The sequence below is a fragment of the Rosa chinensis genome, chromosome 4 (assembly GCF_002994745.2).
Source record: "Rosa chinensis cultivar Old Blush chromosome 4, RchiOBHm-V2, whole genome shotgun sequence".
In the NCBI taxonomy this organism is placed as follows: domain Eukaryota; kingdom Viridiplantae; phylum Streptophyta; class Magnoliopsida; order Rosales; family Rosaceae; genus Rosa; species Rosa chinensis.
The window spans coordinates 23,149,407-23,293,585 of NC_037091.1; the positions used below are offsets into that span (position 1 = coordinate 23,149,407).

General features: G+C 38.0%; 6 protein-coding genes, 3 long non-coding RNA genes, 1 other non-coding gene and 1 pseudogene across 17 annotated transcripts; 2 read left to right on the forward strand and 9 right to left on the reverse strand.

The window, feature by feature from the left end:
• Window positions 1–7,287: 7,287 nt before the first annotated feature.
• Window positions 7,288–12,793, reverse strand: LOC121052663. The gene is made up of 3 exons (XR_005809730.1): window positions 12,676–12,793; window positions 12,317–12,481; window positions 7,288–7,424 (listed from the first exon to the last, which is right to left on the reverse strand). It is a non-coding gene; the product is annotated as an uncharacterized LOC121052663 (long non-coding RNA).
• Window positions 12,794–18,464: 5,671 nt separating this feature from the next.
• LOC112199009 lies at window positions 18,465–21,538 on the forward strand (annotated as a pseudogene).
• Window positions 21,539–22,423: 885 nt separating this feature from the next.
• On the reverse strand, window positions 22,424–47,523 carry LOC112195896 ((R)-mandelonitrile lyase 1). 2 transcript variants are annotated; one of them, XM_040518249.1, is made up of 5 exons: window positions 47,338–47,523; window positions 25,184–25,307; window positions 23,780–24,448; window positions 22,746–23,589; window positions 22,424–22,621 (listed from the first exon to the last, which is right to left on the reverse strand). In XM_040518249.1, the coding sequence occupies exons 2-5, from the start codon at window positions 25,293–25,295 to the stop codon at window positions 22,582–22,584; spliced, it is 1,665 nt and encodes a 554-aa protein (XP_040374183.1). In that variant the 5' UTR covers window positions 25,296–25,307; window positions 47,338–47,523; the 3' UTR covers window positions 22,424–22,581. The 2 variants fall into 2 exon arrangements, with proteins under 2 accessions (XP_040374183.1, XP_024191894.1); XM_024336126.2 differs by having other exon boundaries at window positions 47,372–47,519.
• Window positions 47,524–53,330: 5,807 nt separating this feature from the next.
• Window positions 53,331–57,992, reverse strand: LOC112200405 ((R)-mandelonitrile lyase 1). The gene is made up of 5 exons (XM_024341438.2): window positions 57,979–57,992; window positions 56,861–56,996; window positions 54,910–55,572; window positions 53,626–54,430; window positions 53,331–53,478 (listed from the first exon to the last, which is right to left on the reverse strand). The coding sequence occupies exons 2-5, from the start codon at window positions 56,961–56,963 to the stop codon at window positions 53,436–53,438; spliced, it is 1,614 nt and encodes a 537-aa protein (XP_024197206.2). The 5' UTR covers window positions 56,964–56,996; window positions 57,979–57,992; the 3' UTR covers window positions 53,331–53,435.
• A 4,165-nt stretch (window positions 57,993–62,157) lies between these two features.
• On the reverse strand, window positions 62,158–64,051 carry LOC112198143. 6 transcript variants are annotated; one of them, XR_002935871.2, is made up of 4 exons: window positions 63,907–64,051; window positions 63,583–63,821; window positions 63,338–63,374; window positions 62,158–62,944 (listed from the first exon to the last, which is right to left on the reverse strand). It is a non-coding gene; the product is annotated as an uncharacterized LOC112198143 (long non-coding RNA). The 6 variants fall into 6 exon arrangements; XR_002935870.2 differs by having other exon boundaries at window positions 62,158–62,950; XR_005809900.1 differs by having other exon boundaries at window positions 63,338–63,429.
• A 23,959-nt stretch (window positions 64,052–88,010) lies between these two features.
• On the reverse strand, window positions 88,011–88,721 carry LOC121052808 (secreted RxLR effector protein 161-like). Its single transcript, XM_040518691.1, has one exon. It carries the CDS (start codon window positions 88,719–88,721, stop codon window positions 88,011–88,013), a length of 711 nt encoding a protein of 236 aa, XP_040374625.1.
• Window positions 88,722–91,022: 2,301 nt separating this feature from the next.
• On the reverse strand, window positions 91,023–107,991 carry LOC112199010 ((R)-mandelonitrile lyase 1). 2 transcript variants are annotated; one of them, XM_040518277.1, is made up of 8 exons: window positions 107,973–107,991; window positions 105,735–105,870; window positions 98,999–99,661; window positions 95,121–95,925; window positions 93,866–93,974; window positions 92,992–93,769; window positions 91,381–92,208; window positions 91,023–91,269 (listed from the first exon to the last, which is right to left on the reverse strand). In XM_040518277.1, the coding sequence occupies exons 2-5, from the start codon at window positions 105,835–105,837 to the stop codon at window positions 93,911–93,913; spliced, it is 1,635 nt and encodes a 544-aa protein (XP_040374211.1). In that variant the 5' UTR covers window positions 105,838–105,870; window positions 107,973–107,991; the 3' UTR covers window positions 91,023–91,269; window positions 91,381–92,208; window positions 92,992–93,769; window positions 93,866–93,910. The 2 variants fall into 2 exon arrangements, with proteins under 2 accessions (XP_040374211.1, XP_024195849.2); XM_024340081.2 differs by lacking the exons at window positions 91,023–91,269; window positions 91,381–92,208; window positions 92,992–93,769; window positions 93,866–93,974 and adding an exon at window positions 94,811–94,989.
• A 3,078-nt stretch (window positions 107,992–111,069) lies between these two features.
• LOC112201218 lies at window positions 111,070–111,169 on the forward strand. The gene has a single exon (XR_002936674.1). It is a non-coding gene; the product is annotated as a small nucleolar RNA Z162 (small nucleolar RNA).
• Window positions 111,170–134,818: 23,649 nt separating this feature from the next.
• On the reverse strand, window positions 134,819–136,700 carry LOC112200977. Its single transcript, XM_024341982.2, has 6 exons — window positions 136,685–136,700; window positions 136,259–136,521; window positions 135,931–136,161; window positions 135,662–135,760; window positions 135,294–135,395; window positions 134,819–135,172 (listed from the first exon to the last, which is right to left on the reverse strand). The coding sequence occupies exons 2-6, from the start codon at window positions 136,505–136,507 to the stop codon at window positions 134,819–134,821; spliced, it is 1,035 nt and encodes a 344-aa protein (XP_024197750.2). The 5' UTR covers window positions 136,508–136,521; window positions 136,685–136,700.
• Window positions 136,701–138,417: 1,717 nt separating this feature from the next.
• Window positions 138,418–139,244, reverse strand: LOC121053009. Its single transcript, XR_005810510.1, has 3 exons — window positions 138,892–139,244; window positions 138,659–138,811; window positions 138,418–138,560 (listed from the first exon to the last, which is right to left on the reverse strand). It is a non-coding gene; the product is annotated as an uncharacterized LOC121053009 (long non-coding RNA).
• A 6-nt stretch (window positions 139,245–139,250) lies between these two features.
• On the reverse strand, window positions 139,251–140,949 carry LOC112199012. Its single transcript, XM_040518692.1, has 2 exons — window positions 139,380–140,949; window positions 139,251–139,267 (listed from the first exon to the last, which is right to left on the reverse strand). The coding sequence occupies exons 1-2, from the start codon at window positions 140,947–140,949 to the stop codon at window positions 139,251–139,253; spliced, it is 1,587 nt and encodes a 528-aa protein (XP_040374626.1).
• Between the last annotated feature and the right edge of the window lie 3,230 nt (window positions 140,950–144,179).

The window sequence follows — 144,179 nt, forward strand, 5'->3', positions numbered from 1 at the left end:
AGCCCCAGGTTGAGCGGCAGCTGAGGGAGGAGATCAAGGGTCTCCAGAGGGAGTTGGGGGAGGCCAAAGACAGGTTGGCGGATGCGTAGCGGCTCCTGACAAAGGCAGAGAGTGATGCTATGGATGCTCGCGACAAGCTGGCCGTCGCCATTGACAGGGACATCGAGCGGAACAACCAGATTTGCAAGATGGAGCAAGTCATAGCCCTGCTGAAGGACCAGCTGGCGGCAAAGGTCAAGAAGATTGAGATCCTTCAGAGGGATTTTGCCGAAGTGAAGAGGCTAGAGGGAGAGATTGCTCGGTTGGGAGCTAAGGAGAGTCGTACGGCGGCCACCGCTGTGGAGGCGTTCAAGCAGTCGACGGAATACAAGAAAGCCATGACTGATGTAGCGAAGGCTGGTGCTGCCGCTAACGTTGAACTGCTTAACCAAAAGGGTGCCATCGACTAGGTCAAGGCCTCCCAACCCGTTGGGCCGTCCGGGCAGAAAGCGCCTTCTGCGAGTGGTGTGGTGCCCGTTCAGGCTGAGGGTGCTCGCTCAGGTAGCGGAGAGAGTGGTGAGCGTCCGGTGGACAACTCTCAGCGGACTCCACCTCCCACTCAATCTGAGGACTCTCATGCCGGCTTTATGGCCGCCCACACTCGAGCGGATGGGACCATCATAACGCCAAGTCCTACCGCTCGTGGGTCCGATTAGACGAGTCGTATGTCCGAGCAACAACCGCCGCCTGAGGGCGAGAATGTCACTACAATCCCGCCGAACCCATGAAGACCTAATTTTGTAGTGCCGCTGAGGCTTTTGCTTTCTTTTGTTTTTGTTTTAATGCCGCTAAGGCTTCCCTTGTATTCGAACAAATATATTTGGGCGGGGAGTCCCCACCCTTAATATAGTTGGTTTTTTCTTATGAGATTTTCATAAGTGTGGATGTGTTTATCGACTGTATTGTTTGCATATTTATGAACTGTTTAGCGTTTTGACTGCTTTTTTGTGACTCAATGAAACATTAAAGGAATTAAAATTGTTCCAAGTGCACGATGTAGCGGACGTAGTCCGCCGAACATTGTTGGCGTTGCCAGTTAATTCTTGTGCTTGGACTTGGCGACAATGGTTTGAATAATTCCTTGTATCATTGATAACTGATATGTCAGCGTTTACAAAAAGCGGGGGGTTGTACCCGTTGGGTAGCTTCCCTTAGCTAAATATTGAGCAAAAATTTAGCTAAGTCAAGATGCGCTTGGGTAGTGGTATGACTATTTGTAGTAATACCGAAGGTGTTCGGTATTCCAAGGGTGGGTCGTTGTGACACCATCCTTGTCCATTAAGTAGAAGGTGCCGGGGCTAACGACTTCCACAATTTTGTATGGACCTTCCCAAGTTGGGCGGAGTGCCGTTGGCGGTGGAATGACTTCCTTCATTACCCAGTCCCCTAGTTGGAGGTTCTGAGCCTTGACCCTGGTGTTGTAGAAACGCGATACTCGTTGTTTGTTTTGTAAATTGTGCAAATGGGCCTTGTGTCGTTTCTCCTCTAGGATGTCTCTGTCGAGGTTGATGCCTTCGTGGTTGGTCTTAGGGCAGTAGCCCTCGACTCTAGCGGTAGGTTGAGTTACCTCAATAGGTAGGACAGCCTCAGTTCTGAACATCATGCAGAATGGTGTTTCACCAGTGGCGGAAGTTGGGGTAGTCCTGATGGCCCACAACACTTCCAGAAGTTTCTTCGCCCATAAACCTTTGGCGTCGTCAAGTTTCTTTTTTAGTAGCTTCTTGATAATCTTGTTTGCTGCTTCGACCTAGCCGTTAGTTTGGGGGTGGGCGACAGATGCAAAACTCATCATGGTGCCCAGGTTAGCGGTGAAGGATATGAGTTCTTTGTTGTTGAACTGCGTGCTGTTGTCTGTGATGATTGTGTGGGGAACGCCATAGCGGCAGTAGATGTTCTTCCACAATAGTGCCCTTGATACCTTTCTGGCATCGTCCCCAAGCGTAGGCCCAAAGTAGCCCTGTCGCATTATGCAATTGGCCAAGGACCTGGCGCCCGAGTGGTTTCCACATTCTCCGCCGTGTATCATTGCTAAAACAGCCCTTCCCTCCACTGGGGTTAAACACCGGAGGTTGGGATGGCTAAATCCTTGGCGGTACAGCTTGCAGTTCTGGATGTTGTAGCGGGTTGCTCTCCGCTTGAGTTGTCGTGCTTCGACCTTATCTGCTCGCAGTGTCCCATTGCGCTTGTATTCAATGATTTCGTCCATCCAACTTGGATTGACCTCAATGTTGAAAATCTCCGCTAGGGTTTTTGTGATGCTTGGCTTGTCAAGACTTTCCACCCTTGTGTCCACTGGAGTTTGGTGTGGTTGCGCGGTTGTTAGTCTTGCCAGTGAATCAACCTTGGCGTTCTTTTCCCTGGGGATTTGTGTAATGGTGTGAAATTTGAATTTTTTGAGAAGCGTCTTGACGTACCCCAAGTATGACGCTAACTGTTGGTCCTTGGCCTGGAAGGTGTCATTGACCTGGTTGACGACTAATTGGGAGTCGCTGAATATGTTGACACTGTCAGCCCCCGAATCGATGGCAAGGAGTAGGCCGGCAATGAGCACTTCATACTCCTCCATGTTGTTTGAAGCTTTAAAATTGAACTTTAACGCGTATTCCACATTCAGTCCCCCCGGTCATGTTAAGATGACTCCGGCGCCGCTGGCCTTGGGACAAGCGGAGCAGTCCACGTGTAGGTTCCAGTCTGACTGCTGGGGGGCTGGTTCCTCAGCGGTTATCATTTCCGCGCCAGGTGCTGCCTCCATTGATGAATGAAGACCAACGTAGAGAAATTTGGCCAAAATGGAAAGATGAGATCCAGGTTAAGTTGGATTCTCTAACGAAGATGAAGGTTTTTGAGCCAGTGATTCCAACACCTCCTGACATAAAACCTATTGACTAATGGGTCTTTGTTAGAAAACGTGTTGAGAAAAAGATATGGTAATCTCGCCTTATGGCGCAAGGCTTCTCACAAAACGCACTAGAATCGACTACGATTAGTCATATTCTCCCGTAATGGATGTCATTGCACTCCACTACCCTATCAGTTTGGTAGTTTCCGAATAACTGAACATGCAGCTTACAAATGTGGTCACTGTGTATCTCAATGGGGATCAAGATACGGAATATACATGAAGGTTCATGGTGAACTTCATTTACCCAAGTCAAGTGGCTCTAGACCATGGAGCACGTTTACAATAAGGTTGAAACGCTCACTAAAGTGACTACTTGATTGGGAAGAGATATGCCCACGTGTTTCCATAACAAGTTTCAGATTCCATTGCGGTTCATGTTGGACATGATCTTCATTGAAAGCCCTTAAAGAGTTAAGGGAAACTGCTGAACACTTGAAATCCAAGTTTGAGATGAAGGATTTTGGGAAAACACGATTATGTCTCAGTTTGGAACTTGAGCATCGTGTTGATAGATGCTTAGGCATTTGGACAAGGTCAAGCCTTCAAGCACCCCCATGATTGTCCGTAGTCTTGATCCTAAAAAGGTTCCTCTTCGTCCAAAGGATGATGACGAAGACGTGCTAAAGGCAAAATTGCCCGCCTTACTTAAGTACAATAGGCGCATTATTGTACTTAACTCAATGCACAAGACCGGACATCTCATTTGCCGTGAACTTGTTAGCTAGTTTTAACTCTGCGCCAACGCGGCTCCATTGGATTTGTGTAAAAGATATCTTTCGATACTAGAGATGTACGACTGATATGGGCATGCTTTATCCCTACAGAGAGACGATAGATTCAGACCCATCACACACCAGGAACGTCGCCAACACTGGCCTGCGTCCTCTATCCCCATCCCAAAACGACATGTGTTTTGGAAGGTTTTGCTGATATTGGGTATCTCTCTTATCTGCACAAAGGTCATTCCCAAACTGCTTCAGTGTTCACCATGGGTAAAGACCGTGATATCTTGGAGGTTTACAGAACAGACCCTAGTTGCTATATCTTCGAACAATGCAGAGATTATTGCTCTTCACGAAGTTTTTAGTGAATGTATATGGATTGGATCAATAATTATGCATGTTCGAACAATTATGGTTTAAAGTCTACCACCGATGCCTCGATGAGCCTATGAGCATTTAGGATAATGTTGCTTGCTTTGAACAAATGAAGAAAGACTACATCAAAAGCAACAACACCAAGCATAATCAGCAACAACAGACTCTCCTCAAGATCAAAGTGAACTAGGTTCAATCTGAGGACACTGTGGCAAGCTTGCTTACTAAGTCATTGTCTAAATTCCAGTTTCGAGAAACATGTTGGTAGCATCGTTTTCGGAAGTTATCCGAACTCCCATGACCGTAATCATTAGGAGGAGATGCAGACATCAGGGGGAGATGTCTACATGTATGGTCTCGAAACGTGAAGGGTGTGTTGTGCTCTTTTTCCCCTTCGACCGAGGTTATTTTTGTCCCACAGGGTTTTTGTTGCTCGGCAAGGTTTTTAATGAGGCAACGAGAGGAGCACCACTTTTGAGCGACACAAGGGGAAGTGTTCAAGTAAATCCAGAATATGTGTCTGGTCTAAACTTTAGGATACTTGACCTAGTTGTAATAGGGTTATGAATTAGAGATATTCTCGGAGATATTCATAGATATCCAATTAATTGTACGATTATCTTTCCTTGTACAACTAGGATTCTATGTCTTATAATCCTCTATATAAAGAGACCCCTATTATCAATGAAAGCACGACCCCAATTTCAATTTTCCTAAACTTTAGGTTACTTGACCTAGTTGTAATAGGGTTGTGAATTTTAGATATTCTCGCAGATATTTATAGATATCCGATTAATTGTACAATTATCTTTCCTTGTACAACTCTGATTTTATGTCTTGTAACCCTCTATATAAAGAGCCACATATTATCAATGAAAGTACGACTCAATTCTCTCCAAATTTCAATTTTTCTTAAACAAAGTTAAAATTAAAAGATTATAAATACCTTTTTTAAAAAAAAAATTAAAGATTATTGAATTAAGAATGATTGCATTCTTTTTAAATGACATGCGGAACAAGTTTAGGAGCAAACGGAAACCATGAATGATTTAAAACTAGAACAAAGGTACACATTATGTCGTGATAAATTCTTAGGTAGGGCATCCCACCACGTTACTTATACGACCAACCACTCGAGAATTGACACGTATGTTTTATTTTCCAAGGCAGCATTGCTGGAAAAGTATCCAAATTTTCAATTGAATTTCAACTAGCTGCGAAGTCTGCGATGCTGCGGGTTTGTTTTTTTTTTTCTAAGTTCTATGCGTAATAAAGTAGTAAATATACTTCAAGAAATGTCGGCATGCTTTCATGCTGGATATATAACTGAAGCTGTTATTACTTTATAGCTTTTCAAAATAGACGAAGATTACAAATTTTGTACAAAACTTGGCTAACTAATGTGAGTCCAACTGAAGCACAATAATTTAGAACAACATACAAATTGAATAGGTAGCTCAATTTTCACAGTTCTTCTGGTGTCACAGTTCTTCTGGAAGTACACCAACAACATCCAAGGCATAAACTTTCCTGCAAATACAAATCATGATCATTGCATGGGTGTGAAATTGAAGTAAAAATATTGACAGTAAGAACTAAATTACGGCAAGTGACATTATCAGAACAGTCACATTTGATGAAGGAATTGTAATCACCATTGTCGTATGTGATGGAGTCAATGGCAGCTCCACTACATGGGTCTCCAGTTGTGTGCCATTGCTTCACGTTGGCCTCAATACCCCACTGCCTAAAGATTACTGCACCATCAATTGTTAGGAAATGTGTCACTGACATAAACAAATGGGTTTCTTTTTCCTGAATTGGGAAAACATATATGTGCCTTAATGATTCAATAACTGAATAGGTTGAATACCTGAAATCAACTTTCTTTGTTTAACAGGTATCAAAATTCAACCCTGCAGATGACCCATTTGCAAGTGCCACAGAACCAATGGAAAAGTCCCTTAGTCAACTCAAAATCCAAAATCTTCTGTGACAACCAAATTTGATGTTCTCATAGAGGTTCAATTCAAAAAGGGTCAAAAAAGCAAAGAAATTTAGAAATTGATCTCTGCATCTAATTATCAAAATGCATGCTTAAATCTTAGAGGATTATTAAATACCTAGCTTCTTGAATTTTGACTGCTTGCATTATAATATACACTCATTGCAGCCCTTACACTTTTCATTAACCTACTATGAGCCTAAGGATACATTAAAAGCCTGCTTCCATTATAAGATATACTCATGTAATGACTCTAATACATTAAAAGAAAACACACTTCAATTTATAATGCCATATTTCTATATTCTATAAGCCTAGATCATGATCCAATTGACTTAATGTGATAAATCAACATTTATATGCTAAAGAGTTTTTGATTACAACACGTCCAAAGTTTCTAGGAATACAAACCCAATATTGGTAATGAAACTGGCTATGAAGGAGCCACCAGAGAATCGTAAAAGCAAGTAACTCTCTCCAAGACCTTAATTTAGGTAATACTGTCAGTCATTCAGAAACCAAAAGCTTCATAGATGAGAATAAGCATATCTCCCAGGAAAAAAAAAATGGAAGTACTTAATTTCTGATACTTCACAATTACGCCCAAACCAACTTCATATCATTCTTTTCCATCTCAGATAATTTTCAAAATGAACCCTCTCATAGCATTAAACCCCCTTTGATGCCAAAACCATGACCTCTGACGCTCATACTTAATCCACCTAAATATATGCCTTTTGCTGAAACACAAATACTAAATGCTCATAGTATAGTATACCCTGGCCAACTCTCTTGTTTGTTTCAATAGGCATATCTCAGGATACAGAGTGAGTCAATCATTACTAATTGTGAGGTTCATAATGGGGCAAAACCCAAGTCGAAAAGACTATGCACAATTGTAATTTATGCTACAATTTGGACTCATATACTTAACAACCATACCCAAAATCTTCACAAATTCAGATCATAAATAGAAAATACTTAATGTTAATATTTTTGCTTCGCTCCAATTTTTTGCAATTTTTTTCTTTCTATTTTTTATTTTTTTGTACAACCAAACAATTGCTGTAGTTAATATAGGAATTAGAGTTTAGTCAATATAGATATGTGAAGTACTACATATATACCAACCTTTCTTATCATATGGAACTAGTTACTATTTATGAATGTTGAGGAATGTCACTCGCTCATGAGTGATACAATTCGAAATTGATTATGAATGTGTGCAAATTAATATAACAAATCAATGAGGAGCATGACAGAAACATTTGTACAGGGATGAAGTAGCCGACAGCTTTAATATGATAGACTCGGGAAACTGAGTATCTCAGATAGGCTTCGTCTCTGTGGTCCATTAGTTGTTGGCCGGCCAAAGAGAACTCTGCATTGACCAAAGTGGTAAGACACAAAAAGAACCAGAAAAAGATGTGTAGACAATAAGGAAAATGGAATAACCAAGTTAAGATTTCAGTGCAAACTGTATTCTAAGAGCAACTCCAATAGCTTCCCTATAATTTTTGTATTATAGAGAAGCAAAAGTCAAACCTTTAGCCTATTTTTCTTCTCCAACTCCAACAGATTCCCTAGTTTATAGTAATCTATAAAATCTCCATATTCTTCTTTAAAATTTTGGAGTTTGCTGTAAATATAGGGAATTTGGTTGTCTCTCTCCTCACTTTCCCTAAAATAGAGTTAGTTATAGGGAATCTGTTGGAGCAAAAGAGGCTTATTTTTTCCTAAAGTAGAGAAAAATCAAAATATAGGGAATCTGTTGGAGTTGCTTAAGTGAATCAATTCAATGCAATGGCTGGGAGTATGAACTTGTTGAGATTGTGTTCCATTAGTATGAACTTGTTGAGATTGTGTTCCATTATTCTCAGAACTCGTTCACGAATTCACTAACAAATGCAATTAGATAGAAAAAAAGGATTAAAACTTTACGCAATGAAAAAATAGAAAATTACACAGTAGCACCAGACCAAAGATATAAAAACAGAAAACCCACCTTCAAATAGATTTATACAAATAAGGACACGAGCCCAAACCCAAAAACCAAATGAAGCAGGCCTGGCTCCCAATTTTAATGTAAAATGACCAAAATGCTCAATTTGATGAAAAATTTACGCGCATGCCATTGAGTGAATAAAACACCCAATACACGGGTAGTTATCAAATCAGAAACCCCAAAACAATATCGTTCCCAAATCTGAAACCCTACTATTACAAAACGGTATCAAATCGATCAGTAGCAGAAGTCAAATTCGACGAAGACTAACCCAAGAAATCAAGTCAGCATACTCCCCATCTTAATTTCCAGCAAAAAAATCGGTAAGTTTGGTCAGATTTTGAATCTCGTTCATAGGTTTTGCTTCCATTTCATGAAAATTCAGTGGCGAACATTTAAAACGATCTTGAAAATGCAGGTTTTCATCTTCGAATCAATAGCAGCTTGCATAGAAAACTCTTCTCAAGGTTTTCATCTCCGTATGTCTTGAATCGTCTTCCGCGCTCTCGCCTCCAACGGCATGCTCAACTGCGTCAAGCAAGGGTCTTGGTAGCCCGTCCCCAAAACGGTGCGTGTCGTCTGCTGGTTTTGCAATTTTTTGTTTATTTGATTCTCAGGAAATGAAAACGTTCATCTATGTTGAAATGATAAGGATAGTGTTGTAGAGAGTTGTGCAAGTTTGATTCACTAGTGATCAAATTTTACCCTATGGTGGAGTAATTAGAGTGGTACTCTTTGTTCTGCGGTGGTCTTAAATGTCTATTGAATTTGAATTTTGATTGTTGACATCTGGTGGTATTCTGCCATGACAGTTACTGCATTGATCAAAAATATTTGTGCTGATCCATCATCATGATATGATAGTCATTGTTATATTTGTTATTGTTTTGTGGGTTTTGATCTATATAGAAGTTAATGGAAAATGCTTTAGAACCCACATTTCGGCCAATATCCGATTACGACGATTTGATAGGTTAGTATGAGCTTTTATCTGTTGTTATAGGTTATGCATAGTTGTTTTTTGTAGTGGGTAAAAGTGGATTGAGAAGTTAACAAAACATTTTGGTGTGGTGAGTGCTACTGACCTAGAAGCGTACTAATGAGCAATGTTAGAATAAATGTTTTGTTAGATGGTTAGTTAGCATTCAGCTATGAATACATGTAATTTGGTAGCTGCTTTTGTTGAAAAGAGAATGAAATTTCCAGTCCTTGTTTTTGTTATAGTTAAGAGAGAAATTTTACAAGAAAGTAAGAACTATTGGTTACAGTATCAACATGCATTTATCTATGAATGAACCATTGTATGAGCTAATTACTTTCCTTATTATGGTAGGCTTTTTGGTTCCTAAAGAAGTCTATATAGCAGGAAACTGTGTTTTGCTAAGTTCATGTGGTTTTGGTCACTTTGTAGTGGCTATGGATATATTAGTGTTCTGAGTTTCAATTATACTTTTTAGACACCAGCAATTCATTTTTATAAGTGATAGTTCTACCTAGAGTGTAATGCTTCAGTACTTAAGGAGATAAAATTGTTAATATTGCAGTAGCAACCTAATACATGATTGATCCTTTGATTTACTCATTCTTGATTTGGAGCCAGTAGCAGTAGCAGTAGCGGCAGCGGCAGCGGTTGGAATAGGGGAAACTATTGATGTAAGAGGAAGCAAAATATGGCGGGAAGCGCTATCGAGAGTTGCGAGAGGAAGCAAGCTTAACTAGAGAGGCTGTGGGATGAAAAGGAAAAAGTGACAAAGAAATACAAACAATTGAAGATAAAACTGAAGAAGAAGCAAGAAGAGATCAAAAACTAGAGAAACAAATGCAGCGTAAGATAGAAGAAGGTGCTACTGGGAATGAAGATATTTTAGCTGTACAACTAGAGACCAACATCAACATACCATAATCTTCATTAAAATATAGTACTTATATGTAATAACTAATATTGAATGTAATATCATATGCTACTGCTACTGTTGAATATGCTACTGCTAGATATGCTACTGCTCAGATAGCCATATTGCATGACCTAAAGTTGTGGTGGCCAAGTTGATCACTGAAATTAAATTTATTCCTGTAAATTTTGAAAATCTTTAATTTATCACAACAATACAATGTCATCTGCTACTGTTGAATATGCTACTGCATAAAAACAGTCATACATGACAATTTATCCCTACAATACTCATTTCCTTAAGAGCTCAAAAAATTAATTTGAGGCACATCTACAATATAAAATTGGAGTGTGAACATACATATAAAAAATAAAAAAAAGTTTCAAAGATCTATTAAAGATTGAATGTAATGCCATGTGCTACTCTGCTACTGTGGAATATGCTACTGAAGATCTATTATGGATTGACAAATCCAATTGCTCATGCTCATGCTACTGCTACTGATCCTGCTCCTGCTTTTGCTATTGCAAATGAAGCTGCTATTGAACCAAGAACACGTTCAGCAATAAAGAAGCAAAAGAATCCTGATCCTGCTACTGCTACTGTTCATGCTACTGCAGCGAGTGCAGTAGCAGGATTGGACAAGTACTGTAGCAGGATTAGGTGATGATGAGTGCAGTAGCAGAACACGAGTACGAGGGCAGTAGTAGAACTGGACGAGTATGAGTGCAGTAGCAGGATTAGGCGATGACAAGTGCTGTAGCAGGATTAATTTGACGAGTGCAGTAGCAAGATTAGGCGATGAAGAGTGCAGTAGCAGAACACAAGTACAAGTGCAGTAGCAGAACTGGACGAGTATGAGTCCAGTAGCAGGATTAGGCGATGACAAGTGCAATAGCAGGATTTGACGAGTGCAGTAGCAGGATTAAGCGATGACGAGTGCAGTAGTAGAACACGAGTACAAGTGCAGTAGCAGAACTGGACGAGTATGAGTGCAGTAGCAGGATTAGGCGATGACAAGTGCAGTAGCAGGATTTGACGAGTGCAGCAGTAGGATTAGGCGATGACGAGTGCAGTAGCAGAACACGAGTACAAGTGCAATAGCAGAACTGGACGAGTATGAGTGTAGTAGCAGGATTAGGCGATGACAAGTGCAGTAGCAGGATTTGACGAGTGCAGTAGCAGGATTAGGCGATGACGAGTACAGTAGCAGAACACGAGTACAAGTGCAGTAGCAGAACTGGACGAGTATGAGTGCAGTAGCAGGATTAGGCGATGACAAGTGCAGTAGCAGGATTTGACGAGTGCAGTAGCAGGATTAGGCGATGACGAGTACAGTAGCAGAACACGAGTACAAATGCAGTAGCAGAACTGGACGAGTATGAGTGCAGCGAGTGCAATAGCAGGATTACGTGATGACGAGTGCATTACCGGAAGAGGGGATTTGTGTTGGGAAAAATACTAGTGAGACGAAGTTTAGAAAATTTTGGTACTTCAAAATTGTGGAAATTTCAATGGATATTTTGCTTAAATTAAAATTTAGAAAATTTGATGGAAGTTTTGATATATGGGGTAAATATTCGTATCTAAAACTAGTTTTGAAGATATTTTGGAGAGTTTAAAATATCGATAAAGCTAAGTTACGAAAAAAAAGTAATATAAAAAATATTATTCTAAAAAAAAAAAAAAAGTAACATAAAGGGATTATTCTAAAAAAAAAAAAAACTAACATAAAGGAATTAGAAGTTAAAAGAAGTAGTTAAGGGTAAAAAGTAAATTAACTCATGATATGTGGCAAGTGGAGAGCAGATTGTCCTTATTTGTAATATTTAATCCTTATAAAGGGATTAGAAGTCAAAAGAAGTAGTTAAGGGTAAAAAGGTAAATTAACTCATGACATGTGGCAAGTGGAGAACACATTGTCCTTATTTGTAAGATTTAGTCCTTATATGTTTAATTCAATCTTTAAAGGATGTATTTGTTATGTCATTTTTTGTCAATAACTTATATGTAATTTGTTAATGAAAAAATGCAATCAGCTCAGTGCAGGTCATCACTTATTAACCCAAAACACTGAAAAACCAAAAAACTCTATCTTCTACACAATTCTTTCACCAATCAAACAAAGAAAAGTTTCCAAACCCAACTTCAAAAGGGAACATCACACCAAGAACAGAATACCCTTTGTCCCGTTTTTGGATAATCAAACGGAGAGATATAAACAACGCACCAAGAAAGTTTGTTCAGTTATAACTCATACAGTGTGAAACTAAAAATTGAAACTGAATATAAATTCAGAGAAGACAATCAAAACGGAGAAGAGCATAAACTAAAATCAAAGAAAAAAAGAAGAAGTTGGGAGCAAATTCAAATTACCACAATATCGGCTATAAAATTCGTATTAGTCGAAAGAAGCGGAGCCCGACGGAAATCACTTGCAAAATCCATGACTGTGTATTTGTTTTACTTGCGAAGCCCTGGATTCCCTCAACAGCTCCACCAGGCGCCACGATTCCCAAATTTCCTCAAGATTGAAAATTTCTATAACCCATCATAAAAAAAAAATAATAATAATAATAATAAAAAAGGGAAATTGATTGATTTGAAACCAACAACCAAAATCGATAACCCTACTACCCACCCGGCGACTAAGGAACTGAAAATCAACCCACTCCCTCAATCTCGCTTATACGGCTGTAAACGACATCGAAGAATCGGCTGCATGCAACACTCACCTGAGCAAAGAAGGAGACCCTCGCTCTCCCTATCGTTCTTCACCTCTCTCACCCTCTCTGTATTTTTGCGGAGCAATGACGCAAAGCCTCTGAATATCACCTCTCTCTCTCTCTCTCTCTCTCTCACTTTCTCGATCAGTTTTGAACTCTCTCTCTCTCTGCTCTCTGTTCGTGGAGCTAAGTAACAGAGCCTCGCGGAGTCCCACACGAGACTAACACCAGTCTAGGGTACTCAGGTAAAAAGGCAGAGAATGAAAGGGGAAAAAGTCACGACACTATTCATTCAACAGTATTTTTAGGCATGTCAATCACATTGCACAGCTCTCAGGTGCTCTTGTTCTAGTATGGCTTCTTGGTAGAATTCCTTCTGAACCTTCAGAACAAGAAGGATCGGATTTGAAAAAGAAATAGGCAGAGATCAATAATTAGGGAATACTGGAATTGATGTGCTAGTATTGCACCACTATCTTTGTATCCTAATTTTTGGTGATCATTTGTAAATGCTTCTGATACTAATTGATTTAATACAAAGGAGAGAAATGGCCCAATTGGGATTTCTGGTAATGCCATGAATTTTGTTGGAGCATATATGATATTGGTATGCTACTCCCACGAGCAGAACTTCAAATAGGATACCCTTATCCATAGACCATATATACTTCTTCTTAGGTTAGCTAAGAAGCATATATATGTTAGTAGCACTGTCTTTCTGTCCCTCATAAACAAAAATTATATTGATGACTCGTGTAGGAAGATATATTGTGAAACATATTGCGTTTCAGTACATAATCAGCATGCTCACAATTAAGAAGCAGTGTTCATGAAAAGGCATAGTTGTTTTCAGTATTTACAACATTAATACTCTCAAACTTCTTCTGTGAAGACTATATAAACTGTGTTACATCCAAAGCAAAATCACCCTTTCAGTTCAACTGTTCAAGAACACAACTTTACATGACTGCAAATTGACCATACACCCTAAGTTGCCCACGAGACTGCTTCTGGCATATGATCGACAATCTTTCCCCAAATTTACGAGTATGAGACAGATTCATAAATTTTGCAGCAAGTGACGAGACCTCTAATGAAAATTCACCATCTCTTATCATCATCGTGCCTTTCCTAGCTTCTGAAGCTGGCCCTTTTTGATCATTTGTAACAACTGGTGGTATCTGTAGAATATTGGGCTGATACTTGATAGGCACTAGCAGATTTCTTTTAATAAAATTTCGCTAAGCTCTAAAAGGTCATCTCTTCTGTTTTCACCTGGTTGGTCTTTTTTTTTAGTTTTTAGAACACCCAGCATCCTATTTGCCTATGGAGTAGGAAAACAAATATACATACAAAATGCTCCTCTTAGTACTGCATCAATGAAACCCGCACAATATTTTCCTCCATTCCTTGACAAGCCAATTGAACTCTGTGAAACAACAAATTTACAACTTAAGAAACAATTACAGCCTCATCTGGTCTAAAGCCAATTGAACTCTGTGAAACAACAAATTTACAACGTAAGAAACAATTACAGCCTCATCCGGTCTAACTACATATGAAGTTGAAAGCAATTTTTTTTTTTTTTATTCAACTCTCTGAACTCGAAAGGCAAGCACTTTTTATTGACAAAGGTAAGCGAAGATCGCTAGGCCTAAGCAAGGAAGCCTCAAAGAGACATACAATTCCAATTCAACTATCAAACCAACAACATCCCATTGAAATCAACAAACTAACCAAACTAGTAAGTAACAACAGCACAATTGAGATGTGAGAGCACCAACACCCGAACTCTTTTGAGCAAGTTTAGTCCACTCTGTATGAAATGAGCTAGGACGATCGAATGAGTCATAATTAAGTGATCATTTGTGATATTATCCCTAAATGATATAAATGTTCCTATTATTAATGAACATATTATTAGCAATGTCATGGAGTTCTATTGATAATGGAGTACTTCATGCAATGCGATGTGGCACTATAAATTCCGACGAGTTCATCTTATCAATAGTCATATTTGTATAGTCTACCGGTGACTTCTAATTCAAATAAGAGAAAGCCAATCAATTGAGGTGTATGTTTTTAATTAGAAGTAATTTTCTGTTTCTTTTTTCCATGGCCCGTCCTGAGATTCTAACAGCCTGAGGCGAAGAAATAAAATGTGGCCCTTCATCTATTTATATATATATATATATATATACAGATTTTATCCAGAGCGGAGCTCCACTTTGAAATTAATGTGTGAAGTTCGAGTTTTTGGTTACTTTTTGGTCGCATATCTACATCCTCAACCGTTCAATTTTTAGGTACTACTGTGTAGATCATCTCTGCAAATTTTGAGCCAAATTGATGATCGTTAAGGTATCTAACTCGCTTAAACCAATGAACGGACTGAATCTGTCAACCTGAACCGTACTAGCTTTAAAGCAGTTATCAATGCCTTAACGATCATCAATTTGGCTGAAAATTGATATAGATGATCTATACACTAGTACCTAAAAACAGAACGGTCGAGATGTGGATATGAAATCGAAAAGTGACCCAAAACGCGAACTTCACACATTAATTTCAAAGCGGAGCTCCGCTCTGAATAGGATATATATATATATATATATATATATATATATATATATATATATATATATATATATATATATATATATATATATATATATATATATATATATATATATAGAGGGCTTCCACTAAGGGATCCCTTTTTTGGTCTTTTATAGGGATAGGCATTAGACCAACTTTTCGATCATATTTTCACATCTTAACCGTTCAGTTTTTAGGTCCTAATGTATAGATCACTTCTGCAAATTTGCAGCCAAATTGGTGATCGTTAAGGCATCCAAAACTGCAATTTACACGAACGGACCGAATCTGTCGAACCGGAACCATTCGTGTTTATAATGGTAAATTGCAGTTTTAGATGCCTTAACGATCATTAAATTGGCTGAAAATTTGCAAAAGTGATCTATACATTAGGACCTAAAAACTGAAAGGTTAAGATGTGAAAATATGATCGAAAAGTTAGTCTAATGCCTATCCCTATAAAATACCAAAAAAAGGGATCCCTCACTAGAAGGGCCCTATATATATATAGCCCTTCTTGGCTGCGGATATCCGCACCTAAGCAAAATGTGCGGATTTCCAGGTTTTCCCCACTTTCCGACTATATTTTCACATCTTAACCGTTCAATTTTTAGGTCCTAATGTATAGATCACTTATGCAAATTTTCAGCCAATTTGGTGATCGTTAAGGCATCCAAAACTGCAATTTACCATTATAAACATGAACAGTTCCGGTTCGATAGATTCGGTTCGTTCATGTAAATTGCAGTTTTGGATACCTTAACGATCAACAAATTGGCTGAAATTTTGTAGAGATGATCTATACATTAGAATCTAAAAACTGAACGGTTGAGATGTGAAAATATGATCGGAAAGTTGGTAAAAATGGGAAATCCGTACTTTTTGCTTAGGTGTGGATATCCGCACCTGAGCAAGGTTGTGTGTGTGTGTGTGTGTGTGTGTATTGCGTCAAAAGGCAGTACAAAATCTTGTGTAGAAAGAATAACAAAACAAAAATATATGAATGTTGATTCGTATATAAATTTCTGAAATACATTACAGTTAAAAATAATTAATATATAGGCTACGATTTTTGGTCAAAATTTTTATATGAAGAAGGAAATGAATTAGTTATTGATATGAAAAAGGAAAAGAAAATGAATTAATTGTCTGTTTTCATATGAAAAAGGAAAAGAAAAAAAAAACATCAGTTTTTATAAGGAAAAGATTTTTATATGGAGAAAGAAATGAATTAGTTATTGATATGAAAAGGAAAAGACAATAATTAAGTGTATATTTTTATATGGAAAAGGAAAAGAAAAAAAAGTGAAAAGAGAATACGCCTATGAGGTTTGAACCTTGGTTGGTTTAAAAAGAAATAAACAGCAAGCCGCTGGAGCAACACACAAACATGTATGATGGTAAAGAAAATATATATATATATATATATATATATATAACATATATACATAATTAAATTCTCTGAGGCCCCCGGAAACCGGTGACCTGAGACTGCTGCCTCAGGCTGCAGCCCTCAGGGCCGGCTCTGCTTTTTTTAGTTCTATGGGATAGCTGTTGCTTTTCACAATAATTCAGTTGATGACAAGAGCACTTTCATGAAGGGAGGTCACCAAGAAAGCTAGAATAATGGCAAGCTATCGAAATCAAAATTGTTGAATTTCTCACGAGAGAGGCCCTCAACTCCAATTCTGGACACCATAAACTATCCTATTCACATGAGAAATCTTTCTATTGAGGTAATTAAAGAACTAATTACTTATGGAACATTAGTGGTTGCTGATGAGGAAAAAACACTCTTGGAATTAAAATTTGTGCATTGATTGGCTTTTGATATGAATTTCAAGAACTTGGAATTTTAGCAGATGAACTTAGGGAAGAGATTGTTTACACAATGTCAAAGATTGGGGGTCACTTGAGCTCAAGCCTAGGAGTTTCTGAGTTAATAGTTGCACTTCACCATGTTTTCAACACTCTTGAAGATAAGATCATTTCTGCAAATTTTCAGCTAAATTGATGATCGTTAAGTTATCTAACTCGCTTAAACCAATGGACGAATTAAATCTGTCCAACCTGAACCGTACTAGCTTTAAGGTAGTAATCAATGCCTTAATGGTCATCAATTTGGCTGAAAATTTGCAGAGATGATCTATACATTAGTACCTAAAAACTGAACTGTCGAGATGTGAATATGCAACCGAAAAGTGACCCTAAACTAAAAATGCGCACTTTAATTTCAAAGTGAAGTCTCGCTCTAGATATATATATATATATATATATATATATATTTGGGAAATATGCTGGAAACAAGTACAAATCTCTAGCAAAATGTGTTTTATTTTTGAAATATATTAGTCTATATATTTAGGGGAGTGAAATCCACACTCCCCATTTTACAATATACACTCATTCATTTAATTTTTTTGATTGAATTTCTTATAAAATGACAAAATTTAAGTTATTAAAGACAAAATTTAGGTTACTAAAAAAGGAAAGGAGGAGTACGGATTGTATAATGGGGAGTGCCCCTATGTGCCCCTATATTTATAGTTTAGATGTATTGTATAATGGGGAGTGCCCCTATGTGCCCCTATATTTATAGTTTAGATGTGATAATGAGTTATCTTAAATCGTTCATACAATTTATGTGTCAGTATTTCTGAAAATGGCTCGTTTATGGGAACATTTTACAATATGTATTTCATAGGTTATATATTGTAAAATTTTCTTTTTATTGATGGAAATAGAAAATAAAATGCAAACCTGATGGAGACTAAAATTTCAAATTTTGTCTTTATGAGTTAAGGACCACTTAAATATTTTGTAATTTATTTCAAAAATAACTTCTTCTTTTTTCGTTGTTGCCAAATGCTGCAATCACATAGGCTTTTTTTCTATTCCCGTCTTCAAGGACAGATCGGCGCCGTAGATTGGGAGAGTTGAGGATCGCGTGGACTAGTTTGGGTCTACGATTCCAACTTTCTTTCTCGGTATCTTGACGAGAGAGATTGCTTTCTAGGCAAGAGGACTAGCCTCGGCGACATCTTTGGCTTGAAGATCGTCGCTGCTTCTCCGGTTTCCTCACTTGTTAGAGGAGTTTGCAGAGGTGCTCCAGGCTGAGTTTTGGCCTGTTTTGGTGCTTTAGTTTTTTACACCAGTGCCGGTTGAACATGATCTGTGGACAGGGACGGCTGCCAGATGGGATGGCGACTGTGCAGATGATGGAGGCGACTCCTCTATTGGATTGGGTTTGGGCCTGGGCTCATCCTTGGGCTGATGGGGCAAGGGAGTCTTCCTGCTAGGCAAGTGTTAATTTGGGCTTGGGCTCAGGTCAAGGCAATCTGGGTCCTAATGCATGTATTAAGGTACTGAGCCTGTGTGAGCTCGGTTGGATTAACTTCTATGAGTCTTTTATGATGTTTCCAGTGTCTTGCTTGTACCACAATTGTGTGATTGGCATATGAGGGCTAGTTGAATGATTTCGTTTTAGTAGGAGGCAAGGTTTTTTCATTCTTGTATAGGCTCGCTTAGTTGTGAGCATCCTAGTGATCTTTAATGGTTTGCTTTAGCTTAAGGAGGTTACTCCAGATTTTCTTGCCAGATTTCTTATGTAAGTTTTGGTAGACTTCAGCAATTTTGTTGTTGATCTAATGAATTCAACTTCTATTTTAAAATATAAAAAAAATAAAAAATAATAATAATAATAATAAAGGCTTTTGAATTATTTGGCAGTGCTTTTGTTTTTACCATTTGTTGGGAGACCTAACCAAAATTTTCCTTTCGCATATAGGAATTGCAGTTGCTAGAGAGATTTGCAAGGCAAGAAGAATCATGTGATTGCAGTGATAGGAGATGGAGCCATGACCGGGGGACAGGCAAATGAGGCATTAAACAATGCAGGCTACCTTGATTCTGATCATATAATCATCTTGAATGACAACAAGCCTCTCTGCCAACTGCCACTGTCAACACCCCTGACCCTTTAGTTGGAGCTCTAAGCAAAGCACTCACAAGATTATAGTCTACTCAAAAGTTCCAACAACTACGTGAAGCTGCAAAGTATATGCCACAATCGGCTTCAGCCTTCAGCTAGCCCAACTGATTAACGCCTTAGATTTCCTTCTTCAAGCCAACTTATGAGGTTTTTGTGGACATCCACAAGGTATGACCAAGAAAATTGGACAATAAGCACATGAAGTTGCTGATAAAGTTGACTCCTACATGAGAGGAATGATGGGTGGTTCTGGGGCATGTCTGTTTGAAGAACTTGGACTACACTATATTGGTCCTGTGGATGGTCATAATGTCGAAGACCTTGTCTACATTTTGAACAACATCAAATCCTTACCAGAACCAGGGCTTGTTCTGATTCATGTCATCACTGAGAAAGGAAAAAGCTATGCTCCAGCTGAAGTTTCCCCTGATAAGATGCATGGTACAAAATAACAGACATTCTATGTAAAGAAATATTTTTTTTGTTTTACTAATTTCACACCATCAATGTGTTAGTTGGCTTATTGGTTTTTGGTTATGTGATCATCAGGTGCTGTGAAATTTGACACTAAGTCAGGGACTCAGTTGAAGGCGAGAAATCAAGTACTCATACATACACGCAGTATTTCGCAGGGTCCTTAATTACCGAAGCCGAGAAAGATGATAAAGTTGTAGCCATCCATGCTGCAATGGGAAGTGGTGCTAAACTCAACTTGTTCCAGAAACAATCCCAGACAGATGTTTCGATGTTGGGATAGCAGAACAGCATGCTATAACCTTTGCTGCTGGCCTAGCTGCAGAAGGCCTTAAACCTTTTTGTGCTATTTACTCTTCGTTTCTTCAGAGTGGTTATGATGAGGTAAATAAAAAAAATAGAGAAGTGTTGCTATTATTTGGTAATGGTGCAGTAATCTAATAATTAATGTAGTTTCAGTAATCTTTGGTTTTAACTTATTTTGTGGTGGTATAGGTGGCTCATGATGTAGACTTACAAAAGCTCCCAGTGAGATTTGCTATAGATAGGGCTGGTCTTGTAGGTGCAGATGGTCCAACACATTGCGGAGCCTTTGGTACAACTTTCATGGCCCCTTCTTCTGAGACTGAACTTATGCACTTGGTTTCCACGGCTTCTGCCATAGATGATAGGCCTAGTACGTTGCTTCCGATATCCTAGAGGAAACGGCATTGGATCAATTCTTCCACCAGACAACAAAGGAACCCCATTGGAGGTAAATCATTAAAGAGCATTTTCTCTATTTATATTTGTTATCTTGATTAAACGCGCACGTATATTTATATAGGCCCGACCAGGAATAAACTCTGAATCTGTAAACTATGTATGGTTGATATGCAAGGGTCATTTGCACAGTGTGTTTATACTGTTCAAACTGTGCATCATCAATTTTGTGAGTCTGCATGGTCCGCAAAGTCAGTTCTAAAATTATCTTTTAAAATTTATCATTCTTTCTATTTTATTTATATATCATAATACATATTATATTCTGTTTTTTTTTCTCTCTCTCCTTTGCATGCATGCCATTGAGGTTCATATTCTAAACCTCTAGATTCTTGGCTTAATTTAAACTCAACATGTGAAAATATATATTTTGTTGACTTATATATTCCCTAGCATTCCTATACGTAACACAAACTTTGACCAATTTTGACGAGTCATCTACGTTTATGACAGAATGGCATGTATGCTAACTCAAACTCTGGAAATAGGTTGGCAAGGGAAGGGTGTTAAGGGAAGGTTATAGGGTGGCCATTTTGGGTTACCGCACAATAGTACAAAGCTGTATAGCAGCGGCTGAGCGGCTTCAAGTTCTCAACATCTCCATAACTGTGGCTGATGCACGATTCTGCAAGCCTCTTGATGGAAATTTGATCAGACAGCTAGCTCAAGAACATGAGATTCTCATTACCGTAGAAGAGGGATCAATCGGAGGATTCGGCTCCCACGTTTCCAAATTCTTTGGCTTGAATGGATTACTTGATGGCAAGCTCAAGGTAATATTCTTATAGCTTCAAATTCCGACCTTCCTGAGTGTTTGAGAGTCCATGCTAAGTTTCTTGATTGCTTTTGTTGTTACAGTGGAGGGCTATGATGCTTCCTGACAGATATATTGAACATGGATCTCAGAAAGACCAAACTGAAGCAGCAGGGTTGAGTTCCAGGCATATTGCAACAACTGTGTTATCACCTTCCCAACTTTCAGACCAATACTACAGAGAGCAAGTAATCACCTTCTCAGCTTTCAGACCAATCTGTATAGTAAATTAGTAATTAATAGTCCTCTAATAGACGACAAGGCGCCCCAGCTGCTAATTTAAGAGGTTAGCCCAAATGTAGGACGATAAGAGTAAAGCCCAACAAGAGTTGGGCATTCGATGACAAATCTTTCTTTTAGAATTTCAATTCATGATCCACTAGCTGGTCCGAGTTCGTCTGCTTAACGTATCCATAGACTGTACGTTCATCTCACTGTTGGACCGATCAATTCTAGCTAGATCCCTCAGTCACCTTCAGGTTGACCGCTTATGTTAAGTTACCGATACTTTTCCAATGAAATCATTAGCGTATTTCATATCTAGAAAATTAAAGAACTTGAGATCCCTTGAGGTAATCTAAGACCCCTTATTACACCCATGCTTCCAAAGAAACAACTTTGAGCAGCAATTTAATCAATGGAAAATACTTAGACTTATATATATGCCGTCTACATATAATTGAGCACGCAATTAATTTTGATAAAAAGTTAGGAAAAACTTGGAATTAAACTTCAAAAGAGGTTATATGATTTGATTTATCTACAGTACATCAATGTATCGATATATTAAGTAAACTAATTCAATTTAGTCAGTCTACCTGACTCCATATGCATTGGCATACTACTTTCCTTTTTTTTTTTTATAAAATAAAAAAAAAAAAAAATAAAAAAAAAGATCAAAGGGTTTCACTTCTGCCCCCATGTGACTCGAACCCATGAATTCGTACATAGGTAGTGGGTGCTCTAACCACTGAGCTAACACCACTTCGTCAAAAAATGGAAAATAAATAAAAAAAACAAATATCAAAACAAAAAATAAAATCTGCTATTTATGAGATTTGAACCTAGCCACAGTGTGTACCAGGCCAGCATGTTGTCCACTGTGCCATTATGGCCAATTGGCATACTAATTTCCTTTATTATTACACACTCTAGCTAGCAGCCCCGCATCTGGACAATACAGAACATATTAGTTGTCCTTTTATTTATGTTGCGAGAAAGCTATCCAAGGATACAGTAGTACACTTCAGTTTATTTATATTACAGACTACATCGCTTAAGAAGATCTTTGTTGCAGCATCTTAATGCCAATGTACCTGACAATTTGATTGTTGGAGAATAATGTCAGCTGGTTATATATATTGCAAACAAGCCCAGAATTAAACCAGATAGTTATAGATAATTTCTTGTATTATATATCTATACATAAAACAAATGTACCTGCCCAACATCATAAGTGTGGCCTGAGGATTTGTCCCCGGTGTGAAATTGAATGTGGATGCGTCAACAATACGCAAAGCATTGATTCCCATGACCCGCAAGCTACTATCGACCACCTTTCCGACAAGGCATCCGCCGTGGAAATGCCAAATTGTTGATACTGTATGACGACAAAATTCTCCAAAAGATGCATCATCTGTCTGGTTCATAGGTAAAGTTGGACCATAAAAATTGTAAGCTTTTGTGCTCGACGAAGCTTGAACCTTAAATACTTTCAGTGACTTCGTATTTAATAACTCCCCAATCTTCTTCATGCCAGAAACACAACGAGCAAGGTCCAAGGGATGTGCAAAGTAGTTGAAGCGGACATTTGGACCAACTCTCACATCAGATGATGATTGAAGCTTCAAAGTACCATAAGACAAAGGTCCTACTAATTTGATGGCAATGAGTCCTAAACTTGAATTTATCTTTGTAAGTTTAGCCGGATCAGGAAAAACACTGTAGGGTGTAGTAGAAATGGGCATGCTAGAGAGGGTCTCTATGTAGAAATGGTCGGTAATGCCGACAATCTTTACAGTTGAGGGCTGTAGTGGAAACGGGGACAAAATGTTAATGAAATTACGAGGATTGTCATACATAAAGTTTCCAGTGTGAGGTTGGGGGTGAACAACTGGGATTTTCAAAGATGATAGATAGGACTGAGGACCAACACCGCTAAGAAGTAGAAGCTGAGGACTCCCAATTGCCCCTGCACTCAGAATAACCTCTCCCTTACCACGAACAAATGCCCGATGAGACCTCCCATTAGAATCAATATATACCACCCCTCGAGCCGAAACACCTGCATGAGAGAATAAAATAGAATTTTTAACCAAAAAACTATGTTGGCATCCACTCAGTATAATCCTACACGCTAAACCGTAGTCTACTAACTTTGAACCGTTGACCCTAAACTCTTAAACTTCTTGTGAGTCATATACAATACACATGAAATTTTGTAAATGTACTTGATAAATTAATGCAACATATACCTGATTCTTTGGAAGAGAAGATGATTTTCTCGACTGTGGCATGAATTCCCACTCGCAAGTTCTTTAGGTTTCCTCTATTAAGCAATTCAACAGCTCCGTATCTCCTTCCATGTGTATCAAAAGTAGAACCGCCAACTTTAGTTCCCTTAATGTGATCCAAACTGAATCCATTGTTTGGACCAACACCAGCCTCCAACAATGCTTCTTTCACAATAGATTGCCAATTTGAACGTGACAGATTTGGACGAAAGACGACAGTGCTTTCAACCCAGTGATATGCCTTATCAACCAAATCCATGTCCCATTTAATTCCAGATTTAACAAAGAATTCCCTGTCAGCTTTGGAGTAGAAACCAGCATTGATCATGCTTGAGCCACCAAGAACCCTTCCTCTGACAATGGCAACACCGTCTTCAGACTTAAACTTTTGAGCTGGTGTGATCTTACCATCATCTTCTTGCATGAGATTACTCAGAAACCCTTCTTCTCGCAAGACACTTGGATGTGCAGTAGGAGCACTACCTCTTTCAAGAACAAGCACCGAGTAGCTTGCTGATAATGTTGCTGCTAATGGACAACCTGCTGTTCCTCCCCCAACTACAATATAGTCATATTTATCTTCCAACGGTAGATCAGTGGCATCCTTCACAATCTTCATGTAGCTAAAATCTGTAAAATATAGAGAGACAAGTTATGGTACTGTGATGTTTATCATACACTCAGTTTGCATTTACTTGAACAAAAATTACAATTATATGAATCAAATTTACAACATTGAGAACAAAGTTACCTTATTCGTTTACACTATTTACATATAATTAAACCAAAATTAAAACATTGACAATGAATTTATTCAAAAACTTATAATAATGTCGTATGTAATTACCATTACTAGAACTAAGATTACACAATTAACAAGACTCACATTACCACTTTGACAACAAATTTGTTATCACATTTATGACATACGGGTATGTATTATAGAATTTTCTAAATATAAATTAAGAAATCGAATATCTTAGATCATGTTAACCTATTTAATAATTTGAAATAATATTGTTTCCAGCAAGTTAAGGGAAAATCTGCCACTAACTTGAAATTTTATTTAATGGAAAAGAAATATAGTACATCGGGGAAAGAGGGATGAGACCAAAATCTTTCTCGCCAAATAATACCAAGCAGAGAACTAAAATCTCTTATAAAATGAACCCAGAGAAAGGCTAATAACAGTTTAAAAAACAAGTCAAAATAAGCCTCAAGCACCTTTGAAGTGTTTGATGAACGAGCTACTATATACTTCCCAGCAATAGAAAATAGAACATTGAGGCTTCTGCCTCAATATATCTCGATCGTTACGTGGTTTTATTAACATACAAATGCTATTATTAAGATGAAGTAATTTACCATGATCAGGTGCAGATGAATTGGCCAATGAATGAACTGTTGATTGACCAAGAAAGCCAAGTACAAAAAGGTTCAAGAGCAGTAGTCTAGCACCTATTGTCGATTTCTCCATGTAGTTTTTTCCCTGAAAAATTAGAAAACACGGTCATGGCCTTTTACAAGGAGGATTTCGTTCTCTACTTGTATAATATTGGTGAGCAACAAACTAAACTTCATATACTGTAGAGCAAAAAAATTAGAAATTCATATATACATGCATGAGGTCAAGAAAATTAAAACCTTGGAGGTACTCTTAGGAGATATGGACTCCATGGTATGAGCAAAGTTAGATCATATATAAGTAAATATAGGAGTTAGGGTGCGCCTTTGAACAATATGTATGTACTTTTTGTATTCCCCAATGTATGTATTATAAAATTTTTCTTTTTGGGACAAGCTATGATATTGTGATGTTTATCATACACTCGTTTTACATCTACTTGAATAAAAATTACAATTTATATGAACTAAAATTTCAACATTAAGAACAAAGTTACCATATTAATTTACACTATTCATATAATTAGGGTGGTGTTATTGACACACACATTTTCTCTATGCACACACACCCATGTACTTTTCTATTACTTTAATTCTTTTTGTTTTTTATTTTTTTTACAAATTATCCTAATTTACCCTCCCTTGAAATTATATATGTTTCTTTTACTTTTTTCTATTTTGCAAGTCAATCTTCCCAAGCCTTATTTGCCCGCATTCTTCTGTGAGCTCTGTCTCCAAAACTCTTTGTACATACATGTGCATTTGCAAGCATAATTAGCTATAATGAGCCAGACTCATGGTACCGCCAGGGGTATCAACGCCCACCATATAAGTGACTGGCGTAAAGACAGCTAGCCGGGTTACCGCCTGAGCCCCGGATCAACCCCAAAGCACCGCCGACGCGCCGCCACACGCCGTGTCAAGTTGGCATCAGAGGCTACTTAAACTGGGAACCGAAGCACATCAGTCCCACATCGAAAACAAGGAGAAGATCATCCTCTTCCTCACCTATAAAAGGTCCTCTCCTCTCTCCTCATTTATTACGCATTCAATACTTACCTACTGTTACTTTGTCAACATAAATACATTGACTAACTTAGGCATCGGAGAGTTGAAGACCGCCCAGCGCGGTCTCCCTCTGACGCCCATTGTATTTTACTTGACAGGTGACGGGAATCACTAACAGCAAAAGTATCGGTCCGCCCGCCGGATCAGCGTTAACTAAAGTCCAGCTACCGCTAGACTTTTAGACATTAACATTGGCGCCGTCTGTGGGAAACCTTGAACAAAAGGTCATCCCATCACAATTACCATGACTAACGGTAGCGGGGGAAATGCCGAGGAGCAGGCAGACCAGTCCACCGTTCCCCAACCCGCCCACCCAGCGGTAAGCATCAACCGCGCACTATTCAGCACCCCGGTCAACCCTGGCGGTGAAACAAATCCAAGCAGCAGCCGCCCCCCAGGTCAGGACCTCACCGCCTTGTATGAGCTGGCGCTGGCGGACCTCCACAAAGTAAACAGAGAGCGCGAGCAGGAACGCAAGGAAAAGGCTGAGGCCCAAGAGCAGGTGGCCACGCTGATGACACGTTTCGACGAGCTAAAGCGGGCGCTGGACGCAAACGCCAACCCAGCACGAAGTGAGCAGTCACACAGCACCAGACACAGCCGGCCTACCGCTGGTATAGGACCCATTGTGCAAATGCAGGTACCGCTAAACCCACCTGAGCTGGCAGGAATGGGACCACCCCCTGTCCCCCAACTGTTGGAGCAGGAGGCGGAGTCATCGCTGCGCACCCACCACTCGAGGACCAGAACAAGGACTGAGGGCAATCTACCCATTCCCGGGCGAGGGTCAGTTCCGCGGAGCGCCCGAGCAGGCCCCGCTGGCAACGCAACCGCCCAAATTTTGGAGAGAATACAGCAGTTAGAACAGAGGCTAATCCTGGCAGAGGCAGGCACCCCGGCGCCAGCCCCAAACCCACTCTTCGCGTCCAGGCCAGGACCATTCACCGCTACAATTTTGCAAGCTGTCAGACCAGCGTTTGCAAAGACCCCAAAAATGTCACATTATAGCGGTAAGACCGATCCCTTCGTCCACATGGACACGTTCAAGAAGGTCACCAACAACAAGGGATTTGATGACGCCACCCTGTGCCACTTGTTCAGCGAAACGCTGGATAGTGAGGCAATGAGTTGGTTTTTCGAGTGTCCGCCAGGGTCCATCGGCTCATTCCAGGCGTTATCTCATGCTTTCCTCTCTCGATTCATCTTGTTGTCCGCCGGTCATCACAACACGAGCCAGTTGTTTGGCGTCCGGCAGGGAGGGGACGAATCATTGAAGGCATTCGTCACAAGATGGCGGGCAGCAGCATCTCAGTGCCGCGATCTCGACAAAACAATGGCTTCGGCGGCTTTCAAGCAGGGACTCCTCAAAGGACCATTCCTCTATCACCTCAACTACAATCATCCAAACGCGGCGTATGATCACCTTATGAGTGAGGCGGTCATTCATGCCCAGGCAGAGTTTATCACATATGGAGAAACCCCACCACCACCAGCAACACCAACAAAATCATCTCAACCCTCCTCCAGCCATCAGGAGACCGCCAGCAAGGCCCCCACTGCACAGCCAGCTGACAAGAAGAGGGAGTGGCAACAGGGCAGTTATCAAAGCAAGAGGCAGAAAGACAACCATTACAAGGGCAACCGCCCATCCCATGGGGACAATCGCAACAAGCAGACGGAGTCCTCTCAGCGGTATGCGGTATTTACGGTCCTCACAGCCTCGTACGAGGAAATTTACAATCAGTGCAAGGATCGGATACCACCGCCACCCTCACCGAAATTCCCCAAAAAGGGCAAGCCAAGAAACACCGGCATGTGGTGCAAATACCACGAGGACAGCGGTCACAATACCAACAGTTGCAACGCTCTCAAAACGGCCATTGAGACCTTGTACCGTGACGGCAAGATGGATCAATTCAAGGTGCGCCAACCGCCACCTGTAATTGCCAACATTGAGCCACTAGGCCGCATCAACACCATCGATGGCGGGGCTCTAATCACCAACATGTCTCACAGGGCAAGAAAGCGTTACGCAAGTGCAAATCACCCAAAGGAAGTCTGTAACATCCGCTACGAGAGATCCGCCAAACTCCCCAAGTCTGGTTGGGAGCCCATCACCTTCTCAGAGGAGGAGGAGCGCGGAGCACATCTACCCCATGACGACCCATTTCTGATCGATGCCATTCTCGACAGATGGTCAGTGGGAAGAATCCTGGTGGATAGCGGATCTGCTGTCAATGTCATATTCAGCGGTTGTTATAGCAACCTTAAGCGGAACAAGAAACTACTACAAGACCATGAGCCATTGCTTAGCTTCTCCGGCGATATCACTCAACCGCTGGGTTCTGACTACATGCGGTTAACCATCGGCTCCAGTCCATGTATGGCGGAGGTACATACTGAATTTATAATTGTGGATTGTTTCAGTTCGTATAACGCCATCATAGGACGGCCGGCACTCAACAAGCTCAAATGCATCATCGCCGGATACATGCTTCTCATGAAGTTCCCCACACCCAACGGCACGGGCTGTGTCAAGGGAAGTCAGCAATTGGCAAGAGAATGCTACTCAACCACCATTGCGCGGTCAACCCGCCGCCACGAAATCCTAACGGTAGGAAATCAGGCACCGCCACCAGATATCTTCGAGGATCCTAGGGATGAGGAGAAGAAATATGTGAAGAAGGAACCGGTCAATCCAGAAACATCGTTGAAGGTCATCAGCATCTCCGACGAGCACCCAGAGTGGACAGTCCGCATAGGAGCTCAGCTAGACCCAGAGGTGGCGGCAGAACTCACTCAATTCCTACGGGACAACGCCGCCGTCTTTGCATGGTCATATGCAGACATGCCAGGTATCTCTCCTGAAATCATCACACACAAGCTAACCATCAAGCCATCCTTCTATCCTATCAAGCAGAAGCGAAGGGCCTTTGACGAGGAGAAATATCGCGCCATAGGGGAGGAGGTCGCCAAGCTCCAGGGCATGGGATTCATCCGCCAGGTAGTCTATCCCCAGTGGATCTCCAACCTGGTCATGGTCAAGAAACCTAGCGGCAAGTGGCGGATGTGTGTCGACTTCAAAAATCTCAACAAGGCGTGCCCAAAGGACAGTTTCCCTCTACCACGCATTGATCAGCTGGTTGACGCAACAGCCGGGCATGAACTCCTCAGCATGATGGACGCTTTCTCCGGCTACAATCAGATCAAGATGCATCCCAGCGATCAGGAGTGTACCACCTTCACCACCGACAAAGGCCTGTACTGCTACAACGTTATGCCTTTCGGTCTGAAGAACGCCCGTGCAACTTATCAGCGGTTGATGAATGCTATGTTCGCTGAACATTTGGGCAAGATAATCGAAGTCTACGTGGACGACATGTTGGTCAAGAGTATAAAGGCCAGCGGACATGTGGCAAACCTCAAGATCATAGTTACCATCCTCCTGGCCTATGGCATGCGCCTCAACCCAGAAAAATGCTTCTTTGGCGTCACCGCCAGCAAATTTCTGGGTTATATCGTCAGTGAACGAGGAATCGAGGCTAACCCGGACAAGGTACAGGCCATACTCGACCTGGCGGACCCTGAGTATAAGGTACATGTCCAGTGCCTCCAAGGCAAGTTAACCGCCCTTTCTCGATTCATCTCCAGGCTCACTGACAGGTGTGCCCCATTTTTCAAACTCCTCAAAACGACCCACAAGAAAGTCATCAACTGGAACCCAGAATGTCAGACGGCATTTCAGGGCTTGAAGGATTACCTAGCGGAAGTCCCACTACTCTCTATCCCTGTGCAAGGAGAGACACTGTTCATATACCTAGCGGTATCGATATCGGCGGTGAGCTGCGCCATTGTCCGGCGGGAGGGACAGGACGAGCTCCCAGTTTTCTACGCCGGCAGAGGCATGAACGGGGCAGAAACAAGATATCCACCCTTGGAGCAGCTAGCTCTCGCACTCATTGTTGCCGCCAGGCGCCTCCGCCAATATTTTCAAGCGCACACAATCCATGTGCTAACTAATCAACCGCTGAGACAGGTGATGCAGAACCCTGAACATTCAGGGCGCCTCAGCAAGTGGGCCATCGAGCTCAGTGAATTTGACATAGATTACAAGTCAAGAGCCGCCATGAAGGGCCAGGCAGTAGCAGACTTCATCGCTGAACTTACCGAGCGTCAGCCAGAACCCAGTACTCAAACAAAGTCCGAAACAGAAATAGTAGCCAGTGCAGAAACAACTCCCCCACAGTCCGATTGGAACCTCCACGTGGACGGATCCGCCTGCGCCAAGGCCAGCGGCGCCGGAGTCATCTTAACCGGACCCGGGGGACTGAACGCAGAGTATGCGTTGAAATTCAACTTCAAAGCTTCAAACAATATGGCGGAGTACGAGGCGCTCATAGCCGGTCTACTCCTCGCCATCGACTCCGGAGCTGACAACGTCAACATATTCAGCGACTCCCAACTAGTCGTCAATCAGGTCAACGACAGCTTCCAAGCCAAGGACCAGCAGCTAGCGGCATATTTGGGGTACGTAAAAACGTTGCTAAAGAAATTCAAATTTCACACAATCACACAAATCCCCAGGGAAAAGAACGCCAAGGCTGATTCACTGGCGAGACTGGCAACCGCCCAACCGCATCAGAGTCCAGCGGACACAAGGGTGGAGTATCTTGACAAGCCAAGTATCACAAAGACCCTGGCGGAAATCTTCAACGTTCAGGTCAACCCCAGCTGGATGGACGAGATCATTACATATAAACGCAACGGAACGTTGCCAGAAGACAAGGTACAGGCAAGACAGCTCCAGCGAAGAGCAACCCGCTACAACATCCAGCACGGCAAGCTCTACCGCCAGGGGTTCACCCATCCTAACCTCCGCTGTCTAACCCCAGAGGAAGGAAGGGTTGTCCTAGCGGAAATCCATGGCGGGGAATGCGGAAACCACTCGGGCGCCAGATCCCCGGCCAACCGCACAATGCGACAGGGATACTTCTGGCCCACACTTGGTGATGACGCCCGGCAGATTTCGAGGTCTTGCCACAAATGCCAACAGTTTGCAGATCTCCCACACGCACCAGCGGAACCACTGTCAATCATCGTGGGCCCATGGATTCATTCCACGTGGGGCCTTGATCTGATGGGAAAATTCCAAACTGCCAAGGGTCAATTCAAATACATCATTGTTGCCATCGATTACAACAGCAAGTGGATAGAGGCAGAGCCACTGACGGCAATAACTACCGCCAAGGTAATTCGCTTCCTTTGGAAGAATATCTACTGCCGTTACGGTGTCCCACACACAATCATTACAGACAACGGCACACAGTTCAACAATGACGAGCTCATCTCCTTCACCACCAACTTAGGCACCAAGTTGAGGTTTGCATCTGTCGCCCACCCCAGACCAACGGCCAAGTCGAAGCGGCAAATAAGATAATCAAAAAGTTGTTAAAAAAGAAGCTCGACAACGCCAAGGGTTTATGGGCGGAAAAGCTCCCAGAGGTTCTGTGGGCCATACGAACAACTCCAACCTCCGCCACCGGAGAAACTCCTTTTTGTATGATGTTCGGCACAGAGGCTGTCTTACCCATTGAAGTTACTCAACCTACCGCTAGAGTCGAAGGCTACTGCCCAGAGAACAACAGCGCTGGCGTCAACTTGGACAACGACCTCCTGGAAGAGAAAAGACGCAAGGCCCACTTACACAATCTACAAAACAAACAACGGGTATCACGTTTCTACAACGCCAGAGTCAAGGCCCGGAACCTCCAGCTGGGGGACTCGGTCATGAAGGAAGTCATTCCGCCGCCGACTAAACTCCGCCCAACTTGGGAAGGCCCGTACAAAATTGTGGAAGTCGTTAGCCCAGGCACCTTCTACTTAATGGACAAGGACGGCGTCACATCGGCCCGCCCTTGGAATACTGAACACCTTCGGTATTACTACAAATAGTCAGAACCCTACCCAGGAGCATCTTGACTTAGCTAATTATTTTGTTCAAATATTTAGCTAAGGGAAGCTACCCAACGGGTACTACCCCGCTTTTGTACACTGATCAGTCAGCTATCAATGAAACGAGGAATTATTCAAACCATTGTTACCAAGTCTAGCACTGAGGGCAACTGGCAACGCCAGCAATCGTCGGCGGACCTCGTCCGCTACGAGGTGCACTTGGACCAATCTTAATTCCTTTAATGTTCCATTGATCGACAAAAGAAAAATATAACTCAAAAACACTACACATACATCATGGCAAACCAAGTCAGAAATTTATGTTACGCCCCAAAATTCTTTACAAACTGATGCGCCTCAGCGGCTACAAACAAAAAGGGGAAAGCAGGAAAAAACTAGGGTCTCGGATAGCTTCAGCGGTTGGCTTCGGCCTCTGCTGCTTCAACAGGCGGCGGCGCGACCGATCGGCTCGCTTGATCGGACCCTCGAGCTGTCGGACTGGGGGTCTCCATGGTGCCGTCCGCCTGGGTGTGTGCCTCCAGAAATCCGGCACGTGACACCTCCGACGGGGTCTGCTGGGGAGTCTGCTGGGACCCTTCCGTCGGATAAGGGCCACTTTCCCCGCTGCCCGAGTAAGTACCTACAGCTGGGGCAGGCACGACTTCTGTCTCCGCCGGGACACTCTCGGCCGGCGGCACGTCAGGCTGTGACGCCTTTACAAAGTCAATGGCGCCCTTCCGCTTCAACATATCTATATTGGCTCGGGCCCCAGACTTCGTCGCTTCGGTCAATGTCTTCTTAAACTCCGCCGACTGCTTGAACGCTTCAACAGCAGCGGCCGCAGAGGTACTCCCCTCAGCTCTCAGGCTGGTAACCTCACCCCCCAGCCGCTTCATTTCGGCCATCCTGTCGGCGGACTCCCGCTGCACTACAATGAGCTTCTTATCTTTAGCGGCTATCCGCTCCTGCAGCAGCGCGATCTCCTGCTCCAATTTGGAGACATGTTCATTCCTCTCCAGGTCCCGCCGGATGGCCGCATTAAGCTTGCCGCGGGCGTCCGTATAATCACACTCCGCCTTGGCCAGCCCCCGCTCGACCTCCGCCAGTCTCTCCTTTGCCTCCGCCAACTCCCTCTGGAGACCTCCAATTTCTCCCTTGAGCTCTTCCTCAATCCGGGGCTGCTTCGACGCCGCCACGAACATATCGTGTAATCCCGCCGATATTTGACCAAACGCCGAGCTAAAGGGCGATTGGTCAATTGCCGTCGGGCGCGATATGCCCGCCAGACCGCCGAACCCCAGCCGCTCACACAGATGGAAGAGGAACTCCCGCTCCCCTTCTGTCATAAATGGCGCATACTCGGCGAAGGAGTCCAGATCACTGACGGCGGGCGCCTCTCCCTCCACCGCCGCAGTTTTCGAAGGAGCCTGTCGGGCCTTCTTCTGTCGGCGGGCCCCGACCACCTCCAAATCATCTCCCTCTTCCTCGTCAGGAGACTCAGCCGTCCGGCGCTTTCTCTCCAGCGCCCTCTGGCTCCCAGCGGCGGCCCTCGTCGCCCTTACTGGCGGCTCCTCCCTGGTCACAATGACTTCTTCAGTCGGTTGAACCACCTTTTGAGGGCCACGCCTCTGGGCAGGCATCCGCTCCTTCTGTGGCCCGGCCGCAGCGCTTCCCCTCTGATCCCCGCCGGCCGTCTGGGTCCCCGCCTGCACTATAGGGAGACCATCCTCACCAAGATGAGACTGGTGCGGCATCGGCATCACCACCGGAACCTCGGACTGGCTCAGCGCCAAAGTCTCGGGGTTCACTACAGTCTGCTGGGCCGTTAGCCCCTCGGCGTACATGGCCTCCAAAAAATTCTCTATCTCCGCCCGATCCATCGCCTTCTCAAATGCGTCGCGACTCGATTTGTTGCCCGGCGGAGTTTCTAAAAAGAAAAACGACAGCCACCAGTCAAGACACAATTCAAAAGTATAGTACGAAACGACAGGGTAGACTCCTCACCAACGGAGCGTGTTAGTCGCAGGTCGACCAGCAACTCCCAACCAGTCAGCAGGCGGAAATCAAGCAAGTTTCGGTTCCGCCAGCAACCCCTGATCCTCGCCACGCGGCACTCTTCTTCGCGCGTTAGCGTGTACCGAAGTCCCGCTGCACACAAAAAAAAAAAAATAATAAATAAATAAAAACACGACGTTAGTAGGAATACAAGTGCAAGCACGTGGGCACGCCAAATACTTTCAGCGGAAACCGGACACCAACCTCGAATAGGTTGGAACTCAGACTTAATCCTAAATGTCGGCCCTTCCGCATTCGATCTGGCGTGGTACTCCCAACCGTCGGTAGCCACGCAGAAGGTCCCCCGCCAGTAGGACATTGAGTCCCTTAGATTCTCGATCAGCTTGGGCGCTCCTTGCCGGCGACTCAAGTTCACTTGCCCTTGGCAGCCTCGGCGCTTCACGTACACCAACTCATAGAAGTGAAGCACTTCCGCCACGGTAGCCCCTCGCACCCGGATAACCGCCAAAGGGAGTTCACGGCGAGCAACAACCGCCACATATTGGGGCAAATCTGACCCAATGCAAGGCCAAATTCGCACACCAGGATCTGGAGGTTGGGCACCAGCGGGAGTGTCACTCCTTGGAGGAATATCGCCTCATGAACGGCTGCAGATCCCGCCGGGAGAATCGACGCCTTCTCATCCGCTGTCGGCGGACGCAGCTTCACCGACCCCGGCAACCGGAACGTCTGTTTCAGTCGATTAACCGCAGCGGCTGTCATCCGCCCACCTGCCTCGTCGACGGCGGTGCCATCTGAGAGGAACCACGCCGATTCCGCATTCTGCCCCGCTACTTCTTCTTCCCCAGCGGAGCCGCTAGCAGCACTATTGCTCGCCAAACGCTCGTCGCGCCTAGCTTTGCCAACAGCGGCCTCACCCGCCTTAGAACTCTCCGGACGCGAACCACGACCCATAACTACTTCCCAGGGGATGGTCTGTAGCGGCTCAACGTCTAACGCTTCTGGCAGTGAGGTTCCTGCAGGGGCAGACGGACGCAACGAATCAATAAAAATCCTATCCGCCGCGCTGAACGACACGTCAGACCCGGAATCCTCACTGCTCGAAATCTCTAAAACGTTAGCCATCCCAAACCCTAAAACCCACATCAGTTAGCACAAACACAGATCTAGCCTATTCTCGCATCAGATATAGCCACAATAATCAAAAAACAAAACCCAGAAAACTCCAGAGTACAAAACAGACTACTCAACCCAGATTCGGCTTTCTAAATCCTTAACCACCAACGTTTAGCCAACCATAATCCAACCATCCCACCCAAGGAAATCCCACTCCAACCTCAGAACACACCCATTAAAACCAGCAATTATCAAAGAAAATAGCAGAAGCAAAAGGCAGAGGAGGAAAATCCAGATACCAACCTCAGTGGTGCAAACTCCGACACGGTGGTGCACAGTTACGATCAACGTCTCTTTGGGAATGGTGTACCCAAACTTCGGTAGGCTCCTTCTCCGGTCTTGGACAAACAGGGCTCGCAAACGGTGACTAGGTTTTCAAAATTTTCACAAAGTGTCAAATCCCACAAAGTTCCCCCCCTCTTATATTGGCCCCAACGCGTCCTCAGCCGTCCGCTCCATATCAACATCACGTACCAGCCGTACACGTGTCATCAGTCTCTACTCACTCTCCGGAGTACCCGAGGCGTTACCTCGGTTATGAAACCCACAATTAATATCATTAAAAGCTAGAAGATGGACAGGCTTAGGAGACAAGCCTACGCACGCTAACCCGCTATAGGTTCGACACGTGTTAAACAGTTGGGGTGACTTCGTAAAGAACCACCCAGAGTCTCCGCTGAGCGAAACCCCGCCAGCGGATCTTCACTTGTCATCCTCCAAGTGACGGAGTCTCCGCTGAGCGAAACCCCGCCAGCGGATCTTCACTTGTCATCCTCCAAGTGACGGAGTCTCCGCTGAGCGAAACCCCGCCAGCGGATCTTCACTTGTCATCTCCCAAGTTACGGAGTCTCCGCTGAGCGAAACCCCGCCAGCGGATCTTCACTTGTCATCCTCCAAGTGACGGAGTCTCCGCTGAGCGAAACCCCGCCAGCGGATCTTCACTTGTCATCTCCCAAGTGACGGAGTCTCCGCTGAGCGAAACCCCGCCAGCGGATCTTCACTTGTCATCCTCCAAGTGACGGAGTCTCCGCTGAGTGAAACCCCGACACCGGAACTTCTTTTGTCACCATCAAAGTCTCCAGTGGAACTTCTCTCGTCATTCCGTGAACGGGGCGCCCTCTGCTACACAGCACACCGCTAGCGAACCCCCTTTCTCATCTGACAAACTGTGTACTTTATTCAGCGCAATACCGCTCAATAAAATACCACCAAGCACGTCTACTTGACGCTGCTTCCCGCTACATCTAGCGGGGGGACTTCCGCCAGCGGTGGATCCCGAGGCCACGCCTCTCTGACAACGCCGCCACGCGGAGTTACGGTCAGAATGTCCCTATGGGACACGGGGACTAGTCAACAGTCTACGACAGCCCTGATCAGGTACGTTGACCCCCGTCACTTGGGTGCTAAGATTGGGCTCGCAACCCAACACCCTCTGCTCCGTGCAGCTCCCCCTCAACAAACAATAATAGCGACCATCCGGAGGTCCATCTTAGCCGGGGAGTGGGGGACTCCCTGGGGGGCCTAGCAGGGGCCCACCCGAAAGGGCACAAAGCGTTTGCTCAGTAAATCCATGGTTGACGACACACTGACGCTAATTATGCTTCTGCAAAGTCTAGCGGGAGAAACGCTTCAAACCGCCGATCAACTCCCCAACCAAGATTGCCCTCCTTGACTGGGGATTTGGGGACTTGTACATACATGTGCATTTGCAAGCATAATTAGCTATAATGAGCCAGACTCATGGTACCGCCAGGGGTATCAACGCCCACCATATAAGTGACTGCCGTAAAGACAGCTAGCCGGGTTACCGCCTGAGCCCCGGATCAACCCCAAAGCACCGCCGACGCGCCGCCACGCGCCGTGTCAAGTTGGCATCAGAGGCTACTTAAACTGGGAACCGAAGCACATCAGTCCCACATCGAAAACAAGGAGAAGATCATCCTCTTCCTCACCTATAAAAGGTCCTCTCCTCTCTCCTCATTTATTACGCATTCAATACTTACCTACTGTTACTTTGTCAACATAAATACATTGACTAACTTAGGCATCGGAGAGTTGAAGACCGCCCAGCGCGGTCTCCCTCTGACGCCCATTGTATTTTACTTGACAGGTGACGGGAATCACTAACAGCAGAAGTATCGGTCCGCCCGCCGGATCAGCGTTAACTAAAGTCCAGCTACCGCTAGACTTTTAGACATTAACACTCTTTTTTTCCTTTTTCCTTTTTCCTTTTTCCTTTTTCCTTTTTCATCAAAAACTAGTTAGAAAAATCAACATCCAACCAAAAGGCAATTCTTCAAAATACATTGACCCATTTAGAAGCAAAAAAATACCCAATTTCTTACAAATGAAACACATACAAAATAAATATGATGAAATTATTCAAGCATTGATATCAATGCTAAGTTAAAACCCAAAATGAATATACCCATAAAACTACCAAGCCGAAGGAAATCAAAACCTTAATGTTAAAATTTTATTTAACAAATACACCAAAATATTTGCATTAGAATCTTACCAGAAATGATGGATTAAAAGAGTCTCGAATGATCACTAAACTCATATTTTTCTTCCATGACATTGCAAATTAGATGTAAAATTTTCTCCAAAGATGGGTCTAAAATTGCTAGTTCTACCATGATTGAACTTCAAAGCATCACATTATTGGGTTTTTTTTATTTTTGTTTTATATGGGTCTATGTTTTTTGAAGAATTGCCTTTTGGTTGAATGGTGATTTTTTTAACTAGTTTTTGATGGAAAAGAAAAGAGGCAAAAAGAGTTTTGAAGACAGAGCTCACAAAAGGAGGCGGGCAAATAAGGTTAGGGATGCTTGACTTGCCAAATAAAAAATAAAAAGAAACATAATTGCCAGGGAGGGTAGTTAGGGTAATTTGTAAAAAATTGAACAACAGGAATAGAAAAGTAGAGGGAGTGCGTAGTACCATTTTGTCTAGTGGCATAAGTCTCTCCTTTCTAAGTGGGAGGTCGTGAGTTTGACTCACAATAGGCTAATTGTTGTATTTGATCAAAAAAAAAAAGTAGAGGGGGCGGTTGAATAGAGAAAATGAATGTGTCAATAACACCACCCTATAATTAAACCAAAATTACAACATTGACAACGAATTATAACAAGTTAGTAGATAATGTAATTATCATTACTAAAACTAAAATTACACAAAATATGACTCACGTTACCACTCTGGCAACAAATTTGTTGTCACATTTATAAATATTTGTATGACATACGGATATGTATTATAATTTTTATTTTATTTTTGATAATGTCTAAATAATTTAATTAAGAAATATCCTTAAATAATACTTTTTTGTCACCCAACTTGTGCGGTTCTAGGGCGTGAGCATCTATTTTGAGACGTGGGTTTCGATCAGTTTTCCATTCGAGACCAAGAATATGACTAGTCTCAAATAGAATGGGACTTTACACTGATTTTTTCATGGTCGGTAATGGGAAAAGAATATATATATATATAAGATCATCGATCAAAGTGAAAAATAAGACAAGCAAGTGCCCTAAAGGAGATGGAACTGCAAAATGTAGAGTTTTTGATATGCAAGTAATGGGGTGAAATCACTGAGAAATGCATGTAGAACACCCGGCGATAAGGTGTGTGCCCCAAGTTATTGGCATTTGGCCATGACATTTAAATGCAATTATTCTTTTGTTGTAGTACTAATTCGGACGAGTTTTCTGGAATAGGTGGGTTCTCCCTCAATAGGAACGAATCACGGGAAATGTACTTTTGAAATTGAAAGGTCGACTTGACAGTCATGTGAAGTCAACTACAAGACAAGAGAAGGCTTCCAAGTTTAAACTAGGCAATATGAACTACCTCTTCCATGGGAAGTTTCCTACCCCCTCATTTTGGAAAACAGAAAAAACTCGAGTGGAAAATGATACGCCGAAAGGATCTAATTAAATGTATCCGGCAAATATTTTACTGTACTCAGTTCTAAATATATATTTTGTTATTTCTAATTCTATTGTGTCTTAATAAAGAATAAATAAAAAATAAAAACCTTCACCTATCACCTGTTCAGTAGCAACGCGAACACTCACCACCAAGCCAGAAAAAAAAAAGCAGAAATAAAATCGAGTACTCATTCACCACCAAGCCAGGCTCAGTTGAAGTTTGACACCAAGCCAAATCTTGGGATTACAGAGATGTTCTTGAAATTTGACACCAAGCCAGACTCAGTTGAAGTCAAAATCGAGTACTCATTCACACACGCAGTATTTTACAGAGTCCTTAATTGCCGAAGCAAAGAGAGATGATAAAGTTGTAGCCATCCATACTGCAATGGGAAGCGGTACTGGACTCAACTTGTTCCAGAAACAATTTGCAGACAGATGTTTCGATGTTGGGATAACAGAACAGCATGCCATAACCTTTGCTGCTGAAGGCCTTAAACCTTTTTGTGCTATTTACTCTTCGTTTCTTTAGAGGGGTTATGACCTGGTAAATAAAAAATAGAGAAGTGTAGCTATTATTTGGCTATCTAATAATTTTAAATGGACATGTAGTTTCAGTAATCTTTGGTTTTAACTTATTTTGTGGTGGTCCGGGTGGCTCATGATGTAGACTTACAAAAGCTCCCGGTGAGATTTGCTATTGACAAGGCTAGTTTTGTCGGTGCAGATGGTCCACCACATTGGGGAGCCTTTGATACAACTTTCATGGCTTGTTTACCTAACATGGTGGTCATGGCCCCTTCTTCTGAGACTGAACTTAGGTACTTGGCTACCACGGCTTCTGCCATAGATATAGGCCTAGTTGCTTCTGATACCCTAGAGGAAACGGCATTGGGTCAATCCTTCCACCAGACAACAAAGGAACCCCATTGGAGGTAAATCATTAAAGAGCATTTTCTCTATTTATATTTGTTATCTTGATCTCACACACACAGTCACACGTATATTTATAGAGGCCCGATTAGAAATAAACCATGAACTAGAGGTGGCAAACGGGCCGGCCCGGCCTATTTTAAGCTGGCCTAGTAGTGCTTCGTGCTGTGTTTGGACCGACTCATTTATTATCGTGTCGGGCCTCTTTTAAGTGTGCCTGGCCCGTGCCGTACTTGTGCTTAGCGGCCCGTTTGCCACCTCTACCGTGAACCTATAAACTATGTATGGTTGAAATGCAAAGGTCATTTGTAGGGTGTGTTTATACAGTTCAAACTGTACATCATCAATTTTATGAGTATGCATATTCCGCAAAATCCGCCCTAGAACTATTCTATAAAATTTATCATTCTTTCTATTATATTTATATCCTTCATCATAATTCATATTATTCTTTTTATTTTTCTCCTTTCCAAGCATGCCAATGAGGCTCATATTCAGAACCTCTACATCCTTAGCTTAATAATTTAAACTCAACATGTGAAAATATATATTTTGTTGACTTATATATTCCCTAGCATTCCTATTCGTAACACAAAATTTGACCAATTTTGACAAGTTATCTAGGCCTATGACTGCATGGCATGTATGCTAACTAAACTCTGGAAAATGGGTTGGGAAGGGAAGGGTGTTAAGGCAAGGTTATAGGGTGGCTATTATGGGTTACGGAACAATAGTAAAAAGCTGTATAGCAGCAGCTGAGCTGCTTCAAGTTCTCAACATCTCCACAACTGTGGCTGATGTACGATTTTGCAAGCCTCTTGATGGAAATTTGATCAGACAGCTAGCTCAAGAACATGAGATTCTCATTACCGTTGAAGAAGGATCAATTGGAGTATTCGCCTCCCACATTTCCCAATTCTTAGGCTTGCTTGGATTACTTGATGGCAAGCTCAAGAAAATATTCTTATAACTTCAAATTCAGACCTTCCTGGGTGTTTGAGAGTCAATGCTTAGTTTTTTGATTGCTTTTGTTGTTACAGTGGAGGGCTATATGCTTCCTGACAGATAAATTGAACATGGATCTCAGACAGACTTCTCAACTGAAGCAGCAGGTTTGAGTTCCAGGCATATTGTAACAACTGTGTTGTCACGTACTCCTAGTCCTCGGTTAACATAGGGATGTCCTTCACCTTCTCAACTTTCAGACCAATACTACACATAGCCACTAATTAATTGTCAGAGAACAGAGATATAGAAGACAGGGCTCAGCTGCTAATTTACGGGGTGCCTAAGTGGGTGAAGCCCAACAAGAGTTGGGCATTCGATGACCAATAACTATTTCTCTCTTTCTTGTAGAATTTCAATTCATGATCCACTAGCTGGTCCGAGTTCGTGTGCTGAAGCTATATACAGACTTGTACGTTCATCTCACTATTGGACCGATCAATTAAATTCATGCATGAGTAGCTAGATTGTTTGTGGCCTCAGTCACCTTCAGCTTGACCGCTTATGCTAAGTTACAGATACTTTTCCAGTGAAATCATTTGTGTATTTCATATCTAATTAATTAAAGAACTTGAGATCCCTAAAGGTAATTTAAGACCCCTTATTACACACATGCTTTCGAAGAAAAAATTTAAGCAGCAATTTAATCAATGGAAAAAACTTCAGTTGTATATATTCGTCCGGATCCGGCTCCTCTAAAGTGAGGAGCCTGTGAATTTACTACAATTTCTAACCAGTTCAACCCCATCCATATCCCATCCACTAGTCCAATCCATTTATTATAATGAATATTGTTAATTTTTAAATAATATTATTAGATCTTATACGTACTGTGATACTTCATAAAACTTCAATAAAACATTGAAAAAATAAAATAAAATAAAAAATAAAACATTGAAACAAGATTAAGAGCACCAACGAATGTTTAATTAAATAACCAAAATATTTCTTAGAATAGTACACTAAGGTAAGCAAAAATATTGTATTCATAAAAAAAATAAAAAAAAATTATAAAAACGCACCTGATCATTAACGGATCGGATAAACCAGAATCCATGTTTGATCTATTAAATAAACGAATGAATGGATCCGAACTATTACTGGCTCAACAGATCAAATTTTCAATCCAAACCCGTCCAATAACCACAAATACAGACCAAATTTGAATCAAGATCAAAATTCGGTCGATTGATAGTTCTAAATACAGATGACTGCTACAATTCCTACAAATCTCCAATCCAGCCACATATCTTCAATTATATATATATATATATGTGTGTGTGTGTGTGTGTGTGTGTATAATTTCTTGGCTAAGGATGTCCTTAACTTAGCTTAGGAACGGATTTCCAGTTTTTGCCTACTTTTCTATCACATATCCACATCTTAACCATTCACTTCTTAGGTCCTAAGGTATAGATCACTTATGCAAATTTTCAGCCAAATTGATGATCGTTAAGGTATCGAATTCGATTAAACCAATGAACGAACCGAATCTGTCGAACCGGAACCGTTGTCACGCCCCTGATTTTACACACATGAAAATCGATATATATAACCCCATAATTATATATGCGTGAACGTCCAGTCATCAATACAAAATACCTGAAATCTTTTTCCCTTAAATTTACACACTTATTGATGCCCTGAACCCTCAAAGTTAATATACACCCACTCCAAAGAGTTATATATTACACAAGCTTACGAATTAAATTGTCAACAACAAGATAAGCGTAATGCTCCTCAGAGCTCACTACAACGGAAGTCCAAATAACGGTAAAGTCACAAAATTGGCTTCCTACCGTAAAGCTGCTAGCTCGCTGCCTCAACCTCGATTATCCTAACCTGCAGGATTAACCCCTACACCGTTGGAATGGTGCACCGGGTTGCCACACAACAAACCCGGTAAGCTTTTGCAAGCCCGTATGAGTAACTCAAACGACACACAACTCACGCCAAAAATAAGGAAAACAACTCACGCTTTGATTCCTTAAAACACGAAATAAAGGAGAATAACTCACACTTTAATTTCCTTTCAAATCGAAATAAAAGAAAGCAACTCACACCTTGTTTCCTTTTAAAACGAAACATAGAAAACAACCCACACTTGAATTCTATCAATAAAACATAGAAAACAACGCACACCTTGAATTCTATCAGTTGTACCATAAGCGTACCCTAGAAAGCAACTCACACCTTGATTTCTATCAGTAAAACATAGAAAGCAACTCACTCCTTGATTTCTATCAGTAAAACATAGAAAACAACTCACGCCTTGTTTCCTATCAAATGTACCATAATCGTACCATAGAAAGCAACTCACACCTTGATTTCTATCAAAACGTTAATAAGGAAAACAACTCACACCTTGTCCCCTTAAAAACCATTAATAAGGAAGCAACTCACACCTTATTCCCTAAAAATACGTAATGTCATGAGTTGTAAATAACCAATTCCCGTTACCCCATGAATTACCTATATGGCAGACAGATTAGAGCTCTAACTGAAAAACGTAACCACTCGTCCGGCCAAAGACGTGGTCACCTGATATTCTGCCCAAGGTCTCAGACCTTCGATCCTCAGGGCCGCAATGTCCCTTGGAGCAAAACATTAAAGGAGTCGCATTGGACCCAAAATGTTACACAAATCACAACGCTTTTGAAAACAATCGAAATCAACATTTCCATAATTATTGTTTTCCGAAAAAGCCATAACACAAAACAATAAAAAGCATCAATTCATGCCTATTGTTTTCATACCCAAATCTCAACACTTTTCTCAAATCTCAACGCTTTTCAAAACAAATCGAAATCAATCATTTCCACAAATCATTTGTTTTCCAAAAGCCACACCCCAAAACAATAAAAAGCATCATTTCATGCATATTGTTTTCACAAATCCACAAACCACCCAAAACATATATATTTCACGTAAACATATATCTACTAATACATGAATACGTATGTATATATATACATCCCATAATATACATATATACACACGTAATCATCTACTCAAAAGTGCCACTAATACCATCTATAGTTTGCAGTTAACTAAATAACTCTCAAAATAATAAGGGTATTCCCGTTCGTGAAATGAACTTCGTGAGATTACTCACCTCAGAATCCCGCTGCGTCTTCTATACAGAACCGAACTAGTACACTATCACCAACAACTCGTCCAATTCACCTTCTAGAAGCACCTATTCACCAATGATCTCAAATCAGTAACGATTCATAACCAATTTTAAGTCCGAAACCCCTGTTTTGAACTAAAATCCCCCAAAGTGGCGCCAATCGAGGCAAAACCACATCCGAGACCTCCCGAAGTCTCTGGAATACGTCCACGATCGATGTGACCAAACCACAAGTCGATCGGACGCTCAAATCCTCACGGATAGAATAATCGATCGGTATGAAATTGCAAAAATCATAACAATTCCATACGAACTCCAAAATTTGCATATTATATATCGAAACGCTCGTATCAACGAGTAGAACATATATAATACCAAAAACAGTTCCTTAAGTGGCCGGAACACCGCCGGAACGCCACCACAGACGGTGGTGCACCGCCACCGGCCAAAACACATTATTTCACAAAACTCCCAACATCAAAGTTCTTCATCTAAGCATGCTTGTGAATTCTCATAACTAGCTCGAAGTCAGAAAACAAGCTTAAGGGATCGAAAACTACCTCACAAGCCGTGAACAGTAATCCCAACTGAGTTGATCGAATTTTCACGTGAATCGATCCAAACAACCACCATGGATCGACCAGGGAGCTTGTTCTGAACTCAACCCAAGAAAATCGAAGCCGTGCCGACGTCGGAACTGTGTTTTCCGGTCGGGTCCGATTTCTCCAGTCTGCACCGCCTTGAACTGCCACCGAGACGGAGAATCGCCGTAAGAGAACACCAGAGGGACGACCAGACGGAGGAGACGACCCTGCTGGCCAAGTTTCAAGGCCGGAGACCGCCGCAGTTGGCCGGAAAAGTCGGGTCGGATCGGCCGGGTTCGGGTCGGGTCAGGCGGTTTTCTTCGATACTGAGGGAGCGGACGAGAGAGAAGAGAGAGAGAAAAAAGGCTTCCGGAAAAGGAAATGAGGAAATGAAAATATATTTCTGATTTTTCCTATATATACTAAAATGGAAACTTTTTCCAATAGCCATAACTTGCTCATACGAACTCCGATTCTCGCGTTCCACATGTCCACGAACTCGTATCGACGCGCTCTACAACTTTCGTGAAGGAAGTTTTCGGAGAATCCCAACGAATAAAAAGTCAACCTTTGGCAACCCCCCTAAAACCATATTCTTCAATTAATTATTCGCCCGAAACACTTCCGCTCCATCCACGAGCCACGAAACCGTCCAATAGTTATAAAATTAATTCCGGAAAATCCTCGGAAAATAATTGTGAATTTCCGGGGCATCACAACCGTTCGCGTTCATTACTGTAAATTACAGTTTTGAATGTCTTAACGATCATCAATTTGGCTGAAATTTTTGCAGAGATGATCTATATATTAGGACCTAAAAACTAACAGTTAAAATGTGAATATGTGATCAAAAACTGGAAATCTGTTCCTAAGGTTAAGGTAAGGATGTCCTTAGTCAAGAAAGACTGTGTGTGCGTGTACACACACATACATCACAATATTTTTCTTATTTTAAAGAGGTGATGCTACCCACTTTTATCAAATGGGCGTGCCCTTCTAAGGGCATCTCCAACGGGTGGAGTCATAAGACATTTTGGCTTTGGCTTTTGTGGGGAGCATCTCCAACCAATGAGCTTGTGTAGTCATTTTGACTTATGAGTCAAAACTTTAGCCATTTTGACGAAGGAATGAAGAACGAAAGCCATTTTGGCTTCAGATGGATGAGACGTAGGCCCCAGTGGCACATGGAGGAGAGTGGACGTCAGAAGCAACGCGCCAGAGGGAGGCTAAGTCCATTACTCGCGCAACATGACAAAAAATTGAAAAGGACAACATGAAACGCGCCTTACACGCGTTGGAATGGAGACAATGGTGGCCGACATTGGGCCCCACATGCGACAGAAGACGTTGGTGGCTTCCAACGGTCATAAAACAAACGGCCCATATTCAGTGTTCAATAATTCTATTTAAAATGAAAGGCCGAAATTAATTCTTTCTAAAAATAAAAAAGTAAATATATATTTACTAATATCTAATCTGACGGTGAAAAAAATGTCATGGATTAAAATCAACTTTTTAATAATAAAGTAATTGTGTTTTAAACCAAAAAAAACCTTGAAAAAATAAAAGAAAATTTTCTAAAAAATCAGAAAAATATTTTTAATCTCACTTTTATTCATAACAATTAATGACGATATATTATATAAAATAATTATGTATGATATATAAATTCATATTATAGTTAAATAATTGTCTAAAATGATTAAATGACTTTGGCTTTTGACTAAAGGGGGTTAGAGATGCAAAATATGAATGAATAGTTATGACATTAGGGGAGTCAAATTTTGCAAATGGCTTTGGCTTTTGACTCAATTGTTGGAGATGCTCTAACCCGAACAGCTTAAGGGCATCTTCACTGAAGTAAAGAAGCCAAGTCAACCACCACATCATTCACACAGCAATCACTCCCACACACACACACACACAAAATAGCAAACAACAACTTGCAAGAAACAGATCGGCATCAATCTACAAATAAATATACATACATAAATGCATCACATCTAAGAAGATGGAGAGGAAGTCAAAATTTCATAAACAGAAACGTGTGATTCCTATCTATATGTTTAATGTCTAGAATATGAGACGAATATGTCTGGGGGTCTGGGGTTGATTGAAAACAGAGGACATGTGCATATCAAAGCAGATGATTCGTTAAGCATATATATATATATATATATATATATATATATATATATATATATATATATATATATATCTTATCCTTGCAATTCATGAATTTCTAAAACAAGGCAACAAGCAGGGTTCAATATATTTAAAACTTTATAAGTTTCGATATTTGCTCTTTAAGCATACCCAACAGAGTTTAACATCAATCACATATGCTCACCTTCAGATTCACCGCTTAACTAAAGTCGTCGTCTTCGTCTTCCACAACAAGTCCGAGTATTTTTCTGTACACACCGGCCACTTGGTTCAAGTTATCCTATTTGAGCAACAAATAACAAAAGCCACAAGAACTCAAGAAGCAAATTTTGTAGCAACAACAGAAGACGGCAACGCCGGGTCTATCCTTTAGCTCTGCACTAGTGACGACGGGCACTGGATACGACAGTAGCGACGGGCGCCAGAGAACGTAGCAACAACGTCTTTTTGGGCGATGATCCCTTCCGCTCTCACTTTGCTCTCTATTTCTCAAGTCTCCATAAGTAACTAATTGTTGGAGGATTGAAGAGGGTAGTTGGGCTATTTTATTTTCATCCCAAAAAAGCCCGGCAACAATAAAGCTATATCTCGACTTCTATATTTAGACGGGATTCGGCTTCTCTGCTAGAAAAGAAGTTGCTAAGATCTGCTTGGATATTATTGTGAGCTCGCCACGTCAGCCTAACTCGATCTAATGGCTATTAAATTGACACCAGAAAAAGCCATAAACCTCACAAACGTCGACGTTAGTACGTTAACGTCAACACTGAATCTCTAGATCTGGCTCGTCTCCTCGCATCTCCCTCTCTCTCTTCGCCCAATTTCCTCCTTCCCCTCACCATCTAGTCGTGAACTGAATCGAACAAGATCATGGTGGAAGTCGTCGGAGCTGAAGAAGCCGGTGTCATGGTCATGGTGGAAGTACTGCTCGACGGGAATCGGAACAGGAACGTAATCGTAGACCTGGGCGTGTATTTCAATTTAATTGATTTGGGTGTATTCCAATTTATTCCAAGCATTACTTAACTCTCAAGATTTTCCAGATGATGGGAAAGACTCATATTGTGGTGATGAATGATTGGTCTTTGATGCTATTTGAACTTAGAGTTTAGTTTCTTCTTCTTTTTGCCATCTGTGGTGAAGGATATCACAGAATCGTTGCTTTCTACAGCTTGGTGTCTTCTTCTACAGTTTGGGAGTTTCATATTATATAATAAGATGCTTGTTTGTGGAACTGTTCAATGCTCTGTGCTTTTGTAGTTTAAGCATTACCTATTTGATAATGAATGGACACTTTGAAGATTTACTTCTGGTGAAAGAGTTCCTTGACTTTGTGATGCTCAATCTGCATGATGGTCTGGGAATTTGTTCTGGGGCATTTCACATAATTGCTAATAATTTGAATGGGTACTGAAGATGTTGAAAAGATTATTATAGGCGATCACACACCTCAATTTGAATTATTCTCTCGTGTTTTCATCTTTCGAATACTTGCAATTACAATCAATGTGAGTTTTTTTCTTGCTTGTCTACTTTACTCAAAGAAGCTTGAGAACTTTGAATAACATGGCTGGTCATTTGCCAAGTCAATATAAAAAATGAAATTCTCATTCATGTAAATAATACTCTGCAGAATTTCTTCATACATAGAAACTTTTCATATCAATTCACTCCAAATTGGAGTCATGGCCAAAAGTAAAAGTTTACACCTTCACCAAAACCCAACAGCCTTCAACAAAGAAAAAGAGACTATTTGTTAACATCATCAGCTCCACTTCCATATCCTAACCAACATGTTGTGCTCTAATTTTCATTCCTTCACGGGATCTTTCATTGTAGAGATCAAAGCGAGTCCTACAACAACATGGCTTCTTGTACAAATTGTCACTGACAACATGAGCATGATTAACCTGATAAGGTGAAGATGAATAACATTAGCTTCATAGACTTCATGATTTTTAAATTCGATTGAATTTCATATACATGGATTTATATGAATTTGTCATCTACATGTGTACCAAGATTTTGAAAATACAAAATTGTGCATAATTTATCCTTACAATAATTTATCTACATGTGTAATAGTAATGATACTTTTCACTCTCTTGCTGGATGTATATGGATTTGTCATCTACATGTGCACCAAGATTTTGAAAATACAAAATTGTGCATAATTTATCCTTACAATAATGTCATATTTGCTCAATATCGAACTGTCAATGTTTCTTCAAAAGTTTAAGCCTTGATCATATACCAATGCCTTTCAATACAAAGAGGATAATGCCTACAGTTTCGTCTGTTGTCTAAGGCCGCTACTTTTTCTTTTTTGTTCTGTTTTTTTTTTTTCCTTTTCTTTTCTGTTTCTTCCTGTCCCTTTTATCCTTTACTATCCATTTCATGTGCCTCGGTTTTTTTACAAGTGGTGCAGTATACCTACTGCCTTAGAGACCAAGATCAGCAACCTCTAATATTAGGAGCAAACTAGGACAGAAACAATAGGACAGGGGATAGAAAACAAGAATTAGAGGCTCTACGAGACTTCACATCAACAAATCCCATCTCAGGAAACTCTGATAATTTATTCATCAAACCATGACTTGACAAAAGGCACTTACACTCCCATTAACTATCAGTTACGACTCAATTAAGGATGAGACTCAGACTTGTGAGGCTGAAGCATACAAGACTTAATAGAGGAAACTTTAAGGCTCCGAGATCAATTAGATCCAGGCATATGGATAGAGATGGCTTGAGATGAACTAGATGTTCTGTAACTAAAACTTAGTAATTAATTTGAATTCAATTAATCCAGCGAATTAGATGTTCTCCTTTTCCATTTCTTCCACTCATAAACCCAAAATGGTTTGACAATGATGTCCTCATCAATGAACCAGCATCCTAACCCCCAACTGGAACCAACAGTCTAGCTTTTTTCTCCTTATCAAAGATTCAAAGTATTCTAACCACATTCATAATAAGACGCAACAATTTTTATTTTTCTTTTGTGAACATATCTCCCTCTTATAACACAGTTCACTTGATCTGGCTGTCCAGACCGATCATTGTTCTTACCATCTGGGCTACCAACCAAACCACTAAATGCTATAGATTCACAACCCTACATACATGCATGAAATCAGGATATTGTTTTGTAAAAAAACAGGCACTTAAAATGTTTTGATATCTAGTATAACAGCAAACGATAACGTCAATATCTCCTCTTCCTATGTAATAAAATGAAATGGTGCAATTGGTTGGTTAAGGGATTACCTGCTAAGATCCCACACCATCAGTCTCCTGCCAAGACAACAAGAAGCTAAGATAGTCTCATTCTTCGGATTCCAACCAACTTGGAAAACCTCCTCCCTGCAAAAGACAGAATTCGAGATTAAGATTTTGCACACACATTCTATCAAACAGAAGTGTATCATTTGAAGCTATCAGCTCAGCTCCATGAATAAAATCTTGAAATTCGATCTACTGCATCAACAAAACAATTTAGAATTCATTCCTACAACCTCCCAACAAAACACGCCCAAATCCAATAAATTGGAATACACCCAAATCAATTAAATTGAAATACACGCCCAAGTCTACGATTACGTTCCTGTTCCGGTTCCCGTCGAGCAGTACTTCCACCACCATGACCATGACACCGGCTTCTTCAGCTCCGACGACTTCCACCATGATCTTGTTCGATTCAGTTCACGACTAGATGGTGAGGGGAAGGAGGAAATTGGGCGAAGAGAGAGAGGGAGATGCGAGGAGACGAGCCAGATCTGGAGATTCAGTGTTTAGCGTCGACGTTTGTGAGGTTTATGGCTTTTTCTGGTGTCAATTTAATAGCCATTAGATCGAGTTAGGATGACGTGGCGAGCTCACAATGATATCCAAGCAGATCTTAGCAACTTCTTTTCTAGCAGAGAAGCCGAATCCATTTAGACGTCACTCTCTGATCATTGAAATTTCAGATCTCATAAGCTCTCAACTCGACAAGTGGCTTGCAGTAGTCATGCACTCCAACACCGGCACTGGGTTCAAAGTTCTACAGTCCCACCAATAACAACGTATTAGTTCCCATGTTTTTCAAATAAAAAAAGAAAAAGAAAAAAAATTCTAACATATATATATGTACATTGGGAATGGAGATACAAGGCAATCTTCATCGTTGGAGCACAGCTCCATTCCTCTTCCTTTCGAGCACAGCTCCACTACGATCACTTCTCCAATCCCACTAACATTTTACTCGGGAGACTTAGACCAAATACACGGGCAATTACTGATTTACCAACCAAATTAGTATAATCAATCCACTATTCATCTAAAATTAGCAATAGCATGTAGCTTACACAATCTACCAATGAAAATAAATTTGCCTGTCAATCTACCATTCCCACTTCAAATTTAAATAATTCATTAATTCAAAATAGTGTTAAACTTATAATTCAATTAATTAAATAATTAATTTTAATTAATAATAAGATTAATTATACAATATTAATCTAAAAAAATTAATGAATAAATTTAAAGAAATGAGGAATGAATTGATGGAAGAAGTAGATGGAGAGGTAAAAATTTTAGAAATTTGGGTGCGAGAAATTAAGGTGAGGGAATTGGTATTTATAGAATTTTTAAAATAAATTTAAATTTTTTTTACCTTCAGATTTAAGTTTAGGGTGGAAAAAAAATGTTGTCATTGTGATTTAATTCCAGCTGTTGGATCATTCGATCCAACATTTGATATTAAATTACCAATATCCAATAGGATCAGTCAAAAGAAAAAGAGACGTTGCCAGCAACCCATGTGGAAATTATTAGTCGCGCAAACGGATAGGCAATTATCAGTCATCAAATTGCCACAGAAAGAGTAGCTGTCTCACGTGCTATTGAGCATGGGCTCTCCCCTGTAATTTTTGAGACAGATTCTCTAACTCTTGCAAATGCAACTAAGTAGAGCGTCATTCCCCATACTTCCTTTCTAGGTCGTGTATATGATGACATTACCTTCAGTCTCCATGAGATTCCAGGTCCTTATTTTACTCATTCTTACCGTCAAACCAACTATGTGGCTCACAAATTAGCTAGATTTGATCTTTCTAGTTTTCAATTTTCTTCTTGGGGCGTTGTGCCTCCTTATTTTGTTTCTGATGTAATCACAAAGGAGAGTTCTCCTTAAGTTTAATAAGAATTGTTAGTTTCCCTCAAAAAAAAAAAAAAAAAGTCATCAAATTGCCTGGGCAAAAATCTGCAGCTGCATGGCCTTAAAAACTTATTTTCTACAATTACCCTGTTGCATGTGCTCTCAAGGGACTCATTGCTGGTACCAACTTGATGTGTCGATTTACGTTAACCTTCGCAAGTAAGGTAGGCTTCCACCAAACCCAACTTAACACACCTACTGAAATTTAGTCAACAAAATCTGTTGGGTTTTCACCTCCGAACCAAGCACTACACACTTTTACCAAGCACTATGTAGTGTTTTTACACTTAGCTAAAGAGTATCCCCTAGCACTACAATTGATACATTAGTGAAGAGATAATTGCTCAATTATAATTTTGTGTCAAAAGACTAAGGTGGTGTTCGGTAACGTTTTCATGTCTGTATTTTCATTTTTGAAAATGAAAATAGGATGAGAATGCATTAGGCAATATATTTCTTAAAGTATGAAAAATAAAAATTGAAAATATTTTCAACTTTTACTCGGAGAAACTGAAAACAATAATTTGACTCGTTCACTTTTTCATTTTCCCAATATAGAAAATATAGAGAATATTTTTTTGCACTAGTTGAACAAATTTTTAATTTGAAAAATATAATCTCGTTTTCTCATTTTTGTTTTTAAGAATATTTTTTTAAAAAAAAAATATTTTTTAAAATGTTGCTGAACATGCCCTAATTGTTCTTGTAAGTTTCTTGAGTAAGTGAGTTTCATTGTACTAGTAAGTGGTACTGATTTTTCCTGAGCTATTTGATCATTGATTAATTTAGAGCGTACATACATGGAAACTATTGCATGTATTGTACTGACTTTGGCATTAATGATATCTCGTCCTTCTTAGCGAAACAAATAAATAAATATTATATAAATATATACAGTTCGATCACTAGACAAATGTAAAATGGTGCATTACGTAGTGATACATTAAGTTCGTGAGTACACTTGGTTTGAACGACATTGCATGACTTATTTAATCTTCTGATCATACAATTACGTACATTCGAGATGTTTAATCATAAAGTTAAACCCTCAATTGACTTCTCTTTCTTGCAGCATCTTAACGCCAACATACCTGTCCAAGCACATAAAATGTTGGTGTAAAATACCAAAATTTTATAAATATTCCTTTCAAACTAGGTGGTAGGAAAACCTAATTAATAATTGTCAAGAGTATCTTGTGGCCGTGGTTAATCAAAAAAATCAGAAGAATATAACATACCTGCCTAACATCATAATGGTGGCCTGGGGATTGGTTCCTGGGGAGAAATTGAATGTGGAACCATCAACAACACGTAATGAATTGATCCCAATGACTCGCAAACTGCTATCGACCACCTTTCCCACAAGGCATCCGCCATGGTAATGCCAAAATGTGGCAACTGTAGTTCGACAGAAAGTTTCAAACGGAACATCATCCGTTTGGTTCGTAGGTAAAGATGGTCCATAAAAGTTAAAACCTTCCGTACCCGAAGAATTTTGAGACCTAAATGGTTTCAACGAGTTTGTCTTTAATAAGTCTGCAACCTTTCTCAGTCCCTTAACGCAGCGAGCAAGGTCGGCCGGATGTGCAAAGTAGTTGAAGCTGACATTCGGCCCGACTCTCACGTCAGAAGATGATTGCAACCGGAGAGAACCATATGATAAGGGTCCAGGTACTTTCGAAGCAATATTTGCCAGAGTCACATTGCTGGAATTATTTGGCACGATATAAGAGAGAGCCTCTATGTAGAAATCAGTTGTAATTCCAACAATTTGTAGGATTGAAGGCTCAAGTAGAAATGGGGGCAAAATGTTAATGAAATTACGAGGATTGTCGAACATAAACTGTCCAACGTTGGATTGAGGGTAGATGACCGGGATTTTAAGAGACGAAAGGTAGGATTGAGAACCAACACCACTGAGTAGCAGAAGTTGAGGGCTTCCAATCGTTCCAGCACTCAATATAACCTCTCCTTTACCACGTACAAATGCCCGATGTGACCTCCCGTCAGAATCACTGTATATAATTCCTGTGGCAGAGCATCCTGTACCAGAGCACGTCATAGATTTCATTAATTTCTCAAGCTATTGAAGTTTATAAATATATAAATAAATATAAAAAAAGTATAATTATATAAGTAATGGGAACTACTACATAAAGAAAAGTGACAAAATAATCAAGCTTTACCATTTGAAACCGAGATGTTATGAGGAAAAGCTTCACATTCGCACTTGTATAGGTGTTTGTCGTTTGCGCTCTTACGGCATAACATTTTTTTTTTTAAGGCAAAGGGGACTCTTAGGGCATAACATTGGTGTTGGGTTAAGTGGTATGTTGTTTTACATGATTTATATCCATCACATGCATGGACGACCAATTAATTTACTAGGTTTCAATTACTCGGAACTGCTCCAAATTAGTATTAGGTCAGTCTGGTATATTGTTTGACCCTAATTGCAATTTTCTACATATGAAATATTCCACTTAATTTGAAAAATGAAAAGGTTATGATTTACGTCTTACTTGACATATTGGAAGAAAAGATGATCCTCTCTACTGTGGCATGAACTGCAACTTGCAAGTTGTTTGGCTCTGCTCTATTAAGCAGTTCAACAGCTCCATGCCTCCTTCCATTACTGTCAAAAATCGAACCCCCAACTTTAGCTCCTGGAATGTGTTCCAAATTAAATCCATTGTCCGGAGTAACACCAGCCTCCAATAAGGCTTCTTTCACAACAGATTGCCAAGTTTCCACATTAACCGGGCGGAATACGGTGGTGTTTTCGACCCAAGTATATGCCTTATAAACCATATCCATATCCCATTCAATTCCAGATGTGAGATAGAACTCCTTTTCGGCTCTGGAGTAAAAACCAGCATTGATCATACTCGACCCACCCAAGATCCTGCCTCTTGCATTACGAACACCTTCTTCTGAGGTGAACCTTTGAGCTGGGATCTTACCATCATCTTCCTGCATGAGATTACTCGTAAACTTTTCTTCACGCAAGACACTTGGATATGCACTAGGAACACTGCCTCTTTCTAGAACCAATACTGAATACTTTTCGGATAAAGTTGTTGCCAATGGACAGCCTGCTGTTCCTCCCCCAACTACAATGTAGTCGTATTCTTCTTCTAACGGTAGATCGGTGGCGTTGTGCACAAACTTCATGTAGCTAAAATCTGAAGAATGTGAAGATTTGAACAAAATTTACATAATATATGGAAATAAATTTTGTTATGATAGGTGCTGGTAAGAGAAGTAGTTATTTGTAAAGTATGTATTAACATTATCTAATTGTACGTATTAAGTAAATGAACAAATGATTTAACTGATTAAATAACAAGAAATATGTAAATATAACTCTAGTTCCAGTAATCTATCGAGATGTATATCTCTTGATAGAAGTAGGACTCTCATTGATTATAACCTGATTAATATAAAGAATTGTGATAAAGCTTAAGTCTCCTATCTGATAAACATGAAGTAAAACTAGGACTCCGTATGGGATGAGTCCGGGATGAGGTTTTGGCTAATATATAAGGAGGAGAAAGTCCATATGTTCAACACTGCCTTTTGCATACATTCTTAGTCCCATTCTGAAGCATTAAGTGTTGAGGCCTAGAAGACTTTCCTCCATAGTGCAGCTGCTCGTTTCTGATCCTTGAAGATGTCTGCCTCGATGAATGCTCTTGGACAAGCTGTGGCTGCTGGGATTGAAAGTGTGAATCCAGGTGGTTATTCCTAAACCCACTAGGAAAGCTTCTGATGGATGCATAATTTGTTTGGTTCTTGTACAGGTGTTTTTGTTATGTGATTTTGTGATCGATCTTATGTGCTACATGTTTTCTTACAGTATATACATTAACGCCCCCATTAGATTTTCTTTAAACATGGAACTATAAAAGTCTGTCTTTATTGATGTTATCAAAGCCGTCGTTTTAGTTAATGACACTAATACCAAATCTATAACAGCTGGGATATCAATTGATGTAATCTGATATTTGATTACGCTCTCTTAATTTCAATGATTGATTATTATTTTTTGGAAAATACTGTAGGAGGCTTTTTGGTTCTCATAAAAGGGGGAGGATTCAGTGCACCGACATAAATGGATGGTTAGATTATATTAAATACATTCTTAGGTTATTAATAAAAATATTAATTATAAATATCAAGGGTTGAGATCATCTTATAAGTGCTGGGTCATTTGCACCGTCAGTGCATAGAATAATTTCCACTCATAAAATGACATTTCAAAACCACATCTGAAGCACACATATTAGTCTATTCATTATTTATGCATGCTCTGTTTGAACTTTATTTGTTTTTTTTTTTTAATCAACAACAACTTTCAAATGTCTACGATAATCAAACTCAAGACTTCTTACTTACAAATTGAGAAGCTAATGACTGAACTTTGTTTAATTAATGTTTGTGATAAATAAATTAAAGTATAAAGTGATTTACCATTCTCAGATGGAGTGGCCAAAGAATGGACCTGATCAGACTGATAAGAGAAGACAAAAAGGTGCAGAAGCAGTAGCACTGCAGCAATTGTTGATTTCTCCATGTTTTGGAAGCCAATTACACGTCCTTTCTGTTGCTGGACAATTTAGAGACAGTTTCAGGGGATTTTATAATGAGTGCATATATATAAAATTGTCTTTTTATTCTTACAGAAAATTGTATCTTGATGGTAACATAATACATCAGATAAGCTCACAAATTATGAGATAAGTAAATTAATTTTAAGGAAATCAGTCTAACAATTCTATTAATATGCCAATGCCTCTAAGCAGTTGCCCAAAAAATACACAAATGAAACACCGAAGCAAATGAAATGCGAAAATCCAAACTCAAAGCCCTATTCCTTTCTTAGGTTTTATTTTTATTTAAGCTTATGCTGTGTTCTTGCCTTGATCGATACATATATAATATGTGAAGGTCAACAAATAGATTCCTATTATCAGTAGATGAGAAAATAAGATTTTAGAGTTAATTATTTCTGCTATAACATGTACACAATTGAACTGAAAATTTTTCAAAGCTGCGTAACAATTAAAATATATTATACTCATACAGATACTCTTGTTTTAGAGAGAGCATCCTCAAATTAAAATTGAAGAATCTTTATTATTTCCGTCTACTATGGAATATAATTGAAAGATCAGAACTAGTCATTATATAGATTCATATGCAAAAATCTTCTTTGCAAAAAATTAACCAATTACATAACATTATGGTCATTCAAAATGTGCAAACAAATGTAATCCATCAAATAAAATTGAAATGAAAATCATAACTAGGAATCAAATAGGTAAAAAGTTTTCAGTATACTAACTTTTGCTGAATATATGGCTTTGATTGTTGAATTAGATGATAGAAATACGAAGAATCTTAAATTTCAAGTTTGAGAATGTCCCATTTAGAACATCCCTCCTTATATGTATGTAAATAAAAAGTTAACCAAGGGCAAGAGATACCATAGAACTCAAATTAAGAGAATTTGTCAAAAAAAAAAACTGTTAGCAGAAACATTTATAAAATAATTGCTATAGCTAAGCCGTATACTGCTAAAGGTATACCTGAGTGAAGAAAGAACAAAAGAAACGGTGAGGGTGTAGAGAAAATGATATGTGCTTGTTGAGAAGAAGCATGCTATTTATAGTAAAACCCACTGCTTCTCTCACAAACTTGGCAGGCCAAGTTGGGATAGGAATGATAATGCTTACAGAAAAAAATAAGAAGATATTAAATGCGGGGGACAGTGCTAAATTGAAGTTAGGTATGTATTTTGTTAAATAGCGTGTATGTTCTTAATGGAGTATTGCTAAACAGCTAGTCAGCTACTAAGCTTTTTCTCTTCTCCATAGTAGTAAAGTGTTTGGATAAGAGACTGGACAATTTTTCTGTAATTATATACTTTTTGATAAAGTAATTTAGACTTCACAGCTCAAATTAGTTGGTAATGGAATTGACCCAAATTCATAGACTCATAGGCATGGTTCTCTATTTCTCATGTGGGATTATTTTCAACATGCTCTCGTATGTGTGGCGAACTCGATCTTCAAGCCATACACGTATAACAAAATATTGGGTGACGTGGAGCCACTCGAGCGCGAGGCATGGAAACGTTGGATAAGCCACTCTGATATCACAATAAAATAATGTGTACTTCACAACTAAAATTAATTGACAATAGATGAAGTTGACCAAAACACTAGTAAACTCATTTTCAAGGTCCTCATTTTCCCATGTGGGATTCATATTCTCAACCAATCTCATGTGACAAGTTTCTTCTCTTGATAAAAAAAAAACATACTGATACTTTATTAGGATAATGTCTCAAAAGTCTACCAGACCATTCTCAAAGGCACAAAATCTTCGACAGCTCCATCCTCACCACGACCATCTACCAAACCATCGACCACACTCCCGGCAACCTCAGCTTCGACAACATTACAGATATCTCTAGCGACAAAGTCGACTTCGACTCTGCAGCCCCTAGATCCAAGCCCGACTCCAGCTACACAAAATCCATCAAGCAGAGTCTATACAACATCTTTATCCACACACAGAGAGAGAAAGAGAGAGATTTAAGGTCTTGAATAGAGCCCGCTCCAACGACGATTACGGCGAGGTGGACAACAGCGAGGGATTATTGAATCTCAAATTTTTTTTACTGAGGGTCAGTACAAATTTTGTTGAAGGTCAATAAATTTTAGTAATCCAGAAGCAACAATAATGTGAAAGTACTGACAACACCAATTACTAAAGCGCCAAAATCATCTCCAAATTTGGTTTCTTCTAATCTTCTTTCTCAATAAATTTTTTATTGAGCCTTAATATATTTATTGACCCTCAATAAATTATTTATTGATTTTACATACCTCCACTAATATGGAGGATTTGCTACATCACCAAGCATAAGTAACACGCTCTTAGTGGGCACACAAGTCATGGTGGGACCCAACCGCAATATGCATCCCGTAGCTCGATGTCCAAGCTACGCCATAATATGTTGTTCATCGTTTCATTTATTATTTATAGTTTAGCCACATTATTTAAAAAAAAAAAAAACAGAAACAAAAAACAAATGCAATCACTTATTTGGAGTTTTCCCATAAAGAAAAATACAATCTCTAGTGCCATATATAGGTCTTTCTTTTGTAACTGGGAGGTTGTGAGTTTGACTCATGAAATACTACTTGTTGTAATTATGAGTTGTTGATGCGATTAAAAAAAAAATGCAATCACTTGCTCAATTATTTGAAAATTTTCCGTAGCAAAAGCAAAAGAAGAAGAAGAAAATTTTGGCAAGAACAAATATTTTTACATAATCCATCGTTAAATCTCTTGATCTAAAAAATTACTCAAATAAATCATTTATAAGTCTCATCCTTAAAATTCATCACCTTGAAATTCCTTGGAACCGTCATATCCCTTACCAAACACTCCCTTATTAGTGTCATTAAAGTTGGGACATTTCTAAGCTAAGGCTCTATTAACACAAGAATGGGAGCAACTGCCTAACTTGATAATAGAAGTTGGTCAAAGATTGGTTAAAATGATATGGGATTACTTTTGAAGACAATGTTTGATCAATCCTAATTATGTATTTACTGTGTCTTTATCAATCCTAATTAATGGAAAGCATGGAAACAAGCTTGAACCCTTTACGGCCCCGTTTGGATGGCAGGATTATGCACATATGGATTCTAAATTCTCTTTCCAGATTATGCAATATTTTTTCTAAAAGCTAATCCCGCAAGCTAAATTCTATTATTGATAAATATCGTCAAGCTTCAGGCCAAGTTAACCTTGAGAAATCCTCCATCTTCTTCTCAACAACCATCCCACTAGAACAAAACACATTTGCATATGTTTTTTTTGGTCTGAATGCATATGTTATTTCAATGCAGTTATTAAGTTGCCACATCTACATAGGACACCAAGTAGTTTTTGTACCTCATGTTTTGTAGTGATCAGAGGAATTTCTAGTTTATTGTCTCTCTCTGTTTGTTTTGCTTGCAGAGAAATATGTAGATGCTATCCCAACGACAGAAACCCAAACAAGCCGAACCCATTCATAGGGATAGGGACACACTTTTCTAGGCCTGACAACACAGCTTTAATGTGATTTTACCATGATGGAACACTGATAGTGGATTATTTGTTGGGCCTCATGGATGAGCGCAACGCTGCTATCTCGTTATGCTTCTATTTGTTGGGCCCAATAGTGGATTATTTGTTGGGCTAGGCTTTAGGCGTCCACTGACCGCCCCGATTAAGGGCTAGGCGTATGAACAAATCGTTTTCCAGTTAGACGGGAGCCCAGACAGTCTGAGCAGGCGCCAAGGCGGTTTGGGCGTGCTGGGCGTTGGGCGGATTAATGCAAATCAAACTTGCATCTCTCTTCCGTCGTCTCTTTCTCTCTCTTTAAAGGCTCTTCGGCCGGACTGATCTCTCTCTCCTTGACTCGCCGACGAATTGAAGGAAAGAGAGAGAGAGAGAGAGCTCTGAGCTTTCTGTTCAGTGAATAATAATGTTGTGGTCTTCCAGCTTTCACTTTGCACTGTTGTCGGTGGTTGTCGGCTGTCGTACTTAGTCTTTCGTCAGCGTCTCTGACTCAGTGAGTCATAACTCATTGGCGAATTGGAGGGGAGAGAGAGCTCTGAGCGATAGAGAAGAAAGAGAAGGAAGGGAGGAAAAGACTCGGTGGAAGATAAAGATTACATAGGGCTCTGATTCAATTGAATGAAAGTTGCCTCTAATATGGTGCCTTTCTGGTTCTTAGACTATAGGCAAAGACTATAATTAAACCTTCTCAGTGCCGTTTCAATCTAGGCCTCTAATGTTCAAAAAAAAAAAAAGGACAAAATACTGTTTACTCCCTATACTTATAGGGAGTATACGTTTCAGTCCCTCGCCTTTCAATTTCACCTAAAAAGTCCCTAAACTCTCCAATTTCACCCAATTGGTCCTTGCCGTCAATTTTCCGTCTAAATCTCCGTTAAACTGCTGACGTGGCAGTGCTTACACCCTGAAATGTCTATTATACCCTTACTTATTATTTTCTTTTATATTTATTTATTTCTCTCTCTCTTTCTCTTTTTTTTTTCTTTTTACCTATTCTTCTTCCAGCTCTCTCTCCCCCTCTGTTCATCTCCCTCGTCTTCTTCCAAAAACAACCAGCTCTCTCTCCATTTTGTCAGTTAACCAATACACCAATTCTCACACATTAATAAATACATATAAGCCCACCAATGTAAACTAAATTGTACAACAAATAGGGATCGAAAGCGAACAAAATGTTCCAATTCAGGTGCAAATTTCTGCTATTTTAGTTCAGCAGTTGCTCATTAGAAAACCTCGTGTGCTGATCAGCCGACGTACCCTGATGAACACAATTCAAAAGAACCACCACCTAATCATATACTAAATCAACTGACGTACCCAGATGAACACAATTCAAAAGAAACACCACCTAATCAGATACTAAATCAATCGAAATTACGAATTTTGGAGAAGATTTGAGTAACAACTGTTGAAACCGAAAAAAATCACAAGTCCAGAAATTATATGGTGATGGTCTTTCAAAATTCAAAAATTGGGAGCCCATTACAACATTGATATTCCTACAAGCTGCTGTGAAAAAAAAAAAAAGAAATACATTCAATTTCACACATGGGATAAGTTTGTTACAACTTTGACCAAACTCAAAACGGCAAAGCAAGGAGACTATTATCTTTAACAAGTTCAAATAACGTCAAGTTAGAGGAGATAATGTTCTGTTAGCCTTGATTCAAGTCTCGGTCAAGTTGTTGACCAATTCAAATATACATGAGGAGTGATAAGGATAGACTTGTTATTCAAAATGGTTATCAGCTATCCAACATACACTTATCCAACCACCCTTATATAAAGGTGGCAACGGTGAAGAGAAACACGGAGAGAAGGAGAAGAAAAATCAGCAAGAAAGAGGCCAAGGCTCTGCCGAAACAGAGGGCAAAATCAAAGCAGCTCGAAAAGGAGACGTTCAGGTATACGCTGCATCATGTTGTTCTTGTCTTCTTTGGCAGAGAATTAACCGGTTTATTTCAACCAAAGGGGGCTGTTCATGAACAACCAATACCCTTTTGAGACAACCATGGTCGTTCAAGAACGGCCGAGCAATCTTCTCTTGAATTAAGACTAACATGGTCGTTCATGAACGGCCGACGTCTTAATGCAACACGGCTGCTGGGGTTTTAAATATTGGAACATATGGTAGTTCATGAACGGCCGGGTTCTGATATCACAACCTATGCAATACATCCACTGCCTTCAAACTCAGAAATACATAAAAACGCTTCCTGCCTTGTTTTTCTCCTTCCACCACAAGACGCCATATTCACCTCCTTTAAATTTGGCAATACTGATCGCATAAGAGAGCTCCCCTACTTCTGCTTTTCATCCACCACCACCTCCAAAAAGAAATACATAGCCTAAACTACCACAACCAAAATGTGAAACAAAGTAGCACAGGGCCTCACCCTTAATATTTCTTCCCTGCATCTTGCAAACAGAAAGAAATAACAGAAGGAGGTCAGAACGCAAAGCCATATATACAAGGCTTTCAGTGGTTAATTGAAAAAGCAAAGTCATGTTGATTTAATTAACAAGAAATACCAGTTGGGACAAGCTAAATTCATGAACGCTTTGTTAAAGCGGTGGTGAGCGGTATTGACAATTAAAACAAAACTGGGAGTAGTCATTTCGATTCGGTGGTGTGATCAAATGAAGTCAAACTTCAATTGTTCCTATACATGGTCAGAGGCGAAGCTATGGATGGCAAGTTTAATTATATGGTTTCTATGGGATTGACGTGGTGGCAATTACAAACTCAAAGTGCAGCAAGTTTAATGGAAGCGGTGGATAAAGGCAAAACATTTACAGCCTCACCTTTCTGGAACTTTAATTATGGAGGAATGTCCAGAACCTGCAGACAATGACAAAGGGCTTCAAATATAGGCTCTTCATAACATACTGCAAGTCTGAGTCCTCAAAATTATAATTGAATATATGTAAGCTTTTAAGCATATATATATTTGATTATGAAGTTATGGTGTGCTTTACATGCAAAAGACAAAAGCCTCCAGAATCTTTTGTAATTAAGTCATGGTCCAAAGAATGAAATCATACTGTACCTTTATTCTAAACGACGAAATGATGGGAGCCAATTTCCAGGGCCTTTGAAAAGGGACGAATTATGCAATTAAATCGGTGGCAAACATAATACTTGATTCCAAGTTTGAAGCGGTGGTTTTAAAAGAATATTTGATGGATCGTGGCATTCGCAGAAGAGTCGTACCAGTAGAAAAGTTGCAGCAACTTTTCGTTCTTGTTCACCAACTAATCGATCGAGTGCCGTAATGGGGAATTGAACCTGCAGCGGCAGAGAATCAAATTTGGGAGTTTAGTCAGTGTTGTGATGGATCGAAATCCATTGAGAAGAAAGATAGAGGCCTTACCCAGTTCGTGACTATAGCATCACAGGCATGCAACCCGCTATTTATGCAGAGCCAAGCTTCAAGTTTCCCTCTCCAAGACGAATTGTAAGAATTGGCTTCCATCTCCAACACGATCTCTGCTAGCTCGAGGCAATGACGAAGGATCCCACTTTTTCTGATGTGAGGATAGAGTTATCAGTTTAGTCTCATGGATGGAGTGGGCTTTACAATTGGGCCTAATGCATATTAAAGCTGAAGGTTTGGAAAGGAAAGTGGGTGGCCAAATCACTTATTTACTTGAGCCCACTTACTTTGAAGCTCAAGCCCGATTAATTCATTCGTCGACAAGAGCAGAGGCAGCATAAAGCCCATTTTCAAATCTTGGGCCCACTGCAAAGCTCGGTACATCGGGTTCCCAGATCAAGTCAAAGGACACTCTAACAAATTGGGTGTCCAAAAGGAATACATTTGACGGATTCAAAGTAATATATATATACATCCGTCGAACACAAAAGTCGGTGCAAAACCAGAAATACAAATCGACATGAACTACGGTCGGTTTGATCCCCCACAATGGGTACGTAGGCAATCTAGCAACACCCACTAGATGCAACCACAAGTCCAAACAGAATCCTTGACTCCACCAGTCAAAATTCAGCCAGTCCTAAATTGAATCATTGACTCTAGTCAAATTCTTCCAACCCCAGAAATACAAACCCAAGAACTACAACGGTTTGATCCCTCCCCGAGGGTATGTAGGCAATCTAGCGACCCCCTAGATGCAACCGCAATTTCTAAATAAAATCCCTGACTCCCTGGTTCGTCCAATCCGAATCCCTGACCGCATCAGTCAAATTCTGCCAAACACCAGGAAACGTCACAGCCTTTCTAAATAAAATCCCTGACTCCCTGGTTCATCTAATCTGAATCCCTGACCGCATCAGTCAAATTCCGCCAAACACCAGGAAACGTCACAGCCTTTCTAAATAAAATCCCTGACTCCCTGGTTCATCCAATCCGAATCCCTGACCACATCAGTCAAATTCCGCCAAACACCAGGAAACGTCATAGCCTCCCCAAACAAATCCAAAACAAATCGAATCCCTGGTTCACTCACACCAAATTCGTCCAAACACTATTCCTATTCCAAAAAGCAATACCCTCCAATGGGTCATTCACCCATTGGAAATCTTGAACTACGAGTGGCTTGATCCCTCTCCAAGGGTACGTAGGCAACCCATTCAAATATCCGGGTGCAGCCGCAAAAATAAACAAACAGACACACATCCACAATTGGTTTCTTCATCAATGGAATCAAAGGGTGTTTCCCTGTAACAAGGGATTGTAATTAAGAGACACATTCTGTCTTGAATGGGTCGAACCCGAAATAATTAAAACTCTATTCACTAAATGAATACGAGTGAAATTATGTTGGGTGACATTTACGCTCACAGTGTGCAGATTTTCTCTCAACAACAACAGATATTGAATCCAATCAAAAACAAGGAATCAAAAGCAATTCAAAATCATCAAACAAACTAACCCTAAAAAACCCGCCAGACATGATTTAGGATTTGCGATGAAGGCCGAGATTGATTTCGGCAATCAATAAGAAGAAGAAAGTTTGAGACGATTGAGAGAACAGTAAGGCGTGTGGTTTGAGTTTCAGGGCATTGGCTGTAGTTATTGGGTTACTTTGAAGCTTTGAAAAGACTCAAAAGAGGGGTCGAATATGAAATTGTGGCTCAAATCCAGACCTGATTAGTATGAGTATCAGGTACATTGATGCTCCTTGAACACGGCGCTGTTCACCTTCCGGAGCCCCGAATTTGGGTCGGGTACAAGCATTTCCGGCGGATTTGCTCCGCGAAAACGGTTCTCCTTCTTCCGCTCCTTGTTCTTCTCCTTCTCTTTCTCACTACTCTCACTCTTCTTCTTGAACATGTCCCTCCACCGCTTCGATGAGACCAGCACCGGAGCTGCAGTTGACACCAGGGCCTCTGGTTCTGGGTCCGGAGCAGAAATCTCTTCCGATTTGGGTCGCAGGTTCGGGTAGGGCAGCTTCTCGTGGGTGAGGACGAGGCGGAGAGGGAGAATGACACCGTCGACGAATAGCTTATCGGCAGAGGTGAGATCAGGTTGCGGGCAAGATGGGTTTTGGAACCTCCAGAAGTCGAATTCCGGGGAGCTGGAGTCGGTGCTGGTTAATGGAGGGTGATCATGTTGAAGAAAGATAATATGACCTCTCCTCTCCTCTGCTCTCTCTACCCTTTTTGTTTTTTTGAGTTTTGAATCTTTCTCTTCTTTATTGAAGGTCTGCCACATCAGGGTGATCATGTTGAAGAAAGATAATAGACATTTCAGGGTGTAAGCATTGCCACATCAGCAGTTTAATGGAGATTTAGACGGAAAATTGACAGCAATGACCAATTGGGTGAAATTGGAGAGTTTAGGGACTTTTTAGGTGAAATTGAAAGGCGAGGGACTGAAACGTCTACTCCCCATAAGTATAGGGAGTAAATAGTATTTTGTCCAAAAAACTCTTAAACTAAGAAAAGCATTTTTCTCTCCGTGAGAAACCCTACTCCTAGAGCTGTTTTTTTTTAGCCGCGCAACTCTACTCGACGTCCTCTTCGACGTCTTCTGCTCTTAGCTTTCCCTCATGACCACCATTGAGGACATGACGGCGAGCTTTGCTTCTCTCTTGTACTAGCAAGGGACGATGTGGTGGACATGGCCAAATTGGTCGCAGGGCCAGTGCAGCGTACCTCTCAATCGTTTCTACTAAGATGCTTTCTGACCACAAAGACGGTGGCTCTCAAGGACGTGCGCCTCCACTCTCGGCGTGTGTGGATGCTGGAAAAGGGATTCCAGATTCAGGAAAAACCAAAGGACCGCTTCCTTTTCTCTTTTGACGATCATGGGGATTGCAGAAAAGTCTTGAAGGGAGGAGCCTGGAATCTCGGGCTACTTTGATCTTGCAAGATTATGATGGTGCCACCTCAATCAACAAAGTGGATCTATCGTCGATCATATATTGGGTACGTATTACCAACATTCCACCTTTATTTGAGACTAAGGAGAATATTATGAAAATGGCATCTATGGCTGGGAAATATCTTGATATGGATGAGAAGCTCTTTAAGTATGAAAGGGAGATTCGGGTTCGGGTTTCGCATGATATCTCTAAGCCTTTTTTTCTGAAAAAAAAAAAAAAAAACAATGAGGTTGGGTCCAGGCATCGAGGAGGAGATCCTTTTTTTCTTTGAGAATTTGATTGGCGGGTGCCGAAATTGTGCTCTTATTTTTTCATAAAGATGGGATGTGTACTGTTACTGCACCGTTGACAACTCAGGCATCTAGGACTGGTCCTGTGCTCCAGTTCACTGAAGATAGGTTTCAATTGGGCGGGACAACTTTTCAGTTTCAGTCCTTTATTCCATCTCCTGTGGCACGGTCGTTGTTTACAGACGTGTAGTTTGGCAGGCCTAGGAAGGACAAGAGGTCTGTGGTCATCAAGGATGCCGATTATAGGGCTTCCGTGAGTACAGATGATATCTTGGCAGTGGTACCAGTGGATGCTTCCGTGCAAAAGAAGAGGGACAGACCAGTATCTCCGATTGTGTCCCCAAAGAAGATGAAGCATGGTCTGGAGGCAGTACTGGAAGGTAGGCAAGCTTGTTTTTTGCCTCCCAAGAAAATGAAATTACCGAAATTCCCCACCCGTATTTCTGCTAAGTCTTTTGGTCTCATGGAAACTCCGGATGGTCTGATGGTATCCCAAACTGGGGCAGATAAAGAACATGTGGAGACTAAAAAGAAACGGGGCCGGCCTCTTGGAGCCAAGAACAAGAATCCACCAAAAAATAAGAAGTCTGATACTGTTCTGGAACCATTAAGGTTGACCTATCCTACTTGTTCTCCTTGCCCTATTTCTAAGGGTAAGGGGAAAGTTTAATTTTCAGTTTATTTCTGTTCTAGCTTACAAACTATGAGTTCTTTTTACACCTAGTTAATGAATCTCCTGGAGTACCACAATTGAGTGCATTGACGAATGGAGATTCACAGTAGTTTTCTCCGTGTTGATGGAATTTTATAGTTGGTAGGCTTCTAAATAAGTGAGCTTCATTGTACTAGTGGATGGTACCCGTATTCCCTTAACTGCTTGACCACTGATTTAGGGTACAAGCATATAGGGCTTATTTGTATGTGTCGTTCTGGCTTTGGGATTAAATGAAATCTCTATTACTCTGTCAAAAAAAAAAAAAATCTAGGCCTCTAATATGATTTTTTTTTCTTTAGGGCAATAAACTAATACGAACTAATAATAAGTATGATTGTTAAATTCTAAACTTTTTTATTTCTCTATATTTTTATTTATATAATTATATGCTATAAAAATAATTTAAAAATTAGAAAATAAAAGAACGCCTACTCCCCACCTAGGGGTGAGTTACCGCCCGACTAGTGCCTAGCGTTTTTTAGAACGCAGGCTCCTATTGATCGATCGCTCTTCTTCACATTCTCTACTTACTGCAATTCATTTTTCAGGTTTTTCAGCCTAAGACGTTTGAATGACAATTATTCTCTATTGTTTCTAATGAGTCACTTTGTGATGTTAAAAGAGAGATCACCGTCTAGTCATTGAGGTGGGGTTGTTTTTTATTTAATTTTTTATTTTTATTTTTTCATCAAAGAAGAATACATTAATTTATTCATTGATGATTAATAGAACTTACAATAAAGGAGCACAAATCGACCTCATTAAACCTTGCCACCAACTGCGATGGCAAGAGTACCACACTCTATTACTCAACTCAACAACCATAGTCTTTTGCAAAAATTGAAGTGAGACAATCATGTATCATTCTCCACCAAAATGCTACAAAAGGTAGTGGGCGGCCCTAGCCACACAAAATTCAACTACAAGATTGAAAACCACTTATCAAAAATCTAGCTTCATCAAGCAAGGCTCTTTCATGGCTGAGGTATTCTTCCTTGCAGTTAAGGCCTACAATAATGTTTTGTGGATCTCCTATTACAATCTGTGTTATGTCGGCCTGCAGATAAAAATGAAGTGCATGCACCAATGCTAAAGCTTCCCAAGCCTGGGGAAGAAAAGGGGAAAAGCACATAGGTGCTCCATCAAAGTTTACCTTAATTATGCCTTGGTCTCAGTGCCGGAGCCACGAATAAGCACACAGGTGCCATGGCACCCCCCACTATTATGCTGACATATGTACATAAGGCTTAACTCTATGATTAATTTGGAAACGTATAAATTGTGCTATATGGCCCCCCACAATTAATTTATGCTCTTCTTTGTTTCTTAGGATCGTGACTACTTACCCAATTTTAACCTGAAAATTGCTCACTTACTCCACTAAGAGTTTTTTTTTAACTCCATTTACCTAATCTAAGAGTGTTTGATAGTATTTCCCTCATACTCTCTCTCTCTCTCTCTCTCTCTCTCTCTCATTGCAGGAATCTCACAAAGACCCTTCGATTACGTCCTCTGCCACCAAGTCCGATTACGTCCTCTGCGACCTCCAAGTCCAATTACTTCCTCTTCTTTATCTTTCTCCGTCGTCCCTCTGCCCTCAATCTCCGACCGTCATTGTGCTGGATTTGTTGCTGTCACAGTCGACCTCAATTACATCTCCGATCCCGAGCACCATCGCCACGCGAAGAAGAAGCAAGAAGAAGAGGACCGTCGCAATTGCAGCCTCTGCAAGCCATGGAGTTCAGGTCCGGATTTTGTTCCGGGTCGGGGCTCGCACCTGCGTCGTTTGTCCCCCAATAAAGAAAAAAGATTATTGCCTCCCAATAATATGTCTATTGGGCGGCAATAATCACTGTGTTGTTTATTAAAACACACTAATCTGTTGTTGATTGAAAATGGAGTGTCTTTTTGGTGGTCTATTGGGGGGCAATAGACAAATTATTGCCCCCCAATAATTTCTTAATTGTGGTTCATTTATTGCTAAAATTAGAGCTTTGATAAGTCTTATGTTATTTTGAGTTTATTAAAGTACAATAATCTGTCAATGATAGAAACTGGTGATTTTTAGAGTGGTCTATTGGGGGGCAATAGACAGATTATTGCCCCCCAATAATGTTGGTTTATTGTCCCCAATTAAGTTAACATGAATTCTTTACTGCTTCACAGTGCTGATTGCAGACCTTTTATGCAACATTTCATGGAGAGCATAATAACAACGGAGGAACCAAGGTTGGAAGTTGGGGACAGCATGAGGATAGAGATATTATTGCCCCCCCCCCAATAAACTAATTATTGCCCTCCAATAATATAGTCAGAACTACCAAAACACAGTAGAAGTCGTCTCTAAACACAAAGGAAAAGATCACTGAACACAATTATAGAGACTTCATAACAATTAAGACATATTATTGCCCGCCAATAATGTAGACAGAACTACCAAAACATGTCAGAAAATGTAACAAAATGGTCTGTACAAAAAGTAAAAGATCAATAAACAACAATTATGGAAACTTTATAACAATTAAGACACATTATTGCCCCCCAATAAACATATTATTTCCCCTCAATAGGGTAAAATCCTCAAATGGTACCTGAATAATCACGAAATGCACTTTTTAGTACTTATAAATTTTTAGAGAGTCTAGTGGTACCTGCACTATTCCTCCGTTAGCCCCTATGGTACCTCCGTCCATTATTCCGTTAAATAGGCCTACGTGGCGGTCATGTGAGATTCATGTGAGTAAAATAACAAGGGTAAAATAGTATTTTCATTCATATATAGAATTATAGTATTATAATATATTGAAGGTCTATAATTAAAAAGTAATTTGTCACATAAAAAATAAAAATAATACTCAATCCATTCTTCCCTATTCACTTGGGGTAATTAATTTAAGTATTTTGTTTGTGTTTAGTTATTTTTTATAAAAATTAATATATACTCATTTGGTCAACTAATGAGATAATTTTTTCTCAAACAATTAATAGGTTTAACCAATGGAAGTAGTAAGTAAATGGTAAATGTAGATATTCACTAATTAAATTCAATTCTAGCTCTTTTAAAAATAAAAAAAAAATTAACCAAGTTTAATTTAGTTTTATAAAAAATTTGTAAAAAAATTATAAAAAATAAGGTTTTTACGGTTTTATCCCTACTTTAACGGAATAATTGACGGAAGTACTAAAAGGGTTAACGGAGAGATACTATAGGTACTACTAGACTCCCTAAAAATTTGTAGGTACCAAAAAGTGCATTTTGTAATGGTTCGGGTACCATTTGAGGATTTTACCCAACCCCCCCCCCCTCAATAATATAGTTATAACTACAAAAAACACTCCTCCAGTTTCTCTCTCTCTCTCTCTTTTCACCTCTAGCGGACTGCATCGCCTCGCCGGTTTCGCCAGACCACCTTCATCATCCTTTCGCCACCGCCGCACTATGGATCGCCACCCCAACCAAACAACGCGTTCTCCAGATCGAATCCAAGAAACCAACCCAGATCGGCTTCGTCCAAGCAGAGCCCGACCGTGCCGCCACAACCATGGCACCCCTGAGCCGCCTTCGACCTCACAACCCCAGACCCTTGCAGGCCGATCCTCTCTCTCTCTCTCTCTCTCTCTCTCTAAAATCAGGGAGCTTCTCTCTCTAAATCTCAATCTGTTACGATTTGAGAGCTTGATAGTTACAAAAGGGCAAAACGGTCAAAATTTTTGAAGAAAACAGGCCCAACTCTTAGAGATTAATCCCAAAATTGGGTAAATGATCATTTCCTCTTGTTTTTTTTTGGTATTTTCACAAGATTAGTAATTTTACGAGTAAAAATTAAGTTGATCATACTTAATTAATTGAAAGATTTGGTGTCTTCGGGAGTTCGGGAGTATCGCTATTCATAATCAATTAAAAAGCTCAAATAATGTTTTTACTTTACTGCTATTAAATTTTTGTATATAATTTTATCAAAAGAATTTATAAAATATTTCGATGTTTTAATTTCCCGACCAAAAAAAATATATATAATTTTTTATAATACAGTAATACGGTTTGTTTTTTATTGGAGATAATTAGTTGGCACTTTTGCATAATGAAAAACACGAAAACAAAAAAGAACGATCTTCTGTTTTTTTTTTTTTAAATGGAAGCACGATCATTTTTTTTTTTGTCTTCTGTGTTTGGCCCCCTCGGTCTTCACTTCCTGGCTTGGTCTGGGGTCTGGGCAAGTCCATTTTACTTGTCTTTTGTGTGTTTAGTTTCTGATGCCTTCCTTAAATCACCCTCATCATCTACTTCTTCATCTAGTGTTTCCTTCTTATACTATTCTCAAAAAAAAAAAAGTGTTTCTTCTTATACATTTCCAACCAATTAGTTGCTTTATCAATTAACTCCTCTGATCGCAAGACTTTCTTCCCATTATCTCGATCGTTCCTCTGTTGCCATAAATGCCAACAAATCATGCTAAACCACCCCAAATCATCCTCTCTTCCTACGGTAGCAACATGTAAAAACAAGTCGATAAAGCTCCTTTCCTTCCAAATTTTACGTTCCTCCATCATGAAGGTGAGTTTCCACCCATTTCAGGCTACCTAACATTTCCACAAACAGTGAAACACCGAGGTGAGGTGGAGTTGTTGTATGGAAAGTAAAACTTTTTTTTCTCAAATCATGTTTTTCAAAAATAATAATTTGTTGTTTTACAAAACAAAAACAAAAAAACTATATTTGTTGTTTTTTTTTTTCATTTTTTAAATTCATATTTTGATGTCGAATAAGTGGCAATATTATATGTACACTGTGTTTCTTACCTGCTTTAGATTATTAGCAGTGGAAACGTATTTAAGTGTCGTTTTGGTTTGAGTTTTGAATGAATGCTATGAATTTTTTACTCAAACAAAAAATAATAATCATATTATGAAAACAACCTGCCAAACTCATTTTATGCCTATTTTTGTGTTTAAAAGACGAAATATTGTTTTGCTAAACTTTACTAAGAACACACTAAGACATCTACAGTGAAACAGATAAAAAATTTGATAGGATTAGGCTTGGTCTAATATGAATGTAATTGTTATAGAGATACCTTCTCTGACCAAACTAGATATATGTTGATGAGATCATAGATTTCATTGCATTCGCAACTTCATTTATACATTCAATCTAAGATGCATTTTTGTCGTTCTGATATTCTGTTCATATATTAGTTATTATTCAATAGTCTTATGTTGTACCTGACATTCAGTTCTTGTGGTTCAATGTTGATAGGCACGCAGCAGCAGCGTTTCTAGTTTGAAATCGGTTTCTTTTTCCATTACTGGGAATCGCTTCCCATCTCTAACTTCAAGACTTGGACCCTTTCAAGTTTCCTAGTCGGTAGGTTATATCATTGTAATACTACTGTGACTCTTCTTCTTTGTTATGTTTGCCTCAACAATCTCATACATAAATTTTTAGATTATTGGATTTTAATCAATAGGTCCAGTTTAATGGTATGGGCAGTAGCTTTTTGTTCATTGTGCTTCTCTAATCACAAGAAACACTCATATTTTAGTTTCTGCTGCAGAGAACACCATCCATTATTTGAAAAGGCTGCTTATCTTCAAGTCAGCAGTGACGGATTTGGAGTTAATTTTGGAAATCCAAAGCCAAGAGCTTGATATTACCGGGTTAGTACTTCTTCCCCATTTTTATATTTCTGTTGTTTTCATTTATTATGGAAGAAGTACTAAGTTTGTCTGTGGCAATGTTATGGCTGTGATTTTTTATATTTTTTATTTTTGATGTACATTAGTCTTTTAGAGTCTCCACTTGTTTATTTTAAATAAAATAACATTATATAATTTACGTAAAATATAACTTGCACAAGACATACATATTCTGATGTAGCTTAGTGAAACCAAGACAAACTTCTAACTAATGGAAAACTCAATTAACACAAACATGTAGCTTTGATAAACCTTTAGCCTTTGACATACATAATCTTGACTCAATGTTTTGTTTGATTGATCTAGAAAACTTGCATCTCACAATGGATAAGAGTTGGATAAACTTAGGCAACAGATGGTCAAAGAGGGTTATAGATGGTTATGAAGACTTTTTGAAGTTTGCATACACCAATAAGAATGAAAGTGAACTAATAAGCTGTCCATGTAGAAAATGTTGCAATCGGCCCATTTATTTGCCCAAAGAAACTGTGCGAAAACATCTCAAAGATAATGGGTTCTTGAGAAAATATACGAATTGGATTTACCATGGAGAACCTCCAGTTGCTACTAACCATGCCAACTCTGAAATTGAAACTGAAGTTGATTTAAATGTCCAAGATGATATGTTTGAAATGCTGCATGAAGCTATGGGCATTCCAAATATGGGTGAAACTGATGATCCTCCATCAGTTTATCCCCAAGTTGGGCCAAATCAAACTACTTCTCACTTTTTAAAGCGGTTGGAAGGTGCACAGAGTCTCCTAGACAGGTTGAGTACAAACTTCATATGCAAACTAGTGGTTTATAAATTGGACTTTTGTTAATTGTATGTATTACTACTTACACTAACTTAAGTTTATTATGTGTATATATGTATTATATATTTCCTAGATTGCTGATGCAACTAGTGGGCATGAAATTTTGAGGGAGTCTATAGGAGATGAAGTAACTCCGAATGCAAATCATGACCAGCCCTCATTGGAGCAGAATTCTCCAGTAATATCCCCTTCACAAAATGGAACTCAAAGGGTAATTCTCCAGACTTTTGTGACTTTGCGCTTTGTGTTGCAAATGTTTGATTATTGATGATGTATTTGTGACTTTGCACTTTGTGATTTGTTCTGGTTTTAATTGAAGGATATTGATGAACTTGTATTTGCCGTAAGGTTTTAACAATTGCATTTTGTAGTTTTTGACCAAGTTGCCTTCTTACTAAAAACTGTACATTTTGGCTGGGTATTTGAACTTGGTGTCTTCATGAAATTTTCAGTAGCCATCTAGAAGATCATGTCAAAATTGAAATCTCATGAAAATGAGTTTTCTAGAGTAAGTTATGAATTTTCGAAGTTGAGGGTCTGCATCAGGAAATTCTTCAATTGATACTATGTTTCTGTTTGTACCTAGGGAAGTTGGGACTTCGTGTTTCTATGTTTTGTTCATGTATTGATGCATATTGTGTAAGGTGTTTACTGACTAAGCCTTTCAAAAAGTTTATTGTATGAATTAGTCGAACCTTGTTCAATTGCCTAGGCCTTTTGGTTGGTAAATAATAGTTGAATTTGTAAATGGAAAACCGGTTAAACTTTCTGCTTTAGATATTCGTGTTGAAAGCTTATACTTTAGGCCTAATATCTTTATAGTTTCATACAGTTTGATTTAAGATTCACTGGTTAATTTCGAGGCTAAATGACAGAAGTCTGCATTTTATAGTTTTTGACCCAGTTGCCTTCTTATTAAAAACTGTACATTTTGGCTGGGTATTTGAACTTGGTGTCTTCATGAAATTTTCAGTAGCCATCTAGAAGATCATGTCAAAATTTAAATCTCATGAAAATGAGTTTTCTAGAGTAAGTTATGATTTTTCGAAGTTGAGGGTCTGCATGAGGAAATTCTTCAATTGATACTATGTTTCTGTTTGTACCCAGGGAAGTTGGGACTTCGTGTTTCTATGTTTTGTTCATGTATTGATGCATATTGTGTAAGGTGTTTACTGACTAAGCCTTTCAAAAAGTTTATTGTATGAATTAGTCGAACCTTGTTCAATTGCCTAGGCCTTTTGGCTGGTAAATAACAGTTGAATTTGTAAATGGAAAACCGATTAAACTTTCTGCTTTAGATATTCATGTTGAAAGCTTATACTTTAGGCCTAATATCTATATAGTTTCATATAGTTTCATTTAAGATTCACTGGTTAATTTCGAGGCTAAATGACAGAAGTCTGCATTTTGTAGTTTTTGACCCAGTTGCCTTCTTACTAAAAACTGTACATTTTGGCTGGGTATTTGAACTTGGTGTCTTCATGAAATTTTCAGTAGCCATCTAGAAGATCATGTCAAAATTGAAATCTCATGAAAAGGAGCTTTCTAGAGTAAGTTATGATTTTTCGAAGTTGAGGGTCTGCATCAGGAAATTCTTCAGTTGATACTATGTTTCTGTTTGTTTCATTTGATTTTAATAATTTCCCATATTCAGACTTGTTCACGAACTGAACATAAACATTCTTAACTTCCCTACAAAAGTATACCAATATTTCAGACTTTATTTTCAGATAGTTGTGTCATTGTGAAAGTAGCTAGCCATATCGGTTCGCACGTAAGAACTTATTTATAACCTTAAGGCTAGTTATCGAGGTCTATACGTATGATTTTTTATGTTCTTTTACATGGAATTTGGTTATCTGTGTGTTGCAAATGTTTGATTATGTATTTGTTTGTGACTTTGCGTTTTGTGATTTGTTCTAGTTTTAATTGAAGGATATTGATGAACTTGTATTTGCCGTAAGGTTTTGACAATTGCACTAATGGCTTTCAAACAAAGATAGAGCTCTAGCCATTAATTACACTAACAATTCCAAAATTTTTATTGGAAATTAGTATGTATTGTTACTATTGATTGAGGTCCATCAATGTCTTAATGTTTTTTTTTTTGTTTGTATAGACACCATCACGAAAGAATATGTGCATTTTGTTGTCTATCTTGCTTACTGGACATTAAGGTAACATTGGTTTTTTTATGTTTATATTACAAGTTCTCATGGCAAAAAGAGCAAAGCAAATGAAAGCAAGTGCAAAGCTCACAAAATGACAAAGTAAAATGGTGCACTTGTGATTGTTGTTTTATTTCAAGTGTGGTTATAATTTTCAATACTTGAAAATGACAACACATTTATTTTCATTTTAGTGTTTGTATTTGAATATGGTATGATGACTCAATAGATATGTTTAACTGTATTTTTCATGAATTAATGTTAATTCTGAAGATATTTAATTGCTTAATTATTATTATTATTTATTTGTTTAATTTTGTGGAAATAGGAAAAAATAAAAAATAATAATAAAATAAAATTAGCGTTTGCGACGGCCATTTCAGCGTCGCAATTGGTATAAAATTATATAGTTTTATTTATTTATCAAAATATTTTAATAAAAATTTATAAATATATTTGCGACGGCAAACTAACCGTAGCATCAATTTTGGCGGCAAGGTTTGGCGGTTCAATTTTGGCGGCAAGGTTTGGCGGTTATTTTGTAAATATTACACTTTGCGACGGCAACATAACCGTAGCAAATACCTCCACCTGGGCTACCCTAATGGATATTTTGCGACGGAAGCCTGCGTAGCAAATAGCCGTCGCAAAACAATAATTGATGCGACGACAAGAGAATACCGTCGCAATTATCTTTTGCGACGGCATTTTACCGTCGCAAATGGATTTTGTGACGCCACCTATTGCAATGCCAATATTTCTGTCGCAAAAGGCTCATTTTTCCGTCGCGAAAAGTTTTTTCCTTCGCAAAAGCCCAAATTGCCGTCGCAAAATAGGCGTCGCAAAAGCAATTTTTTTTAGTAGTGACTTGAGTACCATCGTTGGGTTTCCGATATGGAAACTGCCTTTGTGGCGAAAGACTACACTACCACCATTACTGACCCCAAAGATGATGAACTATCTAATAAGGTTAAAGCAGATGCCTTAATGTTTCTGAGGCGACATATTGATCCTAGCTTACGCTGGAAATACCTTCAGTTGAAGACACCCAAAGAATTGTGGGATGCCCTTAAGGGACGTTTTGGGAACATTCATGACACTTTACTCCCAGAACTGGCTATTCAGTGGAATGGAATCCGCTTGCTTGACTATAAAAAGGTCAATGACTTCAACAAGGACATGCTGCGCTTAAAGGCACGTCTCAATTTATGTGGAAGGGAAATCACAGAAGATGATATGATCTACAAGACTCGTACCACATTTCCTACTTCAGCGTTTATACTAGCGAACAAGTATAAGTTGGAGTATGACAACAAAAGAATCACAACCTTCAATAAGTTGATAAGCCTACTGCAAGTGGCTGAGAGACATAATGGGATTCTCTTGAATAACAATGTCAGGCCTACTAGGACAAAGAAAATTCCCAAGGCTAATTATGGAAAAATGAAATGTGAAAAGAACTCCAATGCAAAGGGGTTTAGACGTGCTGATCCCTACCCACGTGGCAACCATGGACCACGTGGAAAGGGACATGGGGATCATGGAAACAAGATGCAAAAGGAAAGAGTTGACAATGAACCATGCTATAGGTGTGGATTCATTGGGCATTGGTACAAGAACTGCCAAGCAAACAACAGAGTAGCAGCCAATTACAAGAGGTATAGAGAGTCTAAAGAACAAGAGGCTCACTCTATGGAAGAAGGAGATCATGACCTAGACGTCAACCTTACAATTGCAGACTTCAATGGCAAAGAGGAACTTGCTAAGTCAATGGATGCTCTCAATCTTGACTGATCTGCTTTATTTATTTTCCAAAGACAGATGTGAAGGCATAATGCCTCATTTTTAATTAGACTATTGCTTGCTTGGTCTTAAAGTTTATTACAATAATGGTTTGATGAATTAGAACAAGACCTTGATTTGATTATCGTTGGCTTATTAATAAATTTTGAATTTTATTCTGAAGCACTGAATTTATTCAAATTTATTTCCTATACACATATTTACATGGTTTGAAATAACATTATATTGATGTAAAGCAATACATCTAGAAAAAGAAAAATTATTAGAATGCAAAGATTATCATTCTACTAAAATAGAAGTACTCTAAAGAATATGAGATATGCTCTATATGCACCAAGAGCTAATTGAACCTTGTTAAGTTTCAAAAATATTCGTGCCAACGATTATCATGTAAAAACACAAAGAATGGAACTGAATACCTTTATATTACCTATAATGAATGTGGAAGGAAACACATCTTAGAGAAACTTATGGGTCAATCTAGTGAAATATTGTACATCACTACGATTCGGATCATTGAATCCTATACTGTCACCAACAATGAAATGTGGGACACTGACTCATACAGGCTTTGGCATGACCGCCTAGGCCACCGAGGTCGTTACATGATGATCCGTATTTTAAAGAACTCATATGGACATCCCTTCTTTCGAGTGAAAAAAAAAAAAGTGGGAGAAAAATCTGTCACACTGCAAGGTGTCGATCCTAGTACTGCTCAAATGCAGTCATTGCTTTCTGAAGTACCAGAAGCACTACCTCCCATTAGGCCTCATTGACTATTTCAAAGGCACATCACTCATTTTGCAAAGCCTGCTCTTTAGCAAAAACAGGATCGAGACCTTCCTATGCTAAAGATATAAAATAAAACATTCCATTCTTACAAAGGATACAAGGAGATATCTGTGGACCTATCCATCCAGAATGCGGACCATTTTAAGTACTTTATGGTTCTGGTGGATACTTCGACACACTGGTCACATGTCGTTTTATTTTCCATAAGAAATGCTGCATTTGCAAAAACTCCTAGCACAGATTATACGTTTAAGGGCTCACCACCCTGATCACCCTATCAAGTTTATAAGGCTTGATAATGCTGGAGAGTTTACATCAAAAGCATTTGATGATTGTTGCATGTCAATTGGGATCTACGTAGAGCATCCTGTACCCTATGTGCATACACAAAATGGTCTCGCAGAAGCCACCATCGAAAGACTACAGATGGTGGCTAGGGCATTGGTTATGCGCACCAACATGCCTATATCTGCATGGGGTTATGCAATATTGCACGCAGCTTTACTTATTCGTTTCAGACCCACTACTAGCCAACCATTTTTTTGCGTACCAGTTGGTAACTGGATATGAGCCTGACATTTCACACTTACGCATATTTGGATGCGCAGTATATGTGCCTATTGTGACCCCACAACGCATTAAAATGGGTCCTCAGAAACGATTAGGTATTTATGTTGGATACGAATCCCCAACAAACTATCCGCTATTTGGAACCCTTGACATGCGATCTCTTTACCGCTAGATTTGCGGATTGTCACTTTGATGAGACAGTCTTCCCGTCGTTAGGGGGAGATAGGAAAAAGGATTTTCCAAGAAAACGACAGGAATTGTCGTGGTTTGTCCCCACTCTGTCTCATTTTGATCCCCGCACTTCACAAAGTGAAAGTTAAGTGAAAAGAATAATCGATCTTCAGAACGTAGCAAATTCGATGCTTGATGCGTTTACTGATATTGCAAAAGTGACGAGATCACATATACCAGCTGCAAATGTGCCTGCAAGGTTAGAAGTCCCCAACAAGGGGCACGATGCCGCAAATAGAGGCACTACAACCACACTTAGTGGAGGTGTTGTTGAGGCCGTGGCTCCCTAAAGGAAGAGGGGGAGGCCACTTGGTTTGATTAATACTCACCCAAGGAAGAAGAGGGCGAGTAAGGCACAAACCAATCATCAATGTATAGAATCCCTCTCATGAGATTGTCTCTGATTATAGTTATGTCCATGAATCAATACTAGAGGACGCTCCGATGTTTAAAATGATTCCAGAGAACAAAGAAATCTCAAAGGATTATGAGAGTGCGTATGAGTTGATAGAAAGATCTTCCATACACATTGATGATATATACTGTTGCTCAAGGAATCACAGAGCACGATGATATCGAACCACGCTCTGTTGCAAAATGTCAACAAAGAGCATATTGGCCTAAATGGAAAGAAACAATCCTGGCAGAATTAGATTCTCTGACAAAGAGACAGGTATTTGGTCCGGTAGTGCTAACCCCACCAAGTGTAAAGCCTGTAGGACATAAATGAGTCTTTGTCAGAAAGCGTAATGAGAAGAATGAAGTCCTGAGGTACAAGGCTGTCCTTGTGGCGCAAGGTTTCTCACAACGCCCTGAAATTGACTACGAGGAGACATACTCTCCCTTAATGGACGTTATAACGTTCCGCTACTTAGTTAGCTTGGTAATTTCAGAAGGACTGGAAATGCAGCTCATGGATGTGGTTACTGCATATCTCTATGGGGATCTAGATTCAGAGATATATATGAAAGTGCCTGATGGCCTTACATTACCCAAGTCAAGTGACTCTAAACCACGGAGTACGTTTGCAACTATGTTGAAACGCTCACTTGACGGATTAAAACAATCCAGGCGGATGTGGTATACCCGTCTAAGTGACTACTTGATTGGGAAGGGATATAAGAACGATGAATTATGCCCCTGCGTATTCATAAAGAAAACAAGTTTCGGATTTGCAATTGTAGCAATATATGTCGATGATATGAACATAACAGGTACTCTTGATGAAATAAGAGAAACCGCGAGCTACTTGAAATCTGAATTTGAGATGAAGGATCTTGGAAAAACTCGATTCTGTTTAGGCCTTGAACTAGAACACAGAGTTTGTGGAATACTAATCCACCAGTCTACATATGTCCAAAAGTCAGGCGATATAACATGGACAAAGCACATCCTGCTAGCACTCCCATGATCGGTCAAAGTTTGGATGCAAGGAAAGATCCATTTCGTCCAAAGGAAGAAGACGAAAAGGTGTTGGGAGCTGAAATTCCCTATCTAAGTGCAATAGGCGCATTATTGTACTTAGCCCAATTTACTCGACCAGACATTGCATTCTCAGTGAACTTGTTAGCTAGATTTAGCTCAGCGCCAACGCAGCGTCACCGGAATGGTATCAAGAACATTATTCGATACCTAAAAGGAACCATTGACTTGGGACTGTTCTTTCCCTATAGAGAGACAACAGGGACCGCAGATGGAACTACAATCCCTAAAGGATATGTTGATGGCGAAAGCGCCACTCACTACACTGAAATGTCAAATGACGTTTTGGTTGGTTTTGTTGATACTGGGTATCTATCTGACCCACATAAAAGTCGTTCCCAAACTGGTTATGTATTTACCAATGGGAACACGACGATATCTTGGAGAACAACTAAGCAAACCCTTGTGGCTACCTCCTCGAACCACTCAGAGATCATTACTCTACATGAGGTGATTTGTGAGTGTGTATGGTTAAGAGCTATCATCACACATATTCGAGGGACTAGTGGTTTGAGTTCTACCACTGAAGAGCCTACTTGCATTAATAAAGATAATGCAGCTTGCATCGAACAGATGAAGCTAGGGCATATCAAGGGTGATAATACAAAACACATATCACCAAAAGTTTTCCTACAATCAACAACAACAAGCCCTCCTCAAGATTCAAGTGAATCAAGAAAGGTCTGAGGAGAATGTGGCAGATTTGTTCACCAAATCACTGCCTAAGGCCACACTTGAGAAACATGTGAAAAACATGGGAATGCGAAGACTTTCCAAGCTCCCTTGATTAATGTAAAGATCAGGGGAAGGTGTAGACGTCAAGGGGAGTCTAACACACATATGTAGAAGGTGCGTTGTGTTATTTTCCTTCGACCAAGGTTTATTTTTGTCCCACAGGGTTTTTATTATTACTTGGCAAGGTTTTTAGTGAGGCAACAACTCATGCACCATTTCGTCTTTGACTTGGCACAAGGGGGAGTGTTAAAGGAAAAACACATTGTGTGCCTTCGTCAAAGCAACTGACGGAGAGGGAATCAAGGAATCAGTAATTACTATCAATCAGCACAATTACGGATCAATCAGCATTTAGTATCATCTAAGTAATCGATATTTCCATTGTAATTTTATCCCTATATAAAGGGACTATGAAATGAAATGAATAGACCAATTTCAATTGTCATTTTACTTTAACACTTGTGATTTTGATTCCTCTAATAAGAGTAGTTTGTGTAAAAAGATTGGGTTCTCTGTAGTTTAAAAAAGAAAAAGGTACGTATTGTCTCCATTATTGGTGACCAGTGACCTTCTGACCCTTTGACGGATGGAAGTAGAAGGATCCATCAAGAAACGACGTCATCCGAAAAATTGAAAGCCTTGCTATTACGAAAATACCCCCAAGACTAACGACGAAGCAAAAAAAGCAATCCAAAATGGTTTATCAACCCAGCTGGCACGCTGACACCGACTCATTGAACTCTCAGCCACAAACTTAAAATCTTCAATTAACGCTATCTAGGGATATTTCTGTCAAAACTCCTGCCTACCCATGACGTAAGACGTCGACCAAACTTACCTGAATTTTAGTTCCCCACCACCCCAAAATTGGTATTCTTTGGTAGGCTTTTGAACTGGGATCTTGCCTCCGGTTCCATCCGAATTGGAAACAATCTCATTGAAAGCTGCCAAACTTCTAGAGCTTTCCAGACTAGGTACCTAGCAGAGAAGAAAAATTCTTTCTTTAATTTTGATACCATGTGTGGATTAACAATCCACTTAGGAATGGTTTTTTTTATTTTATTTTATTTGTTCGTTTTTTTTAAAATAATAGTTTGAGAAGTTTTAAATACCACCCCTAATTACTTAATACACACTCCATACTTAATACACCACCCATTTAATTTCTCATTTTAATATTTTACTAAATACACAACCCAAATTACCTAAAATATCCTTAATCTCAATCATGAAATCCTACTTTTTTACTATATTAAGGTTACTATTTAATATGATTAGTATATTGACGTTTTGTAAATGACCATATTGATTGCTTGTGTCAGTTATTGAGAAATCCATGAAGATTTATTATTGTTCCCTTTAGATAGATGCATATAAATAGGTTTTGTGTTATTTGAGCTCTCATCCACCAAACGCCATGTTAATCAAGTATAAAATTATGAGTTGAACATTCAACCAAAACTATATCAGTAGTTTCTCCACGGTGAAACTAAAAAGTTGTCATTAGAAGGTCCAAACAAATTAATAATTACAAAATTTTTCACCGGTGATTTTTTTATTAGAAAATAAATTGATTAATCCTAACTCTTAGAACAAAAAGAATATTAACTAAAAAATTGGAGTAAAGCAATATGTTTTAAAAACATTTAATGTCATTGAGTTTGAAATTCTAAATATTATGGTTTCTAACCTCATTTAATTACAATTTATTTAAGAAAAAAATAAATTAGATAGTTTCTAATTTTATTCTTGTATTAAATTGGGATGCCATGTATAGAAATTTATTGTGCTTATCTAACTATTTATACATAAATAGAATAATATAAGGAAAATATGACTATTTTTTTCCTCTTCTAATACATAGATGTCTGTTTTGGTCATTTAACCTACCTACAAAATCTAATTTGAAATATAAAATAATAGGGATGTGTATTAAGTGATTAGGGTTGTGTATTTAAAATTTCTCTAATAGTTTTCTGAAATTAATTTTTTTTTTTTTGTTATAGTTTCATTTTTCTTCTGCTTCTATTAATTTTTTCTTCTTCAAAGTGTAACATCGATCGTGCTTATCTTTTTAATTGTAAAATATTATTATATTAATAATTAACTCTCCTTGTCTCCTATATTTAGTCATTTTTTAGATTTCTCATGTAAAATTTCATATCTTTGTCATGTCCGTGTATCTTACTATACTCTAAGAGCATATTTAGCAAACTCTATATTTTTGCTCCTTAGCTATTTTGGAGAGCATGTTTAGCTTTTTATATATTTTACCTGCTGCGCTAGACTCCTAAGTGACTCTCTATTATAACTTTTAGCTATTTCGCTCCTAAATATAAAGAGCGAGATGCGGCTCTTTATAATTTATAATTTAAAACAATCCTATATATTGAGTTATTTTATATAACATATAAATATATTTAAACTATTTCATCTTCATTTAAAAAATAATATAAATTCAAAACTAGCTACAATAGAGAGCACTGATGCATACGTATTTCTAAAATGACTAGCCAAAATGATTTTTTAGCTACTTTAGCTAATATTTAACTAAAAAATAGCTAGATTTGCTAAAGATGCTCTAAATTACTACAACCATTATACAATTAAATTTATCAAACATTTTGTGATTGAAATACTATAGATAACTGATCATGTAAAACATTTCATGAAAATTAATTAATGATTTCTTGTACAAAAAAAAATTAATTAATGATTTCCATGTTATTTTCTAAACTTCCATCATTTTTTTTTTTTCAAAAATTTACCGAGATCAATATTTCTATCGAAATTCCTATTTTTCAAACTATTGATATTTCCTCGATATTCGATATTTTGTTACTAATTTTTCTTATTTTAAAGAGGTGATGCTACCCACCTTTGTCAGGTGGGGGTTACCATCTTTTGACTCGAAGGGCTTATCCAATGTTTTTGTGATGCTACCCTCCTTTATCAAATGGGGGTGCCCTTCTAACCCGAAAAGCTTATGGGCATCTTCACTGAAGTTAAGAAGTCAAGTCAACTCAACCACCACATCATTCACACACCAATCACTTGTATGCCATGCTTGAGCATATATAGACGATCCCATATATATACACACGATAGCAAACAACAGCTTGCAAGAAACAGATCGGCATCAATCTACAAATAAATATATAGATATATATGCATCACATCTAAGAGGATGGAGAGGAAGTCAAAATTTCATTGACAGAAGCATGTGATACCTATCTATATGTTTAATATGTCTAGAAGATGAGATGAATATGTCTGGGGTTGACTCAAACAAAGGACAGGTGCATATCAAAGCAGATGATTCGTTAAGCATGTGTGTGTGTGTGTGTGTGTATCTCCTATCCTTACAATTCATGAATTTCTAAAAGGGCTAAATACTAGTTAGTACCCTGTGGTTTAGGTCCAAAATCAATTCAGTCCCTAGACTTCTAATTTCATCAAAAACACCCTGCACTTTCAATTTTGATCTAATAGGTCCAATTCATTAATATTATGTTATGAGTTCAAGTTATAGTTGGATTATTTGTTGAAAAACTATTTATTTTTAATAGTAGGACTCACTCCTAAATTGACTATACAGACCACCTCGACACCACATCATAAAACATAGGCCATATATGAGCCACATTAACAAGTTAAATAACTCAATTGTCGGAAAACTAACAAATTGGACCTATTAGATCAAAATTGAAAGTGCAGGGGTGTTTTTGATGAAATTAGAAGTTCATGGATTGAATTGATTTTAGACCTAAACCAGAGGGTAGTAATTTGTATTTAGCCCTTTCTAAAACAAGGCAACAATCAGGGATCATTATATTTAAAGCTTTATAAGTTCCGATATTTACTCTCTATCTCCCTTTTCTCAAAGCATACCCAACAGAGTCTGACATCAATCACATAAGCTCACCTTCAAATTCACCGCTTAACTGAAATCCTCGTCTTCGTCTACCATAACTACTCCAAGTATTTTTCTGTACACACCAGCACTTGGTTCAAGTTACCCTATTTAAGCAACAAACAACAAAATTAAAGCAACAAGAACTCAAGAAGCAAAATTTGTAGCAACAACGAAAGATGGCAACGCCGAGTCTATCCTTTAGCTCTGCACTGGCGACGACAGACATTGGATACTATAGTAGTGACGGGCGCCAGAGAATGTAGCAACGGCGTCTTTTTGGGCGACTATCACTTCCGCTCTCACTTTTCTCTGTGTTTCTTAAGCCTCCATAAGTAACTTATAGTTGGAGGATTGAAGAGGGTAGCTGGGCTATTTTATTTTCATCCCAAAAAAAGCCCGGCAGCAATAAAGCTAGATCTCAACTTCTATATTTAGACGTCACTCTCTGATAGTTGGAATTTCATATCTCATCAGCTCTCAACTCGACAAGTGGCTTGCAGTAGTCATGCACTCCAAGACCGACATTGTGTTCAAAGTTCTACAGTCCCACCAATAACAATGTATTAGTTCCCGTTGCTACATGTTTTTTTTTAAAAAAAAAAAAAAAAAAAAAAAAAAAAAACAACATATATATGTACATTGGGAATGGAGATACAAGGCACTCTTTATCATTGGAGCACAGCTCCATTCCTCTTCCTTTCGAGCATAGCTCCACTAGGAGCACTTCTCCAGTCCCACGAACATTTTACTCAGGAGACTTATGTTAGAACCAAAATACATATCGAGTCAAAATAGAGATGATATGAACCTATACTAGATCAAAACATGTATATAAACTACTGCAGATTACCAGAATGTGTAATTGAACTCGGGATTGAAAATATCCTACCAATCCTGTATCTGCAGAAAATAGGAACATAAGAACATGGATGCAGAAACTTACTTGATGCACTTGCATTGTCCATGACAGTCTTCTCCTAAATCCACCTTGATTTTCTCTTAGTAATGGGACTAATTTTTGAGAAAGAACTCGTGTTTCAGAAGGGACAAGTATGACATTCATATAGAGGCTTTGCATGACAGTTTCATCCATAAAGAAACTGTCATTTGCTTAACTGTTTTATCAAACCATCAACTGCTTATCAACTGCACAGATTTTGAATTTAAATACAAACTTATCCATAAACAGAATTGAATAATAGCTTGTTCACATGTAATTTTAAACTCTGATCAATTTTCATAATTATATATACACACATGTATAGCTGCATATCAGTAAAACTTTGTGCAATGTCTAGTTCTATACATAAGCTATATCAATAGCTTACAATCTCCCCTTGAACTTGAGATTGCCTTAAGTCATGTCTGAATACTATCACACATCATATATATACATAAAATTGATCAACTGGAGAGTGCACTGTGAGTTTAAAACACTTAAGTTATTTAAATTCAACTGATTAAGAATTCTGTCAATAATGCCTGCTTAAAGGAACCTAAGAACAGTATGGTGAATAAAGATAAACACCAGCATTCCAAGATCACCTTGCAACAGACTAATATCACATGAATTTCTGCTATAGCAGCAGTATAAGCATACTTTGTGTTATAAATGCATTCAATCACAGGCATGCTCGAAGTCCTACCAAGTTTCTATTAATCCAAATTTCTAAATTAATAAAAACAAAGTAAATTATATTCCACTGTAAAATTTTATCACAATCTGCATCCTATACATATTGCCATTCAATGAATTGCAAACTGAAAGTTGTACAACTTGATTTTAGCAGATAATTAATTGGATAAAACCTTAATAATATAACTGCATTTTATTGATCATATCACAACTTAAATAACAGAACTACTAGTCAATACTAACTTTTGGGATAAAGCTTATATGTTCTTCAGCATCAAACAGTGTCTGTAATGCCCATATTTGCAGCATGTTTCACAAATTTAGCCACTGGTAAAGCCTTAGTCAATGGATCTGCTAATTGCTCTTTTGTTCCAATCTTTTCAACTTCAATTTCATTATCTCCAACACTTTCCCGTAATGCAAAGTACTTGACATCAATGTTTCTGGAACCTGAGGACCTCTTGTTATTCTTTGAGAAAAAGACTGCTGATGCATTATCACAATAAATCACCATAGGCTTTTCAATAGAACTTATCAATTTCAAATGAGAAATAAAATTTCTCAGCCACAATGCATGACCTGTTGCCTCAAAAATGGCAATGTATTCAGCCTGAAAAGTTGTTGTTGCCGTCAAGGTCTGTTTGGCAGTCTTCCATGAAATGGCTCCACCTGCTAGAAGAAATATATAACCAGATGTTGACTTTAAGTCATCTATGTCTGATTTGTAGGATGCATCTGTATAGGCCTCTACTTCCAGTTCTTTTTCATTTAATTTTCTGTAAACTAACATGTGATTTCTGGTTTTCTTCAAATATCTTAGTACTTTCTTGCCTGCTATCCAATGCTCATGACCTGCATTTGATTGAAACCTTGAAAGCATGTTTACTGCAAATGAAATATCAGGCCTTGTACAAATTTGAGCATACATCAAACTCCCCACCACTCTTGCATATGGCACATTCTTCATGCTCTCTACTTCCAACATATTTTTAGGACACTAGCCCTTATGGAGCCTATCTCCTTTAGATATTGGTGCATCACCTGACTTGTAGCCTTGCATTCCAAATCTTTGCAATATTTTATCCACATAATTCTTCTGAGATAGACCTAAAGCATATTGCTTTCTGTTTCTGGTTATCTCAATGCCTAGCACATAATGTGCTTCTCCCATATCCTTCATATCAAATCGACTCAAAAGAAAGGCTTTCGTTTCTTTCAACAAACAAATGTTGCTACTTGCAAGTAAAATGTTATCAACATACAGAATAAGCAAAATAAAATTGCTCCCACAGGTCTTAAGATAAATGCACTCATCTAATTTATTTTCCAAAAAACCAAATTGAGTGATTACCTTATCAAACTTGAGGTACCATTGCCTGGAAGCTTGCTTACGACCATATATTGATTTTTTGAGCTTGCAAACCTTGCTTTCATCTTCTGCAAAACCATCTAGTTGCAACATATAAATTTCTTCATGCAAATCACCATTCAAAAATGCAGTTTTGACATCCATCTGGTGTAACTCAAGATCAAAGTGTGCTACTAGGGCCATGATGACTCTGAACGCATCTTTGGTTAAGACTGGAGAGAAAGCCTCATTATAATCAATTCCTTCCTTCTGATTATAGCTCTTGGCCACCAATCTAGCTTTGTATCTCTCAATCTTCCCATCTGAATCCCTTTTTGTTTTGAATACCCATTTACATCCTATAGGCTTGGCATTGCATGGTTTGTCAACCAAAGACCACACACCATTTTGTGCCATGCTGTGAAGCTCATCCTCCATTGCCAACCTCCATTTTGCACTGTTTACTGACTGCATAGCTTATGCAACTAAGGTTGGATCATCCTCATCTCCAATGTCAGTTTCTTCTATAGTTAAATACACTTTATAATCATCTGGTATGGCTGATTTTCTAGCTCTTGTAGATCTTCTCAAGACTATAGGATGTGGTTCTTCTTCTATTGGTGCTGCATTCACATTAACTTGCTGTTCTTCTAGCCTTTGTACTTCAACTTGCTGCTCAGTTGCAATTTGTTCATTCTGAACATTATCCATGCTATGAATTGTAGTTCCTGCTTGCTGTGCTATAACTTCGGCTTGTTCATCATTTGGAATGAGATTTAAATCCAAAGTTGAATTGCTGGTGCAGTTCTAATCTGGGATTGCTAACTCACTGCTATCCTGGTATACAAACCATTCTTCTATATTGTTATCTACTTGTGAAGTTTCCATATCAGCTTCAATATCCTTTTCAGCATTGTTATCGAAGACTTCATCATAGAATGTGGCTCTGTGTGATTCTACAATTCTTGTACTTTTTCTTGGACAATAAAATCTGAACCCCTTTGATTTTTCACAGTAGCCAACAAAATAGCCACTGACTGATTGTGAATCAAGTTTTTCATCTGTTGCATTGTGAACTCTGATCTCTGCATTGCAGCCCCATACATGAAAGTGATTCAAACTAGGTTTGTATCCACACCAGAGTTCAAAAGGGGTTTTTAGCACAGCCTTGCTTGGAGTTCTATTGCAAATATAATTTGCTGTTTTTAAAGCTTCTCCCCACCAAAATTTTGGTAGTCCTGATCTCACTATCATGCTCCTAACCATGTTGATCAATGTTCTATTTCTCCTTTCTGAGACTCCATTTTGTTGTGGAGTATATGGTGTAGTGTATTGTGCCATAATTCCACATTCCTGCAAGTGCAAAGCAAAAGGACCCTTATGTTGTCCTCGTTCAGAATACCTGCCATAGTACTCACCTCCCCTATCTGACCTGATAGACTTAACGACCATGCCAGTTCAACCTCAACCTTATAGATTTTGAAGAATTCCAAAGTTTGTGATTTTTCAGAAATTAAATAGATATGACAATACCTTGAAAAATCATCGATGAAAGTTATGAAATAGCAGTTTCCACATATTGTGTTAACTGGAAAAGGGCCACAGATGTCTATATGAATCAATTCAAGCAAATGCTCACTTCTTTTTTATCCTGTCTTTCTAGCATTTGTCATTTTACCCTTTAAACAGTCAACACAAGTTTCAAAGTCAGCAAAGTTTAAATGAGGCAAAATTTCTTGTTTAACTAGTTCAACCAATCTTTGTTTTGAAATATAACCAAGTCTTTGTGCCACAGAAAAGATGAAGAATCACAAAATTTTCTCTTTGAACTTGGTCTGTTTAGAAAGAAAATATCTTTGCTTTCATTTTCTGCTGAAACATTTGTGCAATCAACACACCAGTAACCATTCAAAAGTGCAGCATCACCAAAACATTTCAAATTAAAATAGAACTTCATAACTTTATTATTACTAGAGAAGCTGAAGCCATTGTTTGCTACAAATTGAGATCTAGAAATCAAGTTCCTACTTATACTTGGAATACAATAGACATTGTTCAATACTAATACATAATTATTCTTAAACTTGAGTTTGACAATTCCTATAGCCTTCACAGCCACCCTTTGGCCACTCCCAGTACACACCCTTGTCTCATTCTTTCTTGGGATTGAAATCTCTGACAATCCCTGTAATGAATTGACAATATGAATAGGGGAACCAGTGTCAAACCACCAAGAATTGTCATGCACATAATCATTTGACTCAAAACTGAAAACAGATTTGGATAAAAAAACTACCTTTCTTTTTCATCCAAGCTTTGAAACTTTCACAATCTTTCTTAAAGTGACCTGGTTTCTTACAAAAGAAACACTTTATGCCACCTGCAGGTCTATACTTCATTTTATCAACATCAGATTTCATAACAGTTTTGGAAGTACTTACAGAGGTACCTGGCTTGGAGTTTCTGTTTCCAAACTTCTTTCTGTACTTAGTTTTGGTCATCAGATTCACAGCCATGTTAGTTCCTTCTTGCTTCTCTTTCTCTTGCTCAACTTCTACACACAGTGATATCAATTCATTCACACTCCATTTCTCCTTTTGAGTCTTGTATAGTGTCTTCAACTGAGAATACTCACTTGGAAGTGAGTCTAGAAGCATGTACACCAGGAATGAATCATCAATGGCCATGTTTAATGCTCTAAGCTTTCCAGCAATGTCTGAACCTCTCATTATATACTCTCTAACACTTGTCTTCCCATTGAATTTCATTCTTGCAAGAGACCAAACCAGATTCTGCACTTCAGCTTTGTCTGAAATTTTAAACTTTTCTGCAATAGAATCAAAGAACACTTTGGCTAATTCTGAATCAGGTACACTACCCCTCACATTTTCATGCATGCTTTTCTTGATCATGATCAGTGCCATTTTGATATGCTTGTACCATTTGTCATGCTTTTCCCTTGCTTCTCTACTAGAACTTTCAGTCACTGCTGCTGGTGGATTGTCCTTCAGAACATGATCATAATCCAATATTCCCAGATTCAGTTCCATGTCACCTTTCCATTTCTTAAAATTTGAGCCATTCAGAAGCTCAATTTGATTGATACTCATTGGAAAGTGCATAGCTGCATGTGAAATGATCAACCAAATTAAACTAGTGTAACTTAATACCAGAATAAACTGAATATCCCATAACTTGGATGAAATGTATACATACAGTAATATGAATTTTATCAATTTCAAGACTCTGACAACCTTTGTGGTGTACAAATCTTTATTGATATATGAATATCCATCTACTTAATATATATACCAGATTTATTAACCAAATGTTTGGAACTGTATTTCTTTGGAAATGTCCAGCAAATTTATTTTAAGTTTCATAAATCTGTGATCCTAAATGATAAAGCATCTGTATCACTTATCTCATTTACATGAAGCCACTTTGGCAGCATACATGAATTCAAGATATATGTAAGTTTGATGCAAATAATCTCTTCTGGTATACAATATGGCATTTTGATAGCACACAATGTATTTGACATTATACCAGTAACTTTATCAACATATTCATATGTTAATGTCTCGTCAAAATTCTGGTCACAGATAAATAAATGTATAAATGATGATCATATGCATTTGAAATAATATACAGACAATAAGATATCACATATCTAAACGATATAGTCTTGAATATGTATATTGCAATACATGTCTAAATGCGGATTAAAACAGTTTAATTCCCCAGAATACATAATTTCAATACAATTAAATTATTTAACATGCCAATGATCTATATATAGGTGCTTTGATACCAATTGTTAGAACCAAAATACATATCGAGTCAAAATAGAGATGATATGAACCTATACTAGATCAAAACATGTATATAAACTACTGCAGATTACCAGAATGTGTAATTGAACTCGGGATTGAAAATATCCTACCAATCCTGTATCTGCAGAAAACAGGAACATAAGAACATGGATGCAGAAACTTACTTGATGCACTTGCATTGTCCATGACAGTCTTCTCCTGAATCCACCTTGACTTTCTCTTAGTAATGGGACTAATTTTTGAGAAAGAACTCGTGTTTCAAAAGGGACAAGTATGACATTCATATAGAGGCTTTGCATGACAGTTTCATCCATAAAGAAATTGTCATTTGCTTAACTGTTTTATCAAACCATCAACTGCTTATCAACTGCACAGATTTTGAATTTAAATACAAACTTATCCATAAACAGAATTGAATAATAGCTTGTTCACATGTAATTTTAAACTCTGATCAATTTTCATAATTATATATGCACACATGTATAGCTGCATATCAGTAAAACTTTGTGCAATGTCTAGTTCTATACATAAGCTATATCATTAGATTACAACTTAGAGAAAATGCACCCATGAACTAAGTGTAGTTGCTGATTTGCCAAATAAAATAGCTCTCACTTTTCTCTGTGTTTCTTAAGCCTCCATAAGTAACTTATAGTTAGAGGATTGAAGAGGGTACCTGGGCTATTTTATTTTCATCTCAAAAAATCCCGACAGCAATAAAGCTAGATCTCAGCTTTTATATTTAGACATCACTCTCTGATCGTTGGAATTTCACATCTCATCAGCTCTCAACTCGACAACTGGCTTGCAGTAGTCAAGGACTCCAAGACCGGCATTGGGTTCAAGGTTCTACAGTCCCACCAATAACAACGTATTAGTTCTTGTTGCTAAATGGTTTTCTTAAAAAAAAATCACAAAAAAAAAGGAAAAGAAAAGAACAACAACATATATATGTTCATTGGGAATGGCGATACAAGGCACCACTCTTCATTATTGGAGCACAACTCCATTCCTCTTCCTTTCGAGCATAGGTCCACTAGGAGCTTCTCCAGTCCTACAACATTTTACTCAAGAGACTTAGAGCGACTCCAACAGTTTCCTTATAATTTTTGTATTATAGAGAAGTAAAAGTCAAACCTTTAGCCTATTTTTTTTTCCAACTCCAACAGATTCCCTAGTTTACAGTAATCTATAAAATCTCCATATTCTTCTTTAAAATTTTGGAGTTTGCTGTAAATATAAGGAATTTGATTTTCTCTCTCCTCACTTTCCCTAAAATAGAGATAGTTATAGGGAATCTGTTGGAGCAAAAGAGGCTTATTTTTCTCTAAAGTAGAGAAAAATCAAAATATAGGGAATCTGTTGGAGTTGCTCTTAGAGCAAATGCACCCATGAACCAAGGGCAATTGCTGGTTTGGCAACCAAACTGGTACAACAAATCTACTATTCATCCACAATTAGCAAATGCATGTAGCTTACACAATCCACTAATGAAAAGCAATTTGTCTGCCAATCTACTATTCACACTTCAAATTTAATAATTCATTAATTCAAAAGAGTGTTACACTTATAATTTAATTAATTAAATAATTAATAATGAGATTAATCATACAATATTAATCAAAAAAATAATAATGAATAAATTTAAAGAAATAAAGAATAAATTGATGGTGTCTGAAGACTAGGTGTTCTTGTAAGTTTCTTGAGTAAATGAGTTTCATTGTACCAGTGAGTGGAATTGATTTCTCCTTAACTATTTCATCACTGATTAATTTAGAGCGTAAATACATGGAAACTATTGCATGTATTGTGTTGACTTTGGTATTAATGATATCTCGTCCTTCTTAGCCAAATAAATAAATAAATATCATATAAATATATACAGTTCACTAGACAAATGTAAAATGGTATATTAAGTAGTGATGTATTAAGTTCGTGAGTACACTTGGTATGCACATCGCATTTATTTAATCTTCTGATCATAGAATTACATACATTCGAGATGTTTAATCATAAAGTTAAACCCTCAATTAACTTCTCTTTCTTGCAGCATCTTAAGGCCAACATACCTGACCAAGCACATAAAATGTTGGTGTAAAATACCAAAACTTTATAAATATTCCTTTTAAACTAGGTGGTAGGAAGTCAAGAGTATCTTTTGGCCGTAGTTAATCCAAAAAATCATAAGAATATAACATACCTGCCTAACATCATAACGGTGGCCTGGGGATTGGTTCCTGGTGAGAAATTGAATGTGGAACCATCAACAACACGTAATGAATTGATCCCAATGACTCGCAAACTGCTATCGACCACCTTTCCCACAAGGCATCCGCCATGGTAATGCCAAAATGTGGCAACTGTAGTTCGACAGAAGGTTTCAAAGGGAGCATCATCTGCTTGGTTCGTAGGTAGAGATGGTCCATAAAAGTTAAAACCTTCCGTACCCGAAGAATTTTGGGACCTAAATGGTTTCAACGAGTTTGTCTTTAATAAGTCTGCAATCTTTCTCAGTCCCTTAACGCAGCGAGCAAGGTCGGCCGGATGTGCAAAGTAGTTGAAGCTGACATTCGGCCCGACTCTCACGTCAGAAGATGATTGCAACCGGAGAGAACCATATGATAAGGGTCCAGGTACTTTCGAAGCAATATTTGCCAAAGTCACATTGCTGGAATTATTTGGCACGATATAAGAGAGAGCCTCTATGTAGAAATCAGTTGCAATTCCAGCAATTTGTAGAAATGAAGGCTGAAGTAGAAATGGGGGCAAAATGTTTATGGAATTACGAGGATTGTCGAACATAAACTGTCCAACGTTGGGTTGAGGGTAGATGACCGGGATTTTAAGAGACGAAAGGTAGGATTGAGGACCAACACCACTGAGTAGCAGAAGTTGAGGGCTCCCAATCGTTCCAGCACTCAATATAACCTCTCCTTTACCACGTACAAATGCCCGGTGTGACCTCCCGTCAGAATCACTGTATATAATTCCTGTGGCAGAGCAACCTGTACTAGGTCACATCGTACATTTCATTAATATCTCAAGCTATTGAAATTTAAAATAAATAAATATCAGAAAAGTAAAAATGAGAACTACTACATAATGAAAAGTGACAAAATCACATTCGCACTTGTATATAGGTGTTAGGTGTTCGTGCTCTTAGAGCATAACATTGATGTTGGGTTAAGTGGTGGGTGTGTGTGTGTGAATATTGATGTTAAATTAAGTGGGGTGTGTGTGTGCGATTTGGGGGTGGGAGAAGAATATTTTCTGTCCGTTCCAGAAACGATCTCCTTACTTTAAAAATTTCAGGATTTTTGTTATTTTACACAAGTATATAACCTAATTCAATGATCTCAACTGTTGATCATTTAGATTCCTATGCAAGAATGATGTCTACAAAAAATCAACCAAATCCATGATCATTTGATTATTCAAAATTGTTTAAACAAATGTAATCCGTTAGAACAAATATTGTGCTAATCAAATGGTTAAACGTTTTTTTATTTGACTAATTTTTTGTATGATTCATGTGTGTAGGTAACTAGAGAATGAATGGTTGTGATTATTAAAATACATTATAAAAATAGAAACATCCTCACTTTTCAAGTTTAAGGTGGTCCTTTCTTGATCCTCCCTCTGTGTGTCTGTGTTTATATAGCTCTTCTAGTGAGGGATCCTTTTTTTTTGCCATTTTAAGGGATCGCACATTAGACCCAATTTTCAATTACATATTCACATCTCAACTGTTCAGTTTTTAGGTATATATGAGTATATTACCTCTGCAAATTTTCAGTCAAATTGATAATCACTAAGGCCTTCATAACTGCGATTTACAATTATGAACATTAACTATTCAGGTTGGACAGATTCGGTTCATCCATTGATTTAATCTAATTCGATACATTAACGATCATCAATTTGGTTGAAAATTTGTAGAAATGATCTATACATGAGGACTTAAAAACTGAACGTTCAAGATATCGAAATGCGATCAAAAAGTGGGTCCCACAAGGGATCCTTTAAAATGATATAAAAAAATGAATCTCTTAGTGGAAGAGCCCTATATATATATGAAATTTTTGACAGAATTAATCCTGAAATATTAAAAAACTTTGAGAATAAATTAAATCACAAGGGTAAATATGACAATTACATAATAGATTTTTATTAAGAAAATTTAAAAAAAAATCCCACAATCCCCATTTTTCTCTCTCACTATTTTCTCTCTACAATAACTATTTTATTTTATTTTATTTATTTTCTTAAATAAAAAACTATTCACATGCAGAGCATGTATGAAAAAAGCTAGTGTGTGTGTGTGTGTGTATATATATATATATATGTCTGGATCAAGGGACACCAAATTTTACACAAATTTTATCACACCTTGTGAGCCATTAGATTTTAAAGTGTTCAATGGTTCAGATTTATTGTTTGAATGATGTCAACACAACACTAAGTGATGTGAAAATTACATGGCATTTAATATTTCTAATATAAAATTAAACTTTTTCTTCATTAAAAGATAAAAACAAAATTAAAATTTGGAAAATCAAATCAACAAGAACTAAAAAGAGAAAAAGAAGAAGAACGAGCAGAAGAACAAGGATTCCTAGTTCCCATCAAAATTCTGCAGGCCTTCAATTATATTCCTCCTTATTCCAATCCTAGGTTCGTATAGAGCAATTTGCTGGTGGAGGGCTGGAGGCAATCTTTGTGATATTTGCGAATTAAAGGGCAATATATATCCATCATACATGCGTGGACCACCAATTAATTTAAGGGCCTTGACCTAAAGCACTAAAATTTGCCAAAATCAACTCACTTATCCTACCAACAGATTTTTATTCTCATTAACTAAAAATTAACAGAACGAAAGAAGACAAAGAATTAAACCCTAACTTGATTAGTTGGTGAATTTGGAAGGACCGGAATGCAATTAAGCATGACAAACATGGGACATCGACGCAGCAAATTACACTACAATTAATGTGCTAAATGGTAGGAGGATTTTGTTGGAGCATAAGAAGTGAAGAAAGGGCGGGCTCGTGTACTGTCGAACAGTGAGGTGCAGCGGTCTGGGTAGTTTGGGCCTGAATTAAATGGAGCGCCGGGGTTGGGTGGATTGAATGTTCATTTGTACTTTATGGTGCTTCTAATAAATGACAAAGGAAAGGTAGGCCTAGGGGCAATCATTTTGAATGGTGATTGTAACTTGTAAGTTATTGGGGGCACTTGTGATTACGATCGAATGTCCACCAAAGGACTTCTACTTAAGCACTAGCTTTGTGGAAAGGCTTAAGCTACAATCAACAGTAGGGTTTTGGAAGAGTTTTTTTCTTCAATAAAATTCTTTTATTGCCCCAAAATAAAATATTTTGAGTGGATGCAATCTTATCATCTTCTCTATCAATTAAAGTTTTATTTGTCTAATTTTAAGGAAATTAGTCCTCTGTTCAAATGCCCAAATTTTATTGGTTTTATCGGCCCCCAATAAAAGGTTTTGAATTGATATAATCTTCTTATTTTCTTCCTCGATCAAAGTTTTATCTGTCAAATTGTAAGAAGATTAGTCCCCTTTCCCTCCAATAAATTTTTACTACCCCCCGCCAATAAAATAAACTTTTAGTGAGGGGCAATAAAAGTCTCCGGTGACCTATAAGATCTCCGACGACCCCTTTGGGGTCAGTGAGGTTTTCATAGAGGTCCGGCAACCGACATCACGCGATGTCTTCTATGGCTTCTCCCTCTTCCATTTTTTCTCTTTATGTGGCAAAGGAGTGAAGACAAAATAGTCTCAAAATTAAATTTAAAATAGATAAAAAAAAAACTTAATCGGTTATTAGGAAACAACTTATAGGAAAAAAATAAGTGAGTGGTGTAAGGGGGAAAAATCCCTAAAATTAGTGTAAAGGGTCAAAACCCCATACTAGGTTTCAATTATACTCGGTACTGCTCCAAATTAGAATTAAGTCAGTCTGGTATATTGTTTGACCCTAATTGCAATTTTCTACGTATGAAATATTCCACATTTAATTTAAAAAGTGCAAAGGTCATAGATGATTTACGTCTTACTTGACACATTGGAAGAAAAGATGATCCTCTCTACTGTGGCATGAACTGCAACTTGCAAGTTGTTTGGCTCTGCTCTATTAAGCAGTTCAACAGCTCCATGCCTCCTTCCATTACTGTCAAAAATCGAACCCCCAACTTTAGCTCCTGGAATGTGTTCCAAATTAAATCCATTGTCCGGAGTAACACCAGCCTCCAATAAGGCTTCTTTCACAACAGATTGCCAAGTTTCCACATTAACCGGGCGGAATACGGTGGTGTTTTCGACCCAAGTATATGCCTTATAAACCATATCCATATCCCATTCAATTCCAGATGTGAGATAGAACTCCTTTTCGGCTCTGGAGTAAAAACCAGCATTGATCATACTCGACCCACCCAAGATCCTGCCTCTTGCATTACGAACACCATCTTCTGAGGTGAACCTTTGAGCTGGGATCTTACCATCATCTTCCTGCATGACATTACTCGCAAACTTTTCTTCACGCAAGACACTTGGATATGCACTAGGAACACTGCCTCTTTCTAGAACCAATACTGAATACTTTTCGGATAAAGTTGTTGCCAATGGACAGCCTGCTGTTCCTCCCCCAACTACAATGTAGTCGTATTCTTCTTCTAGCGGTAGATCGGTGGCATAGCGCACAAACTTCATGTAGCTAAAATCTGAAGAATGTGAAGATTTGAACAAATTTTGTTATGATAAGTGCTGGTAAGAGAAGTGGTTATTTGTAAAGTATATACAATAGTTCTCCCTAAACATGCAACTATAAAATCTGTCTTGATCAATAAGTGTTGTTACATTTTAATATTTTATTTATTATTGAAATTAAATTTGGGTGAATTTATTTTGTGTTTAATTTATGAATTTATTTGTGTGTTTAAATTCAGAATTTATTTTGAATTTTATTTTCTAACTCATGGTGTTTTATTTTGATTTATTTTGGATTTTAATTCTTGTAACCTATGGCTTTTGGTTACTACCCTATTAATGGTAGGGAGTGTCCTAAGAGCCTATAAATAGCACCATTTGTTGCATGCTCAAACAGATCATTGCTTTTAAGTAATATTGTTACTAAACACTACTATTCGCCCATCAATTTTCTTTCCAAAATCCCCCAAAGTGTCTTGTGTGTTTTTTGGCCAAAGAAAGGTGTTCTTTTGGTGGAGCTTTGGGTTCCTCCAATTTGTGCAGATTGGTGTGAGCCACACAACTTGTTGTTGGGCTGTTGTATCCTGGAGGGGACAAGTCAAGAGATTTCTGGTGCACCGGCATTATTCCGCAGAGGGCTTGAATCTCCTTAAAGAGAGCGAGATACCCGCGCCTCAGCCTGTTGTCAACGAGTTTCTCATATAGAAATTATAATTTTATTGTAATTTCACCAACAATTTTAAGGAGATTCAACAACATGGAGCATGCACAAGAGAAACCGTTTGACAATATGGGAGATCTCTACTTGAGAAAGATGAGTATAACTATTCTTTTTTATCTCTTGACTTATTTCTCATGTAATGTTTATGATTATAATAAACTACTCACTGTTATTCAAAGAAATGTTGAGAGGTTTTGTAGATCAACATGGAGAGAGTTCCAAAAATCCATGCTTTACAAACAAAATGAGATTTCCTTGGAGACATTGACAACTCGCACCCGTGTTGAGGAGGAAGTAAGAGGTCAAGATGTTCTTATGCAAGATACAAACAATGACACCTCCAAGGTAAATTTAGTATCTTCCAATAATAATATGCCCAATGGTCATTTTCATAAAAATTCTCTTATGCAGCCAAAGAAGAAAAATATGAAAAAAGTTGGTAAACCTCACCAACAGAATAAAGGCAAACCAAGCTATGTGAATAAGAACTAATATCCTCCTTCAGAAAATAAGCAACAATATACTTGTTGTTATGTTTGTGGCAAAAGTGGGCATATTGCTCGAAATTGCAATTATCGAAACGTGAGGCTGTTCCTCAAGCTCACGTCACTGAAGAACCATATGTGGCATTGATAACTGATGTAAATATGGTTCAAAGTATTGAAGGATGGTGGGCAGATTGTGGTGCTAATAGGCATATCTGCTATGATAAAGATTGGTTCAAGAAATACACTCCTTTTAAGGAGCCCAAAACAGTTATGCTTGGAGATTCACATACTACTCATGTGCTTGGAACTGGTGAGGTGGAACTCAAATTTACTTCTGGTAGGGTGCTAACTTTGAAAGATGTGTTGCATACACCCTCCATGAGAAAAAATTTGATGTCTAGTTATCTTCTTAATAAGGCTGGTTTTAAACAAACTATGGAATCTGACCAATATGTGATCACCAAAAAAGGTGTATTTGTGGGTAAAGGTTATGCATGTGATGGCATGTTCAAATTGAATGTTGAGAATAATAATAAAACATCTACTTCAGTTTATATGCTCTCTTCTTTGAATTTTTGGCATGCACGTTTATGTCATATAAATAGTAGATATGTGGGAATCATGAGTAGCTTGGGTTTAATTCCTTCAATGCAAAAAGATTTTGAAAAATGTGAGACTTGCAGTAAAGCAAAAATTACTAGAAGGCCTCACAAAAATGTTGAAAGGAATACCGAGCTATTGGAATTAATTCATACAGACTTGTGTGAATTTGAGGGAATTTTAACTCATGGAGGTAACAGGTATTTTATCACTTTTATTGATGATTGTTCTAAATATGCTCGTGTCTATTTGTTGAAAAATAAAAGTGATGCTCTTGCTAAATTTAAAGAGTTCCTCCTTGAGGTTGAAAATCAATTCGGTAGAAAAATTAAAAGACTCCGAAGTGATAGAGGGAGAGAATATGATTCTTCTGAATTCAATACTTTTGTTCAATCTTTAGGAGTGGTTCATGAAGTTACTCCACCTTATTCACCTGCATCTAATGGTGTGGCAGAAAGAAAAAATAGAACTTTGATTGAGTTAACAAATGTCATGTTGATTAATTCAGATGCTCCCTCTAATCTTTGGGGTGAAGCAGTTTTAACTGCTTGTTATATGTTGAATAGAGTGCCACATAAAAATACAAAAATTACACATTTTGAGGTGTGGAAGGGACATAAACCAAATTTGGGTTATCTTAGAGTTTGGGGTTGTCTAGCTTTTGTGAGGTTAACTGACCCTAAAAGACCAAAATTGGGTGCTAGAGCTACTACTTGTGTTTTCGTTGGATATGCTTTAAATAGTACAGCCCATAGATTTCTTGATGTTGAAAATCATGTTGTGATTGAATTTGGTGATGCAATTTTTCATGAAGAAAAATTTCCTTTTAAATCAAAAAATAGTGGGGGTCAAGAATCTAGAGAAAATATTTTTTCACAACCTAGTTCTTCTTCTTCTAATTTGCATATACAAGAAACTAATGAAAATGAACCTAGAAGAAGTAAGAGAGCTAGAGTTGAAAAAGATTTTGGCCCTGACTATTATGTTTATAATGTTGAGGAAAATCCTATTTCTTTACATGAAGCTTTATCATCACCAGATGCAATTTTTTGGAAAGAGGCTGTGAATGATGAAATGGAGTCTCTAATTTCTAATAATACTTGGAAATTAGTAGATTTACCAACAGGTTTTAAAACCATTGGATATAAATGGGTCCTTAGAAAAAAAAACTCAAACCGGATGGAAGTGCAGACAAATATAAAGCTAGACTTGTTGCTAAAGGCTTTAAGCAAAAACATGATCTAGACTTTTTTGATACTTTTTCTCCAGTTATAAGGATTACATCTATTAGATTATTGATTGCTATTGCTGCAATTCATGATTTGATTATTCATCAAATGGATGTGAAAACAGCTTTTCTAAATGGTGATTTAGATGAAGAGATCTATATGGACCAACCAGAAGGTTTTATAGAACCTGGTCAAGAGCACAAGGTATGTAAGTTATCTAAATCCCTTTATGGTTTAAAGCAGGCTCCTAAACAGTGGCATGAAAAATTTGATTCATGCATGATTGGAAATGGTTATAAATCAAATGAATGTAACAAATGCATATATTATAAATCTTGGAAAAATCACATGTTATTATTAGCCTCTATGTGGATGATCTGTTAATTTTTGGCTCAAATTTGCATGTAATTGATGAGAGAAAAACTATGCTTAAGAGCAATTTTGATATGAAAGATCTTGGTGAGGCTAATGTTATTTTGGGCATGAAAATAACAAAAACATGTGATGGTATTTTTCTTGATCAGTCACATTATATTGAGAAAATTTTGAAGAAATATGATTATGTTGGCCACAAGCATGTATCTACTCCTTTTGATTCTAGTGTTCACTTATTTCCTATTGAAAGTGAAAATGATGTGATTAATCAAAAGGAATATGCTAGCATAATTGGCAGTTTGCGCTATGCAACTGACTGCACTAGACCTGACATTGCATATGCAGTTGGAGTACTTAGCAGGTTCACAAGTAAACCAGGTAAAGAACATTGGCATGCAATTGAGCGTGTTGTGAAATATTTGCTTGGTACTAAAAATTATGGATTATTTTATAAAAAAATATCCTGCTGTACTTAAAGGCTTTTGTGATGCCGATTGGAATACTCTGTCAGGTGATTCTCTCTCTACCACTAGTTATATTTTTACATTAAGTGGATGTGCTATTTGTTGGAAATCAAAGAAGCAAACAATAATCTCTAATTCAACCATGGAAGCTGAACTTATTTCTCTAGCTTCAGCAAGTGAAGAAGCAAATTGGTTGAGAGATTTATTGCATGAAATTCCCTTGTGGGAAAAACCTATACCACATATATTGATTCATTGTGATAGCACTGCAGCTATTGGTAGAGTAAATAACCGTTATTATAACGGTAAATCCAGACCTATAAGAAGAAAGCACAGTACTGTGAGATCATATTTGAGTGATGGAATTATTAATGTGAATTACGTTAAATCATGTGATAATCTTGCAGATCCTTTAACTAAGGGATTGGCAAGGGATAAGGTCTGGAATACATTGAGGGGGGATGGGATTGAAGCCCATATCGTCATGAGCCATATATGAGGACACCCAACCCGGTGATTAGAGATCCTAAAAACTGGGTTCAATGGGAAAAACGAATCATAAGGTGGCCGTAAGAAAAATGCACTATATTTTCTTACTCATCCCTATGATGTAAGTGCATTAATCTTGTAACGTATATGAAGGCTGAGTTTACTTAAAACTCTTAATAAAATATGTAGCTCATATGAGTGGGATGTTATAGTTACAAGAGCATCCTTGACGGATTTTACCTATATGAGTGTGAGAGTGGGGCCGCTCTCTATAAGAATTGGGCTTATTCTTGAAATATACTCATGAAAACCGGGATAAGCACAAGGCCGTAACGTGCTGGCTAATAAAGCTCATATTAACACCTGAATTATTATGTGTGAGCAGTAGTTTTTATTTTCCCTTAAGCAGTTGTAGTTCAAGTCTGAGACCACTATCAACTCTGGAGTAGGAATTACTGTTTCACTAAGTGAAGGTTCAATGCAGAGCACACCTTCATGATGCATAATGGTTTGTCTTTGGCCGGTAACTTTGGTTTATATTTTTTTTAAAAATATTAAAATGAGTGGGGGAATGTTGTTACATTTTAATATTTTATTTATTATTGAAATTAAATTTGGGTGAATTTATTTTGTGTTTAATTTATGAATTTATTTGTGTGTTTAAATTCAGAATTTATTTTGAATTTTATTTTGTAACTCATGGTGTTTTATTTTGATTTATTTTGGGTTTTAATTCTTGTAACCTATGGCTTTTGGTTACTACCCTATTAATGGTAGGGAGTGTCCTAAGAGCCTATAAATAGCACCATTTGTTGCATGCTCAAACAGATCATTGCTTTTACGTAATATTGTTACTAAACACTACTATTCGCCCATCAATTTTCTTTCCAAAATCCCCCAAAGTGTCTTGTGTGTTTTTTGGCCAAAGAAAGGTATTCTTTTGGTGGAGCTTTGGGTTCCTCCAATTTGTGCAGATTGGTGTGAGCCACACAACTTGTTGTTGGACTGTTGTATCCTGGAGGGGACAAGTCAAGAGATTTCTGGTGCACCGGCATTGTTCCGCAGATGGCTTGAATCTCCTTAAAGAGAGCGAGATACCCGCGCCTCAGCCTGTTGTCAACGAGTTTCTCATATAGAAATTATAATTTTATTGTAATTTCACCAACAATAAGCAAAGCTTTCTTGAAGAGGCTGGGCTGCTGGTTTCTTTCCGGCGCCTGTCTTTTATTTACATATTTTTTCAAGGCAAGCCTAAAAAAAGTCTAGGTTTGTCAAAGCCGTTGTTTTAGGTAATGACACTAATACCAAATTTATAACAGTTTGGATATCAATTGATGTAATCTGAGATTTACTGCAGGAGATCGATTTGATTACGCTCTCTTAATTTCAATGACTGAATTATGTTAGTACTATAATTTTTACACTTTTACTGGAGGAGGGTTTTTTTTTTTTTTGGTGAAAATACTGGAGGGTTTTTGGTTTTCATAAAATGACAGTTCAAAACCAGATCGGAAGCACATTTTTTTTTCCATAGTACTCTATTCAGTATTTATGCATGTTCTGTTTAAACTTTATTTGTTTTTTTTTTTTCATTATACAACAACTTTCAAATTTCTAAAATAGTTGAACTCAAAACTTCTTACTTATGAATGAAAAACTACTGATCAAATTTTGTTTAATGTGAGTTTGTGATAAATAAATTAAAGTATAAAGTGATTTACCATTCTCATATGGAGTTGCCAAAGAATGAACCTGATCAGTTTGACAAGAGAAGACAAAAAGGTGCAGAAGGAGTATTACTGCAGCAATTGCAGATTTCTTCATGTTTTGGAAGCCAATTAAACGTCCTTGCCGTTGCTGGATAAGTTAGAGACAGGTTCACGGGATTTTATAATGAGTGCATATATAAAAAAATTTATTTTTATAGAAAATTGTATCTTGATAATGTGTCAGATAAGCTCACAAATTATGAGATAAGTAAATTAATTTTACGGAAGTCAGTCCAACAATGATATTCAGATGACAATGCTTTTAAGCAGTTGGCCAAAAAAAAAAAAAATAGAACATCAAAGCAAATGAAAGGCGAAAATGCAAACCTAAAAGCCCTATTCCTTTAGTTTATTCTGATTTAAGCTTATGCTGCGTTTTTTTTTTTTTTTGATGAAAAAACTTACGCTGTGTTCTTGCCTTGATATACATATAGGGTGGTTCTATTTAGACCTCCCAATTTGCTCTTTGGACCTATCTAAATTTTTATCCAAATTTAATCCCTATTTTAACCCTCTATTATAATTTAAAAAAAAAAAAACCAAATATATAGAATGAAGGAAAATTCTACAATGTGTTAACGTATGACATGCACACAATTGCCTTAAAAGTGATCAAATGAGTCCTCAAAATAGTAATATTAGTTCTCAAAGTGGTAATATGAGTCCTTAAAATGGTAAATTTTCTTAGTTACCACATGAGTCCTCAAAATGGTAATATTAGTCCTCAAAGTGGTAACATGAGTCCTTAAAGTGGTAAATTTTCTTAGTTTACCATATGAGTCCTTAAAATAGTAATATTAGTCCTCAAAGTGGTAACATGAGTCCTTAAAGTGGTAAAAATAGTTGATATATGAGAAATGTTAACATATCATAGCTTTACCCACGAATGAATACCATTGATACGCAAGAGTCATTATTCTAAAATACTCTCTTATGAATCATAAAATTTTTATTTTTTATTTTTTTATTCAAAATTTGTGATGCACTTCATAACTCCGTAGCCATGAGAAATTAAAGAGGAAAAGAAAAACGAGTAAAGAGTATATTACATCACTTGAGATATGCAGGTGGTTTTAAATTATTCAAGAATCCATAAATTTTTGTGGGTTTTTGGGTTGAGAATGTAGCCTCCAGCTTGGCCCTTCTTCTGTACTCCAACACAATTGCACTTATAGTTCTCAATTAAATACTCTACTGTATGCCTGTATTTATCCCTTTTGACGAAACTGTCGATGGCCCTTCATGCCATGTATAGAGTTTAGACTTTAAAGTTGGTAGTGTGGTCATATATTAATCCTTCCTCTCCTCTCTATGTATATAGTTCCTTACCGGACAAAGATAAAAAAAAAATTGATGTTCAAAGGAACTGCATGTATCATAGGAGGTATAAAAAAATAAAATAAAATAAAATAAAAAGTAAAATACAAACAAGGACAAAATAGGAAGTTTATTGAAAAAAATTGGGATGGGAGATCCAAAGAGCAAATTAGGAGGTTCAACTAGAACCACCCTTCCAATATGCAAAGGTCAATAAATAAATTCCTATTATTAGCTGACGGGCAAAGCTTTTAGGGTTAATTATTTCTGATAACATCTACACAATTGAACTGAAAAAATAGGTAATTAATTTCAACCTACGTAACAATTTAATATATTATACTCATATATGTAGTACTCTTGTTTTAGAGAGAATATCTTCAAATTAAAAAATTTAAGAATTTTTATTATTTCCGTCTACTATGAAATATAATTCAACGATCGAAACTAGTCATTCTATAGATTCATATGCAAAAATCTTCTCTGTAAAAATTAGCAAATTACACAACATAATGGTCATCTAAAATGTGCAAACAAATGCAGTCTATCAGATAAAATTGAAATGAAAATCATAGCTAGGAATCAAATAGCTAAAAAGTTTTCAATATACTAACTTTTGCTGATGTATGGCTTTAATTGTTTAATTGTTGAATTAGATGATAGAAATATGAAGGTTCTTAAATTTCAAGTTTGAGAATGTCCCATTTAGAACATCCCTCCTTATATAGATATGAATGCATATAAAAAAGTTGACCAAGGGCAACAGATACCATAGAATTCAGATTAATAAAATTTGTCCCAAAAAAAAAACTATTAGCAGAAAGATTTATAAAATATTTGCTATGGATAAGCCGTATATTGGTAAAGGCATACCTGAGTGAAGAAAGAATAAAAGAAATGGAGGGTGTAGATAAAATGATATGTACTTATTGAGAAGAAGCATGCTATTTATAGTGGACGAAGTAGTGTTAGCACAGTGGTTAGAGCACCTATTACCTATGATCGAGGTCATGGGTTTGAGTCACCATGGAGGTAGGAGTGAAATCCTTTGATCCTCCTTTTAAAACAAAATGCTATTTATAGTCAAAACCCACTACTTCTCTTTCAAACTTGGCAAGCCAAGTTCGGATAGGACTGATAATGCTTACAGAAAAACAAAAAGAATATATAAGAAGATAATAAATGCAGAGGACAACGCTAAATTGAAGTTAGGTATTTTGTTCTTCTAGAAAAAAGAAAAACGAAGTTAGGTACGAAGTTAGGTATTTTGTTAAATAGGATGTATATTTTTAGGACCCGGATCCTCTCCTGAGCAAAGCTCTCTGCAGAGCTACCTAAGCATTGAAAGAGATGGTGACACGTGGATTTTATTGGATCCAATGGCCCACAACAGGCTTAGCTTTTCTTTTTCTATTTTTTCCTTTCTCTCTCTCTCTCTCAGTCTACTCTTTCTCTCTTCTGTTCATCTTTTTTCATCCTCTTTATAACGTCCCGAACCTGAAATTAGTAAATCGGTAGTCATTTGGATTGTAAACGACCTTTATTTTCACTTATACTGTCGTTTCAGTACTTTTAGTGGCCCTAAAAGTTGACTTTTTGTTCGAGTCAAAATTTGAGAAAATTTCCTCCATGAAAGTTGTAGAGGACGTTAAACCGAGCACGTGCATGTGTGGTACGTATAAATCGGAGTTCGTATGCCAAAGTTATGGATATTTTCGTGTGAGGGGTATTTTGGTCATTTCATCACACCTTAATTATAAGGTTTCCAGCCATTCTCCCCATCCTTTACGACAGAAACCAGAAAGAAAGAGAGAGAGAGAGAGAGAGAGAGAGAGACTCCCCATCCTTTACGACAGAAACCAGAAAGAAAAAGAGAGAGAGAGAGAGAGATCTTCCGGCGCCGATTCAGGCAATTTTCGGCAGCAAAAATGGGCGACATACTGAACTCTTACTCGATGAAGGAACTAGTATATATGATCGTCGGAATAGTACTGTGAGTGGACTTTTGTTTTAAATAATGATGCATGCGTTTATTTTCTTGAATTAATACTTTATTTAATTAACATATTACTTTTCAAGTATATGAATTGATTTCGGAATTTGATTTCGGTTTATCTCGCGGATTTGCTTTCAATAATGATTTTCATGAAGTGATTACGATTTATTCCGGTTGTGAATTTCGGATATTAATTTTGTTATGCTCGGATTCGAAACTTTGATTTATGTTGTTTTTCAACAAAATATTTTCCATGGTATTTATTTTAAAGTGGAATATTAGTTCATTATTGAACTTCCTTGCTTATCCATCATTGACCCGAGAATATTTTTGCGTGTGGGACACGCCGTTGATTTATTGTCATTTTCTTATTTATTTATCGACTTTCGGTTTTGGCATTGGGAATGCCTTATTGATGATTCTTGTTTCGGTTTTGTTTCTGAATTGCGATTTATAATTTGATCTCGCCTTTCTGCTATTGATTTGAGATAATTTTGGCGTGTGGGACACGTCGATGATATTTTCGGCTTACTGTGAGAATTTGGGGGAAGCTTTATGGATTTATGTGGTTTTCGGATTTTCTTTTTGCCATACTTTGGGTGATTATTTATCATGCTAGCATTGATATGTCCGCCTCTGTGGTGAGGTGATGGGATCACCGAAGCCCGTCCGCCCTTGTAGCGCTGGTTACTGTCTTTGTGACAGTAATGCTGAATCCCAGTATCCTAATCGCTACACTTTGTGGCGTGTGGGTATATAACGGGAGTATATGGGAGTACTTTAGCCTGGGAGGCTCATTCGTATGACTATCTTCTTCCCCTACTTTTATATTATTTTTGACTAGCGGGGCTAGTCCTATTTTCTCTTAACCAACGGGGACTGGTATGTTTTCACGAGACTCCGAGTTTTAACGACATACGTTTTATAAACGTTGCATGCATCGAAGTTTTATGAATTTAAATCCGTGGGAAAGTAATACAACTTCTTTTCTTTTAAATTATTTATTTAATTGTATATTTTGTCCACTCACGCTGATGTGTTTTTCAATTACTTTCCCCTGGGCCCTTCGGTTTCAAATGCCCAGTTTGCAGGCGAAATTAGTTGAGGTCGGACATATATGGAGTTGAGGCATATTCAACAGCATGGCTTCCGCGTTTTCCTTTGAATTAGGTTTTCCTTGTTTACCCTTTTTATTAGAATTGCTCTGATTACCTGTGGGATTAATGTTATTCAAATTGCGTTTTGTGTTTTGTGAATTGGGGAATGGTGTAATTTGGGGAGCAGGGTGGCTCCAGGAGAATAAGGATGGATGATTTAGAAGTGTAAATGTTTTCCTACAGGTTTTGGGTAGCCTACTTTAAGGGGAAGTTCTGCCAAATTTTTTGGTAGAATTTCTTCTAAAGTGGGCCCTGCAGGGCCACTCTGGATTTCGGGGTGAAATCCAGGGCGGGTCCTGTCACTCTCCGACTCCGACGTTTCCAAAATCCTAGCCTCTGCCATCCGCTATATCCTCAAGTCTCTCCACATCGGTGGTTAAGCAATTGCAGCCGTAGATCGACTGTGGTGGAGACTCTCTTAGTGGCAAACCGGTTCGACGCGTCCGTTTTCACTCCGGTCATCTCAGTTCCAACGGAGCAAGCCAACATGATTTTGGCTCTGTTCGCCGGCGGAGATGGGTACAGAGTAGAAGAGAATGACAGGTGTTTGATGGTCTATAATATTGCCTATCAATCTTTGTAAAACATACTGGAATGAAATGGGTACTGAGTATAAGAATAAGAACCCATTTGAAGTTCTCATATCCACATCTTGTTTTTATAGATTTTATTTGCTTACAAGTTTTCACATATGTGGGGATGAAGAAGAATAAGAGAGAAGGGAGGAGGTTAGCAACTTAGCATACAAACCAAAAGGAAGATTCATAAGATGGCAATAAAATGAAAGAAACCAAACCCAGAAATGTTGAATACTGAAAGAGGTACAATGAGGATCCAATTAGTAGTGGTATTCATGAGATTTAAATATCGATGAATCCAATCACTACTTCACTAGTCCTTTTCATTCTGAGTGCAACGTTTTTTTTTTTTTGTATCGGTTCGTGATTTGCTTATTTCTTCCTCATCTGTCAATTTCTAACAGAACAGCATAACAGAGATGTAGGGGTGGAAGATTAAGAGAGACAACCTTTGTTGGTGGAGTCTGGAGAGGGCTAAAAAGGACTAGGAAAATTATTATGAGTAGAGATACTACGTGGCAGTATTGTAGACCATTGGATGTTGTTTTTACACATGGCATTACAAGATTGAAAGCTTAGGAAGCTCAGGTCACTTTATTGCTCAGGAGAGGATCCACTCCCATATTTTTAATGGGGTATTGCTAAGTGGCTACTAAGTTATCACAATAAGTGTGAGTGGGCCAACATACCTAGGGTTTCTCTGTAGCCTAGGGGAGAGATTGAAAACCTAGGGTTTCTTCGATTTGAGGTTCTAGAAGTGACGGTAGGGGGTTAGGGTTACCCAACAATCTACTGCAAACACTTGATGAAATATGAATTACTATAAAGCTCATCGAAATCATCAATAGCAACAAAACCAATCCGCAATATCAATCATAATCACTACATTTGTTATCACCACCTTGCTTATACTCTACAAAACCACACACATTTATAAGAAAATCACAATCACAACCCATACCAATTCCACACCAAAGCTCCAGTCTGCATAACATAAACGCATCATTTAATTTATATAATTATGTTGTCATGTACTCAGGAATGCTACTAATACCAACTATAGTTCACCATCACAAAACTCGAGAAACTTAGTTTTATGCTTAAAAACTCATGTTCCATACTTGTGAACCGCAGTCGTATGAACCGTAGTCGATCGAGTTCATATCATTTAAAACAAATATTCATTTCTGAAAATGATTTATAATTTATCAATTAATTTTGAAAATTAAGTAATTCCGTTCGTAAATGAATCACGTGAGATTTATTCACCTAAAATCCAGCTGCGTCTTCAACGAAACAATATTAATTATGGCACACCCTCTGTCAAGCACCTAATAAAATAAGATCACAACTCAGCATACGAATCACAAGCAATTTAAAGTTTGAATCCCCCGCTTCAACCAAAACCCAAAAGTAACGCCAATCGAGGTGAAACCTCATCCGAAACCACCAAAACTCTCTGGAACACTCCTACGATCGATATGTCAAAGCTACAAATCAATCAAACTACCGGATCCTCACGGATCGATAACCGAAACAACCAAAAAGGGTAAAAACCCTAATAATTTCATACTAACTCCGAAAATTACGTATTAAATTTCAAAATGCTCGTATCAACGAGTAGATGATAAATAAAACCAGAAACTGCCCTTGACATGGCCGGAAACTCCGCCAAGTGCAGCCACAAGCGGTGGCACACCGCTGCCGGACCAAACTCAAAACTACCCTAATCGAACCGTCCCAAAATGTGTACAATAAAGAGAGGAACAACTTTTATACCTAGAGCTAAGTCAGATTCAGCCTAGATCGATCAATCGTATCCGTTTGATCTGCAGAATTGATATGAGTCGTCTTCCAACCTTGATCTTTCGCTCCACACTTTGAATCGTCCTTCAAGGCTAGTATGGATATGATCTAAAGGAGAAGAGGAATCCAGAAATGATAAGGATCGGCCCCAAAAATTGCCGGAATCAGAAACTTTGACCGGGTTGGAAACGGAGCTCCGATCTACCGCTTATAGCGGCTGTCGTAACCGTCGAGCACCAGAGGGTGGACGGGGAGGTAGTGGCGAAGAAGTCTGCATTGGTGGCTTGGTCGGAGGACGCCGGAAAAAGCCAGAAAATCTTGGTCGGGTCGGTCGAGTTTCGTTGGATATGAGGAGAGAGAATAGAGAGAAACCGAGGGGAGGAAAATATAAAAACGGAAATTATGGGGTTTTATGAAAAATCCCAGAATTTTTCTTATTTATATAAATTTTCCAATTTTTCATCGCCCATAACTTTGTCATACGAACTCCGATTTCCGTGATCCACATATCTACGAACTCGTATCCGCGCGCTCTACAACTTTCGTGAATGAAGTTTTCTGATAAACCCAACGAATAAAAAGTCAACTTTTTGACCCCTAAAAAATAAAACGTTTCAAGAATTTATTCATATGAAACACTGTCACTCCACCCCTGAACCACGTAACGTAATAACAACCTATTTAATAATTTCTAGAAAATCATCATAAATTAATAATAAATTTTCGGGATATTACAGGAGCTCAGGAGAAGATCCACTCCCGTTCTTAGATGCCTCGTGACTTTTGATTTTAATTCCTTTGATGAGATTGGTTTGTGAAATTGTAGTTTAAAACAGGAAAAGGTGGGTATTGTCCAATAGTGACCTTCACGGATGGAAGTAGAAGGATCCATCAAGGATGTTCCAAAAATGGTATTACGAAAATACCCCCAAGACTAATGACGAAGCAAATCTGACCCAGCTAGCACGCTGACACCGACTCATTGAATTCTGAGCCACAACCTTCAAATCTCCAATAAATGCTATCTAGGGATATTTCTGTCAAAACACCTACCTACCCCATGATGTAAGCCGTCGACCAAACTTACCTGAATTGTGGTTCCCCACCACCCCAAAATTGGTGTTCTTCAGTAGGCTTTGGAACTGGGATCTTGCCTCCGGTTCCTTCCGAATTGGAAACAATCTCATCGAAAGCTACCAAACTTCTGGAGCTTTCTAGACAACCTACCCAGAAGAGAAGAAGAAAAAAAATCTTTCTTTAATTTTGATGACCAAGTGTGGGTTGATAATCCACATCCGAATAATTTGTTTCTTGTTTCATTTGTTCCCTTTTTTTTTTTATTAAAATTGTTTTCTGAATTCAAGTTTTTTGTTAGTTTCCTTTTTCTTCTATTTCTACTAATTTTTTTTTTCAAAGCCGATCCTGCTTATCTATTAAGCTCTTAAGTAAAAAAGAAATTTAAATTATGCTCCTCTCATGTGCCATATCTTGCTCATAAGATAACAAGCCTATGGAAACTTCAAAAACTGAAAGCCATCGAGAGCTTAAGATGAAAATTTATGGTTCCAAACTATTTATGTTCATACACAGTGGTTATTAAAAAAAAAAAAATTTCAAAGAACTGTATTCCTTTTATGGCTCTTTTTGCATTCTTTTAAGCCCTGAAATGGTAGGGTATCAATAGCAAGTCTTTCTATTTGAAGTCAAACTTTAGCTATTGTTTTAAAAAAAGTCGAACTTTAGCTTTATTAGGAAATTAGAAATAAAGCTATTCACCAAGAACATTTAAAATTACGTATGTAATCAACATTTCTTTCAATTCTAGCTAACTTTAAATTTATATTTTCGACTGAATTATATATATATATATATATATTATCCTCAAAAATTTTTAAAAACAATAAAATAAAATAAACTTTCAATCAAACATAATTTACTTGGAAACATAATAGTGAGTCATTTTCACTGTACACATGTTGAGACTTGAGAGCCATATAAAGTAAACCCAAGTAGAGAGATTGCTGATACAAAATAACTAGAAATTTTTTTTCCTTTTAAACCAAGTACATACTGATGCCCTGAACCCATAATGTCAATATATACTCGCTCCGTAAAGTCATATATTACACAAGTTTACGAATTAAATTGCCACAACAAAATAATAAGTAAATGCTCCTCAGAGCTTGCTACGAAGCAGAAGTTTTAACAACGGTAAAGTCACAAAATTGGTTTCCTACCGTAAAGCTGCAACTATCGAATCTCAGCTTTAGCCACGATTACCCTGACCTGCAGGATTAGCCCGTACACCATCGAATAGTGCACTGAGTTGCCACACAACAAACCCGGTAAGCTTATGAAAGCTTGTATGAGTAACTCAAAACAGAAAACCACACAACTCACCCCAAAACGAGGAAAACCTTTCAAATCGAGAAAAGGAACACATACCATGCTTCCCAAAAACAATATTCTTTTCCCAAAAGAAAACAATAAAAGTCACAACATGACAAAATCATATAAATCGTTAACCTAATAATTCAAATATGATAAATCGATCCAACCTGGATAATAAAAGTCAACACACAACAAATCATATCTTTCGTTAACCAAACAAATAGAATATGATACTTTGGTCCAACCTGGATAAAAGTCAACACACAACAAATCATATCTTTCGTTAACCTAACAAATAGAATATGATACTTCGGTCAAACCTGGACAATAAAAGTCAACACCGTGACAAAATCATATTAATTGAAACTCCGACAATTAAAATATAATACTTTGGTCCAACCTGGACAATAAAAGTGTACTCAGGAGTCGTAAGTAACCTACTTAGATCCATGAGGTACGATGGCAGACAGACTAGAGCTCTATCTGATCGTATCCACTCACCCGGCCAAAGGTGTGAAGTCCCGATATATTGCCTGAGGTCACAACCTGCGACCCCAGATCCTTAGGCCAACATAACCCTTCAATTAAAACATTTAAACGAGTCGCACTGTGCCCAAAATGTTTCAAATCACCAAAAATGGAGAAATCACAACATGTGACTCCCAAATCCTCAGACCACTGGTCGTCAGATTAAAACATTTAAAATGGTCATACCAGACCTGAAAATGTTACTCAACTCAAAAAGGGAGAAATCACAACCTGCGATTCCCAAATCTCAAACACTTTTCAAAACAATAGAAAATACAATTTCCCACAATAATTGTTTTCCGAAAAGCCACACCTCAAAATAATAAATGAGCACAATCATGCATATTGTTTTCATCAACCAACAAAACCACTAACACATATATATTTCACGTAAATATATATATATATATATATATACACACACGTAGTCATTCACTCGGGAATGCCACTAATACCAACTATAGTTTGCAGTTAAATAAATAACTCCCAAAACAATAAAGTAACTCCGTTCGTAAATGAAAATTGTGAGATTACTCACCTCTGAATCCTGCTACATCTTCTATATATAACTGAGATAACAAAATCACAGAATAACCGTCCAAGACAACTTCGTCAAGTACCTAATCACATAGGGTCTCATCTCAGTACACGAACACAAAGTGATTAAAGTTCAAATCTCCCAATCGAACTACAACCCAAAAGTAACGCCAATCAAGGCGAAACTTCATCCGAGACCACCCAAAGTCTCTGGAATATTTCTACAATCGATATGACAAACTACAAGTCGATTGAAAGCGCGGATCCCTATGGATCAAAAACTGAGTGAATCAAAATACCTAAAAACACTAACACGCTCATATGATCTTCGAATGCTACAAACCATATATCAAGACGCTCGTATTGACGAGCAAATGATAATAGGTGAAAGAAACTACCTCTGACATGGCCGAAAACGCCGCCAAGGCACACCGCCACTTGCCAAACTCAAAACCACAACAATCTAACCATCCAAAATGTCAAGAATACCAAGTAGAGAAACTTTAATACCTGGAGCTTGAACCAACTCAGCCTAGATCGTCGCCAATCACCGTCACAAGCCAAATACCACTGTTCACCATGAGTTGACTATGCTCCGATGTAAATCGTCCAAAACCACTACCACGAGTCGAAGGAGGAAGCTCCCACGAACCTAACAAGACCGGTTTCGTGCTTGGTCGTTGCCGGAGGGGGAAAATCTGGTCGGGTTTGCTTTCGCCGCCGTGTACGTTCAAATCGCCGCGAGCCACCATCGTAGGGAGGACCGCACTGAGGAGGTGACCCTATATGTGCCGGTCTCATGGCCAGGGGTCACCGGAGCTCGCTGGAAAAGTCAGGTCTTGGAACCGGGTTCCGGTCGAGTCAGATTCAAAATCTCCGGATCATTAGGTTTCGATGAGAGAGAATGGAGATAAGGAATATTTCAAAAAAGGGAAATTTTTGAAAATGTAAATAATGAAATTCCCAAAATAGAAACCTCTATTTATAGCAATTTCTAAAATTAGTAGAAACTTTCATTGACCATAACTTTCTCATCCAAACTCCAATTTCTGTGTTCTTGTATTGATGCACTCTATGACTTTCGTGAAGGAAGTTTTCGGAGAAACCCAACGTATAAAAAGTCAACCTATTGACCCCTCAAAAATAAAATGTTTCGAGTAATTATTCATCCGAAATACTTCCACTTCAACCTCGAACTACGTACACATACCAACAACCATTGAATTATTTTCGGAAAATCCTTAGAAAATGATAACGAATTTCCGGGGCATTACATTATGGGTCCTTTGGGAGCAAATGAATATGAATTAATGTTTTTGGATTATGTTGAAGATGACATAATTGAATTTTATGTTTAAAAAATATAGTTGTTGTGATTTGAACCTTGACGAGACTACTTTTGGTGGATTATGCATAGCTCGATGGAGTAGTCTCTGAGTGTTCAAATCACGACAGCTATATATATTTCTTAAATATAAAATTCGATCATTTCATCTTCAACATAACCCAAAAGCATTAATTAATACCCATAAAATGATGAAAAAAGGCCATCAACCCACAAAACTCATGTTTTTTATTTAATTTTTATTTTATCCTTATATTTAACTGAAAAATTAATAGAAATACTAAAAGGTCAAACGAAGATTAAGTTCAGGTATCAAATTGTTTTCTTTTGAAGACTAGGTACCAAAGTGTCCAATTGGCTGTACCTCAAGAACTATAGAAGGAATTTATCCTTAATCTTTTGCCAAAAGTGAAACTAAACCAAGAGCTATTTGGTTTAGTTCGGTTTATGGCTGACTTCTAATAAACTGAAACATAACTAAATTGGTTAAGTTCAGTATGTGTAATTTAGGTTCGATTTTTTTCTTCTGCTTTCAATTTTGCAATCCCATCTCTAGTTTGTTGACACTTGTTTTTCATAATATCTTGTTGAAAGCTAATATAAAGAAGTTGTTGAAGATATTGTCATAACATTTTTTTTTAACCATGATGTAAAATTTTTGGTTGATAGTTAGTATAGTTTATTCCCACCATTTATTTTTTAAGGTCTTTTTTGTCTTTTTGGTGTATCAGGGTTCGGAACACTACATAAACCTTCTTCTCTATTGTATCAATAGTTTGGATGAATTAATAAAATTTGAGAATTTTCTCCTTTTGTTCTATCAACTCAGCTATTCTATCAGTAATCAACGAGAATAAAAAAATATTTAGGGTTCTATATGGTTAAATCTCACAACTATTCTTTATGGAAGGAAGGACACCATCTCTATTAATAACAATAAGGATGACAATTGATAGATGTATAAACAACATCAAAATAAAAAATAACGAAAAACAATATGGGATGCAACAAAGGCATCAAAAATTATCCTAGCATGAAAACAATTGGATGCAACAACGAATCTAATGAAGAACCGGATAAAAGTCAGGCTATGTAAAAATTTATTGATGGTATGACCGACCATAGTAAGGCAATCTTTCATCAATGTAACCGATGCCCGATGATATGACTGACCAAGCATATTCCATGTAAAACCTACATGGAGTAGAGAGTAATCTTCCACTTACGTTACCAATGTTATGATTGACCATGATGTATAGGACAATCTTCCATTTATATAACTAGTGAAATGACTGACCTAGCATATTTCACATAAAAAAATGATGCTGAATAAAGGGCAATCTTCCACTAAAGTATTTTCTGAACAAATCATCAAAAAACCAACAAGATTATAGCTAGACAAAGCCTATGAGCCAAACCTTTGTGGTTCTGACCCAAACCCAAAACCAACATGTCGATCCAACCCAGATCCTAAATTCTGCTTGAATTCAAGCCTAAAACACACCACCATTGCGCTAGCCTTCTGAACCTAGTTTGGAGAAGACCATTCCGATCATAATCAGCCTCATCAGTGCAGCAACCCTGCAGTTCCCCACTACTAGAACAAGTAAGGCAGGCCTCTATACTAACTGTAAACCCCGACGATGAGAAGATGACCTCATTTGATGGCTGGAGCTACACTTGCCAAGGCCTTCGAATCGTAAGGGGGATAACATAGTTGTAATCGAGGATAACGAAAGCCACAACGCAAACCATCTTCAATAATCTTGGCACCAACACCTAAGTTGCAAAAGATCTCCATGAAAATGGAGGCAGATGACAGAGACGATCAACCAAGGAGCTGATCGCTCTAAACCCTAGTTGGTAGCTAGAATTTTTATGAGAACTCGATGTTATTATGGAAACTACTTCACATTAATGAGAGTCAACGAGAATACAAGTTGTTATTTTGTTTCAATTCGGCGTTTGATCCACCATGTGTTGTATTGAAGTTAAATATATGAATTTAAAGGGAAAGTTGTTTCAACCACAACCCTTTAATTTATTGAGTATTTCAAAAACAAAAAAAAAAAGAGGAAGAAAGGCAATTTTCTTTAAACCTCCCTATTTTTTTTTGTGCCTTGGACTGCCCAACCTAACCTTAGTTATTTCTAGAGAAAAATTACTTTTACTTTCCTGACCTTTATACCCTAAATCATATGCCCCCTTGCATTTCTAAATTCATCACAGGTACCCTTTTCCATTATTAGCTTTTTTGACAACTATTGTGTAATATATTTTGAAATTTTGGTCACTTGTGATATAATTTTGCATCTCACATTAGTGAATCATCATCCTACAAGGGATCCCATTAGATCCACGCTTTCAACTTACAAAATAGTTGACGGAAAAACTAATGATTTGACAAGATTGATTAAATTGGAGAGCACATGGGTACATGTGATGAAATCAGAAGTGCAGGCGCACAATTAATTTAAGGTGTAAAGATCAGGGGGTAAATGAAATTAGCCCTTCTTTCTAATACACCTGCAAACTAAAAACAAAATAAGGAAAAACCAAAAGAAAAGAGTGGAGAGGCCTCATCTACTCAAGCTCAGGTACATTTTGTGTTCCTGCACATTATATTTTTTACAGAAGTTGGTTATGATATTGTGTATTATAGTGACTACCTTACTTTGTACAGGAAATGGGTACCAAAAAGCCCCAAAAGACAAAGAATGAACTAAGATAAAAAGCAAAACTGAGAGTTGTGGAACATAAGGTAAATTGATGCAACTTTCAAATTTTATTGGTTTTTGGGACTCATTCTTTGCTTCTAATTGACTATTTCATGTCATTATTGTAGAAAAAGAGGGATGGAAAGAAGGCACTAGCAATGGTAGCTTCTAGACCTGCTCCAAACAAAGGTAGACCACCAAAAGCTGTTGCTTCAAGTAAGGGTAAAGCTGCAACTGCACAAGCTCCACAAGCTTCATCAGGTCATCTGTGAGGATTCGAGAAAATGCAAAGACTAGTGCAAAATAGAGCAAGCTGGAATATAGGGATTAGCAACCAAGGTTAGCACTTATAGATGTAAAGATGCATTTTTTTGTGCAACCATATGTGTTGTGTCACCTGGTTGCTAGTTCTAAACTTTAGCTTAGATGATTAGAACTAGAACTTTTGGCAACTCTATCCAAACTGTTCTTTTTTGTTAGTTTGGAAGTAAACACACATTTATGCATCTACTTTGGTTGCTAATTATGTGCTACTATTTCTGTAAATGTTCTGGTTATTGTCAATTTTTGGTATTTTTGTGCATAACGTCATCTTCTGTCAATTTTCTGGAAAAAAAAAAAATGAAGGCTTCTTTCCTGCTTGGATGATTTTCCACGAATTTCCAGTGCGAATCATCATGTATTTACCTACATTATCAAATTAGGGATTAGATTAAGCTTAGATTAGCATTAGTTTAAATTTTGGAGGCAAACAGGTTGAAATGTCCATTATGCCCTCCCTGGGGGTTTAAAATCTGCAAAAGTGGGGCCCCATGTCAGCTTCAACTCAACGCGTATCATCACATTTGGAGGAAAATTTATAAAATGCACGCGGCTGATGCGATTTGGAAGCGCAGGGGTCATCGTGATTAAAAAAAAAAAAAAAACCAAACTTATTTTAGCCCTAAAGTTTGAGGGAGTAAACTGAATTTAATCCTAATGTAAATTATTTTCCCCTAAGGTCTCTCTTCTTTTATAGGTGTCGTCAATGGGTTGACTGAGACTCTGAGAGCATCTGCAATAGGACTACCTATTTTTTTCAACAAATTTGTTGAAAAAGTAAGTAAAAGTTAAATTATGAGCTACTGTTAGACAAGTGCTAGTGAGCTGTGGCTTATTGGTTATTTAAAATCACCGATGCCGTAGAGATCACTGGTTCTATTCTCATTGATATCATGGGATAAGTGATTATACACATTTCCATGCGTATAATTATATCTAAAACGCTAGAATAAGTTAATCCTCAAGTCAATAATTATATAATTAATCTATTTTTATTTATTGTGTAGGAAATAAGTGAATTGCGAAAATCGATGAAAAATGGTGCGAAATTGAAGCAATTTGAAGTTTCCAATGACGAGATAGTCGATTTCGATCAAACATGGCCAACACAAGCGAGAAAGCTGAATCCAATTGTATCAACATGTTGATACATTCTGATGTGCTTTATAACGGGAACAAGGAGGAAAAGAAGGAATTTGTATTAATTAATTATTTTTTTGATTAATTAAGCATAGTTTGATTTATTGATCATTGGGTAATGATCAATTAAGCATAGTTTGATCAATTAATCATGTTCACAGCTACCCACGTGATCCTCTTTCTTTGCCATTTATGTTCTCCATTTAGCCACTAGCATACTGCCACGTGGCAGTTTGGCTGGTTCTTATTCCTCCTCTCTTCTTTCTCACGAAGAGTGAGAAGACCAGCCACCAGTTGTTTTCTCTTAATGGGACCAGCCACATGATGCACCACAATCATGGGACTTCTCTTTCATAGCCACACAAAACAAAAACCCAAGACCCATTCATATATATATATATATATATATATATATATATATATATATATATATATGCTAGCAGCAATTTCTGCTTTAATATAGGCAAAAAATCACAAATAGTTTTTGTATCACTAAGTTATGACTCATTCGACACTTAACTCACTGTATTTTCAACAATATCATTTAACTCACTCACTTTTACACCTGTTTTTCACTTAACTCACTGCCATTAATTCTACTGTTAGAAACCGTTAAAATTGAGGGTATATTTGTCAAAAGGTTTAAACATACATTTTTAACTTTCAAAAAATGATTTTTTTTCAATTTTTTTAAATTTCTGAAATTTCTAATAATACAAAATTTTATTTAATTTAAATATAATTTGAAAAAAAATATAACCTCAATTTTTAAAGTTAGAAATGCATTTTTTTAGTGTTTAGACAAATATACCCTCAATTTTAATGGCTTTTAACAGTAGAATTGAATACAGTGAGTTAAGTGAAAGACAGATGTAAAAGTGAGTGAGTTAAGTGATATTGTTGAAAATACAGTGAGTTAAGTGTCGAATGAGTCATAACTTAGTGACCATTTGTGATATTTTTCCTTTAATATATAGTATAATGGCAGTGTTGTAATTTACCAAAACAGGTCTTTTCCTAAACCCTTAGTAATAGTAGCAGCAATCCCTGCTTTAATATATAGTATAATATATACTAGATATAATACCTGCTATGCCGCGGGGGTTCGTTATTGTTAACCATTTTGTATGCAAGGTTTATTGACAAAATATATAAATTTGGGAATGTTACAAATTCCTGCTTAAGTAGATTATGACCAATTTGTGCACAGGGAAAAAAATGATTTCTGGTCTGTTAAGTGTTCAAATGTTGCAAAAGATTTTCAATTTGTGAACATTTTAGGTTTACAAAAGGAATTCACGATGATCATCAACATAAACCAAAATGAGGTGATATTTGATGAAAGTGATAACAAAGTTTAGAGAATTCGACGCACACTGTTCCCAGAATCTATAGAATGAAATAACAGAGTTTAGAGAATTCGACACTATCATGGTTATGTAAACTATAAACTCAATATAAAGAAGAAAATAATGAATAAAGACAAAACCGGCAATTGAGCTAATAAAACTGTAGGATTTATATCTGAATAAAAGTAAGAGATCAAGATAGTGTTAACCAACAGAGAAAGCAACAACGGCAGAAGAATGACGCTTAGACTCTTTTGCATAGAATCTGCAAAAGACAAAGAAAACGACAATGAAATCCTGAAATTAATCGTAAAACTATCAAAATTAACTTCCACATAAAGTTCCTATAAGCAAAAGCAAAAGCAAAAAAAATAAAAAATAAAAATAAAAATAAAATCTTGAAAGTCAAACTAAACTAACATTGATAGCACTACGTCACTGATTTAGAAACAAACATTGATAAAATGAAAATCTTGAAAGTCAGCATCGCATGACAGAACTATTAGATTGAAATTAGTTCGATCTATTAACTGCTGCAAAATTTTACCTCCAGTAAACCGTGAATTTGATTCACAATCTTCACCTCAGTCCAAGAACTGAATAGTAAATGAAGTTTGTAATGTGAATGAATTAAATTCAATTTAACCAGTGGCGGATCTAGGATTTGAAAATGGGGTGGGCTAGATATTTAATTGTCTTTTTTTGGGCAAAGCCCAAAATTTTTTTGGTATAACTATGCACAAATATAAGAAGTATCGTGTTGTATTGACATCAACGAAGGCCGAGAGGCGAGAATATTTGGAAGAAAACAAGTGGTGAATGATAGGCTATAGAAACGAGAGTGAAAAACCTAAGAGAAGAAGAAATGAGAGCTCAATTTCTAATGAGTAATGGAATGGACGAAGAGGAGACTGGAGACTGGTCTCTAATTATTTTTGGGTGGGTTTGAACATCAAAACGACAACATTTTGATGATACTATATATAGAAAATTTTTTTCCTTCAAAATTTTAGGGCGGGCTTGAGCCCTCTCCATTAACTATGTGGATCCGCCAGTGAATGTAACTAATTTTCATTAGCTTAAGAATAACAAACAAAAAAGAATAGCAAACAAAAAAAAAGAAGGAAAAAAAAAAGAAATTAATCATCACAAATCAATCTGTTGAGAATCCAAAGAATTATCAAGTTTACTTTCATTTCTGAATTCTGATATGAAATTGAGAAACTAAAGGATGTAATCCAAATTCATGCACAACAGTGGGTGTGGTAAGAAATAAAATGTGATATTACGAAGCTGCTGCGGGGCTTGTTGCCGACTGAGAAGTATACAGAAAATATAGTCTTCATGCAGCACCATCAGAAAGAATTTGGGAAAAATTCACCAACGGTGTCTGGACACTTAGGGGACTTTCAGAATGATACCTGAACTTACAAAGTTATCAATGTGATACCTGGACTCATTTTTTTGTATCAACATCGTACCTACGACCAATTTCCGTAACGGCTCCGTGACGGAAATTGGCCGTAGGTATCACATTGATACGAAAAAATAAGTCCAGGTATTACATTGATAACTTTGTAAGTTCAGGTATCATTCTGAAAGTCCCTAAGTGTCCAGACACCGTTGGTGAATTTTTCCTAATTTTGCACGTGAGTCACTTAATGAAGACAAAATGACTGATTTACCCTCAAATTCTTTCTTTCTTTTCTTTTCTTTTTTTCTTTATTCTTCTTTCTTTCTTTCTTCTTCTTCTTCTTTTCTGGTTTCTTCTTTCCCTGATTTGAATCATCAAGATTCAAATCATCTTGCTCGTCCGATTCCCACCGCCGATCGCCGATCAAACACCGCCGCTGCGTCTCAATCCACCTTCATGCACCACATATGTTTATGGTTCCCCTAACTTCAAATCCTATAGCAAATTGAAATTGTGGATTGAGGCTTCACCGTTCACTCCGAGTTCATCCCCGCCGCCGCCGCCAATGACTTGACCACCACCACTCTCGTTCTCTCCTCCGACCCCCTTTTATACACCATTGATCAGAAACTCAGACCCCGCTAGCCCTGCACTCTCAAATCACAGCTCCAATCACACCCCTCCATCCTCTCCTTCTTCCCGACATGCAACACCACCTCCACACCATCCTCACCTGCAACTTCATCGGTTTAGCCGACAACTTCGGCCTCTAGCCCAACTTCGATCAGAGGCAATTTTCGGCAGACAAAGATTAACAACTTCGGCCTCAACACCATCCTCACCTGTAGAAAATTTGAGCTGTTCTTATTCACCAGCTTCGCCACTCCGCTGCTACCCACCATTGTGCCTCGCCGATTAGTAAACAAAGGACTCGGGAAATCGAGGCTCACGTTCTGCGTGTCCTGCGCGGCCAATCGACGACCTTGCTAGGCTGGTCGTATCTAAGCCGGTCCTGCATGTCGTAGAATTGAATGGCGGTGTGGGCGACGAGCCTGATACTGCGATCCCTAGGGCCTTTGGTGGTGCAAACCTTGCTGTGGCTGTCCTTCCGGCCGGTGGCCCTTAGAATGTGGCCTTGAGCCTCCACGATTTCGCTAGCGGTGGAGGAAGAAGCAGTCCTTATCCCCAAACCCAATCGAGAAGCAGCGGAGGATGACGTTGTTGTGCGGTGGTGGAGGTTGTTGTGGTCAAGTCATTGGCGACGGCGGCGGGGATGAACTCAGAGTGTGTGGTGAAGCCTCAATGCACAATTTCAATTTGCTATAGGATTTGAAGTTGGCGGAACCAGAAACATCTGTGGTGCATGAAGGTGGATTGAGACGCAGCGGCGGTGGGAATCGGACGAGCAAGATGATTTGAATCTTGATGATTCAAATCAGGGGAAGAAGAAACCAGAAAAGAAGAAGAAGAAAGAAATAAAGAAAGAAAGAAAGAAAGAAAGAAAAGAAAGAAAGAAAGAAAGAAAGAAAGAAGAATAAAGAAAAAAAGAAAAGAAAAGAAAGAAAGAATTTGAGGGTTAATCGGTCATTTTGTCTTCATTAAGTGACTCACGTGCAAAATTGGGAAAAATTCACCAACGGTGTCTGGACACTTAGGGACTTTCAGAATGATACCTGAACTTACAAAGTTATCAATGTGATACCTGGACTCATTTTTTCGTATCAATGTGATACCTACGACCAATTTCCGTCACGGAGCCGTTACGGAAATTGGTCATAAGTACGACATTGATAAGAAAAAATGAGTCCAGGTATCACATTGATAACTTTGTAAGTTCAGGTATCATTCTGAAAGTCCCTTAAGTGTCCAGACACCGTTGGTGAATTTTTCCCGAAAGAATTTTGATATGCTGCAACACAATCACCTTGACCAAAAATACTCCTTCAGACATAGTAGACTCATTTCCAACCGTATGATAAAAAAATACCAGCCAACACTTCTAATCGATCTTGACAGATGAAAATAGGTAATTATGAACAAAGCAGAAAGACATGAGAAAGCCGATGGTGCCAGTTGACAACATGATTGCAGTTGCCATGATTAATGAATAACCAAGGTAAAGGGTAGCCGGGGGCCACTCAAACTCTGCAGGTCAAATACCAAGCTGTTGATGGAGTACAGGAACACATAAAAGGCAACTAACACCGAAGCATAGAAAGCCTTCCACCACCACAAATGGACCAAAACTTTGACTTCAATCAAAATAGTGTAGATCTATAGAAAAAGACTAAACCTTCAACAAAGAGCTTGTATCACAAAAAGTAACAAAAATACAGAGCATATAAAAATAAAAGTTTTGTAGAAAACACTATCAATAAATCAAGAGTAAAACCCACCACTAGGGTCAAAACTTTTCTCCACCTGACAAAATGATACCCAACTTTCAAAAGTGATCAAAATGATACCTAAATTTTTAAAAACAAATCAACTTGATACCAACTTTCAAAAGTGATCAAAATGATACCTGAAGTTTTAAAAACAAATCAATTTGATACCTCAGTTTATTTTTTTAGGGCTAAATACTGGTTACTACTCTGTGGTTTAGGTCCAAAATCAATTCAGTTCCTGGACTTCAAATTTCATAAAAAACACCCATGTACTTTCAATTTTGATCTAATAGGTTCAATTCATTAATATTCTGTTATGGGTTCAAGTTATAGTTGGATTATTTGTTGAAAAACTATTTATTTGATAGATTTCTAATAGTGGGACTCACTCCAAAATTGATTATGCAAGCCACCTCAACACCACATCATAAGACATAGACCATATATGAGCCACGTCAACAAGTTAAATGACTCAATTGTCGGAAGACTAACAAATTTGACCTATTAGATCAAAATTGAAAGTGCAGGGGTGTTCTTGATGAAATTAGAAGTTTAGGGACTGAATTGATTTTGGACCCAAACTACGTAGTATAATGTATTTAGCCCTTTTTTTGTTTTGTTTTACTTCTTTGTTAAATCAAATGCAAAATCAAGTACAAAAATTGAAGTGATTTGTGGTCAAAGGGTCATTAATCATCTATAACTCATTCTTCTTCTTCTATAGAATTTAAAAAAAAAATCTTCCATTCAATTTCAATTCTACCATCGATCGTAGAAACAAATAAAGTTCGGATGTTTCCTAACTTCTAAAGAAACAAAGAAAAATGGGAAGAGAGAGAGAGGCAGAGATAGAAGAAGAAGAAGAGAATTAACAAAGTAAAATAAAAAATAATTGAAAAATAGTTTTTTGTGTAAAATATTATTATAACTCCATAAAATACTGCATCACACGTGATTAATTTTAACAAAAAGTAAAAAAAAAATTAAACCGAGGTATCAAATTAATATGTTTTTAAAACCTTAGGTATTATTTTGATCACTTTTGAAAGTTGGGTATCAAGTTGATTTGTTTTTAAAAATTTAGGTATCATTTTGATCACTTTTAAAAATTTAGGTATCATTTTAATCACTTTTAAAAGTTGGGTATCATTTTGTCCGGTGGAGAAAAGTTTTGACCGTAGTGGTGGGTTTTACTCATAAATCAATGAAAACCATAATCTGACATAACTGAACAACACCCAAATCATACCAAGAAACATAAAATGTCATCCTATAATCTTCAAGTTTGCACTTTTCCACACCCACACCAACTTAACAACTATTAGCAGGAGGAAAAAAACTAAAAAGTTCATAACTTTTGAAACAATAGCATGAATTTCATAAATTGGGCATAGAAATTACCTTCACCCGTGGATTTTTGGCATCTGCAACTCCACCGTTTTCTTCAATCGGCCAACCAACCACTCAGAACCTCTACCTGCAATCAATCAATCAAATACAAATGCCTCAGCAGAACCAAACTTTCGAATCAAATAGTAGACACCCAAAACCTAATTGAACCAATCAACCCCCACTCTCTGTCAATTCAGCTCAGAAATCAAAGAAACCGATCAAATTAAACAGACCCAGAACAAAAGTTCAGAGTGGTCAGATTTTTCAAAAAAGCCCAAGAAGGTAAAAGCTCTAAAGGATCCAAATTTACCTGGAAGATTGCTTTTGCTGAAAATAAAAAAGGGATTAAATTCAGTTTACCACCTGAGGTTTGAAGGTAACTTCATATTAGTCCTTGTCCTCTCAATTTAATCAGTTTACTCCCTGAGCTTTTCAATTTTCCTCAACCGTATCCAATTTCTCAGGCTCCGTCCAAGTTGGACGTTAACTCTTACGATGGGGCCCATTTAAAGGGCTAAAATTGTCATTTCAATAAAAAAATCACAATAGAAATATATCTTCTTCCTCCTTTAATCCCACTCCGACATCCCTCTCTCTCTCTCTTCTCTTCTCTCTTCTCTACCGCTGCTCCTCCTCTCCCTGATCTACGACCTCTGCTGCCACTCGATTGACGCCGCCTTTTGCATCCCCGAGATCTTCCGAACCGAGCCGGCACTCGCCTGAACGGAATTGCCTCCGGTGCTATTCAAGGAGCTCTTCCTCGTCCACCTCCTCCCAATTCTGCAGTGGTACAATTACCGGAGATAGCAGATTCTACCGATGCTATCCCCAAATATCAACAACAAAAACAACGATGTTTCGATCAACAACAGACGATGAGGTTAAGAAGCTGGAGAGCAGCTACGAGAGGGTTTTAAATGAGAATTGTAGGGTTTTCAGTGAGTATTTCATAGAGGTTTTGGAGAATAAAGATGGAAGAAGAGTGATTGATCCACAGGCTGTGGGTGTTGGAATTGAGTGAGGGAATGATGAATTCAGGTATGATGATCGGCGCACTGAAGAAGATGAAGCCGGATTTGAAAATGGACGAAACAATGTAATCAATTCTTACCCTTCCAAACTTTTTGTTATTTTATTGAGATTGTTGGTTTGTGTTGAATGAGCTCAAAGATGGTGACTTTTTTGATTTATGGGTCTTGGGTTTCAGCCTTTTTCATTGTCTTGCATATGAACTGGGTCTTTAGGATGCCATCACGTTTCTCCAATATTGATGGGTATCGAAAGATTTTTGATATTTGTTGGGCATGGTCAATTTGCAAACCAAAATTTGACCATTGAGGGATCAGAGATTCAGAGAAACATATTTGTTGAACATGGTCAATCTGCAAACCAAAATTTGCATATTTTGGCATTGGGGGATTAGAGATTAAGATAAACAAAAAGAAGTATGGGTTTTTTTGTTTGGGTTTTTTTTTTGGTCCTGAAATGACCATTTTAACCCGTAAAGTATCTATTATTGTCAGACTTAATGTCCAAATTGGACGGAGAATGAGAGATTGGACGCGGTTGAGGAAAATTGAAAAGCTCGAGAGATAAACTGATTAAATTAAGAGGATAGGGACTAACATAAAGTTACCCCCAAACCTCAGGGGGATAAACTGAATTTAATCCATAAAAAAGATTGGAAATTTATGTGAACTGAGAGAAGAAAAGGGAAGGGAGTGAAACAATTGACCTGAAAAATTGAGAGAGAGATGAATTGGTCGTCGCTGTGTGACTGAGCAGCCAAGGAAGCAAGCAAGGACTTGAGATCTTCAAGCTCAGAATGAGTAAAAGCTCTACAATCAGTTCGAGATCAAAGATAATATGTGTGTGTGATTGGCTAAGTGGCTGTATGGATATAGTTAGAGAGAGAGAGAGAGAGAGAGAGAGAGAGAGAGAGAGAGAGAGAGAGAGAGAGAGAGAGAGAGAGAGAGAGAGAGAGAGAGAGAGAAAGGAACCTAGAGGCGGAAGCAAAGCAAGGATCTTTGTGAGGAGGTGGGCGAAGATGCAGTAAAACCTCGAGAGGGTTTTCTCGAGAGTCTGACGAGAGAGAAGAGAAAAGTCAGCAAAAGAGCCCACAGGAATGGCAGGACCGCAACTGAAGGGAAAAACCAAGGGCAAAATTGTCATTATACTATCGTAGGGAACAGTTCGCAACAGTATAGGACGCTTAGTATATAGTAAATTAGTAATTCAGCACAGAGGAGAGCTAGACCGATAGACGCCGCACTCCACTTTCTCAAAGGGGGAGGCTGCTGAGCTATTCTCCCCTCCTTCATTTTTCATAGTAGTTTTAGTTTTCTTTTGGGTATTTGTAGAATTTCTCACACAAGCTCTAAGAAGATATTAAGTGCTACAAGAATCAAGATTTAGGTATTTGTGGGAGTTGTAATTTAAAGGAAGTCATGTTAGCTTCCTAGCTAATTGTGGCTACCAGTGCTTTCGCCTACACTTCTATAATCTTTTCTCTTTGAATTTTGTATCTCTGATGTTCATAATTATGAGTTGTGAATAATTTCTTTGTTGGGGTTAGGGTTGTGTTCCCTAGCCCAAATTTGATGTAATGGATACTTAATTTAATTTATATATGGAATTTGTTAATTATTGGATGCTTGTGTTTTGTGATAATTGATTAGAATGCATGCTTAGAAATTGTCAACTATTTGGTATATGTTTCAATAAGTCTAGATTAAAATTTAGGGGATGACATCCTTAGATTTTAGAACTAGAAACCCGATTTAATAATTGTGGGAAGTACAAGCATGGTTTGCTACAAGCATGGTTTGCTACATGATTAGAATGATCGCAATTATGATGAGTTTGGTTGCCTAATTTCCCCATCTCTAGGTCTCTTGATGTGAATTAGTGACCCTTGAAGTGGCTCTAATTCATGACAAGTGAGTTCCTGCCACGCCCCGATTTTTAAACATAATTAAAAATCAATATAATCTCAGAATTATACATGCGTGATGGTTCAGCCATCAATACAAAATACCTGAAAAACTTCAACCACGCTATCTCAGCTTCAGCCACGATTATCTTGACTTGCAGGATTAACCCCTACACCATCGAATACTGCACCGGATTGCCATACAACAAACCCGGTAAGCTTGTATGAGTAACTCAAAACAACCATTAAGCAACTCACACCAACCACAAGAAAACCACCCTTTCAATTTAATGAAAACAACCCATGAATTAATTCTCTTAGTCAAAGGAGATGCATATGTCACTCCGTGACAAAAATCATACTATTTGATCACACAACAAAATGAATATGAAACCCAAAGTCCCCTATGGACAATAAAAGAAAGAATACTCTCAAGACTCTTTTCCAAACCCGTACTTATGAGTCCCAATTAATCTCAACTATTACCCCCATAAGATACAATTAAAATCCCGGCAGACAGACTAGAGCTCTAACTAATCGTAACCACTAACCCGGCCAAGGCGTGGTTCCCAATAACATGCCATGGTCACATTCGTGGCCCCGATCACTGTAGGTGATCCCCGATTCTCAATCCTCAGGTATTTGGATCCCCGATATAATACCAAAACATTAAGCAATTCGCAATCGACCCAAAATGTTACCCGAATCTACAACAAAAGATTCTCCGTAATTGATCTCTATCAATTACTCCCGGTGCAAAGACCAAAACATTAAGCAAGTCACAATGGACCCCAAATGTTGCCCGAATCTATATTAAAAGATTCCCCGTAATTGATCTCTATCAATTACTCCCGGTACAAAGACCCACATTTAAATAAGTCACCCGTGACCTAAAAATATTCAACAATTCTTAACACTTTTCAAAACAATAGAAATCAACCCTTTCCACAATATATTGTTTCCTCAAAAGTAAACCCGAAAACAATAAAATGAACCCTTTCACAAATATTGCTTTCAACACAACAAAACCAACAACACATATATATTTCACGTGAATATATATATATATATATATATATATATATTATTCAGAGCGGAGCTCCGTTTTGAAATTAACATGTGAAGTTCGAGTTTTTGGTCACTTTTCGGTCGCATATTCACATCTTGACCGTTCAATTTTTAGATTCTATTGTATAAATCATCTCTGCAAATTTTCAGCCAAATTGATGATCGTTAAGGTATCTAACTCACTTAAACCAATAGACGGACTGAATCTGTCAACCTGAACCGTACTAACTTTAAAGCAATTATCAATGTCTTAACAATCATCAATTTGGCTGAAAATTTGCAGAGATGATCTATACACTAGTACCTAAAAACGGAACGGTCGAGATATGGATATGCGATCGAAAAGTGACCCAAAACTCGAACTTCACACGTTAATTTCAAAGCTGAGCTCTACTTTGGATAGGATATATATATATATATATATATATATATATATATATATATACACATGTGGTCATTCACTCAGGAATGCCACTAATACCAACTATAGTTTGCAGTTAAATAAATAACTCCCAAAACGATAAGGTAAACCAATTTGTAAATAAACAGTGTGAGATTATTCATCTCGAAATTCCCGTTGCGTCTTCACACCACTAGATTACTTCCAAAACACACTCTGGCAAGCACCTAAGGAAAGTACAGCCACAATTCAGTACACGAATCACAAATGATTAAAGTTCGAGTCCCCAAAACGAACTACAACCCAAAAGTAACGCCAATCGAGGTGAAACCTCATCCAAGACCACCCAAAGTCTCCGAAACACTCTTGCAATCGATATGTCAAAACCACAAGACGATCGGATGAACGAATGCTCACAGATCGATAACGAGACAAACAAAAAGGGTAAAAAACCTAACAAATTCATACGATCTCCAAAAATTGAATATTATATATCAAAATGCTCGTATCGATGAGTAGATGATATATAAAACTAGAAACTGCCCATGACAGGCTATGAGCCACCGTCGTTGGCCAAATTCAAAACCATAATGATCAAACCATCTAAAGTGTGTACCATGAAGAGTGGAACAACTTTCATACCTGGAGCTAAGTTAGATTTAGCCTAGATTAATCGGGATCAAGCTCACAAGCTAGAGCAGTCTCCACCGTTGACTTTCAAAACCCGATCTCGGCCACCAAACTTTGAATCGTCCTTCAAGGCTGGTATGGATGTGATCTAGAGGAGGAGAGGATTCCAAAAATATAAGGATCGGACCGAGATAATGATGGAATTGTAAAATCCGATCGGGTTCGAAGGGTTTACCTTTGGGTGCTCCGATCTGTAGTTTCCGACGATTGCAGTCACTGGCGAGTACCAGAGGGAGGAAGGCGACACTAGTCTGAGTACAACTGCAGTGGTGGCGTCGTCGGTGGACGTCGGACGACAGAGATGGAATCGGGTCAGAATACCGGGTTCGGGTCGAGTTTGGGATTTTCTGGGGTTTTCTGGAGGAGAGAGAACGGAGGGGAAGAATGAAAAAAAGGAAATTTTGGGGTTTTTATAAAAATCTCGGAATTTTTCATATTTATAGAAATTTCCCAAATTTTCAATCGCCCATAACTTGCTCATACGAACTCCGATTTCGGTGATCCACATATCCACAAACTCGTATCGATACGCTCTACAACTTTTATGAAGGAAGTTTTCAGAGAAACTCAACGTATAAAAATTCAAACTTCGTACGTCCCCTAAAACTGTGAAGTTTAAATAATTATTTGTCCGAAAATAAATCCACTTAACAATTAACATACGAACAAAGCATAACACCCATAATTCGTACAACTGATCCATTAATAATTGCGAAAATTAAATAATGAAAATCGAGGTCATCACAATTCCTACGACCCTTCACTACTAGAATTTACCCAATGAGTGACAAACCACTTTTGTCACCCATTCTTAAAATTTCGTCACCCAAAATCATGAGTGACGAAAAAGGTTCGTCACCAATTTCGTCACCTATAGTGCGTGACCGATTCTATTGAGTGACGAAATGCTAAGTTCGTCACCAAAATAGGTTTAGGTGACGAAATAAGCTTGTCACCCAATCGTTGATATTTTGTCACCCATTCTTTTTCAAATCTTATTATTTTTTCTTTTTGCGCCAAATTTTTTTTTACCGCCAAAATTGACTTTATTGGTGACGAAAAAAGTTCGTCACTATTTAAATCATTTTTAAAATGTGGCGCCAAAATTCTTTTTACCAGTCAAATGCAATATTGTTGGTGACAAATTAATTTCGTGTCTGTTTATAATGTATTAATTTTTAGTTTTGGGATTGGGTGACGAACAGATGGTTTTGTGACTAATTTATAGTATGAAGATTAATTTTAAATCAATAGCTATAATTAGCAACACTTTACCACAAGAAGCTAGTACTACGTAGCAATGGTAGCATAAATATATATTGACATGCTTATCAGCCAGTACTTTACAAAAAAAAACTTGAAAAATTATAGGTCAAGTGTTGGATGCATTTTAAATCTGCAGGCATCATTTTACATTCAACATGTATCCTGCCAAAAACTAATAAGGATATCAAAGACCCAAAAACCTGCAAAAGCCCTAAACTAAGGGATCTATAGGCATCTGAAAGTATCATGCCTTCATTTGTGCATCCAAAATATAACTTGCAAAAAACTAATGAGGATATCGAGACCTAAAGCACATCCAAATCCTTATCCTCATCATTCTCCACATCCTCATCATTCTCCTCATCCACATTACCATCCTCGACTCCCTCTTCATCCACATCATGTGTAGAAGGTTGTCTCTCACCCTCAAGCGAAGCAAGTCGCTCTTCTAATAAAACAATGTACCTCATAAGTTGAGCATTTGTTGGGTTTGATGTGGATGCAGGGACTGAAGGACAGAATGTGTCTTTTCTAAGACCATAACCCACACCTCGAATGGTCTTACCCTTCATAGTCCCGAGCTCTTTAGCCAAGATATCTAATTGCATTGGGATAGGCACTATAACATCTTCAAGTGGGGTACCCTCAGAATCAGCCATCTGTTGCTTGGTTTTGATCAACTCTACAATCAGATTTTTCTACATATAATGAAAAATTTATTAGATATTTAATCTATGATGTTAGTGTTTCAATACAAAAACTATAACATATAACTCTTACCCCTGTCTTCTCTGCTTCTTCATTGATCCAAACACCACCATTGTTGCCTCTATGTTGATGCATGAGACTCCAATTCTCAATAAAGGTCACGTTTTTACCCTTCTACATTTGACCATAATAAAGCAATTGAAAGCCAATATAATTAATGGTATATGAGAAGAAGTCTAGTATGTAAATAAGAACTGCACAAAAATAGTCCGCCATTTGTTCTGAAGCTCCTCATCATATTTCTATATTATTGTTTTATATGTCACCAAGATTGAACAAATTAATGGATAAGTTTTCACAGCAAATGAAACAAATTAATTCGACAGATATATCTAATAATGGAGATCAGCAACTAAATTTAAAGAATACCAGATATTTACCTGTTCTTCGGCTTCCATATGTTTTGTGAAAGGGCGTGAACCACCACAGTGATTATAAATTTTCTTGTTCCTATTAATAGTATTGATCCTACAACGGTTCTGCATGTGTGTGAAAAGAACCAATCATTAGAGTATCATTTCATTCTTAAAATTCACCTGACGTTAGTCTTCTTGAACTTTTAAGCATATGGTCCTAACAGAAAATACATTTGAATAATATACACTATGCAAGCAACTTCAACAATACAAATCAGTGTACATTTTAATACCTGATACGCTTGATCCGTGTACAAATTATCACACAACCACTCCCAATCACTTATGTCCCTGTCACCAAACACTTTCTCAGTAGGGGGGTGAGCCCTTGCAAAATCAATGTCATCAGCATATTTTTTGAAGTGCTTGTGCAATTTTCCCTTCCATGATCTGAATGTGTTATTCATCTTGTCTTCAACAAATTTTGCAATGCCAGGTTCTTTGAAATTGACATCAAATTTATGCTAAAATTACAGTAAATCAAGAAGAGCTTAGTCTAATAAAATAATTGTAAATGTAACATTATAATCAATTCCAAGTTAAGTAAATTATATCACTCACCAACAACCCCTTTTTGATTTCGTCTTTAACTTCTAGTGTAACCTCCTTCCAGGTTTTGACATGAAGTGGGGCTAAGGAACGTGTTCGAGACCCAATTTCTGAAACAAACCTAGAATTAGCTTGGACACCATTTGGGAGCTTTTGATCCTCATTCATCTGAATCAGAATCCTCTCATTAGAAGCAGTGACAATATCATGAGTTCCTATCCCCTTTGTAACGCCACGTGTCTTTTTCCCCTTAGAGGACATGTCATGATCAGCACCTAGTGGTATTGTTAAGAAAATAAAGTTTAGTCAGAAGATCATACAATGAATAGACCTATATAATTCATATATCTAAAATATGAATCATGGCTCATAGACAAGCTATGTAGATTTATTTATATTAAATGTGTTGTTAGTGTTATCACAATCCAAGTAACTTACTTTCACTAGAATGTAATGGTGGTTGTGGTTGTTACTGCTGTGATGGCTCAGGTTGTTGCAACTGTGGTGGTTGTGGCTGCCTCTTTCCTAGTTGTTGTGGTTGTCTCTTTGCTGGTTGTTGTGGTAGTCTCTTTGCTGGTTGTGGCAGTCTCTTTCCTGATTGTTGTGGCTGCTTTTTCTGTTGTTGCGGGGGATGCTCTAGTTGCAACTCTGTTGTAACATTTTTGGCAGATGGCTTATTCCCAATCTTCTTCATCAATAATGATTTCGGTTTCAACATCCTGAGACAAATTAATAAATTATCAGAACAAGTTAGAATAATTCATAATACAAAACTGAATAGTCATAATAAAGAATGAAGAAGATAATATATACAAGACAACAATAGAACGAAAACATAAATTTTGACTGAAACTCATATATAATACAAAAGTAGAACTTGTCATACAACAATATTCAAAAAGTTTAAACCTCCCTTAACATCTTAATCTAAGTCACTATCAACATCACTCTGAACACTGTTTTCCTCATCCTCAGATTGCAATTCCTCTATGTAATCATCATCAATGAAATCATCATTAGTTGTGGACATCCTTTGTCCAATATCCTTGTTGGAAAGGATAACAGTTTCAGGTTGAACACCATCTCTACGTAAATGTGTACTGGAATACACAATATTTTCTTGAACATTCATTGCAGTTCCAACTTCGTCTTCTTGGTCTATATCATCATCATAGTTTGATTCCACATTGAATGCCTCTTCATTTTCAGGAACATCCCAAACGTGTCTATGTTGTATCTTCTGAATCACTTTCCAAGCACCACCCAACATAGGGTCATCAAGATAAAAAATTTGTTTTGCTTGTGCTGCTAAGACATAAGGATCCTCGCTATACCATTGAATGTCAGTGTTCAAAGACATGAGATGGTAATCTCGAATAATGCCTTCTCTTTTTCTCTTCTTAGGACTTGTATTGTACCACTGACCTTTGAAAAGAATAACTGAATAGCCACATATAAAGCTTACTTTAACAACGCTGACCAAAGAACCGTAAAAGTCACTTGCCCTGTCACCTTGTAAACCTGGCACCATAATCCCGCTGTTCTGAACAGATTTGGTCTCTTCTATTTGTTTGATGTGCCAACGGATCCCATTCACAGTACAACCTGTAAATGTACTAACAGTATCAACCGGACCAAATGACAATGCATACAACTCATCGTTCACTTCACTTGAACCTTCCTTATGCAATGCATTAACACGAGCCTTAAACCATGTAGGAAAAGAATTTCTCTGTCTATCTTCTAAATCCAAATGACTCTCTCTCTTCAATATTTCTTTATGCTCACTACACAAACAAAAATCACAAGTAATAATCAACAAGTCAAACATTTCATTAAGAGATACTGCCCCTACCCCTTTCTTAATTTTCTTTCATAAACTGATTACTTTTCTAGATATTCAAATAGATAATAAAATGACAACTTAGCAATAAAAATAAGTTCAAACTTAAATATAAGAAAGGGGAGTGTAGTAAGTCATTCTACTACACAATATAGTTAAGTTACTCACGCTTTGAAGGGTTCAACTTCATCACAGTTATTCAATATGTACCAAAAAGCTGTGTCCTTGTCTTTTTTTGACCACTGGGCTGTTTTACGGCCATGCAACATATGTGCACTACAAGAAAAAACAGAGAGAGTCGCACTAGTTTCACCCCCATCATAGTTCCGCTCTGGTCGTGAGAAACTTGTCTCAACATCTTTGAGATACATGGAACAAAAGGTTAATGATTCTTCTGCAATATATCCTTCAGCGATGGAGCCTTCAGGATGTGCTTTATTACGTACATAATCCTTCAGATTTCCCAACTTCCTACAAAGTACAGGATATGACATATTATTAATAATGTACTAATTAAAAAAGCAATCATATTCAGGATTAAAAAAAAAAAAAGATATATTGATACTTACCTCTCAATTGGAAACATCCATCTCATAGGAACTGGCCCACCAAGTAATGCCTCATGCGGTAGATGCACAGCCAAATGCACCATAACATCAAAAAAAGCAGGTGGGAAGATTTGCTCAAGTTTACATAGTATCACCACAATATCAGTCTGCAACCTTTTCAAATCTTCTACAATTAAGGTTTTTGCACAAATCTGTTGAAAAAAGCTTGACAGCTCTATAATGGCATCACACACCTCTCTACTTAAGTAAGGTCGAATTACCACCGGAAGAAGTCTTTGCAACAACACATGACAATCATGAGTCTTGAGACCGGAGATCTTTCCATCTTTAACACATCGAGAAATATTAGAAGCAAACCCCTCAGGAAATTTGACAGTTTTGAACCATTGCCAAAAAGGCCGACGTTGCTGTGGTACTATTGTATAATACGGAGTATGCTTCTTAAAATCAGACCCATCTTTTTCAATATGCAGATCATCTCTTATACCCATGTCTTGTAAATCCAATCTTGCCTTGACTGTGTCTTTGGTTTTCCCAGCAATGCCTAATAATGTGCCCACAACGCTGTCACATATGTTTTTTTCAATGTGCATTACGTCCAGGTTATGTCTAATTTTCAGCTTACTCCAATACTCCAACTCAAAGAAGATACTCTTCTTTGTCCAGTTAAGTTCAAAGTCTACTCGCTTCCTTTTCTTATCAGGATTATCATCATGTTTACCAGGCTTATAAGGTCTGAGGCGATTAACTTGGCATAAGATGTCATCACCAGAAAGTAGTTTAGGAGGAGGTCTCAACTCAAATTCATTGTTGAATAGCTCCTTGTTTTTACGCCATGGATGATTACTTCTCAAATTGCGCCGATGTGCCATAAAACAAATCTTACTCCTCAAGCCATAAGATGATGTATCCTCATTACAAACAGGGCATGCCATATATCCCTTCGTGCTCCAACCCGACAAATTGCCATACGCTGGAAAGTCATTAATTGTCCACAATATAGCAGCTCGAAGGTTGAAAAAAGAATTAGTTGATTTATCATAAGTTGGAACACCAAACTCCCACAACTCTTTCAATTCATCAATTAAGGGGCGTAGATACACATCAAGATCCTTGCCTGGTGCTACTGGCCCTGGAATCAGCAAAGTCATCATCGAGAACTGTTTCTTCATACACATCCAAGGTGGGAGATTATATGGAACCACTATGACCGGCCACATACTATAGGAAAGGCTCATATTTCCAAATGGATTGAACCCATCTGTTGCGAGGCCTAACCTTACATTCCGTGGCTCTTGAGAAAACTCAGGATATCTACAATCAAAATCTTTCCAAGCAGGTGAGTCAGCTGGATGCCTCATCTTGCCTTCTTCATCAGCTCGCTTATCATGATGCCACCTCATATTAGTAGCTGTATCGTTCGACATAAATAGTCTTTTCAGCCTCGGTTTTAGTGGGAAATACCGTAGAACTTTTTGAGGAATCTTCTTCTTTTTACCCAGATCAGAATTAGAACCTCTATATTTATACCTTGGTTCACTACATTCTGGACAGAACTCTTTATCCTGATGCTCTTTGTAAAACAGAGCACAATCATACTTGCAAGCATCTATCTTCTCATAACCTAAGCCCAAACCTTTCAACATCTTGTTCGCAGCATAAAATGAGGAGGGAATGTTATTAGGCTTAGGACACACTCGATTCATCACCTCTAGAAACATATCAAAAGACTTGTTAGTCCAATGATTAAGGACTTTGATATGCATGAACAAAACCATGGCAGTTAAAACTGAAAATCCATCACAACCAGGGAAAAACTCTCGCTCAGCTTCAGCCATTAGTTTCTCATACTGATCAGCATCGCTTCTCATCCCATTAGATCCATGATTATCCATCACATCTTCATTACCTTCTTGTATCTCATCCTCCTCTAGATCTTGAGCTATATCATCCATGTCAGTAGGTGGGAATGCATCATTCAAAATATCATGCACAACATCATTGGCTCCAACAATCTGTTCAGCCATTGGGGGAGAAAGAATTTGTGATCGCTGTTGCACTGTTTCTCCATGAGATGTCCAGATGTCATAACTCGAAGATATGCCATAGTTTCTCAAATGTATCTTCACAACTGGTATAGTTTGACGATCATGGTTTAGGCACTTGATGCAAGGACATCTAGTTCTGCCTTTAACATCCACATGCTTGCTTGCAACTTCAAGAAATGACTGAACACCGCACTTGTACTCATCACTCAACTTGTTCAGATTTTTTATCCATTTTCTATCCATGTTCAGTCCTATATTTAACAAGTATACATGCAAAAGAAAAAATTGCAGCAGGATAACTAATTGCAGAAAAAAATTATAAGTTACATGCAAAAAAAAATAATAATAATAATAATTGCAGCAGGATAACTAAAATAATGTTCAAGAAAAGAACAATCTATATGTAACTTGGGAAAAAGAAAAGAGTTGTGATCAATCACTACATGCCTACTTATTTAAATTCTTAAGTTTCTAAATGGGTGCAAAAAAAACAACGTACTATTTCACAATATAATAAGAAGGGATTGTAGAACAATCTCGAATATTACTTAATAATTCAATCTAAAACAAAAACAAAATGGTAAAAAGGGAACATATAACAACCATGTAACATACCTTGAAATGGTGACCAGATCCTTCTAAATTTTACAATTGGTAACTTCCCCTTCTAGCTAATGGAAAGCCACACAGAATGATTCAAGAACTGCAATGAAAACGGGAGAAATAGATTTACTGCATATTGTTGATAGATAATGATTCAATAAAAACTAACTGCAAATACACTCACATGCATAATATGAGCTGCATATATTATGAACTACTTAGAACTTCACAATAAAATCAACTACTTGTGCACAATACTAGAAAGTGCCACATAATTATAAGTTAAAATCTAAATTATATCTCCACTCAGTTCTAACACTCCGACCAAAGTGTACACTCAAATGAATGAATCAATAGATCGAGGACGTACCTGATGAGGAAGAAGAACTAAAAAAGCATTCCAGATATCATATTTACCCCTACAAGACAATCATGTCTGTTAACAAAGCTATGCATAATTAAACTCAAAAAGATATCAGACAAAAAAAAAAGGAAAAAAAAAAGAAAATTGTAATTTTGACTTTTGACAGCTTGAGCATACAACAACAAGATCAATATATCTATTACAGTCCAAGTAAAGAATAGAGACTACACATATCACTAACAAGTTGCCTCTCTTAATGCTAAAATGCCACCACAGTACATAACTTGTGCTAATTGTCACTTGAAAGTATATAATGTTCTAAATGGAAAGGAGACTTTTACAATTAATTGCTTAAAAGGCCTATATCTCTTCACCGTTAACACCTAAGTGCCTAATACTTATTAATTGCTTGATTTATGTAGATAGAAATATAATAGAAGTTATAGAGCACACTTACTTTTTATAAACATAGACTTCTATAAAAGGCACGCTATGTTGAACATATATTGAAAACCAGTAAACAAAAACATATAAACAATTGTAAACAAAAAAAAAAAAAAAAGCATATAAACAATGACATTGACCAAATGGATTTGATCAGACATAACATACATTGAAATGCAGTTTCCAGCCTTTGATTATATCATGAAAGGTAGACACACTCCCATGTTTGGCTTTTACTGTTATTAGTTATTACCTTGATGCTTTCAAATAATATTACTCTGCTTTTTATCAAATAGATTATAGACTAAGTTCTAAATACATTGCCATAGTAAGAACGCTAAAAGCACAGAAAGTGAACACTAACAAAGGGTTCCCCTCACTCATGCTATAATAATCCATGCTCAGTAACTTCCATGAAGCAACAAGGAAAGACTTACCCTCACTCTAACCAACCATATACATGTGTAAACAAAAAGAAGACCTACCACACACAAGATAACAAATAAGTACCTGTGGTGGCCGAGCTTTGGACGCGAGGTAAACAAAGAACCAGTGAAACCCACACCAAGAACTGGGGAACCTATTTCAAAGACAAATATAAGCCACATCAAATTCCAAATTGCATTCAAATGCAACCAATTTTGGTTACAGATAGCACTAGTAATCACTCGATCAAACAATTACAAAAACTAAAGCACCAAAATTTTGAAATTTGAGAACATACAAACTCAAAGCTTTGAATCAAAACTTTAAATGATTACAAGCCTGGGATTTGGTGGGAAAAAGATGAGAGCCATGAGCTAAAAGACACATCGTTGGACTCAATATGGTTAGAAGAGAGGAGATATTACAAAGTCAAAGGGCACATCAGAGCTTAAATTAGAGAAAAGAGTTGGGTTACTTTTTCCGTTGCATGCATAATTCTAATGCAAAGCTGCAGAACACATAAAACTCTTGCAGATTAATCCATCTTCTACTCAAATGATACCGTGAAATATGCTGATTAACAAAAGACGCACAACTCTATTTCTATGCAATTTCATTTTTGAGGTGTCGTTGTCGAAAGTGAAACTTTTTGGGACTAAATATTGCGTCTTACATGCATTGTAACTTCTCAATATATTTTCAAATGTTCTATGTTCAGTGATGAAACCTATTTGTTTTATTTCTGAACCTTAATTGTGAACTTAAAAAGAAAAATGGTCTAAAAGGAATAGCAAATATGCAGCTATAAGAATTCTGAAGCAAATATACTACTGCTGGAGATTGAGCAGAAATAAAAAGAAGAGCTACCACACACAAGATAACAAATAAGTACCTGTGGTGGCCGAGCTTTGGACGCGAGGTAAACAAAGAACTAGTGAAACCCACACCAAGAACTGGGGAACCTATTTCAAAGACAAATATAAGCGACATCAAATTCCAAATTGCATTCAAATGCAACCAATTTTGGTTACAGATAGCACTAGTAATCACTCAATCAAACAATTACAAAAACTAAAGCACCAAAATTTTGAAATTTGAGAAAGTAAAACTGAGCCCTAAATTACAATACTTTAGCTATTGAGCAATCATATAAGCATTTCTAACAATTCTTCCCGCAATTTCCATGAAACGATAAAAAATTAAATATGATCCAAATTTCTTAATCAGTAAAAATGTAAGCTTGACTCAGATTTTGCAGTCCCAAATCAAATGAGCTATTGGGTTTTAAATTGGGATTTCTTAATGTTTTGTGGATCTTCAATAGTAAGTTTCATAGTGCCAATTCCTCATCCTATGCGAACATGAAACGCTATGAAAGCCCAGAATAACAAGCTTAACGGGCGAACTTGACATGACTTGGAAAATAACTTTGGACTGGAACGACCCATGCATGAACCCATTCAAACAAAACCACGGAAAGCCCCGAGGCATCTTGACAAGCACAAGGCTAAGCTACCAAATTGATCAGCACCTACAGTTCATAAGGCTGAACATAGAAGAAGATGGAAAATAAGCAATTCGTTGGTACACTAGTGGATTAAAAGTGGCAATTATATCATTCTTGTTTCGACATGCC

What these genes read in the sequence shown, in the direction of transcription:
- LOC112199012 (XM_040518692.1), bottom strand. Translation starts at nt 140,949, where the DNA reads ATGGATAGAAAATGGATAAAAAATCTGAACAAGTTGAGTGATGAGTAC.
- LOC112199010 (XM_040518277.1), bottom strand. Translation starts at nt 105,837, where the DNA reads ATGAAGAAATCTGCAATTGCTGCAGTAATACTCCTTCTGCACCTTTTT. An exon ending in GGCAACTCCATATGAGAATG is followed by an intron (nt 99,662 to 105,734) that starts GTAAATCACTTT and finishes CACATTCTTCAG; the next exon opens with ATTTTAGCTACATGAAGTTT. An exon ending in CTTTTCTTCCAATGTGTCAA is followed by an intron (nt 95,926 to 98,998) that starts GTAAGACGTAAA and finishes GACCTAGTACAG; the next exon opens with GTTGCTCTGCCACAGGAATT.
- LOC112200405 (XM_024341438.2), bottom strand. Translation starts at nt 56,963, where the DNA reads ATGGAGAAATCAACAATTGCTGCAGTGCTACTGCTTCTGCACCTTTTT. An exon ending in CTTTTCTTCCAATATGTCAA is followed by an intron (nt 54,431 to 54,909) that starts GTAAGACGTAAA and finishes GCTCTGGTACAG; the next exon opens with GATGCTCTGCCACAGGAATT. An exon ending in ACCATTATGATGTTAGGCAG is followed by an intron (nt 53,479 to 53,625) that starts GTATGTTATATT and finishes GTGCTTGGACAG; the next exon opens with GTATGTTGGCGTTAAGATGC.
- LOC112195896 (XM_040518249.1), bottom strand. Translation starts at nt 25,295, where the DNA reads ATGGAGAAATCGACAATAGGTGCTAGACTACTGCTCTTGAACCTTTTT. An exon ending in TTCATCTGCACCTGATCATG is followed by an intron (nt 24,449 to 25,183) that starts GTAAATTACTTC and finishes TATATTTTACAG; the next exon opens with ATTTTAGCTACATGAAGATT. An exon ending in CTTCTCTTCCAAAGAATCAG is followed by an intron (nt 23,590 to 23,779) that starts GTATATGTTGCA and finishes TCTCTCATGCAG; the next exon opens with GTGTTTCGGCTCGAGGGGTG.
- LOC121052808 (XM_040518691.1), bottom strand. Translation starts at nt 88,721, where the DNA reads ATGTTGGAAGTAGAGAGCATGAAGAATGTGCCATATGCAAGAGTGGTG.
- LOC112200977 (XM_024341982.2), bottom strand. Translation starts at nt 136,507, where the DNA reads ATGTCCTCTAAGGGGAAAAAGACACGTGGCGTTACAAAGGGGATAGGA. An exon ending in AAATCAAAAAGGGGTTGTTG is followed by an intron (nt 136,162 to 136,258) that starts GTGAGTGATATA and finishes CTGTAATTTTAG; the next exon opens with CATAAATTTGATGTCAATTT. An exon ending in ACACGGATCAAGCGTATCAG is followed by an intron (nt 135,761 to 135,930) that starts GTATTAAAATGT and finishes ACACACATGCAG; the next exon opens with AACCGTTGTAGGATCAATAC.